This window comes from Sardina pilchardus, chromosome 23 (assembly GCF_963854185.1).
Source record: "Sardina pilchardus chromosome 23, fSarPil1.1, whole genome shotgun sequence".
Classification (NCBI taxonomy): domain Eukaryota; kingdom Metazoa; phylum Chordata; class Actinopteri; order Clupeiformes; family Clupeidae; genus Sardina; species Sardina pilchardus.
Genome location: NC_085016.1, coordinates 12,962,208 through 13,103,448, shown reverse-complemented (window position 1 = coordinate 13,103,448; position 141,241 = coordinate 12,962,208). Strand labels below are relative to the sequence as shown.

General features: G+C 41.7%; 4 protein-coding genes across 18 annotated transcripts; 2 read left to right on the top strand and 2 right to left on the bottom strand.

Moving 5' to 3' along the window:
- The first annotated feature begins 20,630 nt into the window (after positions 1 to 20,630).
- Positions 20,631 to 38,925, top strand: LOC134071680 (ubiquitin-protein ligase E3A-like). 12 transcript variants are annotated; one of them, XM_062528496.1, is made up of 13 exons: positions 20,632 to 20,904; positions 22,590 to 22,634; positions 24,113 to 24,222; positions 24,431 to 24,750; positions 28,203 to 29,029; positions 31,172 to 31,603; positions 32,017 to 32,161; positions 32,250 to 32,455; positions 32,957 to 33,121; positions 33,398 to 33,553; positions 33,655 to 33,731; positions 35,507 to 35,650; positions 36,907 to 38,925. In XM_062528496.1, coding segments are annotated over exons 3-13 (2,595 nt in total). In that variant the 5' UTR covers positions 20,632 to 20,904; positions 22,590 to 22,634; positions 24,113 to 24,220; the 3' UTR covers positions 37,028 to 38,925. The 12 variants fall into 12 exon arrangements, with proteins under 12 accessions (XP_062384469.1, XP_062384480.1, XP_062384479.1 ...); XM_062528495.1 differs by having other exon boundaries at positions 20,632 to 21,002; XM_062528492.1 differs by having other exon boundaries at positions 20,632 to 21,071.
- Positions 38,926 to 40,479: 1,554 nt separating this feature from the next.
- On the bottom strand, positions 40,480 to 53,227 carry LOC134071624 (cyclic nucleotide-gated channel cone photoreceptor subunit alpha-like). Of its 4 annotated transcripts, none has more exons than XM_062528416.1 (12): positions 53,011 to 53,227; positions 51,447 to 51,581; positions 50,554 to 50,620; positions 50,304 to 50,467; positions 46,406 to 46,541; positions 45,712 to 45,774; positions 44,366 to 44,515; positions 43,876 to 43,935; positions 43,217 to 43,417; positions 42,992 to 43,093; positions 42,674 to 42,780; positions 40,480 to 42,326 (listed from the first exon to the last, which is right to left on the bottom strand). In XM_062528416.1, exons 5-12 carry the CDS (start codon positions 46,492 to 46,494, stop codon positions 40,930 to 40,932), a joined length of 2,169 nt encoding a protein of 722 aa, XP_062384400.1. In that variant the 5' UTR covers positions 46,495 to 46,541; positions 50,304 to 50,467; positions 50,554 to 50,620; positions 51,447 to 51,581; positions 53,011 to 53,227; the 3' UTR covers positions 40,480 to 40,929. The 4 variants fall into 4 exon arrangements, with proteins under 4 accessions (XP_062384400.1, XP_062384401.1, XP_062384402.1 ...); XM_062528417.1 differs by having other exon boundaries at positions 50,319 to 50,467; XM_062528418.1 differs by lacking the exon at positions 51,447 to 51,581.
- Positions 53,108 to 93,976, top strand: LOC134071623 (transmembrane protein 131-like). Its single transcript, XM_062528415.1, has 41 exons — positions 53,108 to 53,268; positions 56,927 to 56,988; positions 57,793 to 57,833; positions 61,719 to 61,787; positions 64,398 to 64,518; positions 65,457 to 65,573; positions 65,788 to 65,910; positions 66,290 to 66,370; positions 66,695 to 66,845; positions 67,492 to 67,548; positions 67,681 to 67,742; positions 67,837 to 67,945; positions 68,749 to 68,857; positions 69,090 to 69,243; positions 69,977 to 70,147; positions 71,476 to 71,586; positions 73,073 to 73,207; positions 74,324 to 74,428; positions 74,771 to 74,857; positions 75,059 to 75,211; positions 75,744 to 75,819; positions 76,443 to 76,557; positions 76,830 to 76,968; positions 77,359 to 77,468; positions 77,627 to 77,690; positions 78,773 to 78,924; positions 80,604 to 80,746; positions 81,472 to 81,658; positions 81,956 to 82,141; positions 84,809 to 84,967; positions 85,329 to 85,795; positions 86,318 to 86,571; positions 87,027 to 87,172; positions 87,288 to 87,415; positions 87,693 to 87,854; positions 88,735 to 88,936; positions 89,387 to 89,508; positions 90,443 to 90,536; positions 91,480 to 91,583; positions 91,838 to 92,001; positions 92,693 to 93,976. The coding sequence occupies exons 1-41, from the start codon at positions 53,145 to 53,147 to the stop codon at positions 92,999 to 93,001; spliced, it is 5,625 nt and encodes a 1,874-aa protein (XP_062384399.1). The 5' UTR covers positions 53,108 to 53,144; the 3' UTR covers positions 93,002 to 93,976.
- A 38,471-nt stretch (positions 93,977 to 132,447) lies between these two features.
- On the bottom strand, positions 132,448 to 139,636 carry atp1b1b (ATPase Na+/K+ transporting subunit beta 1b). Its single transcript, XM_062527895.1, has 6 exons — positions 139,406 to 139,636; positions 136,920 to 137,048; positions 135,307 to 135,462; positions 134,616 to 134,800; positions 134,293 to 134,376; positions 132,448 to 133,987 (listed from the first exon to the last, which is right to left on the bottom strand). The coding sequence occupies exons 1-6, from the start codon at positions 139,494 to 139,496 to the stop codon at positions 133,727 to 133,729; spliced, it is 906 nt and encodes a 301-aa protein (XP_062383879.1). The 5' UTR covers positions 139,497 to 139,636; the 3' UTR covers positions 132,448 to 133,726.
- Between the last annotated feature and the right edge of the window lie 1,605 nt (positions 139,637 to 141,241).

Sequence of the window (141,241 nt, the reverse complement as noted above, 5' to 3'; positions counted from 1 at the left end):
CTACAGCCTTAACCCAATAAGAGATTTTAAAATAGCAGGCACTGTGTAAGTTGTGTTGGCTGATGTTTTTTAATTTTAACTACAGAGAGTTAATTGAAATGAATAATTCTTTTTATGTTATTATGGGGTTCCACGTATTGAACCACACACTCCATGCATGAGTTTTGTTTGATCTTTTATTGGATTTAGTCCAGCGTATTTGAAATGCTTGCTTCCATCAATCCATCTACACTTTCAGTTGGTTTAGTACCAAACCCATATGGTGGAGATAAAAGGTCTATGAAAGTGATGGCGGTACATCCATATCATCATATGTTTAAGTGGAACACTGCATAGCGCAACTGTGTGGGTAAATTGACATTGTGACCTTTTTTTATTTTTTTATCTGAAAAAGTAAATGGGCAAAAGGCCTCTAAATTAAGAAATGATGGGTTCTAATTTAAATGATGGGAAACATCAATCAATCTGCAGTCCAAAACAGTCAGTGAGTTTCTTGTGCATAAACTAAAGCTATTGCGTGGTGTGAGTGTACTGTACATACAGTGTACACGCATGCTGTTCCACACCATTTCCATATTATCCATATTAACAATTATCCTCTCCACCCAGGAAGTGTCATTGTTTACCTGAGTAATGGTCTATCTGCTCTCTATCTCTCCCCAAGTGATGCACCTAAAGGCATAGATATCATTTGCCCCAATCTTGACCCCCTTTCCACTTCATCTGAGCCCTCTGAGTCCTCATATTTGTTTCTTTTTTTTTACACAATGTCACCTTCAAGGCGAGCGTATAGGGCACGGTGCCGCAGAGCTTTGGCCTGTCGGGGTAAAGGCCTTTTGGATAACAAGTCACCATCACCATAAAATATGGCGGAACGGATGTTTTCTTTCCTCGCGAAGGTCAGTTTGCAAAGTGTTGAGTGGTGCTTGTATATTGTGTCATGACCTTCAAGGGGACATTTATGCATTGGGCCCCTGACACCCAAGTTACCGCCACTCCGGTCCAAAAAAGCTTGACTGGCCAAAACAAATGCGTCACTGTAATGCACAAACTGTCAATTTCAGGCAATCCATTCCGAGGTGCTGTTCAACTCCCGCTCTCGCAGTTTCTTACTGCCACAAATCCCGCCTTGTGTAATTCCTCATTGTTAGTTATATATCTCAGGAATCGGCCACGAAAGCCTTTGGATATCATTACGGCAGATTGATCTGGGACTCCTCCGGAATCAGCATGTTTCGCAGGCTAGATATCACTGCGAGTGAACTTTGAGTGAGTCGCCCATCCGTTATCTCCGTGGCAGAGGCAATATCTACGGGACAGGCTCATTATGAGCGAGCTGGGAATAGAGAGAGGGAGAGAGAGAGAGAGAGAGAGAGATAGAGAGAGAGAGATAGAGGGAGAGAGAGAGAGAGAGAGAGAGAGAGATAGAGGGAGAGAGAGAGAGAGGCAGCTGGCGAGGGGGCACCGTATTTCAGTCCCACATTTGCGAGGCGCGCGTCTGCTGAAGGTTGCCCTTTCTTCCCTAGGAGTAGCAACGCGCCATTCATCAACCTGGGGACTGCGCTTAAGACAAAGAACTGCATCAGGAATTAAGAGAAAAAATACACTGGGGAGAAAGAAATATATGTTCCTCGTACAGTCCCATTTGAACCGCCCACAAGCACTCTGATTGCTAGAATTGGGAAATAAGGCTGCAAAAATGATTTGCTTTGTTTTGTCGAGGTGGAGGGAGATGCTTGCAGCAGAAGCAGGCCAAGTCATGAAAGTGGCAGTGTGGGTGTATGTTGTGATTGCAAGAAACTAGGCTAGATGCACAATGATAAGACAAGGGCTGGATTTAGCACAGAATTTTTCGGGGCGACCTGAAAAATTACCTGTTTTCTGTCTTTCCCTACCTAGACCAGACATCCCCTGCAGCTTGCTCTGTAACTGCCACACCATATTTTACTGCACAGAGGGGGTTGCCTATTTAGGTAGCAGGAGACATTGGGAATGTATGAGGAGCCATTTTAAATCTGATACCATGCTAAAGTCTACGAGGCTACCTGTAGCAAATAATCTTTCTTGACAATTCTATTACGCATGTGTGTGTAAATACACTTTGAAATACGCTGAATTCATTTTCATAGAACTTTAATCAACTTTCGAATTTCTTATCTAAATTTTAGGTCCATGACATACCCTGCAAGCATGAAAGGTCATTCATTTTGAGACACATTATTGTATGACCCATTTCAGGCAGTTGTCTGTTGTTTTTTAAAACACCATTTTGTGCTATTCTGTGCTCCTAAGATGTAATACGAATGTAGCCATGAGGATTATGTTGTTCAAAGTTAAGCCCTGTCCACATGTGACATTAAAGTATGTTAAAGGGTGGGGAGGGGGGACTGAATTTGTGGTGTGTATTTACACTTTTATACTTTATTTCCCGGGCTCTTTTTTCAAGCGCTCTTGTGCTGCATTAGCTTTGGCTCTCCACCAGGAGGGAGAGATGGAGTGATGGCGAGAGAGAGAGAGAAGTGTGCAAGCTTTCACACCACCATAGTCCACAGAGCAAGATCTCTAGGCAACAAGAGATGAGGGAGAACGCTATTTATACTCCTTTCCTGTTTATGGGCTCTCCGTAGAAAAAAAAAGTCCTGACCATCTCAGTCCTCATCTGCTCTCAGAGAACTATTTTCCCACCCACCTCCTCCATTAGAGTCAAGTGTTCCACAAATGCGTCACGCGGATGTCGATATGCTTTGGTAAAGAGGCGTGAGTCCATAAATGATGTATGTAAACATGTCAACGTAATTATTCCGCAAAAACTCAGGCCACTTGCCTTATAAAATGTCATACTGTACCTTTCTACATTTCATTAACCAACATGCTCAGTGGTCAGTGAACGGAGGCAGCAAACAGAACAGTGCACAGAGCTTGTTTATGTGATGACTGTGAGAGCCGAGTTTCACAGCGTTTAGTTCTGGCGGCTCCTGGGTCTGGACCACAGCTGGACGTGAGGTGGGTTCTGACTCCCTCTGCTGGTGATTGATGACTTATTTTCACTCGTTGTCTCTGAACATTCCATTCCTCTTTCTCCCTCTCTTTTCCCACCCTATTCTATTTCTTCCCTCATTCTCTCACTCTCTCTTTTCTTTGCGTTGCCTCTGGCACAGTGCTATACAGAGTGCTGAACTTTCCCACATGACGTGTACAATCAAGCAAGAGAACCACGGTCATGATTAAATATTTCAGTACCTCTTGTAGGGGAAAGTAACTACTGTATGTACAGTACATATTTTTGTGTGAATATTGCGGTGAAGTACAGCTTTGAGGCATTAGCACTTTCCAGTCTGTGCTGCTTTAAACTTCCACATCACTATAATCTTTCATATGGTTTCATTTCAATAAATGTTTCAAAAAGTATATATTAGAGGAAAAAGTAAAAATAAATAAATAAATGAATTTGCGAATCAGAAATGTTTCTATTCTTTCTCTAAATCATGAATCATCTCATGCCCCTCAGATTTATCTGCTGTCTTTATAAGCTACTGCAAACTTTACTTCAGAGTTATACCTCAAATATTCACAATGCTCAGGTGAACTTGAGTTTCTCTAACACACAAACATGTGTGCGCGCACACCCACACACACTCACTCACACTCACACACACACACACACACACACACACACACACACACTCTGACATAAACACCGCCATGCACACACATGCCCAGATGTACAGGCTTACAAAGGTGATACATGCAAGCATAGACACTCAACCATACTACACACACACACACACACACACACACACACACACACACACACACACACACACACACACATATATATATATATATATACTGTGTGTGTGTCTGTGTGCGTGTGTGTGTGTGTGTAAACTATACATATTCATGCTAAGGCTGACTAAAGTCCTATGAGACTGAAGGCTCTGCTGTAGGCCACTGCACACTGTTAATCAATCTTCCATTGTCAATACAATAGAGCCACACACTCTTAAAACTCAGTTCTGAATTAAGCTACAAAGACATGTTGTGGCATATGGCCTGAGGAAACTACAGTATGTGGAATAGCTGTAACACACTCGCATTCTATCAAATATGAAAACTAAAGAGTTTCTTCACAGTCAGACCCAAAAATATTTCACAAAACTCTCTCAGCTGTCTTATTAGTAGTGTGTGGTGTGTGTTTTTGGCATCTTCTCAAAGATGACATCGCCAATTGGTAAAATACAACAAAGACATATAATTATTCCACCATTAATTTACTGCCACAGAAATACCTAAAAGCAGTTGTTATTGCACACCCTTGCTGGAGATGACCACAAATTTCATTTTTTTTTCTCTGACATTCATTCAGTACAACACACCTGGAGAGGAGACAATTGATTCCCAGCACACCTCCATGCATACCGTAATTTCCCGACTATTAGCCACGTCTTATACATTGATTTTGCCAAAATTCTTCCACTATGAGGTAAATACAGGGGGGGCAGTTAATATGGTGTTAATATGGTTTTTGTTTCTTTTAACTTGCATAAAACACTGTCATGCGGCTTTACCGTATACACAATGTGGCTTATATGCGGGAAATTACCGTAACTGTAAAATACAGCAGTTCATCAAGAACATCACACATCCACAGGAATATCACATCTCATTTAGGGCACAGCTCATTTCCACTTGTCAGCACAACATTGCCTCTAAAGATCGGCAGCACGCCTGATACGACTAACAAGCTGGGGGTGTTCAGCACCGGCATCTCATATGCATTTACCCTTAACACCGACAAAGCGTAATTGGTGACACTTAAAGTAAGCAATCCCTTGGGAGGGCAAAGATTTTGAAAACATTCCTTAATTAGAAGCGCCGCGTTTCCCCAAGTGATTTTATTAGACTCGGGAAACAATTCCTTCTCATTTCAAATGTATCATGGGAGACACGGAATCCTTTGTGATAGCCACATGGAGAGCTCCATTTAAGTATTGTGTCCAGTTAATTTCCATAAAAAAAGGCAATTGATACTTACTGTATGGTATATATTGCGGCTCTTATACTTTGCGTTCAAGGACAGCTGCATAGATTTAGGCACAATGGTTCATTTGTGTGTGGTTGAATGAACATGTGAAAATCATTGATTGGTTTTCCGTGCGGTGACAATGCTTATGCTTACAGAGGACATATTGCCACTCATTCTTATACTACCCGGCTCTTAGCCAGTGAAAGGGTTCATTTCAGCATACAAGGTTAAGCCCATCTGTAAACCATCATCAGTCAATTTCTATCTGCAGCTGTTATCCGAGCTTAATTCTCGCCTTTCAATAGATGAAAAATAAGAGTTATTACCGACTGTGTCAAATGGGCTCCATGAAGGCCTGTAAGAATGAGGTGAGGCCACCCTGACAAGGAACTTCATCTTTAACGCCACCCAGAGGGAAATGTAGCATGAAGACCTGGAATAATTCGGTGTTGCCGTATAGAAAGAGAGCTTGTAGCATGTATGGAATAAGAAGGAGACAGTCAAAGACCCAGGGCAGAGCCGCCTCAGTCACTGCAGTGCTTTCATTATTGCTTGCTATTAGTATTGCTGTCCTCAGTTCGGGAGGGCCAGAGCTGATTACTCGGGAATTATTCTAGGTGGTGTCTACCTTAATTCTGAGCGGCCTATTTGGTTATTGTTTTTCCACCACAACATCATTCACCTCTTCTGAAACTGGGTTCGTATTAATATTATGAACTGACATAGCACAAAATGGCCTGTAAACATCTTTCTTTTTTTGCATACTCTGCACACAATCAGTCCCTTCTGCAGAGTAAACAAAAATGTCCCCTATCTGTTACTTACTGGCTACAAGAGATACTTGTATAGTATATAGAGCGAAGACCACTGTAATTAGGTAGATCTATTTATCCAGACCCCATTACAAAGTGAAATGTGGCCCCTCTGCAAATAAACAGGAAGCAGTTTACAAGAAATATATTTCCGTAATGCATTTCAATGAGGCACACCACTGAACCATGGTTTTTATACTGGCTGGCTGTTGTGAACCACTTCTGCTCTATTGGTCAGTTTAAGGGTCGTTGGAAGCTAAGCAAGCGCAGCACAACAAGAATGGAATATTTAAGAAAGCTTTTTGTATTTTCTCAAATATAAATATGTGACTTAATCTCAGAAGCTTGCCATTTTCACCGTCTTTGACCTGCCTTTGAACACCCCTTTTGTGTATGCCAGTTATGCGGTTCAGATTCTAGAAGACAGGCATTACCTGCTATATCCCATGCTGCTAAATGCAATGGAATCATGGCATGAAACGACCCTGATGTTATTAACATTTTATTAGAACTAAATGCCAGATTGTTACTACTCATCTACTCATCAGAGTTAGCTGCTGCCAATGTATTCAATCGCAGATGAGATGATTGCTTTTGCAATTACAGTATCAAACCTCCTGATGGGATCCTTTTTGCTTGAGTGAGTGTGTGTGTGTGTGTGTGGGGGGGGGGGGCTGAGGGTTAAAAAGGGTGTGAACTGGACCTGAACACTCCAGATAAATTCTATGAGACCTTGGACCACCACATTGCACTACATTAATCCTACATGCTTTGAGTCACTGCACCTTGTGCACGTGGTAGGGTTCCCCGCCCCCTGGCCACCTGACACCCCGTGCAATTTGTGAATTTGCTGACATGGAATTATGGAACCTAGGGGGGGAGAGGGCGATTAAGTCACTGGCAGAATAAAAGAGTCACTCTCAGCAAAGATTTCTGGGCTATTTAACAAATGCCGCTATAATCCTATAAGGGTTTTACAAAGTTATGTTAAAAGCTTGAAAATCTTTTAAAACCTGGATAGTCGGGCCTTAACCACATTTGATACAGCTTGCTGTGTAATTTTACATTCTGTTAAAGAGTCTTAGCAGCTTGTCTCACACAGGGCGATCATAAAATAGTCTATGGCTACACACAGTGAGACCTTTCATTCAAGACATTGTACGGACTATGGAGGATTCACGAGCAGTCATGCTGTTCACAAGTGATGTTATCTTCTCTTTTGTTTTGCCTGAGTATCACCCTCTCTCTCCAAAAGAACACTGTGATTTCACTACTTGTCACCCGTCAGGAGGTCCACTCTAAAGGTCCTCCATCACTGCGTCATGGTTACGGGCTCCTCCCGGCCGTCTGTTTATGAGCTCATGAAGAGCTCGAAGGCTCTGAAGCACAATAAGAGGTATCTGGACAGCCACCCTGCGCTGATTCACTGGGTATGTGTGTGTTTTTTTTTCTAGTTTACTCTAAGCCTGTGTTCATGGTCTGTCCATCCAGGACTGGGCAGCTGGAGTTAAAGATATCCTGCCCGAAAGCTGGCCAGGCTCCTGTAGTGACCACAGGCCAAGAGGAGACCAGAGAGGCTGCATGGGGAATCAAGCCCCCTGCAACACAATAGATTGTACATCTCACATACACACACGCGCACGCACGCACGCACTCACACACGCAAACACAAACACAGATATGCACGCACGCAAGCAAACACACACACATACTGTATGCACGCAAACACACACACGCACGCACGCATACACACGCACACACGCACACGCGCACACACACATGCATGCAAGCATGCACACACACATACTATCTCATATGCACACACAAACACAAACATAAACAAACACACACACGTCGTCCAAGTGTTGTGATATACTGTACTCTGGACATTATCACTTCTCACCTTACTATAAACTCTCTATACTATTTCAAATATATACAATAGAATGAGGAAAGCATCACAGTCAACGACTGACACAGACTGATGTAGATGTCAATAAAACATAGACGTCAGTAACACAGACGCATCTATTGCGACAGCCAACTCTCCAAGGCTTGAAACGCATGCTTTTCCTCCCCTGTCACAGACTCATTGACATCTCTACTCGCAGTGGCCCGTAAAGCCTGCAGGGATTTTAAACCGTAGCATTGGCTCCGGTGAAATCCCCCACAAACCCCGCCACTGGTCCACTGGTGGAGAAGGTGCGCCTCGGATGTTAGTATTCCGAGCGTGCAAAGTGCCTTACAGGCGCTTTCCCTGCTAATGCTGTTTACATAAAGCCTCCCGATGCCAGAGGAGAAGGAGAGCTCGGGGGGAAAAGGGGTCCTGCTGGCTCTCGAGATTGAAGTATGGCAAAAAAAACGGAGTTGTGATGGGGAGGCCATTTTGGGGGGAAGGCTTTTAATGTGCGTGCGAACAGCAAGACACAGTCAAGTCAGTCTCTAGAGGGTAGCGGGACTGGGAGCATGGAGCTGGAGCGGCGTGGCTCTTGTTTAACTAGATGGCTGATGGTGAGGCGCATGCTTTCAAGCAGAGTTATTACCACCATGCTGAGGAGGGTGGGCAAGATGGGGACTCCATAGTGAATGGACTTGTGGCAGCCACAATGTGAGCACACAATCTTAACATTTAGCATTATGATGGATGGGAAAGGTATACTATGCAGGTTCAGGTATTTTTGCCGACTGTAGAGCTCCCCCTACAGACAAACGCGGTATATTTATATTTTACTCTGCCGATGTACTGTAAATAGCCTACTTCTCGTGGTTTGTTCTCCCTGTACACAATGAAAAAGTGTTTGTTGTGTTGGTGAAGGATTAACAACAGGCAAAAGATATCTCCAAAGAACTCTATCTACTGACAAGGTAATGTTTCACGATTATTCGGGCCACTATTCTTGAAGTTGCATGGCCGGTTCTCTCGTTAGCGACCTGTGCTGTATGGCTATGCTACGTGAATGATTCCCTAATTACAAGTTAATTTACCATCGAATTGGCTTCATAAAGGTATATTAAGGTGAAAATCTTGCATAGTGTACCTTTAAGTCACTTAAGCATTACTTTATCATGTCTTTTCCTTCAAGTAGCTGTGTTCAGTTCATGTTTACACCAAGGGGCATTTGAAAGGGTATTTAGCATATCAGACATTTAGATATTTAGCATTTAGAGTATCACACCACTATTCTCGAAGCTGGTGTCCAATATGGTGCAAGTGGATCATATAAAGTGACAACAACACTGGTGAAGGCTACATAATTAAATGTTAATTGGTAATGTTTAAAGCACAGGAGCCAGCGGTGTACAAAGTGTCTCTGACATTGGGAAGGGGTGGAGGGTGGGTGCCGATCGTAAAAGAGGAGAGGGTGGTGAAGGCTATCTCAGTCGATGAAATGAAATGGGCATATTTCATGAATCATATTTGGCATAATGCCACTCCATCCATTTCTGTCTGCACTTTGCCACAGCCTAGCCTACATTTTCCCCTCACAATCACGAAGGGTGAAATGGGGCCACAAATATTCTGAGGTGATTACAACCGTCCATTATCGGACTACTGTCAGACACCCACATCCACCTCCTGTACAGTAACAGAACTTTCTACTGAGTATGCCACAGGACAAGTTACAGCTTCACCAAGCCTTTTTCAACACCAGCAAAAATCAAGGTACTGACAGAGAGAGAGAGGAGGAGGAGAATGTGAAACAACTATAAAAGCGTCCCTCAAAACAACTGTGAATGCAGACACAAGCAACCGTGGTTCACTTGTAAAATACATCTAGTGGCTGAGGTGATTTGGGGGACGGAGTCAGAAAACAGCATTTGTGTTTGCGGGGGTGGGGGGGGGGGGTGAGGAAGTGTTTGAGGGGGGAAAATAACACAGATTCATTTGTAAAGGTGCTGAAGTAGCTTAACTCAGCAGGCCATCTCGACGTGACCACAATAAATAACAATGGCGTCAGTGGAATTTTAGTGCTAGCAAACCCCGTGGACTCTCACAGCAAGTAAATTAACCTGGGAAAGAGTGCGGAGAAGGCAGTGAGAGCATCAGCTTTCACGCATATATCCCCACATCAAGTTCAACACCATTAATATTGAAACCGAATGCTTGCAGCTCAATGTACAGTATGCTTTACTCAATGGTCCTCGCTGGGATGTGGGAAAGTTTGTCATGCATAAAGGAAGAGGGACTTGCAATAAATGGTTATTTTGCTACCTTTTTACCTTTAGCCTTACTGCATTTATGCAGATTCTGCAAATAAACCACTTAGTGCTGTGTTTGCATTAATCCTGGCTGACTTTGAGGAAAAACAGAATAGACTAAGAGAGCGGTTATTTTCAAAGCACTCTGTCAATTTGCAGGTGAGTAAAGCCTTGTGTTTTGTACAGACAGGATGGGTACTTTGAAGCCTGGTGTGTTACAAATCCAGAGGGTGTCCTAGTTGGCCAGTGTATGGCCTCTTTTATGCCAAAACAGGCCTAGGAGAGTGGTCTAGATTTGGAGCCAGTTGTAGACTGAAATGCCGTGTTATTTAGGTAAAATAATTGTCCTACTTGCATGCACTGAAAACACTTGCCTGGCTTTCATGCCAGTGGTAGCTCTGACAGCAAAACAATACTGTAATGTCCTGTGCATAAGCCACAGAACAGTGTTTTATGCAAGTTAAAAGAAACAAAACCATATTAATATCATATTAACTGCCCCTGTGTAATAACCTTATAGCTGAAGAAATTTGGCTAAATCATATGTCATACATATGCATACTAACTCACAGCTGGCTTAACATGAAAATTGACTTGAAGTCAATTGATTGGTTTGGAAGTTGGTTCCAAAATGTAATATCCTCCATGTTAATGAATTTTCATAAATATTTTGTTCTTTAAGTTCCTTTAAGGTATACAGTAGTCTGTTCCTCATGACCCTCGTGATAAAACTTGTGTTTGTCATCTACATAGTCCTGACTCTGTAACTTGGAAATAAACAGTATAGTGACTCAGATTGAGCCGTAAACAACGCCAATCAACACAGTATTTCAGGTGCATGGAAGGAAGGTGTGTTATTTGATTAGTTACACTCAAATATCAACAACATTTTGTGAAAAAGGATTACAGACGGCATCTTTAATGCATCTCAGCCAGGGCCATAATAATAATGTAGATCTAAAGCCAAATCATTGAGATGAAAATGCAATCAATAGCTTAATAACCAAACCAGTGTTCAGCGTCTTAAAAGAAAACCTTCACTGAACAACTGCTACAACTATACGCATCAAACCGTATACCCATCCTGTTTCCTAAAAATGGCGACAGGGCTGGTCTGTGTTGTGTGAAGCTGACATTGGTTCTGCCCTTGACAGAGACACTCTTTGAACCTCAGCAGGAGAGTAAAGGGGGGATGGGAAGGGCCAGGACATTCAGCATATTGTGGGCCATCGGGCACCCCTGCACGTCGCTGGAAAATAAAGAGCAAAAAACTGGAAGAGCTTCCTGTGACAGATGGGAAGGCGAGTGAGGAGCATGCGGCTCCAAAACGCGGGAAGAAGCACATGAGAATAATGGGCCACAGGATGGATGGATGGATGGACAGATGAATGAATAGATGCTTGGGTGGATGGAGGGATAGATGGATGGATGGATTGGGTGGATGGATGGATGGATGGATGAATGGATGAAGGGGTGAAATTGAATGGGTCTTGGAATGAAGGACAAAACTGTCAGGGGCTCAATGAGGCATGGCGCTCCATATGCTGGTTAATTCCCCCTCCCCCCCCCCCCCCCCAGCCTATCTAGCCAACAAGGCGATGCTGATAGCACTGGTACTTACATGCCCTCAGAGTGGAGCCGAGTGATGTGCAGACAACAGAGATTGAATGTCTGGTCAATCAACTCGCACACTAATGAACAGTAATTGAGACTGAAGTGCTCTGCGCCCATGCTACCATAAACGACAATAATACCATGACATTGACCGATGCAATAACATGTTTCACAGTCAATAAAACAGTATAGAAAGCAATTAAATCAGTCTTTAGGAAGATGGGCAAGGAGAGGAGCTCTTCATGAAAATCACCGGCATAGCATGGAAGAAGAATCAAAATCCCCAGGGAATATAATGTTTTGCAGAGTACCAGCTGTTTAAAAGACTAACAATGTCAGAATGTTATCTACATAACACACAATCTTTCAGTCTGTATAGTGCAGGTACTGTATATACAACAACACTATGAGAATATTTATCCATGCTGTTTCTTTTATGCACTGAAGTCAAACATGGGAAGTTTAAAATGTTTTTTTTTTTTAAAAACGATAAATTATTGTAAATGATCATATTGTAATGTTTACTCAATTATCATATTGTAATGTTTACTAATCTACATCAACAAGAATGTTTGGATTATGGAGCGCAAAGAGTCTGTGATTCTTAGATTATTGATGTTTTAGCTCAAATTAATTAACCCTCCCTTCCTTACTCTTAAATCATCATGCTGATTTAATGAAATTGTTTATGACTTAGTCCTGAAAATGTAAGTTGGGACACAAACTGTACACAGACATGTGAGACGCAAATCACTGACAGATAAGAGAGTGTGTTTGATGAGGATCACGAACAATATCTTTAACTGAGCCTAGACTAGAAGATCTATAGACTCGTAAAGCAAAGGTCAATGCCTGCTGGTGTCATTCAGCGGTGGTCATAGAAAGCTGGATCCATAGTTTCCCTTTGCAGAGTCAAGACAAATGCATTTCAGTTAACCTTGCTAGAGTACTGTTTGTTACTGTACTGTACTATATGTACTGGAGTACTGTTTGTAAGATCCACCCAATGAGTCTGCATTCGATTAGAAATGCATCATGATGACAATCAATATTGAGTGAAAGACCAAATATGTAGTGTTTATGTCTCCAATTGTGATCGATGTGATTGCAATACGCTGTATGCTTTTGGCTAGAAAAATCATAGTATTAGGCCAAGTTAATTATTGTTTCAGCATGTTTTCAGCAGATGGTAGGCTAACACTCCCTATAGTATTACACAAGTAGTATTCAGTTTGAAATAAATCTATATGATTAAGAATGCATAGATTATCTCATTCATGTTCTTTATTGAGACTGAGCATACAGCTGGGAAATTCTATTTGTTTTTTTTTCAAATGTGTCAAAAATATACGGCTCCAACAGACTGATGACCCCTTTGAATTGTAACTGGTAAGTTAGCTCTTTGCAATAATATACATCTGATATAGACCATGTCAAATTTATCAAATGGCTATGTTTTCAGATACTGTAATTATACAATAATGATGATAATAATGAGAAACTATGAGATTAGCTAGGCTCATACTTTTAAACAAGGAACAGTGGTGAAGCAAAAGTAGTGAGCAAAGATCATAGCGCGCTAAGCTTGTGAGCTTCTGAACATGCTAAGCAAAGACTATCCAACAGGTGACTATCCAGATGACCTTGCAGCCTCACTCTTAGCATTGTTCATTGAAGAGCTGGACATGAGTAAGTTCAAAATACTTAGATGACTGGATATCCTACAGGAATTGAAGTGGCACTTGCTTGTTTTCCCATTTTCTTCTGTTCATGAATGAAATCATATATTTTTCTCTTTCCACAGACAAACAGCCAACACCTCAGCTACAGTAGCAAAAGAGGACGGTGCTGCCGGAGACCAAGCATTGGCTGTGGTTCGACCTAAATTGGATGAAGAAAAGTTCCGGCCCAGAGTCGCACATGAGTGTCCGGCCCCACAGCGGGTCGAATGGCCAACGGCTCCAACGCCAGAGCAAAGGGATGAGGAGGAGTATGTGAGGAGGGAAATCCTTCTCCGCTTTTTTTGCCAGGAGGGGCATCACAGTGAGAAGGCAACAGAGCTCCTCAAACAATATCATTAATGGCTGATGCACTGCATCACATAAATATTTTCATTAGTTATTAATAAAAATCATTTTAGTTGATCTTTTTGTTGTTTGACTCCTATTTGATATTTCTATTTCCTTCATAGTCAATGATGTTCAAGAAGTTTTAAAGAAAAACTACTGTCTTTCACTACCTACATGATAAGGGGGTATTATCTATGTATATAAAATATTGGCCTGACTTCACATTGTTTGACTGTACAACTGTGAACTTAAATATTATGCATTAAGACATGCTTCACGCAGAGATCACAACTCTGAACACAGCATGTAAGTGTCACACTGGATTTCACCATTCATCAGTTCTAAAAATTGCATATAGGTGCCGATATTAAATCATATGGAGAATATTATATTATATGGAAAATTGATTTTATGTTTGAAAACCAACAGCAGTTATAGCACACACAGACCAAAGCATGAGGGCTGAATGGGAGATACCACCCCCCCCCCCCCCACACACACACACACACACCCCTCAGAGCTGCCTGCATGTCAGCCTGTCTCCCCCTCCTAGCCTCTCCCCATCTCGCTTCCCTTGTGTTGTTATTATCTGGATGTGAATCGCACCCTAATATATTCCTTCTGAAATCAGTGGCCAATAAATTCATAATCACTCCACTCCAGTGTTCCCTTCCTCGAGGGCTCTCCCTACTGGCACGAATATTGGTCTGTCCAGCATGTTCGCATTCGGAAGGGAGACGAGCGAAACTGCCAGGTTCCTGCTCAAAGATGCAGTCAGTTCCGCGGCCCATGAGATTGTCGGCTGAAGTAAAAGGAGGTTTTTGCCTCAGAGCAAACTCTCTCGGAGAATATCTTTTTTTCGGCGCATGTTCTTTTACTTTCATGCCGCACTCTGTGCCTCCTATGTGTGCCAAGCTGTGCAAAACATGTTCACGCTCCCTATGTGCTGTGTGCATGTACTGTGGTGTGTAGTCTAGATGTGACAGATATTTCATGAAGTAGCATGAAGTAGCATAAAGTAGCCTCAAGTGCCCTTGGTAAATTACCATTAGAAAAATACCAATATCATACTGAAAAGTAGGCCAAAGTTCTATCTATCCAATCCAATCCTATATAGGGATGATATATTCAGTGGAGACGGCAGCAAATGTGGCAAAAAAAAAAATGTGGTGATATCCCTTCCAGATGTGCTGTCTGCATCCACTGTCCACATTGCAGACTTGACCATGCCTCTGAGATCCAAATGGTGTAAAGTGCTGCCCATGTAATCCACGTGATCTACATCAACAATGTCCAGACACAGCTCGCTAATGATGCATTATCATGCTACAACTGAGGATGGATCACTCACCCGCCACGACTGATTGGCTGATGGGTCTCGTAGAGACACGGTAGTAATGCCGGAACAGGAAAGCGGTGGTACATTCCGAGCTCACTTCCTGAAGCGCACTGGGGTCCTGGCGTCCCGCTCCGCTCTTCTCTTATCTCGCTGGAGACACACGGAGAACTGGGGCCCGATCCAGGCATGACAATTAGAGAAGAGAACTGATACTCGGCCCTGAGAAGAAAAAAAATGTGTCAAGTTAAACCTACTTGGCATGAAAAGCCACATGGGGTGTGTGTGTGTGTGTGTGGGGGGGGGGGGGGGGGTATTATCAATACAAAAACCCAAACAACACTCCGAGCACAGACAATAAAGACATGTCAGCAACAATTGAAAAAAAATCTATGTTGTAAGAGTATCTTCTTGCATGGTTTTATTGAAAAGCTGTCACAGTTTTACGTAAAAGCCTTTACACCTACAACATTACTGAGCGCTGCGACTTACACCTTATACCACATAATGTACCAGTAGCTCTATACATACTGTATGGATGATTCAGAGTCTGCTATTATTTTGCACTGGACAGCATTACCAGTATCATATGGATTTATTTTTTTCCTTTTTACCTTAAATGGTAAGTATACTCTTCCAATTTCATATTCTTTGGTTTGTGTTTTCCATTTAAACTGTTGTATAGTGACATGGCTTTGTGCTCTCTCTATATGTAAAAAAAAAAAAAAAAATCCTGTTTGTGCAATGTAGGTTGGCTGCCCTGTCCACCACTGCAAAAGATCCTCCTGCCAACTGTGTATGATTGATTCAGGCACACAGCTTGCAATTTCTAAAAGCAAACCACACTGCTGAAACAGATACTTCTATCTCTTCACAGAATACACTTTGCTCTACCTGATTCAGCAATTTAAGATGCTTATATTTCACCATGTGAAATACGCATATAACTGCATCTAAGGCTTAACACTGGATCCATGACATGAGGTGTTTTTATATAATGCAGAGGTGTCTCCAAGGCACCCGTATGCATATGAAATACGCAAACATTTGCAACATAGGAGAGCCTATACCACCTTTATAAAAATCAGTTGTGTCTGGCCTAACAGAGATATGTGAGCCCGGGGGCCGCACCTTATGCCAGCTGAACTAGTCTCACAGACTGGAGCACAAGGACAGGGTGTTCAGCATCTGCTTCGCCCATTCACACCAAAGGCAGATTTGGACACTATTCTGGGCTCTCCCTCCAGTCTCTAGTCCGCCCCACTCCTGTTCAGGTCCACTCTCTAGTGCATAGTGAACATCGTGTTTCCTGGTGAACACTGGAGACAAAGACAATGTGGAGACAGCATTTTCCTAGATGAGCTCCCTCAGGGACCTATCGTGGAAAAGTCCTACAGAAAAAAAAACAATATAGGACATAATCTTGGTTTCCTCAATCGAAGTCACCGTCATGAACACCAATAGTTCCCAATATATCATCAAACGTCAAGGTCTGTGGGTTTCCCCCCCCTGAAGGAAAGAGCTCTTTGTAACAGATAACATAAGACCTATTTTTAGGCTTCCACTTGATATGACCTGTTCTACATGATCTTTTTTTCATGGATTTCATTTTAATGATCTTCTTTATGACCATAATGACTCAGTTTGTAATGACTGTGCCTCATTTCACTGGCAGCTCTGACATCTGGTGGTTGCATAAAGCAAGTGCATAATGACATTTATTCTGCACATTGTACAGAGTGGCAATAACAATTCGTGACATTGCTCAAAATGTGGCTTGAACATTGATTGAAATTGATTTTTTAAAAAGATTACTTTTACTGATTACTACCAAATTACAGTTGGGGTCCTATGGGTGTAAATAAGGACACATAATGTTGTCCTAACAACTCTAAACATTGAAAATAGTGAGTGAGTATATAGGTCTATACTGTATTCCATTATTGACTCTCTAAGATAAAATCTTTGCCTTAACAGCTATGACTTTGAATAGTTCCCAGAACTTTACTGTAAAAGTTATGACAGCCGGTTGATTTGGGGGGCAGGCTGAGTTAAGGGGGTGCAAACGCTGAAGCACCCGACACTACCGCTGCGCACAATATCCTGCTTGATCAAATGAAGATAACATGCTGCTTCCTTCTAGTGGGGCAATTAAAGGGACCCTGTACAGTTTTGCCAATTTGCTCTCCTCTTTTCTTGCTTTTTGCTTGCAATTTTCCCTGTTCCTCCGACAACGGTTTACTCACTTTCCGCTGGTTTTTCGCTGACTCTGCCATGACAAGTGTCTGAGAAATTCCATCACTACCTTGTTCTACTGTAGCTGGGGTGTATGTGTGTAGTGTCGTAATAAAGCAATTTGTTACATTGTGAGACCGTGAGACTTTCTAACTCTGAGGTCTGTGGTTCACCGAACCAAAGTTGCATTAGGGGGAAGTAAGATGACCACCATTCAATCTGGAAAAAGTCACATAACCATTCCAATGACCCCAAAATTGTTAGGTCAAGGTAAATTATACAAAAAAACCCTGCATAGTTCAGTTCTCCTTTAAAGGGGACATATTATGCAAAACTCACTTTTTGCGGGACTTTGTGTTCATATTTAGGCCTCTACTGTTCTTATAAACACTCCAAGCGTGAAAAAAAAAACATCCATCCCCTGGGGGCCATGGTGGCCATTTATAAAAATGGCTGACAAATATGGGTTTTCTTAGGTGAAGAGATTGAAGCTGAAACTAACTACACAGTTACGCTATAAATTAATGTAATTCTTCACACATATGAGCATGGCCCTTAGATATTCAAATCATGTTTTTTGAATATATACATTTTGGATCCTGCAATCCTAGTACTATATATGCGAGTTCAGGTGGTGTGACACTTTTATTCAAAGTGAAAAGTGCTAATTTTAAGACCAACTACTTGTAGTGCTAGAAGAGGAGGTACAGTATTGTCGGAAGACTTGGGTCTTCAGGAAGATATTACTGAAGATAGAGAGGGATATGCCCCTACTCTGGTAGGAACTGGGAATGTGTTCCACCGACAGATAAAAGTTGGGATTGTCTTGAGCGTACGGGTGACAGAGCCAGACGGAGTTCATTGGAGGAGCGTAATGGTTGGGTGGTAACATATGCCAGTATGAGGTTATTCAAATGAGTGGGTACAGAAATGGAGACTATAGTCAGGCAGCCATGGGGTCAGACCTGGTTTTGTCGGTTAAAGTTTTTTTTTTTTTGCAGAATCTAGTAGACTAGGGGTACCTCTTTAAGATTTAAGAGGGTGCTACTTTGTAGGCAAGCAGTAGCGTCAAGAATTTAATGTGGACAGCTACAGGTAGCCAGTGGAACCCGTGCCACCACACTCTGGATCAACTTGAAGGGTTTCACAGCACAACCTGGGAGGCCCTTCAGGAGGGCATTACAGCACTCAAATTGCAAGATGAGATTAGGAGTTGGGTTGTTGCATATCGAGTCAGGTACTGCCTGATTTTTATGTTGTATGTGAGGTGGTGTAAATAGTAGAGATGCACCGATTGCAATTTTCTATTGCGATTACGGTTTCCGATAGAGTCTGACCCGCCGATACCGATTTTAGCCGATTCTGATTTCACTTTCTAACTACTGAGATTTATTAATAAGATTTCTTGTCTATCTTTTCTTTTATAAAATATTTTAATATAGACATTGAAGCAACGTTTTATTAACAGAATGGCTGTAAAAAAATGGAACAGGTGAACAGACAGATTCTTCTTCAAGTCTAACTTCAGCTGCAGTATCAAACTATAATGTGGGACATCCACACACACTAGGCCTAATCACTGCGTTATGGAACATCAATTTTCTTGTTCTCACATCCAATATCCAGCTAAAAATATTGACAATTTTTATGATACATTTGAATATGCTGCCATGGAACATATTTCCATATGCATGCATGCATTTATGGGAGTGCGAGGGAAAAGTGGGAGTATCACACAGGGGAGGATAAGTGCTAGCAATTGATTAGGTAGCCTACTACGCCATAAGTATGCGGTGAAAAACGTATGCCCATTAAAAGCAAGTGTAATCCAAATTGTGGTTATATGTCAATTAAAGAAACTTTCAGAGACAGCTGAATCAGTATTCAGAGCATCAGTTTCCTTAATTGTAGGCTACTAGGCACAATGCAAACACAATTTTAACTTTTGTTTGTCTTTCTAATATCATATTTTCACTTTCACGATATCTGATTCCCAATCTGCTAGGGCATTAAGTTATAGTCATTTTTTTTAAGTGGCGTAGAACCACCAGGCCTACTCTGTATAACTGCTTCTTGCTTGTCCATCTTACTACGTATGATCGTAAAACTTGGATTCTTTTCAATATTGTAATCAGTCAACTCCATTTCAACTGTTGTTCAGCTGTGGGCATGCAATTTGTGCTGTAGAGAGGGCAGTGACGGGCAGTGAACACTGTTTATTTAATGAAGGGACATAGTAAATTCCAAGCAAAATTGCTAACTTTTCTGTGCATAGAAAAACTTTCTTTGTACATTCAGCTGTGAGAGTTGGCCTTTGCTAGCTTCTTCAAACTTTGCAAACTCAGCTGGGTGATGTTGTTTCAAGTAGGGTGTGCGAGTGCATTTGACCAGCATAAAATCAACATAATCTCAGACTGACCAGCCAGTCGCCGGGCATGTCTGATCACGTGAAAATCGACCAATTCCGGTCACCAGCCAATCAATTGGTGCATCTCGAGGAAATAGCACAGGGGCCCTAGCACCGAATCATGTTGTACTGGAGAGGCACTGAGATGGGGACAGTTGTCCCTCATTTGTACACATTCTAAAAGCTGTCACAAGAACAACTGAAATTGGTTTATTTTCAGTTATAGTGCTCAGTTTTCATTTTTGTTCTTTGATGTTTCATCATAAATTAAACAAAATCTATAGCCTACTATAACCATGAAAAATACAGTAAGAAGAATTAATTAGATGAGTTTTAAAACGTTGCAGTTACCTGAGTTCATTCTTTCTTTCTTTCTTTTTTTTTTAAATTTGTGTGAGATTGTGTGTTTTTCTGGTAAATGCAGCTGACAACTTCCTGATATTAGCTTACTACAACATTTCTGAATGCTTCGATTTCTGCATTAGGCTATTTAGGTTTAGGCCTACAGTCACAATCACTCAATTTCAGCCACAATTCAGAATTCCAATAATTTTCAAAAACACCAACCAAACCTGATAGAATGATCTTTTTAAATCAAGAAAAAAAAGCACCCATTTGTAATCTCAAATGTTCTTGTTCAGAGCCTCTGCAGCAAAATGTATCTGAGCAGTCACTGAGGCAGAGTGGCTGCTGAATATAAGTCACGAACGATTAAATGTTTCAGCTTCTCCATTTTTGTATGCTTACCAGGAACGAGATAGCTCAAATCTAATGTTATCTGAGGTGACGACTGCAGTTCATTGCTCCTATTTGAACGTTTTTTTCAATCATATGGCTCCTAAGCCGCTTTGCATGCATGCACTGCAAAGAGAAATTCTTCGTTGCTGGTGCCAGACTTGACTTTGAACAAAACAGTCTTGCAGTAACATTGCATGCTGGGATGTCTCCCCCGGTATTCGATGAGTCTTGTGGAAGTCAAGATGGCAGAAGATAGTAATATCAGAACAGAGAGTAAAACAGGCCTTAAATGAAGTTGCATAGATCTGCGTGTGCATTTGACAACATCGTTTAAGACCAGTTGCAGGAGCTTCATTTGTTTTGGCTGGATTGCATCCGATCTGTGGCGGAATTGCAAATTCTAACACAAACACGCACAAACAACTGAGGGATCAAGTCTCGTATGAATTCCGACGAGAAGGAGGACTGTGAGTGTGCGCCACCACAGGCCGAATCCAACCCCACAGGAGGATACGACAGGTCGGCTTGAGTTTTAAGCGACAGCGGCGGCAGGCGGGGGAAACGTGTATGCTATTTTAGCCAAGGTTGTCTTACCAGAGAAGGAGAGCCACCATAACTCCGTGGAAATTGTCAGGTTGGACTGGTGGATCATAGCGGTCTGAGTGGGTTTCTACGCTGCATTTGGTTTTATGTAGAGTTGCCACATGATGTTATTTTATTATACCACCATTGGTCAGACTTGCTCTATAGTGTTAGCTTGCTATGTAGCCTACTAGGGCCTTCACAGAAACCTAGCTGGTTAGCACAGCCTCTTAGCACTACCCGAAGTTTGTGTACAGTTGACAGGCTATCTTACGAACTTATCAACAGTAACAGCAACGAATGGCAGTGTTTCTAAGTTACCATACATTTATCAACGCCGTCACTATCATCCAGGACACAGCAATCTAGATATGTACTAAGTGCATCTTGTAGCATGAAGTATAGCATTAGGTCGTTAGTGAACAGTTAGTAGGTTGTTTTCCCTTAAACTCGTCTGTCTCGAACAGCTTTCCGAGCTCGGTAACTTCTGCAGCTAGCTTGTTAACTTTAGAAACATGCAAGTACTTGCCTACGGCAACCTTAAACAACAGCAATAACTATTTTCAACAACAATATGTGTTCGTTACTGCCTGGAAGATTTGTTTTGTGTGCAGACAGAACACTTGACAGGAGACCAATCAGTTAGCTTGAAAGCTAAATGGTAACGTTATCCATGTAGCTGCTAGCTAAATGTTTTGTGTTGAATTTCTAGCGATTGAAAAACTATAGATTACAAGCAGCCTGTGTTGCCGCCTCCAGCGGTTCAGAAGTAATTAATGGTACAAAGCAATTGCAATAGTTATAGTTGGATAGATAGCTAAATGAACGTGCGTGTTAAGTTAAATCTCTGTGCCTGCCTGGCTGGCCTGTCGATGTGTTTTCGAGAATGTTTGATAGCATTAGCTATGTTAGCAGGCTAATGCTGGTGTGCATGTTCTTTTAGCTAGCTAGCATAGCTAATAGGCAGATAAAGTGTTGCAATTTACGTGTTGTTGACAATACATTGCAATCATTTACTTAGCAGACATGTGGCACTGTGCTGTTACAAGACCATATGACATGCCGGGCTGTCATAGTAGACCGCCTCCTAAGCAGCAGGGTTATTGCTGTAATGGCAGCGTAGTTTTGCTAAATAACTAGCAATCGCTAGCCACCGCTAATCAACTGCCCTTGCAACGTTATGCTAGCAAGCTAACTTGGCTATCGCTAGCTGTCAAGCAGTTCCCTGAAATTGCTGCATCATAGCGAGGTAGCTACTATTAGCTGGGCAGGCTAGCCAGCTTCCAATCAGTGATGGTCCTCTTTATTTTAAACGGTGTGGTGTCTTGTGATGTGTGTTTGATCAAACACTGTATATTTATCTCACCTATTCCACGTGATCGTTATGGTCATGGGAGGTTATTTTGTTGTTCTTACTGTGCAATCTTGAGTAACTTGGCTTAACGTTAGGTGTGACACTGAAGACAACAGAAGTTGCTAGCTATTGCCATGCTCCAATCCATAATGCAAATAGTATCTGTCGTAAACGGAACCTGTCTAATTTGTATTGCGTTTTAAATCCCCCCAATAGATTACAAGCGGAGTCCATCTTTGAAAACGCAGAAGCAAGCCGAATGTAAGTTGTGTTAGCGGTTAAACTTCCTGTAAGTCTAATAAGAGCTTGGACTATACTCCAAGCAGTGTTGGCATCGTCTTGTTTCCCCATCCCCATTCTGCACGCGCAACAGATGTATATCAAATGCGAAAATCAGTCAGCAAAAATCAAACATCACAGGAATGTCGCCAGAAATCCTTGCCCACCCTGTGTCAATCTTATTCACTATTTATTGTTGGAATGTGAGTTCTGTTAGAAATCAGTGCATATGAGAGAGAATCTCAGATGTGAAATCCCTTATGCTGCTTGCTGTATAAAAAGATGTGAAAACACAGAGGCAAGCCGAATGTAAGTTGCGTGGTATAAACTTTTATTTTAGTCTAATATAAGGTTAGTGTTGGTATCATCCTTGTATCTATTTTCCCAATCTTTGTGATTCTGTTGGCTTACTCTTTACTTTCTGTTTGGTGGTCTTTCTTTTTAGGTTTGAGTTTGATTGCACGTGTAACGTAAACATATACATATACACATATATGAGCAAAGCAGTCTGTAAAAATTAAGCATTACTGGAATATCTCCAAAAAAATCCCTCCCCCATTCTTGATGCTGCCCGAAACATATTAATTCTAAAAGTAGGAGGGTTGTATGATTGATTAAAAAATCAGTGTACGTGAGAGAATCTCAGATGTGAAGTTCCTATACAGCTTACTGTAAAACAAGTCTTGCAAACCATAAATTCAGAGCCCAGGCAAGCAGACCAATGCGTTTCAACTACTAGATCTTAATCTGAGTTTGACAAATGCACAATCAGTCTGAAAATATATAGCAGCTGTGTGGCATTTCAGCCTAATGTCTGAGTACTTATGATCAAGGTAAACTAAGTATGTTTGTCAAAACGGCAAATGTTGGGTTTAGCATTGCAGTCATCCCACTGCTTTTCCTTCCTGTTTGTCTGCATTTAGTTCCTCTTCTCTGTCTGTGGGTCCAGTGATTTGAGCTCCTCAGTAGAGAAGAGACGCACCACTGTTGACTTAACAGCACACTATTTATTTACTTACTTACTTACTTACTTCAATAGTGCCATTAATAAGTGTTTTGTTATTTTTTGTGGTGCAAGGATGTGTGGTTCCTGACTGTTTTACAACATGGTTGGATATACTGTAGAGATGCTGTAAGGGTCCCATAAATGACCAGTGACCCAGCCTGTAGATTTTTGATGGACTTTCATGCAGACTTGCTACATACTTGCCAAGAGTCAAATTGGTTCACTTTATTAAGTAAAATGCAAGTAATTCATTATTAGGTGCCATAGCATCCATGATCATTGTTTGTCCCCTGTGAATGGTGTCCAATTTGGTTATTTGCAACATTCAATTTGGCAGCATTGAACGTGTTCTGTGCATTCTTTTTAGCATCATTTGGAAAAATCTTATTTTGTTAGTCTAGGATTCCCTTTCCGTTGAATAACCAAACGCTTGGTCCCAATCTTCTTGTCACAGGAAGCGAGCAGCCGCCAAGCATCTCATTGAACGTTACTACCACCAGTTAACGGAAGGCTCTTGCTACATACTTGCCAAGAGTCAAATTGGTTCACTTTATTAAGTAAAATGCAAGTAATTCATTATTAGTTGCCATAGCATCCATGATCATTGTTTGTCCCCTGTGAATGCTGTCCGATTTGGTTATTTGCAACATTCAATTTGGCAGCATTGAACGTGTTCTGTGCATTCTTTTTGGCATCATTTGGAAAAATCTTATTTTTGTCAGTCTAGGATTCCCTTTCCCGTTGAATAACCAAACCAATCTTCTTGTCACAGGAAGCGAGCAGCCGCCAAGCATCTCATTGAACGTTACTACCACCAGTTAACGGAAGGCTGTGGAAACGAGTCATGCAGCAATGACTGCTGTGCCTCCAGCCCGAGCTTCCACCGCATGGACAACAATGCAGCGGCGGTCAAAGCTCTGGAGCTCTACAAGGTCAACGCCAAACTGTGCGACCCCCACCCTTCTAAGAAGGGCACCAGCTCTGCTTACCTGGAGAACAGCTCCTTCAACAGCGCTGGCCGCCACAACATGGCGTGCGGTAACCGCAAGATGAACCACAAGGAACTGCACCCAGTTCGAGAGGATTTCAAAGGTGAGGGCCGCAACACAGCCAGCATGGTGCCACCATTCAAACTGTAATGAAGGCTTTTAGAGCTACTTGGCTTGTTTTTTTTTTTTTGCAAGGCTTTCTGTGCAGCTGCCCACTCTCTCTTCCAATTCAGAGTTGGAAAGGCAGTATGTGGTATGGTTTCTCAGAGTCTGTTAGAATAAGATCCTTGTAAAAGCGTGTCTTTGGTCTCTTTGTTTGTAAATAAGCAAAAATGTACAACACCGAGGTTTAGTTATGTAATGAGTCCCTCAGGTTTTGCATCACTCATAACATTTTGGTGTTTTTCTTTTGTTGGTAGCAGGAGTGAGTGTCTGTTATTCTAGAACCTTCTAGTAAGCAGCTCACCAGTAAAGCCTGTTGCACCCAAGGTGCACTCTCTGCTTTTGTCTCGTGCTGGGTCATGCCCACTCTGGATTCTTTGTGAATGTCACAGGCTATAAACTATTTTTGAATCTGCATCTGTCCATCTGTCTGGTGTTGAAAAAGGCATGTCTGTCTGTCTTTATGTCCCATTCTTCTGAGCCCTGTAGCAGTGAAATATCTTGCTGCAGCTGAACAAAGCCTACCATAATTTCCCGACTATTAGCCACGGCTTATACATTGATTTTGCCAACTTTCTTCAGCTTCGAGGTTAATACACGGGGACAGTTAATATGGTATCAATATGGTTTTGTTTCTTTTAACTTGCAGAAAACACTGCCCTGCGGCTTATACACAATGTGGCTTATATGTGGGAAATTACTGTATGTATTTTTCATGTTTTATCTGGCTAGCACCCATATGTCACCATATCCAAATGCACCAGGTGTAGCCCTCTACCCATAAGTGTGCTGGGTCATTCCGTGTCAAATCACCCAGTGCCGGAAAGTGACCCTCTCCGAAAAAATCTGAAATAAATCACAGGTGTTTGTAGACTAGACCTATGCACAAATCTGAAATAGTATACCTGGATCACTAATGGTTTAAAATCTACAGCCCTTTGAAGCTTCAAGTCATTTTAAGCATTGTGGTGAACAGTCCTTTTTGGTCAACTTGCAACGTTATTGGTTCTTTTGGTATTTCACACACATCAGTGAAACTATGTGAATGGAAGCACATTTTCCTGTTGAATTAAGAAATCTAATCAGATGAGACGTGTCTTGTGCAATTTCCCCTCTGCAAAGCTCTGAAAATGGCTATAAATTCATTATGTGAAAAGACATCATCACTTTTGAAGGCTTCTCATTCGAAAGGTATGTGCCACAAATTTCATCAGGTTTTTTTCCCACTCATATATGGACTATAAGGTCATGTCCATGCATCAACTTTGGTTGTAATCGTTGTCATATTGTCAGAGCATTTTGCTTTAATTGGGCTTGATTTTCAAAAAGCCCATTTTCGTCCTATCATTTCACCATGTGGACAGTTAACAGGATTTTTTTTAATTTTACCATATCACATTCTGTATGTGAGGATCATCTGTCCAAAATTTGGGCTTGTTGCTGAGTTTCTTTATTGGAGATATGATTTTTGGAAAATATTCTCTATAAATCCACTGAACTTGCATTGGATCTGCAGTACTACTTTGCACCACATGGGATGCTCTTTTAATACAATGGAAGTCAATGGAAGAGTAAGAGATTCGCTTGTTTGCTGCACATATCCAATCTAAACACACATTTTATGGTTCATAGTTGAATTGCTCCAAGTAATGATTGCAACATGAACAACATACTACTCATAAATAAATCTTATTTAGCTAAATAAACTGATCAAGCTAAATATACACACATAAGACTGACTGATCATACATGCAGCAAGAGGATTTAGCTTGCCATCTTTGTAACAGTTTTCTACACCACCATAGAAGTTGGAAAATGAAAGTCATGAACATATTCAAGAAAAAAGGGGTTTCAAGAATTCAGTGCATTATCAGATGCAGAAAAAGCGTCAGATGCAGTTTAGAGCAGATATTTCACTTGATGAAGATGACCATGCATGTTTCCATCACATAAAAGTTTTAATCAAAGGGTATGAGGGCTCAAAACGCTATTGCCTGGATCCAAGACGCATTCATGAAAAGGAAATAACTCATCAAGTATCTTGTATGTATAATGACCAGTCAGTCTTATGTGTGTATAATTAGCTTGATCCGCTTATTTTCTCTAAATAAGATTTATTTATGAGTAGTATGTTGTTCATGTTGCAATAATTACTTGGAGAAATTCAACTATGAACCATAAAATGTGTGTTTAGATTGGATATGTGCAGCAAACAAGTGAATCTCTTACTCTTCCATTGACTTCCATTGTATTAAAAGAGCACCCCGTGTGGTGCAAAGTGGTACTGCAGATCCAATGCAAGTTCAGTGGATTTATAGAGAATATTTTCCAAAAATCATATCTCCAATAAAGAAACTCAGCAACAAGCCCACATTTTGGACAGATGATCCTCACATACAGAATGTGATATGGTAAAATTAAAAAAAATCCTGTTAACTGTCCACATGGTGAAATGATAGGACGAAAATGGGCTTTTTGAAAATCAAGCCCAATTAAAACAAAATGCTCTGACAATATGACAACAATTACAACCAAAGTTGATGCATGGACATGACCTTATAGTCCATATATGAGTGGGAAAAAAACCTGATGAAATTTGTGGCACATACCTTTCGAATGAGAAGCCTTCAAAAGTGATGATGTGTCTTCACACAATGAATTTATAGCCATTTTCAGAGCTTTGCAGAGGGGAAATTACACAAGACACGTCTCATCTGATTAGATTTCTTAATTCAACAGGAAAATGTGCTTCCATTCACATAGTTTCACTGATGTGTGTGAAATACCGAAAGAACCAATAACGTTGCAAGTTGATCAAAAAGGATTGTTCACCACAATGCTTAAAATGACTTGAAGCTTCAAAGGGCTGCAGTTTTTAAACCATTAGTGATCCAGACATACTATTTAAGATTTGTGCATAGGTCTAGGCTACAAACACCTGTGATTTATTTCAGATTTTTTTGGAGAGGGTCACTTTCCAAATTGGCTGAAATTGGGTGATTTGACACGGAATGACCCTGCTATATCATTCTGAGAATATCCATCTGACATCTGGGAGTGCTTGAGAGGTCGTTCTATAGGGTATATTATTTCATGAAAGGGGGAATCATTGTGCTGTGGTGTCCTGGGAACTTGTTTACAGTCAAAGGCGACTTCTCTGTGTAGCTCCCTTTCCCAAATGTCCGCAACATGGTCCCTAGTATTCTTGCTAAAGATTGAAAAATTGCAATGTCTAGATACAAGTTCTCTGTTTGGATTTGCTGACGTGTATAATAAAGGCTGGTGCTGCACACCATCGGGGGGGGGGGGGGGTGAAGTCACAAGTGGGAGATTGGCCTTTGGCCAGTGTAGCCACACTGAAAATAACTTGACTACAACTCTCTCTGCTTCCAGACGTGAACTTCCTGACGGAGGAGAAGGTCTACGAGATCCTGGAGAGCTGCGGCGAGAAAGAGGACTACTCTCCGCTGATCCGCGTCATCGGCCGCGTTTTCTCGAGCGCCGAGGGCCTGGTCCAGAGTTTCCGCCACTCCAAGCAGCACACCAAGGAGGAACTGAAGTCACTGCAGCCCAAAGACGAGGACAAGGACGAGGATGAGAAGGAGGCAGCCACGGGGGGTGCCTGCTCAGTGTCCGCCATGGAGGAAGGCGGCAGCACGGACCTGGAGGCGTCCTCGTCATCGCGGTCAGGCGAAGGGGGGGACGGGCAGAAGGTGGGCCCAGACGAGGTGTCGGTGGACATTGAAGCGGTCCGCCGCGTCTACGGCCGCCTCCTGTCCAACGAGAAGGTGGAGGCGGCCTTCCTGAACGCGCTGGTCTACCTGTCGCCCAACGTGGAGTGCGACCTCACCTACCACAACGTGTACTCGCGCGACCCCAACTACCTGAACCTCTTCGTCATCGTGATGGAGAACGGCAACCTGCACAGCCCCGAGTACCTGGAGATCGCGCTGCCGCAGTTCTGCAAGGCCATGAGCAAGCTGCCGCTCCCGGCACAGGCCAAGCTGGCGCGGCTGTGGGCGTGTTACCACGCCGACCAGATCCGGCGCATGATGGAGACCTTCCAGCAGCTCATCACCTACAAGGTCATCAGCAACGAGTTCAACAGCCGCAACCTGGTCAACGACGACGACGCCGTGGTGGCCGCCACCAAGTGCTTGAAGATTGTCTACTATGCAAACGTGCTCGGCGGAGACGTGGACAGAGAGCACAATGAGGAGGTACAGTAACAAACCGCACAGGGGATAAAAGGGGCCCGTCACCTTAGTCCTGTCAGTGTAGCTGGAGTTAAAGTGATAAGCGTTAAAGTGATAAAAATTAGTGCTGTTGCGATGCTAAATTTATCATTTTGAGACCATACCAATACCTAACTATCTTGATACCAATGCTGAAATGATCATGAAATACCTTTAACATCAGTAGTTGTAAGTGAGTTGATGAGGTCTAGATGAGTTGAACTTGGATGCTAATATTGTTTTTAAACTGATGGTAAATATACAGCTTTTTATTAAAGCCTGATTAACAAGCCATTCTTAAAGAAGATTTTTTATATCAGGGTAGCACATTGCATCATTCCATGTCTAATCAGACAGAATGTAGGAAAATGGTTGGCACACAGTGTTAGATTTTTCTCGCTGTAGGATTTAGATAAGTATTTTACAAGCCTTGGTTTTTGGAACCCATTAGTGATAGACAAGGTTTGAGATGGTGTAGCAGCAACCTTCTCTAATTTGACATGGAATGACCATTCTAGACTTGTTGCCTCATGCAGCAGTAATGTCATGTGAATAAATTAGCATTACTGCGTCAGTCTAGTAGTGGACCTGGGTATGTGAGTGGTAGGCCAGGGGAAGGTAGATGTTGAGCAGTGGTTAAACATCATGATTATTGATTGATCAATGTTATTACTTTTTCAAAATGTCCTTGGCTGAAGTTGGAACGCATAGTTTCCCAAGACTGTATTGCTGCTCAGCAAATAGTGGGACATACAGCCACTGCATTTGACCGTGTCTGCACTTTCAGACTTTGGCTAATCATCAGCCTTATCAGCTGTTAAGCTGTATCGTAATGTTTAGTTCCATTTTCAGGAGTTTCACTTTCAGTTGAGAATGAATACTGGCAGGTTGCCGGTTGACTGATGATTTAGCCATATTGTTATTAACCATGAATCAGGGTTGCTCTGTATTTCATGTTTAGCTCTGTTAAATATTACTGTAGATAGATTTTCCTGTGCCTCTGTACAGCCAAAGATTCTTTTGTAATTGGCAGTGTCATGTTGAGGTGTCATGGCAAGAGACTATTTCTGTCTGACATTTGTGTGATGTGTTATGGAGGTGGCTTCCAGAAACAGACCATTAGGGTGAATTCCCCTTTCCTTCTCACTAAGTGGACTCATCATTTTTATCATTAATCAAATTAATTGATTAATCATGATTATGACTTCCAACAATTATGATGTTTTTGTTTTTGTTTTTTTGTTTTTTAATGTACATTTCTGTGATCTCAATATTGAACAAATGTATCGTGATAATGATTTTTACCATAATCGAGCAGACCTACAGTAATTGAGGTAATTGTTTTGTACCCACATGGCCAATATTTTGACATGTTCTGCCAATATTTTAGCTCTCCACAACATAGGAACATGATATTAATAATATAATATTTGTGATAGCATTTTTAGAATATTTTCATAGAAATAAAATGGTATGTGGGGTAACTAGTTGGAACATGGAAATCTATGTGGAAATTACTGTGATCATTTAGGTCTAGTGTATTATATGTTATATAGATTAATACATGAATAGACATAGTTAGTAACATTGTTATACCTATGTATACTGTTCATTTATGATACAACTGGCACTTTGTACACAAAAACCCCATACAATGAGCTACTTCCACATAGATTTCCATAGCCATGCTAGCTACCCCACATACAATTTTAGTCCTTTGGAAATGACTGAAAAACCCAGCCTCTCAAGGAAGATTTTTGATATCAATTGAGCTTTGTGTCCAATTGTCGTTCCGCTAATCTTGTCCTGAAATGACCCTTGAGTCATTTATATCTCTTTTTGAAAGGATCGGAAAGGAGTATACTGCCCATTCGTTTATTTTCCATTTATGTGTGTGTTGTTGATGGTAGTTAGAGGAACCACTACTGCAACTGCGTTAACTGACTCCCATGTTATTTTATTACCATGAAAGGATTCCTGTCCTCAATTTTCCTGTTTTGAGCTGAAGTCTGTTGAGCACTTTTGGAATTGACTGCTCTGTATGTCTGTCTTGTAAATCTTTTCCACGCCCGATTAACAATTCCCCTCACCGTCTCTCCGTGTGTCTCGTCGTTGCCGTGGCTCCAGGAGGACGAGGAGCCGTTGCCCGAGTCCAGCGAGCTGACGCTGCAGGAGCTGCTGGGCGAGGAGCGGCGCAACAAGAAGGGCCCGCGCGTGGACCCGCTGGAGACGGAGCTGGGCGCGCGCGTGTCCGACTGCCGCCGGCCGCTCATCCCCTTCGAGGAGTTCATCAACGAGCCGCTCAACGACGTGCTGGAGATGGACAAGGACTACACCTTCTTCAAGGTGGAGACCGAGAACAAGTTCTCCTTCATGACGTGTCCGTTCATCCTCAACGCCGTCACCAAGAACCTGGGGCTGTACTACGACAACCGCATCCGCATGTACAGCGAGCGGCGCATCACCGTGCTCTACAGCCTGGTGCAGGGCCAGCAGCTCAACCCCTACCTGCGGCTCAAAGTGCGGCGAGACCACATTATCGACGATGCGCTCGTCAGAGTGAGTGTTCCCCCGTCCGCAGTTGGAAACATGCTCATACAAACTTAAAAGTGAATGTCAGATTTTCCAGTGGTTTAGAGTTGACTCTATAGAGCTCAACAGTCCCGTCCGCTTAAAATAAATAAAAAATTACGAGAGTTATGCAAATATTTTGTCCTAAATGATGAAGTTACAGTATGACAGCCAAACTGTGTATTTCTAGAGCCTTGTCTTGCATTGTCCTTGAGCCACCACTGGTGGTAGCTTGCACTTTGAGTAGTTGGCAGTGTGCGTCGCCGTGTCTACTGTGAGTGCAGTTTGTTTAGGCGGTCATTCAGCTCCTCATTAGTTAAATTAGTCTGAGCTGCCAGGCTCTCCTGACCAGGCTCTGATGCCATCTTCTCATCCTCCTCCTCCTCCTTCTCCTTCTGTAGCTTGAGATGATCGCCATGGAGAATCCTGCCGACTTGAAGAAGCAGCTGTACGTAGAGTTTGAAGGAGAGCAGGGTGTCGACGAGGGAGGCGTGTCCAAAGAGTTCTTCCAGCTGGTGGTGGAGGAGATCTTCAACCCAGATATCGGTACGTTGATGTTGTTAAACTTACTTTTTATAGCATTGTGATATTAGCTGTGTATTTGTGAACAACTGTTAACAGTGGATTTTTACAGGAATGTTCTCGTATGATGAAAGCACAAGGCTGTTTTGGTTTAACCCGTCATCGTTTGAAAACGAGGGCCAGTTCACTCTCATCGGGATCGTCCTGGGCCTGGCAATCTACAACAACTGCATCCTGGACGTTCACTTTCCCATGGTGGTCTACAGGAAGCTCATGGGCAAGAAGGGGACCTTCCGGGACCTGTCCGATTCACATCCAGTACGTGCAACTCTGAAACAGAAGTGCTTTTTGATAGCATGCATATACATTTGCATTATATGTTTGTAGCTCTTTGAGATTGACCACAATATAAAGTGCAATACAAATTAAATGTATTATTATTTATTATTATATAGTGATATTTGTTGTCCATCCAGGATGTTGTTTACTGCCGTATGAAAAAATGTATAAAGGACAGAATTACAATGCTTAATCTTTGAGTGCTATCTTTGCTCTGAGAAATTAGGTGTTCTCAGCTGCCCAGTGTTTGTGTTGTATTTACAGTACTGTACAAGAGTACAGTCATTTCATTGTGTATTGGCTGAACCACAGTATTGTAAAAATGCACAGCACAATGTATAAACCTCAGTTGATAGGCGGGAAGTGATGGTAAGAATTTTGTAGCCTGTCTCCTCGCCTCGCCTGTCGTTGGTTTCCTACTGTCTCCTGTAGTGTTACACAGAGCAATGTTGACTCACCTAAATGTGTGCTGTGTTGCAGGTTTTGTCTCAGAGTTTGAAAGAGCTGATGGAGTATGATGGCTCAGTGGAGGAGGACATGATGATCACTTTCCAGATTTCCCAAACAGACCTTTTTGGAAACACCCTTATGTATGACTTACGAGAAAATGGTGACAAGATCCCTGTTACCAACACCAACAGAAAAGTGAGTGAGCCCAGTTTATTATTTTGATTTATTGAGGCAGAGGCTACCAGAAAGCAAATCCATCAAGTTATACTGTGAAGATATTTGTTTTTTTTTTACTTTGATTCTTGCTGCAAACAAAATTATATTTGAATAAATGTATGACATCAATAACAAATAACACAAATTATCATAAAGTCCTAACCCATTTTCTTACCCCCTCTGTGTAAAACCTGACCTGCAGAGATGTATAACTTTGGCACCTCTCTCTCTCTCTCTCTCTCTCTCTCTCTCTAGGATTTCGTGGCTCAGTATGCAGAGTACATGTTGAACAAGAGCGTGGAGAAGCAGTTCAAGGCCTTCAGGAGAGGATTCCACATGGTGACAAACGAGTCTCCCTTAAAGTATTTGTTTCGACCTGAAGAGATTGAGTTACTCATCTGTGGAAGCAGGGTAAGTTAAGGGACATACACCACTTTACACCACTTCCTCTACATTCCGAAATCATAGATATGTTTTTGTAACCCTATCTATTGTGTCTGCTCTGAATCCAGCAGAACCTAGACTTTCAAGCACTTGAAGAAACCACAGAGTACGACGGAGGCTATAGTAGAGATTGCCGAATTATTAGGTAAGTCTGTTTGGATTTATAGAGAAGGTATTAAGTCATACAGTGCTGCTTGAAAGTTTGTCAACCCTCAGACATGGTCAATTGTTTTTACAAAAAAATAAAACAACCTTTTTGAGTGCAGATCCAAACCCCAATTTGTAAAGCTGGCCGTCCAAATAATAGACAGAAACAAAAGAAAGTTAACAAAAGTCGTTTAACTCAGATAAACTCAAAATATGCATAAGTTTGTGTACCAATGTGATCAATTTCTTGTAGCATCCACGACTTCAACTAAACGTCTTTTGTTCGCATTGATCAGTCTCACTTCTGGTTCTGCAAATTTTTGCATATACCTTGCAGAATTCAGAAAGTTGAGAGAGGTTGCAGGGACACTGGCATATACTTCCCACTTCAAATTACGAAGACATTTATTTTGAATCGAGGACTGGACTTTGACTAGGCCAACGTAGAATATGACTTCTTTATCTGTAGGCATTCCTTGGACATTTTGCTTGAATGCTTATAGGGTCACTGCCCTGTTGTAAAATCTTCATCTCCCTGACAGGCATGAGATTCAGATCCACACCTCCACATTTCTACCACCGTGCTTTACTGTGGAGAGGGGTCTTTTCTTGGTAACAGTGTTGGCTTTCCTTCAACGATTTGGATTCTATTTTGGATCCTGTCCATAGAATGAACTTCCAGAAGGCCTCTGAAAGTTGAATCAGGCAGTGTTGTTAATTCTTGAGAGCAGAGGCATCCTTCTAGCAACCCTCCCATGAACGTTGTGTCTGTTTCAGTTTCGTCTGATTTTAGACACATGTAGATTTATTCCAGAAGCTGCCAGCGAGGTCTGTAACTCTCTAGAGGTGATGTGTGGGTTAGCTTTTACCCAATTCATTATCTTTCTGGTGCATTCTTAGTCATACTTTTGATGGGAACGTTCTTCTAGGAAATCTTGCTATGATGTGGAATGCCCTCTATTTGCAAATAATTTGTGAATTACAGTGGATAAATGGGGATGGAATATTTTAGAGAGGTCTTTTAGCTTTCCCCAGACTGATGGGCTGTCACTACAGTCTTCTTTTTGTCCTCGGATATCTCTCTTTCTCTTGTCATTGTTGATCCCTGTGGGTATGCCTTGGCACTACAGTGGTTGAGTAGATTTCCTCTCTCTTTTAATCATGGCTGCTCAAACCCTTTCTAAAGGAAGTCTATTTTATTAGTATGCTTAATTGATTATTTCCGCACCCAAATATGTTTTACATTAATCAGTTACCTACTTGACTTTGATTCTGAATGTAGGCTACTGTAACACGGCTAGCTAGCATCTGATCCTTAGAAAGGCACAAACATCTGAAGTAGACTAGTGGTGTCCTCCTCCTCTGTCATGCTTTTGATTTCGAGTTTCGACAACCGAGCAGCAGGAGGCCTAAACGGCAATATCCGTTTTGACTATTATTATATCCACTACTATAATCATTTCTGTTATTTTACGCATACATTCCATTTGTCACATACTCTTTTTCGAGAATGCATACCTCTCTACCTGACAGTTCGTATTTAAAAACTGGTGATGATAAAACAACAGAGAACTCCAAACTGTTCAAGAGATTCACATACTTTCAAGCAGCACTGTATCTGCAAATATAGAATGACCATTTTGATCGATAACTATTCCATAGTTATTTAACCTTCAAGGCTCACAACTTTTCACACATAGCTGCTAACAGCTACGTTAGCTCGTCTCAAAAATGTATGACACAAAATAATCGTTACTGGGACTTCCTTTGCAGGGACTTCTGGGAGACATTGCACTCGTTCGGTGAGGAGCAGAAGAGACTATTCCTGCAGTTCACGACAGGCACAGACAGAGCGCCTGTAGGAGGGCTGGGCAAACTCAAGATGATCATCGCCAAGAATGGACCTGACACCGACAGGTAAAGAAACACCTGGGGCCTTATGGACAAAGCCTTTTATAGAATTCATATTAAAACGCAGCTCACACATAGATAGTTTAAAAACTCTGTATGCCCAATACAATTCAGATGGATGATGACATGTGTATGCAGTATGTCTGTATATCCTAGCTGACAAATGGGGCACAGCTGCGTAATCACCACACTCCTCCTCCCCTTACACACCGGGTCACCTAGCAAAGATGAATCATGTGTTGATCCAGGGCAGGCCACCCTGCCACAGTCAGATGCTCCTATGGTTTTTATTTACAAAAAAACACTTGACCTGGGTGTTTTTTTAAAAGATAGAAAGCCGACAGGGTTTTTTTTATTCCCCCAAAACAGCACCGAACCGAGAGTAGAAAACTCAACTTGAAAACCACCCAGGGTAGGTGGGAAAAAACGCTGGTGGCAGCGGTTTAAAAAGCGCCCAGGACCTTTTTTTTAAAAAAAAAACCCTTCTGTATCATAGGAATATAATGTAAAACATCCACCCGCAACCGGAGGAAATACCTCCTAGTGTGAACACCCCCTTAAAGGTGCACTATTAGATCCTGCATTATCTTAGCAAGATTTCATTTTTTTTCTCAAATTGTATGTTTCTCCCCTTAATCAGCTTGCGGTCTGTCCCCTGAATACGATGTGATAAAAACAGATCCCAAAAAGACAACACAGGGGCTGTGATCCTCAAAACAAACACTAGGGGCACAGGCTGTGCACCAAAACATAACAAACCATGACAACCGTCACCCCGCAGGGGCGAGCTTACTTCGGTTTGTCTGGTGTTTATGTGGAACGTCAACAGAAGTGATGTCAAACAGAATCTCATAGTGTACCTTTAAAGTTTTTACATATGGCCTACAGACTTCTAAACCAATGTGTAGTATACTTAGTTGCACTGCATCTAATTGTGATGAAAACATTTGTAATGTGCACACACAGCAGATATGAAGTAGTTGCTGGGAATTTCACATTAATCTCACTCTTGATATTCCTGATGCTGAGCGAGAAAGATGGCTTATATATGTTTTTGTGCAAACAACATTTGCTCACGAGACCCCTGGTTTCTGATGTCTGATGTCTGATTCCCATCTAACCCCAACATGGAATTCTGCATTCTGAAGAGTCTGCATTTCTTGCGAAGGGCTGTTTAATATTTTACTTCAGTGGCCAGTCAGACTACTGACCGGTCATTTGTATGTGTGTTTTCAATGCATCGCTTTGCCTTGTGTCTGCAGGTTACCCACGTCCCACACCTGCTTCAACGTGCTTCTCCTTCCCGAATACACAACCAAGGAGAAGCTGCGGGACAGACTGCTGAAGGCCATCACTTACGCCAAAGGCTTCGGCATGCTCTGAGCTCGCCCTGCTCAAGCAAACAACCACGGACTCCTTTTCGCACACACACACACGCACAGACACACACTCGCACTCACATAAACATAAACATACACACCCGCACACATCTCTAGTCCCTATCTTACGTCAAAAATAAACTGAAGCGACAAGTTTCAAGCAACAAAAAAAAAAGAGGAAATGAATCACATTCTGAAGACGAGGAAATTAAAACAACAGAAACCGAAGGAAAAAAAACAAAACAAAACAAAAAAAAACCGACAAAGCAAAATACAACACAATGAAAGCTAAACAGGAGTGAGGAGTCCAAAATGGCGCATAACGTTAGCGTGCTCTAGTTGTCCTTTATGTTTCTCCCCTAGCCCTCCCACCCCCCCACCCCATTTTCTCTTTTCCAAATGCCAGTGTCTTGACTCAATGGAGCATCAGACCATATGATCAAATTCTACACGCCTGTGACCCACCCACCCACTCCCTCAATTATCCTTATGTGAATGTGTCACACATCTCATATGTACAGAACACTTTCCTCACTATTTATTTGAAGGTTTAAACTACCTGATTTGTTTTCATTTCCCTCCCCCCATAGGAAAGAAATGAGGCTAATGCATACTTAAAGAGAGATGTGGTAAAACCAAAATAAATGTGTGGAAAAAAACAAGCATTAATGCTGTGTGTAAGACGTAGGTATAAGAAAGGAAGTTTGGTTTCTTTGCTGCATGCGGTTCTGGTTCCTCCTGTTCTCTGATTGTGTACCCATCCATACCCTATCCACTTCCATATCGATCCCTCCTTTTTTTTTCCCTCTTCACTTATCTGTACCTAGGTGCATTAAGTCACTGTGAAGGGCCGTACATTTAATGGATTTCATTCCCATTCAAACGTCAAACAGTGGGAAGAGGAAAACACAACACAAAGCAAAGATATGTCTGGGGGACATTTTGTTGGAAGATCCATTTTTCTACAGTAGAAAAACAAAAGTGTTTGAAAGCACCATGGAGGAGCTGGACTTATTTTCTTGACAGAGATTGTGTAAGTGCACTTAGACATTTTTCGAATGTTTTGTCGAAGCGTCCAGTTTCCACCTGTTTCTTGCTTTCCTTTCCCAAGCACCACTCTGAAGTTTAAATGGTATGCCCATGGTTGATGTCACATGTTTTCCTAAACACTTTATATTGAAATAGACTCCACTTTTATGTCTAGCTATTTGATACATTCATTCTTTTTGCCAAATGAAGGGAGTATTCATGCAGTAAGGCGTTACAATTATCAATGTTCAGATGCTTTGGATTCGGAACTAGACTAAACATAGTCTCCCATAACTGAACATTTAAAAGTGGCACTTGTATTTTTTTTTTCTTCTTCTTTTTTGTATTAGTTTTTTTATAAAGCTAACTGTGAAATGTTCCCTTGTCAACAGTAAATTGTGTATGGAATGGGACTATACTTCAACAATAACTGGTGACTGTGTCTATTAGAATGGCGTTTAGTCTGTGTGAATGCCAGTCTGTGCAGCAGCATAATGTGGTAGCATCTGACAGTAGTGGTATTTTACAATCTGTGAGTTTTAAGCCAGTAATTATTATGGTATGTTGTATACAGAAGCCCCGGTATCGACCAGGTTTAAACAACCCACATTCTTGTGTTTTCTTTCAATAATATCTAAAATATATATATAACGGTTTTGCAAAGGCAACCCTCTTCAGTTGCTGAAGATGCCTGACTTAAACATGGTAAATATAGCAATATAACTTTGACAACCTTAAAACTGGCATATTGCATGGATTCTAACAAAGCTTTGGAAATTGAACAGTGCAACCATAACAGGAACCATCCTGAAAGAATGACGGGTGTTTAAACCGGTTCTTTTGAGCCTATGTCAGGTGAACCACTAAGAAAAAGAGCGTAAAAAAAAAAAAAAAAAGCCCAACTGCATGTCAGGACCCAGCCTGTCAGTTGTCCTCGTAAGCATTCTGAGCCACTGCTCTCATGTTTGCGTCTTTTTGTTTTCGGGTTTGTTTTCGTCTTGAGGACCTCTTTTGTTTGGAACTGCAGGTGACGATGCTGATGCTGATGATGCTGCTGCTGCTCCACCCATTCCCCCACCCTCTCATCCCTCCCACAGTTTAAAAAGGACTCTAGAGCCATGCAGGAGACAAATGTCAGGTTGCGTTCTCAAACGGAAGCCATTCCTTGTAGATTTTTTTTTTTTTTGGAGGACTGTTGCTCTTGAAATTATAAAAAACACAAACAAAAGGTTAATCTAAAGGAGAGAAACAAAAAAGGCTTCAAGTATCACGTGGTGTGAAAAACATAATGCTAAATAAAAGTGACTGCTTTTTTCCATCTTGTATTTAATGACGAGTAAATTCTGGTTTTCACGATCACAGGCATCTCCATAGATTAATTTCAGTATTTTATATCTATGATGCCCTCAGTTAACTACTACATAAAAAGTGTGTTAGAGGTTCTGAAAATGGTATTAAAACGCTTGAAATAGTCCGCAGAGTATCTTTTCAGTGATGCAAACTCTTTTGCTGACGTTACTCAGAATAGGCATATAGCAAGTAGCTGTGAGGTTCATCCTTAAGGAGGTGGTACTCCTTGAAACCACAGGAAACTAGCTTCAAGGTGAAGTCTGTGATTGTAATCCCATACACTTCTTTTGTGTTCATTCTTAAACGAATGTGTACAAAATAACTCTCTCTCTCTATGTCCAGATAGGAACAACAGTTTGTGTTGGATTTAACACATTCATTTTAGGTGTTCATGCGCAGCCCTGGCTCCAAAGACCAGCCAATCAGTGCAGTGCACTAGTCGCACAGTGAGGGGTAATTTTGTTTGTAATCTCTTCATTTGTAGATACATGAAAGCGTTTTGTGAGCACAATTTCCTATTACGTACCTTGAGTCTTCAGAAGTGATGCTTGACCAACATCCTCATAAACCGCCAGGTCATAATGGCTCAGCTCACAAATGTTGGACCCCATCAGCCTGCAGGTCCTATGCATACTGCAGACACTTTCTCATGGATACCTCCAATGTTCCTGGTCAATAGTGAACTTAAGCACCCCCAATTCAAAATGTATACTTTTTTGGGAGGCATCATATATGTAATATACACAGTTGTTTATGTGTATATTTGTTTGCTGGTCAGAATTTGCAATGTTTATCATTTTCACTGCTGCATATTTTTCAACTGACAAGTTCTTCAACTCAAACTTCGACAATGTCCTGGTAACTGGTAAAATAGGGTTCATATCCCCAATTTTGAAGGCAAATTCCAGAATGCAGTAAGCATTCTGGAAGTACTCAAGTCTCCATGGTACTCTGTTATCTGTAATACTACTAGCCTACATTAAGGTATGAATTGGAAATGACCAGAGCATCCAGATTAAAAAATTGTGTAAGACCACCTGCTTATCTTAATTCACAAACAATTGTGGGAGTATGCAATGTATTTCAACTGTCAAAGCAGCTTTTATTCATTGAAAATGTACATTTACAAGAGTATAAACAACAGATTATGGACCACATTTTGACAGGTGTATTTCAAACGTTGCTAATGTGAAGCATTGATGTTCATCACTGAAGATCAGGTATTTTGTTTTTACTCTCAAACAAAGTGGGGTGAATCTGAGTGATTCACAAACAGCATGCCAGTGCTGTATTAAACTCAGATGCAGTCCTTGATTTAAAAAGAAGAGGAAACATCCACACACATTCTGTTCTTCACAGCCTCTCCACTATGAGTATCAATACATAGTATATTTTTATACATACAGTTCATTTGGAAGGTAGCCTTGCTATATTAGGTGTATAACTCAAAAAGAAAAAATGCCCTTATGATCCTTTTTTTTTGGTATAGTACGGAATATAGGCATGTTATTGTAATACTGTGCAAGTCTATTTCTTTTCTTCCTTCTTGTCTGCCACAACTTCTGAGATATCATCCTCCCTCAGAGTTCTGCACCTGGCCTCCATGTTGGTGATCCTCTGCTTGAGTCTCTTCTGACTGTCGGCCCAGTCGACCATCAGTTTCTTCAGCTTGGCGGTCATAACATCCAGATTGCCCTCCAGGTGGTCGATCTTCTCCTCCATGTCTTTGGGGTCTCCGGCTGCATTGGCCAGCTCCATGTCGATCAGGTTGTCCTTCATCAGGATGGCTGTCCCCTTCTCTGCGATAGCCTTCTTGGTTTCAGGGTACTCCAGGAGCGCTTCCATGAGATCGTCCTTGGAGAGGGCAAAGAGGTCGGAGTAGCCCACACTTCGGATGTTGGCCGTTCGCCTGTTGCCGGCTTTACTGCCCTTAATACCGAGGATACTGATCTCCCCAAAGTAGGCCCCATCACTCAACACAACAAACTGTGTCACCCCATCGTCTGCCACCACAGCCAGCTTGCCCTCTTTGATGATGTACATCTCGCGTCCAATATCTCCTTTCTTACAGATGTAGTCACCAGGGCTGAATACCTGCGGTTGAAGCTTTAGTACCAACTCAATGAGCAGACCCACTTCACAGTCCTGGAAGATGCGCACCTTACGGAGTGTGTCCATGTGTACGTTGATGGCGATCTCGGCCTTCAGCTTGTCAGGGAGATTCTTGAGCACCTCCTTCTCATCGCAGGTCTTCTTCTCTGTCCAGAGGTAATCGAACCACTTGACCACCCGGGCCTCCAGGTCCTTGGTGACCTTACGGAACTGCATGTACTGCTTGATGGAGTCAATCTTTGCCTGGAACTCAGCGCGGGAAGCATTCATGTTGGAAATCATGGCACCAACGTTACCGACAATGGTAGCGAAGATCAGCACACCGATTAGGAAGTCAGCAACGACAAAAAGGTACTCAATATCCCTCACTGGCGGTGGCGTCTCTCCAATTGTGGTAAGGGTGAGGGTAGACCAGTAGAGACAGTAGATGTATTTTCTGGCAAGTCGGCCATATTCGGGGTGACTGATGTTGGGGTAGACCCAAGTGTCGGAGCCGAAGCCAAGGATTTTGGAGATGGCGTAGAAGATGCAGGCGTTCCAGTGGATGATGATCAAGATGTACAACACAAGGTTGCTGATACGGAAAATGTTAGGGTAGTTGGTTCTGGTCTCAGTCCGGTCAAAAAACTCGAAGAGCCTTGCCATTTTGAACAGACGGTTGAAACGAACCTCGGGATTGTCATAGCCCAAGTAAATCATAAGTATGTCTGTTGGGAACATTGATACCATGTCGTATTTGAACTGTTGCGTTCCTTTGTAGTGTTCCTTTAGCTTTGCTATATCTTTCACTAACAGGCCTTGTTCCAAGAAACCTGTGAAAGATAACAAGCAGTTGTAATTATACACATACTCATGTATATTCTTGTTAAAGGTTTATTCATGGCCCTTTCTGGCATTTATTGATAGGACAGTGGAGAGAGACAGACTGGAAATGAGTGGGAGAGAGATGGGTGAGTGAGACTGAGAAATGTCCTCAGGTCTGACTTCTAACCTGGGTCAAAGAGTATAGATATATAATAATATATATAATATAGTACTTCTATACTCTTTGCCTGGGTCCTCATAGGCACTGGGTTTGCACTAACAGCTCTCCCTCTCCAGCACTTTCCGGTCAAAATGAATGCTCAATTGAAAATTCTTTCTTTTTTTTTTTTTTTACCTGTCCTTGATCTCACAAATGTGTCCATGTAGTAGATCACATCTGCACCGTAGTCAAGAACAATCCAAAGGTAGGTATTGCGCGATTGTAGTTCATTAAAGCAAGCCCTGTGGAAACATAGGATTGTTAAAACTTTGGAACCTGGAAAAAGAACACTACTCTCTAAATTTCTGGAATATATCTCACTTCATTGTTACACGTGATCAGATTTATCGTCTTGGCCTTGAAATAGATTTGTTTCTTTTTACAAACATTATTATTTGCAACTGTGCATGAACAAATATATTAAATACATTAAAACATGATCTGAAGGCAAACCTTGTGATGAGCAACATCAAATTGTAAAATGCTGGAACAGCAACTACTGTTAGCCAGCGGTAGTACAAGTCTGTGGAAGGATCCATAATCCAGTATTCCTTCCTAAAACACAAAATCAAAACAATGTTGAAATAATCAATGGAACAGACTGAAATGTTCTTTTTTTATACTACATGCTAAAGAGATTGTTCTTTGTTCTACGTAATTCTCTACTGCTGTACTTACGGAGGTTCTTCTTTCTTTTTATCATCCTTTTTGTCATCTTTCTTGTCATCCTTTTTCTCATCTTTCTTCTCGTCTTTCTTCTCATCTTTCTTCTCATCTTTTTTCTCGTCTTTCTTCTCGTCTTTCTTCTCGTCTTTTTTTTCGTCTTTTTCATCCTTTTTCTCATCTTTCTTTATTTCATCTTTTTTGTCATCTTTTTTGCTAAAGAGAAGGAAGACCAAACAATTCATTCAGACACAATGTATATTCATCTTATATTCAGATATAGTCTAATATGGTCTGAAAGTCTCAGCAGGACTGACAAAAGAATTAGTTTGTACAGATACACCAGAATTTACACCAGAAACCACATTTTTCAGTGTACCTTATTGCTAAAGTAGATTTGAAAGGAAGCCTCGAAGCATCTTTCCAAAGCATTTAGAAAATCCGAACAGCGCTTATCATTAAATCTTTCACTAGGGATCTTCCGAAGCAAAAAAGGACAATCCAAACACAGCCATACAGTAGATATCAACTCCCCTCAAGGTGGCAATCAACACCCAAGATTTCAGCCAGTAGGGGGCAGTGGTACTCTCACTTTGACTTCAGATGCACTACAGTAGCACATAGGGACGATTGACTACCAGTAATCAATTGCAGGTTATGATGATTTTACTTACTCATCTGTGTTGTTGCAGTTGTTCATATTATAGGTGGCAAGAGGCCATTGGCTGACATGACTGGAAAAGAGAGATATGAAGGGTTCAATTTAACATTTAAGTATAATGACAACAAATTATAGCATATCTTTATTTTCTTCCTGTTAGGATATAGTGTAAATTATCTACATACACAAAAATACTTTTAGAGTCCATTTCAGTCCATGATATGATACAAAAATACAAATAACAGCAATCTTGCCTTGCTGAATATCCGTTTGCACTATAAAGAAGTGCATTATCCTCTATCATCAATCACGGACTAGAATGCAGTAATATAGCACTTTCCTACACCACAGAACATTGTGGTGCTTTACAAGTGCTTTACAAGTTACCGCCTCACACACACACACACACACACACACACACACACACACACACACACACACACACACACACAGTAACATGGCCAGCTAAACACCAAGCAACTGTCTAAAATGGGCAGACTCACTTCCTCCGGCGTAAGTGGAGGGCCTGTTCTCTGGTCTCGATGCAGGCCTCTTGGGCCTCCTCCACCTGGGAGTGCTCCATGATGGAGGTGCGTCTCTCGTCCTGGCCGGAGGACATCCAGCCTTGGACCATGTGCACGAATCGCGACACTCTGATGAGTCAAAGCAGAAATAAAGGCTTTAGGCTTCAAAATGTAAGCATTTCAATAAATAGCATACCATTATGTAATGACCATACTGATCTGTGATTTTCAAATAACACACCACCTTTATTCATGAAGGTCCAGTTCTAAAGAAGCATTATATGGTCGACTTAAGTATTTCATCAACTAGTTTAAAATTCTCTCATCATATTCTAACCTGTGCATTTCCAATATGATATCCACCACCACCACATAAAAAAGTTTTTCTCTTTGTTACTCCCTCCCCTCCTACTCCATCATCCAGCCATAATCATCTCACCTCACCAGGCCTGGCTAATGTTTATGTGAATATAAAAAACACCTTAGCCCCTATAAAACAAGAGTATGCCTATTTTATTTGATGAAATACTATATTAATGAGTTATTAGGTTTTTGCATAATGCCTAAAATCTAAATAACTGCACCAGCAGCGCACAATGACGCTAGCACCGAACAGTTTCATGGGAAATTAATAGTCTCTGTTTGCAAATCGAGGGCTGAGGTCCAAAGGGGCGTAAGTGACATTTCATCAACTTTACAGGAGAGCCAAAACAAATCTAACTGCTTCTATATGTTCACAGTTAAAGACCTTTGATTTTTGTTCAACAACTATATATTTATAAATATTTTACTTCTATAATTTTGTCAGCTAAGAGAGCTCATCAAGAGCTTTATGGTGATATATATATTTCAATTTTGACCAAAATGTCACACGCCCCTTTGGTTCTCAGCCCTCGAAATATTCTGAGCCAAATAAGGCACCTCTCGTTCCATTATAATTAAGTACATATCTTGTTAATGTCAATGTCAATGTCAATGTCAATTTATTTATATAGCACATTTAAAAAAAACAACCACAGTTGACCAAAGTGCTGTAAAATAAATTAAAATAAAAATAACATAAAAGTAAAGTAAAATAATTATAAAATAACTTTAAAGAAACATAGTAAAGTTAAAGTTAAGTTAAATATTCGTATATTATTGTTAATTTCTGGAAGCTTCATGCACTTCAGCTTCTTCATTCTTCTTGCACTCCTCATCATAATCTCCCTTTTTAATCTACGACTAACAGCATACTGTAAATGATGATGGCTTAAAAAGATAGATTGAACAAAGTGAAACACTGACAGCCATTCAAGTGTGTCATTGTGTAACTGTCATCTTACCTTGACATGGCTCCTGTGCCAGTAAACGAGTCTTGTTGAGACCATGGTAGATCCTCATATTCCCTGATAAAGAATATGACATTAACATTACATTTACATGTATTCATTTAGCAGCCTCTTTTATCCAAAGCCACTTGCAACAATAAAGATTAACATTCATGCTACATTGCAAAGGAGACCTTACAGTAGGTAACAATAATACAACAACAGTAAATGCTACTACCAGAGAATGAGTTTAAGTACTAGTACTAGTCAAGTATGGTGGAAGGAGATAGTTATAGAAGGTGAAGGAGGTAGAGGACGATAGAAAAGGAAGTGCACGTGAAGTTTATGTTAAAGGTACACTTAGAATACACTTGTTGTAACACTTTTTGGAAGTGTTGGGAGCGGAGGTATACTCTCTGACATTTTGAGCACTCTTGTCATTTATCAATTGTAAGTCTATGATATTCAGTCTACATGTAATATCATAGTTGGTCATAAAAGGTATAAGTACATGCCTGAATGGAATCAACACTCTCTCACCATAACACCTAATATATTGGATCTTGTACCACTGGCTTGGTATATTGCCTTCAAGAGTATTTGCTCGACAGCATTTCACATAAAAATCTATACAATATCTTGTGTCTGTGTGAAAGAGTGTGTGTCTATGTGTATGTGCCCAGAGACACACGTGTTTATGTTCTCTGACCTCTCTTCACCGCTCTCAATCTGTTCTAGGTCACGTGTGTCAGGTGACAAAGGGGAGGGAGAGGACTGCTGGGTGCAGATCTTTGGCATGGCTTCTTGCTCTAGGCCAGCCGCCTGCTTCGGCTGTTCAAGGAAGCCTGTGGGTGAGAAAAGAGTTGTGTTAGCGCAGCCCAAATACACACAGCTGTGAACAGGTTGGAAAGATGACCTTGGTCAGCTACAGAGTAAGGAGAGGACAGGAAGTACAGTACAGTACACAGTCTGTCACAGCAAACAATTTACAACACTTTTGTAAATACTCAAGGGCTTTTACACTGATGACCCTCATACAAATTGATCAAATCCAGTTCACTTGATTCTATGATTGTTATGATACAATATGCTTCTTGAACCTCTACAACATCATTTTACATGACACCAAACTAAACTGTGCAAACATCCAAAGGTCCTAGAAATATCTAGAGAGGAGGTATTCAGAAAGTTGCCATTGTACAGTTGTGCCTCATATCTTAAGATTGTGTAGCTAAACATCAATAACATCTCAAGGCTGATGCTTGCTGTTGTCTTTGTTGTCCATTCTTGAAATGGAGTGCACCTTTTTTATGCAAAATGCTATTATAAAACTAGATAGTCAGTTATTGTTTAAGGTGTATAGGTGTGTGTATGTGTGTGTGTGTGGGGGGGGGGGGCATGTGTGTACTAAGTTGAAGTGTACTAAGTTTACATTCTGCTGACCTGGGGGCAATTCCAAGAAGGTGGTTTAGTGAGAAACCAGGGTAAGTTAACTCAGAGTAAGAGGCAGACCTACAACAAGAGTCCTATGGCATTGCTTTCTTTGGAGAAAGAAGCCATACAGCTCTTCTATTAGGAGGTGTACCCCTTATCTTACCCTGGCCTGTCACTAAACCACATACTTGCAATGCCCCCCAGAGGCTTGGAGGGTGGGTAAGTATAACTCCGAGTGTCTAAAACAGGGTGGGTAAGTATAACCCTTTCTATTTTGTCCACCACATGGCATTAGGATTGCAAGAGATTACCGAGCTTTGTCTGTCCATGGCCCAAGCAAAACAACGCTCAACCTTTTGATTCTGCGGCCTGGGAGCTACATCTACAAACGTAAACACTCCCTGAAACAAACAGGCCAAGGGGGTCAGGTGGGTTGATGTCGTCCTTATTTCTCACCCCCTTAAATCACGGTCAGAAATATCGCTCCACACACATAGAGTGAGCTGTATGCCTCTTGAGGTGTCCCCTTGGTGTAGGTTACGTAACTAGGCTAGATGTCTTCAACTGAATGTCTTCCACAATATCCACGTGCTTGTTCAATTTGCTCCATCACCCTCACTTTCCAGATTTGTCTTCTTCGTTTGCTCTTCAGTGTGTGATTTGGCCCACCACATTTATATCGCTGATTCACTCTTAATTTTCTAATTATAGCAAAGGTCTAACTCTGGGTATAGGCTGGTTGTCAAGGAGCACACAACTCAAAGAGCTTATACTAATGAGATTACCTGCACACAGCAGAACCAATGCTGGCTAATGTGCTTGGGAAGGCTCTGCCTGGGGATGCATCAGCATTATGCATTCAAATATCAAATACACACACGTGTCTAATATGTACAGTATTATCAGTAAACCCCATTTCTTCACCTCCACTGACCCGTGACTGCATACATTGTATAGCATGCACTAACCTGTGCTGATCTTTGCCGAGATTGCCAAGTACACAGTGAACATAGGCTATCTTATCAAGTAGGCTATCTTGTTCTTGGATATTGGTTAACTGTTGATCCAAACCTGGAAGCATTATGAAGCATGTCAATATAAATTCTTGAGGTTTTGCTAATTAAGCTAAGTGCCATATTGAAAAGTCAGTTCGACCCTTAGTACAGCAAACCCGTATGCATAATGTAACTCATCAAACGTAGGTAGACTAGGCCTACTTTGGAAAGTTAATGAAAGCCTAGGTGGCATCTGTAATATCTTTTAACTAGTTTTACATAAAAGTCAACATTCAACTTGAATCATAACGTTTTAGAGATATCATCAACCCGGTAGTTTTCGTCAACGTAATAAATTAAACGCTTGATGTTCTCTCTGATAGCTATGCAGAAAGCAAACTAGCTCGTAAAGCAAGAAGCAACATCTGTTTTACACGTTTTTAAAATATCTTGACAGGAAAAAGTGTTGACTTTGTTACCTTTATGTCGACCATAAAACCGCTTCTTTCCGTCTTGCCAATAGGTGAAGAGTTTAGTTCAAAATCCTCTCATGCACCTTGAGGTAATCCCATTTGAATAGTTACAATCCCGTGTTTCTTCACATACATTTACTTCCACTCAGTTCAAAAATCAAAACATTTTCTCTGCAGTGAAATCTCCATCTCAATAACAGTCAGTTAATTTGCTTTTTACAAGTATCGGACAATATCAGCACCACTGAACGCGAACAGCTCCCTGGTAAGTAACGGCTGGTATTCCCTCCTCCCTCCTCCCATTCAAAATGCGATTTGTCACGCACCTCCCTCTGTGCACACTGTAGGCCTAGTTTGTGTGTGTTCTTATCAAACAGTTGGTCATATCAACATGGATGTGTACATGAGCTAAATGGATGCATTACATGTCATTCACTTAATATGAATGTCAAATATTTTGAATAGCCTAAAGCTTAACTGTAACTAAACATAATTCACCATTATTCAGTCATGAATTTTTTCAAATGTTATTTATGTTCTACTGATAGAGTGATATCAGAATATTATGCTCTTCTGGAAATCATATTGCTACTTATTCATAATTCTTATATGCACATTCATAACTTTTTGATGCACATTCATAACTTTTTCCTCATCATATTTATTGTGTAAAGTATGCAATTGTTTGACATTATCTTAAATGTTTATTTGTTATTAATTACACTGCATGTTACAGACTAGTCTTAGTCAACTAACAACCAAGTCAGTTTTTTTCTCACTTCAGACAAACCCGGGCATTAACAGAAACACGTAACCCCCACCCTCCATACATCAGCTGTTGCCTTGGATATCCACAACAAGGCAGACGGTACTGTTGGATGCTTTTGAAGATACACAGCAAGTGTGAAAAGGTTGCGCACCTTTCCAGAAGGTGCTCTCACCCACTCGTGCACGTTCAGAGACACCACCCATTCGTGTCCTCCCCCAGGGTAGGGGCAATCCCTCCCAGCAATCTGGAGAACAGTGGCTGTAGCTCCTAATCTTAGTTTAGCCTAAGTGTGTCCCTGAGCCACCTAATGCTTTTCCCTGGACGTGGTGTTAAGCACTTCTCATGCAGGACTTAAAACAGCAAAGAGGTATTCAGACCTTCAGAGGAGAATAAATCAAAGCTTGGCACTGAACAGATAGAACAAGGTGGTGGATACCACACACCACCTGTGAGAACTGTCATTGTATTGAATTTTATAAATACATTTATAGGCTTGTATGTTAACATATACCTTGGGAAGGGTATGTGAATGGTGGCAAATGCATGCATACGATCTTCTGCATGCATACGACTGTTGTCATGAGGCCAGCTTCATGATTTTTCAATAGAGAGTAAATGTCATAAACGATAGATCACAGAGGAATATACTGCTATAGAAAACACTTCCCCTTTCTTTGAAAGCACTTTATGCTTTTGAAAATGTTCCCCTCTATCTCCCCTTGTGGTGTTAAGTCACAAGAGGAAGAAAAAGTATCACACATGTGTGTGTGTGTGTGTGTGTGTGTGTGTGTGTGTGTGTGTGTGTGTGTGTGTGTCTAATGTTGTCATCTGTGTCTATAGAATTCCTAAAGTACCATGATTTGTTTGGGCTTACTGTTGAATGTTTAATACTTACATCATCAACAATATTCCATACTTACCAGCCCCGTTACTCACCTCTCTTAAACTTACTCAGGGTAAATAAGGCTGCGTTTAAAATTCACTGCAGTGTTTCTGAAGCCATCCCAGAAGGCTTTGCTCTGCTACCAGACGGCCCATCTTTTAGCAGGGATAAGCAACGGCAAATGAGATTGGATCTAATCTTTTGATGTCATTTCAACCTGAAACCAGAGACACATGTCAGATGTCAGCAGTGTCCGCATGTGTCCTATAGGAGATGATAAAGCTAAAGAGTGTGATGTTATACCTTGTGGGTTTTGTTACTTGCAAAAGCACAGTGGGGTTTCTCTTCAACTCTCTCCCACAGTCTGATCCTATCAATTGGAATTAGAAAAAGAAAGACGATATTATGTTTCATTTCAGTCTGATTATGATGAAAGCTGAGGAACAGCAGTGAACATGAGGAAGTTATATCAACATATGAATTGCACTATCATTCTCCAAGAGATAATGCGAAAAATAATAAGTTAATATGGGTTGCAAAATATGTTGAATGAAATGTTGAATATGAATTGTTTTTCCTTTTGATGAGAGAAATGTTTATTTCAGACTCCAACTCTGCCTTCTGTGGTCCCTGCTTGATGAACATCGTGGTCGTCTCTAGACAGCAGCTTGTTTGACGTTGTTGTTGCTAAGTCTCAACTAATTGTTGGGCTCATGTGTATTCATAATTGGCTGGCCGACATTTGCTTGACTTCATTCAATCTCGCAGTCCGTATTTGTTGATTAATGCATGAATTCCCTGATGACGTCTCCTTAGTGCAGTCATGCTTTAGGGGGTTATCCCCTGGGTGATAGTTAGGCACTCTTTCCCTGATGCATCACTCAGTTTGTGCTACCCATATGGTGTGGATAGGCCTATTCATCCATTTATATCACAGAGATGTGTGTGATCTCACTGGGCCTTTAAGATCTCGACCCCGAGAGTGGATAGTTTGCGTTTTCTTTTGAAAAATAGCATAAAAAATTAACTGATTTTCACATCGGTATCATTCTTTTATGCACAACCACAAATGTCTCAGTGTTAATTAGTCAACTCTCCAGTCAATTCAGTGCCATTTTATTTCTGTTTCATTGCATATTAATATTATTGCCATTTTTTTACACTACACAAGAATTCTGACATCTCTGAATTCTCACCATGCCTTTATATATGCCCATGTGGGCGTGCAGCCCTCCATGATGGCTCCATAGGTTGCAGTGGCATCAGGAGTAGAAAAGGCCCAGAGGATGGGCCAGTCTCGGCAGAGCCCATGGTGCCCTTCAGCAATATTTCTGTAAGGTGTGTGTGGATTTTTTGCGGAACCCAATGAGTTTTTGAGGCTCATAAAACAGACTAGAGGGGTAGCTATAAATGCATCAATTACACAGCTTCTTAAGTGAACAACAAAAAAAAAATCAGGTAGTCAGAGATTTACAACTAAAATAATAATAATAATAATAATAAAAATCTGGGCAATCATTCTCAGTTTGTGATGTGAAGCTGAGTTCCGTCTTGTAACTCCTTTTAGCCATGCAAATGTCAGATTGATCAACTTTTTTCACCTGCCTGCTCTAACAACAAAAACAAATCACATCTAGCGACCAATCTGGGGACTGGCACAGTTTTGGCAACAACACCCTTTTCCCTTATCGAGCAATAGAATAAAAATCACTTTTCCCAATCTCTCAATAATGTCATATCTTAATTTGCCTTTCTATTCTGCTAATCTCATGATAGAACACAAATATGAGCATATGAGAATGAATACCCCTGGTGACAGATATGTAGAATAGAATAGAATAGAATATATACTTTTTTGATCCCGTGAGGGAAATTCAGTTCTCTGCATTTAACCCAATTTAACCGAATTAGTGAACACACAGCACACAGTGGCAAGTGAATGTGACATTCATTGTAATCAGTAACCCTGTAGTAGCTGTGCCTTGGTATTTCGGTTCGGAGAGGAAAAAACAAACAAAAAAAATCTGTCTTATGAATATAAATGAAGAACTTGTCAACTGCTTGGAGTGTTTATTCCCTAAGGTTTTCTGTGTTTTATTTAAGAAAAACTACTAACAGGCAGTTGCAAAAACACACATGGTTATCATCATGTGTTCTATTACACATGGTCAAAATGTGTTTCTGGCCACTATCGCCATAGTCATTTAACATCCTAATATGGTGACAACATCATCTCATGGTAAGCCTACTATGATTTAATTGGCTGAGTAGAGTTTTACAAAGACAACACTGCCCTCTGGGGTTAAGAGGAGTAACAACCTGAAATACCCAGTGTCCAGTAACATTTGTTTGTATTTTGTGTCTATCTTCAATATCTGAATTATATCCTAGTGAAACTATGAATAATTGTTTCAGACAAGCCCCAGCCAGTAAATATAATTAAATAACTGTTACATCAGTCCTTGGGTCCTTGTAGCCTAACCTTAGTGCTGTTATCAGATACAAACTATTTTAAGTTATGTGTGAAACCTTTTATGTGCAATAGGTTAGCCTACAATTTGCTTGCATGATTCAAAGTAGCCTATAGGCTACTTGTCGCTGTGGGTTCATTCAAGGCTAGGCTACTGTATTATAAAGTTCCAATGTAACATGCACCTTAAATGCCATAAGTGACATCTGCATAGTAACAACAAAATTACTCTTTATCTGGCAAACACAGTCATGTCCATCAGGAAAAGAAAATTGTGCTATAATACGAACCATAGGTAGGTGGTGCCGATGCAGTGCCGTGCAGTGTCCGGTGCAGGTCTTCATCAGCACGCTAATGTTTATATGTGCGAGCGGCGAAGGTTAAGCGTACACACAGGGACACACATACACATAGACGCGGCAGCATGGCGAACGCGCAAAGAACTCAGAGTCCTCACAAGCTGTCACAGAGAACAAAGTCAACATGCCTCCCGCTTTTTCAGCTTTTGTTTTTTGCTATCTTTCAGGTAGCACGGGCAAACAAGCAAGGTTGGTATTTTTTTGTTTGTATCTGGCAAATGGCACAAAGCAGCGGCAGTATTTAAAACTCGGTGTTGGATCAACTAGCTATGCTACTTGGCTAGCCGCATTAGCTAGCTGACAGGGTTTAACATTATATTCACTGGTTAGAAACGTGTTGCCTTTGTGTCAATCAATATAATTATCCAAGTGTCCATATGCAAGGTTTTATATCGTGCTGGTGTCAGTGTACTGTCGCTTGAGTCGCGTTTGAATGGTCAAAATGGTATGGATACATAGAGAACGGCAGGGCTTATAATTGTAGCTAGCTAGCAAGCAAGCAAGCATAGCTTCACTGCAAGTAAGCTAGCGAGCAGATAACGTTAAGCTAGCTATTATGATGGTCATTGGATAAATTGGCTGCAGGTTGCTATTTTGATTATCATTACTGTACTTCCAATTCTAAACGTGGTGCTTGTGCAGAATAAATTGAAGTTGGTGTACATCACAGTTGTGTTGTTGGAGGGTTACGCTGTAATTCCTCGTCAACATGGGTGCTTTAAGTAAATGATATAGGTTGAACCTAATAACGTTACTTCACTCGATATTGCTCTTATACTGCGGATGCAGTTGAGCACAGTGTCATTCACATCTTCGTTAAATGTGCATGTGGAATAGGTTTTTTCCCCCCCAACATTACCCTCACCTAATGATCATCTTGTGCCAGCAAATGTTGAGGTTCTTTATATAAATTCTGTCTCTCCATTGAACGGCTCATCAATGGTTTGCTGTAAAAATACAACTTTCATTGCAGTCAAATTCTGTCATAGGATTATGCAATTCTGTATTTACCGTCTGCCTGGGCTTATCACATTTATGGCTTTATCAACTCTTGTAACCGAAAGGCGAGGTTGTTGCAATAACAAATAAGCTCTTAGTTCAAAGACTAAGTGAAAGAGGAAGTGAGCTGTGAGGTAGGCTTTCAGATATTTGGTTGAAGTTTCCTCTTTTGCAAAAATGAGTTCATTACTAAAAGATGACAGAGGCTGTTTGTAATACAATGAATGATGGGCCCAATACATGTTTGCATGTGCGTAGTGTAATATGGAGAAGTGCTGCAGTCCCCTCTGTGTGAATAGTGTTATTAAAGTGCATTTTCTGTCAGCCACACACTTTTTCATGTTTTTTTTTCTTTCTTTCTTTTCATCATAAACTGCTTGAGAATAGTTGAGTCTTCTCCGTAAAATTGTCTGTTGCATAGAGGAAGCATCACCTATAGCTGAACGACACGTTTATTTTTAGTCGTACTTCCTTCGCCAGCCATGATTGGTTTGAAACCACCACTTCACCTTTTTTTTGAAAAAAAAAAAAAAATCGCAATGGTAGCTCACCATCACATGTTTGTCATAGAATTAGCACAACTGCTAAACCTCAGTGATTCAATATCTTTTCTCTTGTAGAGGAACCTTAGTCAAGCCCAGCTGTGCTACTGTTTCAGGGAGAAAAGCTCTGCTTGGCTGCAAGTGATTAGCTTCTGCAGTGAAGGCCAGAGGATCATTCGACATTCGGCTGATCATTGTCAGACAGTGAAGAGTGTTTGCTGGCTAGTGATGCTGCCACAAAAGGCCTTGCTTGGATGACCTGTCTAGATAAAAGTATGGGAGAGAGAGTGCATAACGGCCTGCTTGACAGTCTGTGTTTGATATGCCAGGCCCTGTGTGGCTTTTTAGGATCCGAGTGTGCGCGGTGGTCCGTATCGAAACAGAGGGAGTTGGGGCTTACGATTGGGGTTGCCACAACTAACTTTGGTCTCCACACGGCCGTTTCTGAAAGCCAAAAGCAAAACGTTCTCTACCACACGCCTCCCCTCCCCCATCATTCATCCTCTCAGCTGGATGTCTCCCGACCTTTTGTAAGAAATCCCTATTGTCATCAGGGTCTTTGAGGTGGGCTGAGCTGAAGGAACCAACTTTCACTCAATGCCTGTATATGTACTAAGAGATGGTACTAAGAGACGGTACTAAGAGAGGTGGTGTTTTCTCATAGACGGAAACGAAAGGTCTACTCAGCTGAGGGCACTGACAGCAGCAGAATGCATAAGGCATTCACTTCCGTTCTGTGGTCATTACAGTTGTGTTCTTTTCCTTTCCCAAGCACCAGCAAGTTGACTCAGACCTGTATGTTTGAAGACATCTGTGGGATATGACGGTTAAAATGCATACATTCATATATACACTGTGTAAGACAAGTCGTGTATGTCAAGGTTGATCACCTATGAGTAGAGTTTCTGTGGCTAGTGGCTACCGTATCGAGGGTTGTCATGCAGCCTGGTGAAGACTTCTCAGAGACTCAGGCGCAGAGGGGAGGAACATTTTGTTTTGGAAATGAGTCACCGATCCACCACTGACCATTCAGGCCGTGGTTTTCATTTGCATGTGGTTGCAAGCACCTTCTGAGTTCAGCCAGGCCACCCTGCTCTCCCAAATCGCAACCTGTTCAACTTATCTGGTGTCTGTGGTTGTTCGTTTCAGATGGTGTTTTTAATGAAGCTGATCTATATGTCTGCATTCTATTGGCAAGATTGCTTTGTGAATCTTATTTGTTTTTTGTGGTCATCTTAAATGTGTATCAGATGAACGTTTGGTTTTGTGGAAGTTTTATGGAGCTTTTCTTAATGGAGTTAATCTTTGTGTTCTGCCTGTTGAGTCTCACCATTGAATGCACTTAGGCCCCGGTTACTCGCTATTTCCCCCCACCCAGTCATTTCAATGAAATAACCACTAGACGACAATAGTCTGTTTTCATCAAACCAATGGACATTGTACCACAGAAAGATAATCGCAAAATGAATTCAGGTTAGGCTAGTGTTTCACTTTGAGGTAACGTCAGGTAATGGGGCTGAGGTGAGGGTCTATGAAAGAAAACCTTTTGAATGAGGCCATAACGAGGATGCTGTCAATGAAGAGAAAGATAGGGGCGTCATAGTAATATTGCTGTGTCCATTATAATGTGTAAATTGCATCACACTTTCTTAAAACATGATGATAATTTGATCCGTAGTTTTTTAAGCTTTTAGTTTCATTTAGTTGTTTGTGTTGAGCAATCCTTTACATTCATGCAAATCGTTACACAGACTTCAGAGAATATTTCAGGTTAAAGTACAGCATGTAAGTTTGGTCTTAAAATATGTGCTAAAATTGAAATACCACAACGTTCTGTGTCATATGGTCACATGATGGCTTGGGCTGCAATGAGCCTGCCATGGGCTTCGTTTAAAAAAAAAAAAATGCACAAAGAAGGCCCATTGACTTTCCAAAATGTCTTAGTTTTTCTATGTTGCCCTAAGAAGTACTTTATAGAGGGGAATCAAATAGGCATAGTGGCATTTAGCACCAAGTGAGCATCGTCATTTTCCCTTTGTTGTTGTTTATTTATTTGTGTTTGAAGTGCAGAAGTCTCAGCTGACGGTGGTTGCTGCTGTGATATTTGACACATCACCTCATACACTTCAATGGCAATACAGTCTGAGACCAATCGAATCTCAACTGATCGTATTTCCTTAAAGACCACCATTGCTTTTGATCAGAGTTGTCAAGCATGTTATGAACGTGTGTGTGTGTGTCTGTGTGTCTTTGTGTCTGTGTGTGTCTGTGTATGGTAATTAACAGCTGTCTGTCTGTCTCCACAGCTTTCATTCAGTCAGACACCATCCTAGAGGTGCTACATTTTGGGGAAGCAGGCCTCTTGCAGGTAAGCCAAAAGCAGTTCATGATGATCTTAATTATCAGTCGTGACCCAGTTAATGGCGTGCGCTCAGACGTATGCAAGCTTCGGCTGTGCCTCCTGTGGAACACTTAAGAGCTATTCTGTGTAAGTGTACAGGAATAAATCTCTGATACCCCTCTCTGTCACTAAGTAGCCTTCTTCTCTTGGTAAGGTTTAAAGTTAAATATACCTGCAGGTGCTGACGATCCCATTAATTCTCATCACTGGTCAGACAGAATGCTTTGTTGAATGACACCGGTGTCATGTCAAGCAAGTGTGTTGCTGAAGGCATAAATAGGTAGAATTAGTCTTAAGTGTCCAAGTCCAAGATGTAATAATTTTCTGAAGCTTCATTGTTGTTTCTCTGGTTGCTTTAAGTAGAAGTATGTGCTGGGTGTGGACTGGAGATGTATTGAATTCTGTCTCTGTATGTGTGGCTGTCTAGCTTGCTAGTCTGGAGTTTGTTTAACCATATCTCACACGGGCATGGGTTGTTTAATCAGTCCCTGTCTCTGTGTTGAGCTCTTTGTCAATGTGAGCCACTACTGCCCAGTGATTCAATAGATAAAGCCGCAGGTTGAGATATGTATGTAGATAAGATTTTGGGGGTGTGTTTACAGAGAGATAAAGAGCCATGTAGTAACTGTGAACTTGTTTTTTTCCACTATTTAATTTACTTTAATTCATACCCATTTTGCACAGGTATACTAGAATGAGTGTGTCCCTTGCTTTTCCTTGTGTTGTTTTATTGTTATGTTCTAAAAATGTCTTATTTTTTGTGTTTTGCAGACAGAGTCTGACATTGACATAAGTTCATATAATCAAAAAAGGTAAGGCTAATTCTACCTCTCTTCACTGTTCACTCACCAGTGCCTTTATTGTTGACTGATGTCTTAAACATACTGTACGTTTCCATAACCCAAGTTACAGACATGCCAATCACATGGCTGTCCTGGTGACAATCGCAGTGTTTCGTCATCTGTTTGGCATGCTGAAGATGTTAAGAAACTTGGTCATTGTGTGGCCTTAGACACAATGCCCTCAGTCTTCCAGGGTGTAGCTCAAGCTACAGGTCTCACTAAGTTTTCACTTGCTTGGTAGTCAGTGATTCTGAAATGGTTCCGCCGGATCCTTGCCCAATTGATGCCAAATCAATGCCTGTCAACCATTATTTGAGTGCCACACCCCACTTTTTAGCAGACTTGAGATTTACATTTGCATTCATTTATTTATCCAAAGCAACTTGAAACCTGAACTGAAAGATATATTGTAAGCCTGCTCAAAGATGCAAGATCAAGTCAACAGCTTGGTCGGACAGGCTTGAATCTGAAGATTTTTTCTTACACACACACAGACACACACACACAGACACACACACACACACACACACACACACACACACACACACACACACACACACACATTCAAATACAAACACAGGTATGCATGCATGCATGCACACACAAACTAGAACATCAGATTTCCCCACAACATAGTAAATCATGGGGTCTTGTGATGGCATACTATTGCAAATAATATACATGCAAATGTACATGCTGCAAAATTTAAATTTAAATTAAATTTAAATGGATACTGAAAAGCAGAAACAGAACCCGCAGTTGTGGACAGCTGTAGATGGGACCGCTGTTGTCACAATCATGCTGACGAAATGGTGGCATCCACCATGGTCACAATTTGGAGATTAGGCAAGTCTGTGAGAATGAGAAAATTCTTCATGTTCAGCAAACTTGTCCTAAAGAGACAAACACACAACCTTCAATTGAGCAACTCCCTTCAGTTTTACTCTCAGTAACGTTATCCAGACACCACCTTAGGGCAGATCATGCCAGATCATGCTAGACAAGTGACACTCCTTGTGAAAATTCTTTAAGCTTGCTTATTGCCAAATGGTGTTTTTTGTTTGTTTTGTTTTTAATTTATTCACAGAATGTGTGGTATTTAAAGGGATGGGTCCTTTGCACCATAACCTTCGAGCTGGTAGCACTAGTATTCGGCTGGTAGCACTAACATGGTTATGGTGCAAAGGACCCTGAAATTACTCCCAACATCCCTTTAACAATAGTCCTGTTCAGTTATTTAGTTTTATTTATTTATTTTGCTACTGTGAGGATTGTTCTTTCATTGCACTTGGAATTGCTTGAGGCCATCTTTGACCTTAAAACCACGGGAATAGCCAGTATTCTTATGCCCAGCTTGTAAAACAAAATGGGTTAAATATCTGTGCTTTGACAAGTGGCTAGAGGTAACAGGTGAACTCTTTTGTGATCACTTCACACACACACACACACACACACACACACACACACACACACACACACACACACACACTCACACACACGCTAAGCACTCTGGGCTGACATCTGTAATCTTAAATCATCGGTAGAAGTTTAACCAACTTGTATGTGTTGTATGTGTTTGTGTCTCTGTGTACTTGTGGGTGATGTCAGTCGGCAGATTCTGATCGGCTTTTTTGCATACTTTAATTAGCTTTCCTAGAATGAGGAAACTATACAGGCGTGGAAGAAGTGTTGGCCTAAGTGTTATTTTCACACACACACACACACACACTCAGACACAGTTAAATTTTAAATAAGCTCATCACAACACAAGCTATTTTGTTTTGGCACCCCAGTCCGGATGTGGCACTTTGCTCAGAATTGTGTCACTTCATTACAATTTGTGGATGAAAAGCTTAGCGGAGGCTGTGCGAGCCGTTCGAGGTTAATGTGGACTCACTCGTGAGGTGGACTTGACAGCACTGAATGTTCCCAAGCAATCACTCACGGCTGACACTTTAACAGCTAACATTTTTCACTCCGTCACATGAACGCGGCGCAGACTACAGCATGTGTGACAGAGTTGTTTCATGAGAGCCTCTCTCAGCTGTGCTGAGGGATTCAAGCAGCCATGACACTTTTATCTCAAAGGCTCTTGGACAGTGCAGACCTCTGCCAAGGCCTAGTGCCCCATCTCTCAATGTTAACAAGTGAAAGATCATTTGTGGATCCGCCCCCACAATTCGGAGCCACTTCAAAGTGTAATTGGATCTTCGTTTTCCCCATTTTACAACCCTTCACCAAGTTTCAATAAGATAGTTAGTGTGTATTCCTACAGACAGATAATGCGGGAAACATAACCTCCATGGTGAAGGAAAAATGAACTTGACTGTTTCTGTGTGGATTGTACTAAAATCGGCCTAGATAACAACACAAATTGGGAGACGACTTCTGGGGGCAGTCGGGGCACACATTCTTCTCCTGTGGAACAGAAGTCAATGGCTGCTTTTTTCCCCCCCTTCTGCACACTGAGGAGCTTGTTTTGTGTAAAATACTAAATTTAGGCTATATGTAGGCTACTCTCGTTTTTGGTGCCCTTGGTTCACTACCTCAGTCTTCACCCTTTGGGAGTGTGATTCAGTGTGTTACAGATTCTTGTTTCCTTATGACACCTGCTGCAGTGTGATGATCTGATTTTGTTAGCAAACCATGTTATCACTTCTATGTCAAACTATAAGGCTCAGAAGATATCTAGGTGTGCTCTGTGCTATACAGAGTTTTGAAGGCAAATTTAGATTTTAGCCATAAAGGCAGGGCTATTCAATGATATGATCCACTAGCCTGTACAGTGAGGAGACATAGATAATGCCTATGAAGGCACACACACATGCATGCGCACATTAACACACACGTACACACACACACACACACACCTCACTCATTTGAAGCCCTCTGTCTTCTCTCCGTAAAGCCGTGGATGTTTTTGTGATGACCACTGCACACACCCTGACTAGAACATGACTGGTGATCTGAAAGCGTGGCTGCTATTGTTTTGAGACTTCTCACAAATACTTGAACCAAGGTTATGTAGAAGACACTGTTGAATGTTAAAAACAGGTCTTCTCAATTGTCTTGTAATGGAGAGTTGTTTTAGTTGGGGTTGCTTAAAAAAACTTCACTTTGTCGGTACCATAAAACAGCTTGCTTACATCTCAAACAGCACCTAGACAAAACTCAACTTCTGTCATTTGGAGTGATGAGATCAAAATGTACCTTTAAGGTCACAACCATAAATCAGAGAGTTATCAGCAAAGCCTACAGTATGATGAAAAAAGTGCACCATCCCTACTAGGCGGAAGACTGTCTTTGGGGAAACACCTAACACCTGTTTATTATGTTTGATGTATTGTATGATTGATGTATGACTGTCATACCCTACTACACCAATCCTTTAGAGATGTGTTAGGTACAGTATTCACATGCTGCTGGTTGGAATGTTTCATAAAATCAGATGGAGTCACTATACAGTCAAATACGTGAAACCTGCAAACACGTACAAATGTGCCCAAAAATGCATACACAGCCATTTTTGTGTTTTTGCACTCAAGGAAGCTTTCCTCATCACTGTCAAATGCACAGACACACCCTCAGCCACCAGGCTGGTTTGGCCGGATCCACCCCCCCCCCCCACCACCACCTCCCTCTCTCTCTCGTGCGCATGCACACAGACGCACACACCCTCACACACCCCCTTACGTGTACAAATGAAAACAAAATGAGGCACTGGTTTGTCCACTACAGCAGATCCTTCCTGCGCCTTAAGCACATGTTAATAATTTGACGATGTGCAGCAGACATGGCATGCGTCGTGGATTGCACAGCCTTGCTCTTATGCCTCCTCTCCCTTGTCTCTTCCAGCCCGCCCTTGCACCGGGGGAACTGCAGGCCCATACGCTTCGAGCCGCCCATGCTGGACTTCCATGAACAGTGAGTTACTGCCGTGGCCAGGCCCACATGCTAGAGCTGTGGTTGTCTCAGGGCTAGTCCTGCAGACATGTTGATGTCTGTTCCCTCCCTCCTGATTCTAGTAATGTTTGAAGAGTCACAGTAGTATTAAACTAACTTCAGTTAAACTCAGTTGGTAAAAAATATGGTCTGTTGTTATCAGCCAGTATAGGCAATTTTTCTATTTTTAATGTAATCTTTTTTTTATTGTGCATGTTATATATTTACCCAATCTATTTGCTATTTTCTCTGTGCCGTCTATTTTGCACTGTTTGTTCTTGAGATTGCACGAGGCGTTGTGCAGCCCGACTGTTTTGGTACAGTGTGTTAGTGGTCACGTCACGGTTGACGATGTGATTTGGCTTTGTTTGATTCCCTCTTTTACCACATTTGATCACTTGTACTATGGATATACTTGGATTGATACACCTGGGTGCATGAGGCGTTATGAGCCGTCTTCTACTTCGAAGTTTGTTAGCTATTGCTATTTGTCATTTGTTAGCTCTGCTTATTATACTGCTACAAGTTCATGACTTCAGGAGTACAGAGGTAATCGTGCCGGTTTCGAAGCAGTGCGTACATTGTATGCTGTTGAAAATTAAAACATGCCTCAGTTGGTGTATCTACAGTAGGCATGAGTGTTGTGTTTGCAAATATCAGCATAATATCTGTGGTTGCAGCTTCTAGATAATGTGTTGCGTTTTCATTAACTCAAAATTAGTCATTGCAAAACAAAACTTGGTTTGTACCGGAGGTCTTCAGATGTGAAATTAGGTCAAAGGGAATACACCTACAGTACCAAAGCAGGATGTGTTTTTTATGTGTAGTTTGCTATTTTTGAATTCTGATAGTTTTACGGTGAACAACCCCCTTGCATTTAGTGTTTCCTGTCGAAAGTTGTGGTTACCATATCCGTCTTAAGGGTGTGTGTGTGTGTGTGTGTGTGCACGCACGTATGTGCATGCTGGCATTCGTTTATGCCCTGCATTATACATAATGTCAGTATTTTTCCTTCAATAGTCTTAGGACTAGTCTAAGGATAGCAGGAAAGTTACTGATTGTTTTCTTGTAGTTTTAGGGGCTTGATTTCATGACTAGCATGTGATCAGCTGATGCATCTGTTGATTGTGTAAAGAAGTGTTTCTGAAATGACACATCAGAGATGCAGATACCCATTGAGATCCTGTTTGTTATACGTATTTGTGGAAACCAGAAAAGGATCAGGCATACTTTAGAAGGACGTTCAGCATAATGCGTTATCCATCTTTACATAAACTTGGACACTTATAGTTTGGCTCTCCCCTTCCCACTCAAACATATTCTCAATAGCTCTTATTTTTCATCTCCTAAAATTGACAAGTAGACCTACATGTAGCCTTGAAAGGCCCATCTACCATCGTTGTGGGTCATCTTTTTTCTTGAAACAAACTAAGCCGGTAGCTTCCGCATCGAACCACTCTAGTTGGTTGGTTTCCTGAACCGGGTAGATCTGTTAAAGAATGTCACAGGGGGCCTCCACAGAAGTGCAACTTTTTTTCACAGGTTTGTGTTGAGTCTAAGCAGACAAACGCACCGTCAGTCCCATTGAGAATCAGTAAATTGCCGTCAGAAAAATGAAACGTACACAGTTTGACTCAGCTTTTTTCAGTTTGTGTAATGCGCTGTAAAACTAAAGTAATATGTACTATGCTTAATTGAAAATTGATTCAACAGCCATTTCCGAGGCTTTTTTGTGTAGACCACGATTAGATTAAACATGGTTCTATTGGGACCAGCTTTGAAAGAGTAGTCCACAAGCCAGGGAATTGGCGTAGTCAATAACTATCTGAGCAGTAAGCAGTGCTCTCACTGTTTCTCTGTGCCAGCGTGAACAGCACCATGCCTTACAATGCATGCCTTTGGCTGTGTGAGTCTCTGTATATTCACAAATGCAGATAACACTCCTCCTGACCACATAAAAAAAAGTCCGTCAGCATTCCGCGTTCTCATGTGTTTTTTTTTTTTAATATCTTTTTTTCCCCCACCTCTGTCTCAGATGTGATAACGCCAAACAATAAGACCTTAAGCCAAAAGCAGTCCCGCAGTCAGAAAACAGTCTGAAGCCTTTTAAATCAGGTCTGTGCTTGCCCGAACCTGTCCCCCTCTCTGTCCCCTCCCTGACTGTAAAGGCCGAAAGAGGACTTGCAGGGTGAACGTTTTGGAGACGCACTTGTCAGTTGCAGTGTGAGTTCAGTGTCATTAAAGCACGGCCTGCTTTCAGTTCTCCTATCTTTTGACGCATTGTTAACACTGTTCAGTTTTAGATGAAGCCGTCTACATCTCCTATAAAAACGACTCAGTCGAATGTTGTATTCATACATAATGAATGTGAACTTGAAACAGGAACTGTGGAACGGCTGTTGTTGTTGAAGGGTGTTTTTGACATCTGTGAATTTTGCATGGTGATATTTCAATGGGAACACTGGAGGTGTTTCTTTATTGATCTGTAATGCATGTTTGGGAACACTCATAAATCGGATCTCTCTTTCTCTCTTTCTCTCTCTCTCTCTCTGTCTCTCTCTCTCTCTCTGTTTGTTTTTTCTTTCTCCTTAGGCCTGTTGGAATGCCAAAAATGGAAAAAGTTTACTTGCACAATCCTAGTTCAGAAGAAATTAGTTTAATATCAATATCAGCGACAACAGCGCATTTTCACGCTTCCTTTTTTCAAAACCGGGTAAGTGAAGTGTGGTGTTGAACCTCTGCAGACAGAAAGGGGGAAATGGGTCTCCTTGTTCTCCCCTGGTGAACTCTCCAGGCTGAAAGGCCAGTGTTTTTAGAGTGACACCAGTGCATTTTCTGACCACTCCACTAAATGCCTGCTTGGAAATGTGATTCTTTGCTTGTCTGGGACAGGCCACCTAGAGTCAGTGTCTCTCGGCTAATAAGCGTATGGTTTATTTAGTGTCCCATGCTGTTGACCATCAGTAACGGACACTGGACTTATGCCAGTTTAAGTTTTCAATTTAAGTGAATAGCCTACATTTATGCTTGTTGGTGGTGGTATTGATCCATAGCGAGGAGATTGCTGGACGCTCTCAAAGAATTTCTTCCAAACCAGCTCTTACTGTCACAAAACAAGCAAGCTTGAAATGTAAAGAAACATAGGCTACTCAGCAATTCCTCTGCAATTAGAATGAGGATGTTGCTTGCTTGGATCCAAACAAAGTAACTTCTCCATTTCCTTGGAAAAAGCCACAAAAAAAGGTCAAAAACAAAACAAAAAAATCCTCTGTTTTATTGCATGGGCCCCACCCCACCAACAACCTGATTCATGTTTGGAATTTCAACCTTAATGACTAGCTGCCATATTTTACCTTGTAAAGTTCAAACCTGGAATGGCTTTAGTTGGCTTTAAGTGTCACTGTGAGGAATCTCCTTTCCAGCTAAAGCTCTGTTTTTGTAGAGTTCATCAATGTCACTGCATACCTCTCCCATGAACCTTTGTAAATCTCAATTCTTCAACGTTTTTTTTTTTTCAACTTTTTTTTTTGTTGGCCCCTTGGAATATTAACAGGTCATGCAGAATATTTTTTTGTGGTGAGCTGTCAAACTTTTCACTGCATACGTTTGAAGTTTCAATCGTTGTCTCTCCCTGTCTCCTCTCCTCCGCAGATCATCCCTCCGGGGGGAAACACATCATTTGATGTGGTCTTTCTAGCACGAGTAGTAGGCAATGTAGAAAATACTTTATTTATTAACACATCACACCATGGAGTGTTTACATACCAGGTAGGCATTACACCGTCCTGCAAGCACACATTTCTTTCACACAACCCTGCACTTAATCAGATAAACAAGTAATGGAAAAGTTGTGCATACAGTACGGTACACCACTGATATGCCCACGTCTTCCTCTAGTTCCTGACCACTATGCTTTTTTATCTTCACACGTCTACACCTACTGCATGGTAACAACATTTCCTGTTTGCGCTGTGTTTGAAAGGTGTTTGGTGTGGGCATACCCAACCCATACCGACTCCGGCCCTTCATCGGGGCCAGGGTCCCTGTCAACAGCAGCTTCTCCCCTCTCATAAACATCCACAACCCACACAGTGAGCCCCTGCAGGTGAGTGCACCGCTCGTCCACAAATCAGACACAACCCACACAAATAAATTACTCTGAGGTTTCGTTCAGACACAGACACCTTTTACATTTATCAGTGACTAAAGGTGACGATACACAGGGCTACTTTTAGAGAAGTGTTGCCTTACTGATGTTGTTGCATCACTTTCCTACTGATGTCACATTGGTACATTTGTATCTAGAGATCTTTAAATCTGAAGCAAGAACCTTGTCACAATCTTTCAATCAGAATATCAGGAACCTGTGATATTCTCAACGTTGCTCAAAACAGTGCTACATGCATCATTGTCTTAAAGTTTCTCTTATTGGTTAGAGGTTGTGTAGATCACAAGTGTTTCCTCCTGTTGTCCCGCCTCCTCAGGTTGTGGAGATGTACTCCAGCGGGGGCGACCTGCACCTTGAGCTGCCCACAGGGCAGCAGGGAGGGAACAGAAAACTATGGGTACGAACCTGAGCACCTCTGGTCATCTACACGTGATCAGTGCCATTCACTATAGGTGCCTCTCATGCAGCGTTTATACGTCCTCCCTCGCTCCTCGGACCTCGATCCTCACTGATCTACATAAAGAATGATGGGGGGGTAACAATGGGATAGTCTATCCAGTGTTAGTTATAGATCAGTGGGAACGCCCCTCGAGGATCAAGCATCGAGGATCGAGGAGGCATGTTGAGAAGCACCCTATGCTGTGGTGTTTACCCCCCCCCCTCTCCCCAATGGCACCGACTGACTGAGTGTGTGTTAATGAGGTGCTTCCCATGTCTGTAGGAGATACCTCCCTTTGAGACAAAGGGGGTGATGAGGGCCAGCTTCTCGTCACGAGACGCCGACAACCACACGGCCTTCATCCGCATCAAGACCAACGCCTCCAACGAGGACGAGTTCATCATCCTCCCCATGGAGGTCGAGGTCACCGCAGGTCAGTTCAGCTCTCGGAATGCAGAACAGTCAAATGCGTCTGCAGAATTACCAGTAATCTTGTAGTAGTGTGATGTTTTTTTTATTTTTTTTTTAAAGAAATTCTTAGAAATGACAACGGGAAGTACTAATAACCACACTGAAGTTGTATCATATTCACTGATATTCTTATCCAAAGCGACTTACAGTGAACTATAGGGACATTCCCTCCTCCAGTGAACTACAGGGACAGTCCCCCTGGATCAACTAAGTTGGTTTAGTGGCATGTTCATGGGCACAGTGGTGAAAGTCCCTGGGACCACTCATATTAAGAGGCACCTGAGCAACACCACTCAATTAATGCCGTAATTTCCCAACTATTAGCTGTGGATGATGCATTGATTTTGCAAAATTTCTTCAGCTATGAGGTTAATACAAGGGGGCAGGTAAAATGCTAGTAATATGGTTTTGTTTCTTTTAACTTGCATAAAACACTGTCCTGCGGCTTATACTCAATGCGGCTGATACACAGGAAATGACTGTATGGAATATGTTTCACTAGACTTATGACATATTAAGCATAAATGTCCAAGAGGTCTTTGCCATTATATTTGTCTTTGTCATTGTATAAACTATACAGTTGAAGAATGCTTTTGCTTTGTTTGCAGCACCTGGTATATACTCCTCCATAGAAATGTTAGACTTTGGTACACTAAGATCTCAAGGTAAGGCCACACCCAAATCCATCTCAACAACTAAGACGCTGAATTTAATTTCTCTCCGGGCCTTTGAAGAAACCTCAAACTAAGTTCTTCAATGTTTTTTTTTTCTTCTTCTTTTTTTTTTTTTTAAAACAGATCGACCAAAGCAGTTGAATTTGCATCTGCTAAATTCAGGAATGAAAGATGTACCTATCACAGTGAGTATTGCACTGTCAACTGTTCCTGTCCACCTGCATGAAGTGCCCAGGCTTCTCTGCCTGCTGTCACTAACATCTGTTCTCCACTCCACAGAGTATTAGACCAACACCATCAAACGATGCTGTGTCAATAGAATTCAAGCAAGTCACGCTTAAAGCTGGTGAAAATAGATACACCAAAGTTGCAAGTATTAGTTTTGATGGTAAGTCCCGTCCAATCAGTTTATAAGTGGTTGTTTTGTTGTGTTGTGAGATTTTCATCCAAACTTCACGACTAGTGAAAGAACATGTTGTAGAGTAGTTAAATCGTATTATTCTGCAACCCAAGTAGATGACACACCTGCTTTTGTGCTTGGTTATTGTGTTGTTGCGCGCATCGGACATATCTGTTTGTGTTGTAGTGCTTCTGTTATTGAGTTTCACCCTACCACCTTTCTGGCGAAGATCCTTTAATCCCTCTATATCCCTGCCTTTAATCCTTACCTATAATAATAAATATAATCCCACTGTAACATGGCCTTCTTTCGATCACAATATCTCGCATGCTACAAATATAGCTGAAGGCAGCAAGTGTTATGTAACGACTGACTGAGGCCCCATTCAATCATTACTCTGAAGAATGAGATCCATGAATCCATTGGCATGTCCAGCTGCTGTGAAATGAGACGGTTACTGTGAGGACGAGAGTGTTATATAAGTCAACCGTGAGCAGAAGACGCTTGTCAAATTGTTGCCAGCTCATCGTCCATCACCGAGGCTTTCTGCTATGCATCAGAAGACATAATGTGTGCCACTTTTTTTTTGTTATTTTTGGCTTTAGAGCAAATGATTGACACAAAGCATACAAAGCAAAAAAAAAACTCTATACACTCTGGAATGTGATCTTCTAGGAGAAAAGCCATAATAATGGCTTTATGTAACTCTTAGATTTGCACCATGTTGAGCTCCTGATGGTAAGGAATATGCAACTAATTTAGCTTTTCCTTTCTCTTCTTTTTTTCCCCAGCGTCAAAGGTGAAAAGACCATCACAGATATCTGGTAAAATAACAGTGAAAGCAAAAGAAAAAAGCTACTCGAAACTTGAAATTCCATATCAAGCTGAAGTTTTAGAAGGGTATGAACACTCTCTTCAATATTTAATATCGCTTCATAAAGATAAGATATCTATGTAATTGTTGTCATTAAGGCAGAGATTAGATAATGTCTTGCTCTTTTAAAAGTATTAAGTTAAAAAAAAAAACTATATAAAGCTTTGAGTTGATGGTAGACTGTGGACTTCGGGGGTAGACTTTTCTGTTTATATAAAGATGTCTCCATTCCCTCACCTCCATGTGTTTGCCTGGCAGGTATCTGGGCTTTGATCACACAGTCACCCTGTTCCACATCAGAGACAGCCCCCCAGACCCACAGGACAGGCCCATAGTCCTCACCAACACCTTCAACTTCCCCATCCTCATCCATGATGTCTCTCTGCCGGAAGAGGCCAAAACCATGTTCAAAGTGAGTGTGTGTGTGTGTGTGTTTGTGTGCCTATGTATGTGTGTATGGAAACATACCCAGCTCACAGGGTTCACACAGAGCTCAATTTATTGAAAAGTGTGTGTGTGTGTGTGTGTGTGTGTGTGGGCATGTAATTTTCCTCTAAACAAATCTTGGGCTGATTAGCCCGTCATGACATACTGTATGCAAGTGCAATCAAGCGACGATCAATCTCTACCTCTGCTGCTCCCCCACCTCCTCCTCCACCTCCTCTTACCTCTCACCTTATCTCACCTAATTTCTCCTCTCTGTCCTCTACATGTCCTCCCCTCTGTCTGACAAATAATCCCTTCTGCCCCCTCCTCTTATTTTTCCTCCTGCTATATCTCTCTGTCCTCCTTTCCCCCCTTTCCTCCGCTATATCTCTCTGTCCTCCTTTCCCCCTCTCCTCCTGCTATATCTCTCTGTCCTCCTTTCCCCCCTTTCTTCTGCTATATCTCTCTTTCCTCCTTTCCCCCTTTCCTCCTCTCCTCCTGCTATATCTCTCTGTCCTCCTTTCCCCCCTTTCTTCCGCTATATCTCTCTTTCCTCCTTTCCCCCTTTCCTCCTGCTATATGTCTCTGTCCTCCTTTCCTCTCCTCCTGCTATATCTCTCTTTCCTCCTTTCCCCCCTCTCCTCCTGCCCACTCTGTTCCTCTCTCTCTCCATCTGCATCTGACCTCCCTCCTCCCTCCTGTTCCTCTCCTCCCCGTAGGTGCAGAACTTCAGCGAGCCGGTGTTGGTGCCGCCGCGCGAGGCCCGCTACATCTTCTCGCTGCACTTCCGCCCCTCGCGGCCCTCCATCCACATCGACAGCAACATCCTGCTGGTCACCAACGCCTCGCGCTTCCACCTGCCCGTGCGCGCCTACACCGGCTTCCTGGAGGTACAGTGCGCCACGGCCAGCCACGAACTGTGTCGTTTGCTTGCTCATTCGCAGAGGCGGACATTCCTGTTTCCAAAGACTAAAAAGTCCTGCCAAATTATTTGATCCAAACATTTTGGAAACCAGCTCATCCTAATTAGTTGCCAGGTAGATCAGATAATTAGTGATATCACCTGTGTTCAGTGCACAGGTAGAAAGAATATATATGGCAGGACTCATACCAGAGACAGTTTGTAAAGCAAGACGATTCATATGATGGTAAATTCTGCTTTCATTGTGATGTAGGGTTCGCAACTGCCCCTCCCATTTAGGAGGCAAACGGGAGGTCCGGTGTCAATGTATTTCTATGGGAGAAATAAACCTTAAACCTAAACCATAAACCTCGGATTATGACCATTCCCTTAGCCCTACATTCAGCGATGCAAGTAACGAACCCATATTCTACAAGGCACACGTCTTTCTAACATTCCCACATTGAAATCGTATTTTCCAGCGAAATAAATACATAGAAAAATAACTTTGTTCACAATCTGTCCCTGTCTCCGCTAATAGCGCAGGCCACCTGTTATCAACGGCACCTGCTTCTGCTGCTTCTACACCGTTCTAAACTGATAATCTCGTCACTGATCACGCCCCTTTAGGAGGCGGAAGTGGTGCCATTTCATTCCATTGAAAAAACCCTTTATGATTCATCTTAGTAACTATAGTATCTTAGTATCTTAGTAACTATACGATCTTTGCTTTTACTCTCTGGAACCAGGAATGTCTGCCTCTGCTCATTCACCCACTGGTTTACTCACTCACCGGGCCACTCACTCACTCACCCTCCTCATAAAGACTCCTATTGTCACTGCGGTTTAAAACTGGTTTAACAGAGTGAGAATCAATAGTGATTCAGCACAACTGCATGTAGCCTGTAATGGGAGATGGTGTGGACTGTTGAGCTGTTATCTGCAGGGAATTATTCATTAGGCTTATTGTTTCTAATGCACCAAGTGCACTGTCCAATTTATAAAACATAAAATGTATCAAAAATGCAAGTGCAATTTATTAAAAAACGAATGCCGATGTGAGCGGTAAGAGACTTGTCTGGATGCTTTCAGCTGCAGTCAAACAAGTCAGAACACCATGGGCACAGATATCATCTCAGGTTGTTTTGGTTTGACATGGCGCCTCCTTGCTGAGTTTGAAAATAGCTGCTTGAATACATGTATTTTACTCACCGGAAAGTGTATGTCAAACTCAACCACTTCAGTGATTCAGACATGAATAGCACTTTGTCAGTTAGCTGATCTACTGTCTAACGTCTTCCTCTGCTTGTTCCCCAGCCCCTGGTGCTGCCACCCAGTCTAGAGGAGCACCTCCTGGACTTTGGGGTCCTCAGTGCCACCGACACCAGCAGCATTGTGTTCGTGGTGGTCAACAGTAATCCCATAGAGGTATAATGTCACCGCCTGCATACGATTGATTGATTGATTGATTGATTGACTGACTGACTGACTGACTGACTGACTGACTGACTGACTGACTGACTGACTGACTGACTGACTGACTGACTGACTGACTGACTGACTGACTGACTGACTGATTGACTGATTGTCCGTCCAGATCACAGTCATTTGAATTTGATTCTTTCCTCTTGTGTCTGGAACACCAACTTCCAAACACACATGTCCATCCTAGTGTACCGAGCCACTGTGTGTAGCGTCTTAAACTCACTTGCTTGACCTGTTTCTGAAAGGCTCATGTCCATTTTACTACAAAGCCAAAGGGCCCAGTATGTCTATAACTGCCAAAGATACAGATGGCATCAAATCTGCCTGTCATATCTGGATCCCCATTGTCCACTATGCCAATTTACTGTGTGTCTCTCTCTCTCTCTCTCTCTCTCTTTTCTCATTTTTTTCCCTTTTTACTTAAGTAAAGAAGCAGACAGGCTCTTCTTGACTTAGTGTTCCAGTTTTGTTGGTTGGTAATTTATATCTCCTCATGTGCGCTTATTTATTTTCATCGGTCTGGTGGTTTACTATTGTAAAATGACCTAGAAATCCGTCTGATTTCTAAACCATGCCATTCCTTTGTAAAAGCAGATGGCTTACATTCCATTTGCCGAAGTCATTCTTTTTTTTTTCCATGTTTACCTTCTGTTGGGTAAACATCATCCTCCCTGAACTTACAGGCTCAAAACATACAGATTGCTTCAGCAAATATTTAACAGGACACACATGATGGCGGCTCTAAAGATTGTCCCATGTAGTGCACCATACATTAGCCTTCACCTTGATGGCTGTGAGGGCTGCTCTCTGGGTTTGGTGTCTACCCATTGTGGTGGATCCACATGGTTACCTGAGGATTAGATAAAGTGAACAATGGATGACAGTTCTGGGTTAATAATGATGGGAGGTGGAGCTGTGTGAGACTGTCTGTAGTTACCTATTATCCTGATTATAACATCGCTTTTGTTCTCGAGCTCCAGTTGATAAAAGCAGCATATGACAGTAAATACGACATGGCTGTTATCAAAGATACTGAATGCAATGATGATTAACTCTATTTATTTACTATTTATTATTATTATTATTATTATTATTATTATTTACTATTTTTTATTATTATTGTTATTAATAATATATTTTATTTATTCTATCGCTCCCTTTACTTATGGTTGCATTTGTCTCCATATCAAACTGCTTCTAAGAGTCAGGTCTTTAAGCACTATTGTGTGCACTAACGCAAGGTGCTATCCTATACCTGCAACAAGTGTGACTGGCAGTATTGTTCTGTGTTTGTTGAAATGAATATCAAAACTGAAATTTTTTTAAAAAAGAGTATAATAAGATATTGAGAATATTGAAAAGATGTATGTGAAGGGTAGGTGAGTGTCTTAATCCCTTTCTAACCTGGCTGTTTTTTTCTGGCCCACAGCTGGTGATCAGGCCGTGGCTGGTGACTGGGGACAGTCTGTCCATGGAGCTACTGAGGACGGAGAGGGGCAACAGAACCACAGCGCTGGCCCGGTCCAAAGACCTCCACAACGCCACAGCCTCCACACACAAAACGGTAAACTCACTGCCACAGAGGGATAGGGTATGCCAGGCACGAGCACGACCACAATGTTCCGTCCAGACTTGCACTTGTTTTTAAACCGTATCTCTCTATTTTTGTCATGCTGGGCCTTTCGCCTTCCTTGGAAAAAGGTTCTGTGCCAACCAAATGAGCATCAATATGTAAACTGCCTGTGTTCAGTAAGGAAGGAAGGCTGGGGTCCTCCCCTGTGGTGTGGTTAACACTTCAAAGGCACTGAGTCTAGTCTGCGTGAGTGCTTTCATGCTAAAGCTTGATAGTGTATACTGGCTCATTGCACATACCTACAGTAGATACATAAGAGTATCTATAGCAGAACGAAAACCGAAATGGCAGAATGAATCATTTGGAGACGACATGTTTGTGTAAATTACTAAATTAATGATGCGGTTGTTCTTGTTTGATGTTCAGATGTGGTAAAAGAGGAACATTCTTTTTTTGGTACATCAGCTGATGTTACTTCCTGTTTTGTTTTGAGTGATTCTAACTGATATGCAGGATGTTTCTTGTGAACAGCCATTGCATTGGGAAATACACAGCATATCTTTTAACTTGCTTTTACACTATTATAAGGATTATTGTGTTGTTGTAGTTCATTTCCTTCCCACATACTGGTGTCTTTTTTATTATTATTATTATAGCTTTAGTGGACCTGCATTAGGGAAGTCCATCTGGAGAGTAGTGCATTACTGCCGTATATCATGATAATCCCTGTCAATGATCACGTTCTCTCTTCTCAGTGCAAACACTCCAAACAAAGAGAGGCTGATGCAAAGAGACTCAGGCCATTCAAACACCTAGACATTTATTATTGAAGCTCGTTTTTTTCCCCACTGTCTACAGTATATGAGGTCATATCCATGACCGTTGCTGGCTCACTGTTGCACCTTTAAAAGGCTAAATAAATATTCCCCTCGGCAGTTATCTGCCCTGGGCCTCCTCAGCGGCGTCAGAGATAGGAGCGGGAATATGGCACCCCTGTGAAGGCGCCATTGTTTGTTATAGCACAAACACACAGCTCATTTGAGTCATAGGGAAAACAGTATGGAAATGTGATTTTTTGTGTGTGTGTGTGTCTCTCTCTCTCTCTAGGTCATTCTGGCCTCTGGTTATTATGCAGCCTTCCGGGTAACGTTGGTTGCTAAGGACCTGGAGGGTGTGTACGACGGGGCGGTGCACATCACAACAGATTACGAGGTGAGTCGCTACGCTCAGCCATGTTCGCTAGTCATAACTCTTTTACTCTGTTTACACTGCAACTGTTATTGGGAGACCATGTTTCAGGCTTTCTCTTAACTGCATGGTTACACTGGTCCAACCTCATAGACTTTGAACAGTCTCTTGTGCACTGAATCAGACCTATTTCTGTTGCCCTTATAGAAATCACTTGGTTGATTGATTTATTTGCGACTTGATCATATCGTCTGTGGGCTTGCGCCATACTATCAAAGTCTTTTGACTATTGAAGAGCTTCCTCGACGCAGATTTTTTTTATGGATGTGTTTTCATGCCTAGATGTGTTTGTGTATCCTTTTTCAGATATTGACCATTCCGGTGAAGGCTGTGGTTGCAGTGGGCAGTCTGGCCAGTTCCCCAAAACACATCATCTTTCCCCCATCCTTCCCAGTAAGATATACAGTAGCATAGTGTACCTACTGAAAGCATGTTTGAGCTTGGCATACATGTACTGAAGTAATCAGATGATGCCAACAAAACTGTTGCCTTATTGCATTACCATTTCTAAAATATAGCAAAACTTATTCAGTATGGAGTGTGTGTCTGTCTGGTGGTGTACAGTATGTAACAGTCATGTTGTGCCACACGCAGGGTAAAGTGGTGCACCAGTGTTTGAGCATCAGCAGCTCCTTCTCCCAGAAGGTGAAGGTGCAGCACATCATCTCGCTGACAGAAGACCCACGCTTCTACCACAAGCGCCTCAAGAACAGCAAAGACGAGCTTGAACCCAAACGCAGGTCCAAGGTACTGTACAGAGGCAGCTTCTCATTCCAGTCACTGTCAGCCGAAGTAGTTTCTTGTATCAGAAAGTGATGCACTCATCATGAATCGATCGACATGAAACAGCCTAAAACATAAAAACACAAAACATCAAAGCCTAAAGACACAAAAGAAGTTCAGAGGCACTGTGCTGGAGTTGAGGTGTTTAAGATAAGGTTGAGGTGTTTAAGATAAAAAAAAAAAAAAAACAGGCGACGGTGACCTTGACCATTTTCTGGCATAGAAACTTTCCTTGCTTTAAGCCCTCCACCACCTTTGAAAGTCACCACCTCCATACAGACACACACACACACACACACAGAGGAGTGTTGGCAGTAGTAGGCATCTACAAGGACGTGTGCTGGAAGACTCATTAGTAACGTGATCTCCCTCTCGTAAACAGCACTGTGAAAAACACCCCTCAGCAATGTCTGTACACTTCACAACAAACATGGACACACAGTCTGAATTGGGTCTTTATTATTTGCTGAAGTGTTGTGTTTGTTGTTTCTTGCAGGTCGCAAATATTTATTTTGATGCCAGTTTGCAGTGTGGCAATCACTGTTATGTAGGACTGCCTTTTCTGAGAAAATGTAAGTACAGATCATATTTGAATCGAAAAAGTTCCCCATTTTATCTTGGTATCTCTGGTACTGCCCTCATAAACCTACTTGGAAGGGTGTCTAAGGCTCTATGATCCTAATCCAAGTAGTATACCCAACTAAACTTATCTCCTACTCGACTGAGCTTATTTCCCTCTGCCTTACAATTAAAGAAATGATAAGTTTACAATATAGCCAACATCTGCTAATTAATCCGTCACCTCGGCGTGACGTTTCATTATGCATTAATGCACTCACATCTGCTTGCAGAAACAATAGAGCTTCACTGCCTGAAATTCTGGTGCTTGGGGCTCTATTCATTGAAATTGAAAAAGTGAAATTATTGATGTTCAAGTAGTGATTTGTCCAAGCAGTACAGTAATTTCCCGCATTTAAGCCGCATTGTGTATAAGCCGCAGGACAGTGTTTTATGCAAGTTAAAAGAAACAAAACCATATTAACTGCCCTCCTGTATTAACCTCATAGCGGTAGAAATTTAGCAAAATCAATGTATAAGCCGCGGCTAATAGTCGGGAAATTGCGGTATGTATGTATGATTTGATTTTTATTCCACATGAATGAGCGAGCCTGTGTCCCCTATGCCCTCCTCTCAGATGAGCCAAAGCCCCACGGGCCTGTAATGCAGGAGGACCTGTTTGATGGGGATGCAGACCTGCACCAGATGCTGCTCAGGACCTGGGAGGAGATCAGAGACAGCTCCAGACACGAGTTAGTAGCCCATGGCTGTGCCACTGGCGTTTATTTGGGGAAAGAGTATGGTCGTCAACACCATCATTATCATTGATCAAAGAGTTGGCTCGAAAATGCACATTATTATGTTGATTATGTTTGCAGTAAATTATTATTTTGGGGTGGGATGGGGGGGTTGTTCGCTTTGGATAACAGCAACCATTAACTAAACACAAACATAATGTTTGGCAATGTTATGTTATGTTCTTGTCGATGTTCTTGTCATCAAGCTCAATCTGCTCAATTTGAAGGGTGGAAGGCGTCTTCGAGGTGAACACTGACCTGCAGAAGAACGTGCAGGCTCGAGTCAGTGCGCGCATGATGTGGCCCTCGCTGGTCCAGTCGTCATGGCAGATCATCTTCCCCCTCACCAACACCAACAGCTCCTCCGTAAGCATCTCCACATCTCATATCACTCTACACTGCACAACGCTAGTGTGTCAGTCTGCAGCTTAGCTTTTCAGTCTAAATGTCATAGTCTAACCTTTTTAGTTTACATACTAGCATAGCCTGTTACTCTACATACCCCCTGTGATCTACTTTTGACACATAGTTGGCACGGTAAGAAGGAAGTGTAGGCGTAAAGTAAACTAAAAGTAGACTAAAATTAGCACAATCAATCACCCTGCACAATATTTTGTTGTTGTTTTTTCTGTGACCATACATTCCTAGACATGTCTAGATGAGTTGTCCGAGAGTGAGCTTTAAAGAAGTTCTGTGAACTACACTAGCTTCACCCTTTTGAAGAAATCCTTACGCTGTTCTTGTGCTTTTTTGCAGGAAGTGGAAGTTTTACTTGAAAATCCAGCCGATGTTCCTGTGTACGTTCAGATCGTCCCCCTGGCCCTCTACCCCAACCCTGCAGCGTTCGCTGAAAAACTCTTAGAGAGGTAAAGTCCCTGAGTACAGATATCTTTTACAAACACAATGTGTTTATCACCACGTACAGTGAGATATTCTTTCCCGTAACTGTACAGTTTAATGCTGTTTTTGAGTAGTATTGTTTCATTGTGTGTGTGTGTGTGTGTTTCTCGCTCTTCTTCTGCAGGCTCCCAGTCAAAAATCTCCCCATTGACACAACCACTTTAGAGTTCCAAATCCACAGGAATCAGGTGAGTAACGTGTTCTGTCATTACCTCCATGTTTCTGTGGAGATACAGTGCTTCTAGTGAGCTTGGCCTCTCCACAGCTCATGGTTTAGGAAATGCGTCGTGTATTTGGGTTTCTCCCTTTTATTGCATGAGATCGTGAGTTCTCTCCCCATGGTTTGCCTAATTATGTTTTTTATACTTTTAATAGTTGTAGATAATCTATGGAGATTTCCCAGCATGCAACTGGGCAGTTAAGTTGAATTCAATAGAAAAGACCACACGCATTCGTTTATTATTGACCACCCCCTGCACCACATGTTCTGTGTGTGACATTTAAAATATTTTTGAAAACGAGAATAAAAATGATGTTTTTTTATTATTATTATTGGTGGCCTCACATTCACAATGATCCGTAGCGTTCTGCCTCTCGGCTGATATGGCTATTGTGTGGGAGTCGTTTAGCCAATCAGATAAATAAAAATAAAGCCAAAGTCGAGTGTGAGTGTGTGTGTGTGTGTGTGTGCGTGCATTAGTGTGTATGGTACCAGGGACCCCACTTTGTCTCCGTTTTCATTTCCTTGAGAAGCCATTTGAATGCATGAGGCTCTAACCCACACATGCACAGGTCTGAAATAGTATCTAATTTCCCCAGAAGTCACACTCCCTTTCTTCCTTTTTTCTCTCAAACTCAGAAGTGGAGGCGTGTTTTTATTTTTTTTCTCTCGAACTCGGAAGTGGTAGCATGGTATGCGTCTTGGAATGCTGGCATGTGTTTGCCTGAAGACATGCCAGCATTTTTTTTTCTCTCTCTCCACTGTACAGCACTGTACCTTCTCTTCACTTTGCATTTGCAGTTTGCTGTTTTCAAATGTAGATCCCATGCAACTCCATGTATTGGGATAGAGAGCCTGTGTTTTTTTATTTTATTTATTTATTTAGTTAGTTATTTTTATGTGTGTTTTGTTTATCTACATTATCTGATCCCTCAGAGCCTGAGACATTCTAACACCTTATTGAATTCGAAAAAGAAAACGACTCCCTCTTAGGTCTTAATTGAGTAGGAGACGGAGTACAAGTGATTTTCTGTGATTTGTGCTTTCCAGAGCTCTCTGACGAGAACCAGCGGCGGCTTCACAGAGGGGCAAACTCGGCCGTTTGTCCACAACCTGCACCTCCTCTCAGGAGAAGCCAAAAGCTTCTCGGTGAAATTCAGCCCCATCAGCAACCACACACTGACCTCCTTACTCCTCATCAGGTACACAGCTACTGTACACGGCCCTCCTCCATTGATTTCCATTCTGTTTAATATAGCACCACCTGTGGTACAAAATGATGTTTATACAGTATATTACAAGAGAGCCGGGGTCGACACTAGCTGGTTTGCATGCAAACGTTATATGGGCAACACGGCAAAGGCTGTGTTGCAAACGGCTGTTTCCTCACTCTTGGTTGAGGTCATATTTTAAATGTTTTTAAATTAAAACTGCTCCACATCCCATGTTTAAACAGGGCACACTATTTTTGCTTTTACAGTAGATTCAAAATAGCAAACAAACTCTGGCACGATCTTAGATTTAAAGCCAGTGGTACATTTTATGCTTAGATTTGCAAGTTAATCATGGGTTTGGCCAGGAGGGTTGGGGAAATGTTTGTTTCCCTCATTCCCTGTGCCTTGGCAATGCCTTAGAGATATTTTGGTCTGAGATAATTGGCTGAACGTGATTTTTCTTTCTTTTTTTTTCCGGGGGTCTACAGAAGCGAGTTTGTTTCATCCATTTGTAACTTTCTCGAGGCCAAAACGTTTAGCCCACTCATAAACAAGCATCAAAACTCCCAGAAAAGCCGTAGCCAATGGCCAGTTGGCCCCCTTCTCTCTCTCTACTCTTCCCAGAGTGTTTTTACCGTGCATAGGGTACAGTACATGTGGAGTGTGGTTATGGCGCAGTTGCAGCAATGGATTAGTGCCTTATCTAATAAAGCTGTCTTGTCTGCCCATGACATGTGAGCAAAGCGATCACAAGAGTAAATGGATGCAGAGGTCAGGAGTGTGTGCTGGACCGTCGTCAAGAAGACCCCCCCCCCCCCCCCCTTTATAACTTAGCCCGCACTGGCAGGGCCAATAAGAGATGACCTTTTAGATTTTGAGATGAGCTCGTATTTCTTCTGAAGATCACACATGAAAATTTACTGATATATCAGCGGTTAGTTATTATCGAGATCCAGGAATTTCTCAGACTCGGCCATAAAATGTGTCCTTAGTAATTGAACCAAGCAAAGTAATTCCAGACTTTCTTGGAAATGCAATAAAAAAAATAAAAAAATAATGAATGAATAAAATGAATATCGATATGAGTCATGACCCTCCGCAAGCCCCTAGTATACACAGCTGTGAAGCCCGTAGACTCGTTTATGGTTTGGCTCGGCACAAGACCCCACACCCTAATCATTTAATCTTCCAGTGAATCTGACTCCAATGGCTGACGCATGGAAGGCGCTTTCAGGGTGAAATCTGATTATGGGCACTGATGTAAATGCTAGCGGGGTTGTAAACTCCTCTCTGGCCTTTCTGACTGTGTTATGCCATTGGCTAAGATGGCTGGGGCTTGGCTCCTTTTCATTACTGGAAAAGTATGCAATTTATTGTTGCTGAAAGACTATTACTTTGAAATCTGTTTATGGGCAGCCTCGTAAACGCTAGCTTTGTTGTAGACTTGGCTATTAGTTTTGACTAGTAATAACTTCATCTGTAATAAATGTTCATAATAATAATAAGTCACCATTTAGATGGTTTTTATATGCATGTGAATTTAGTGTTGTTCTGTTCTCTAATTGTAAATGAAGAATAGTGTATTTATGTATTTGTGTGTTGTGGTGTTGGACGTGTACTTTGCGACAAACCTCCATTTTCATTGTGTGTGTGCGTTCCTCTTCCAGGAACAACTTGACGGTGGTGGACTTCTTGCTGGTGCATGGCCAGGGCACCTACGAGAGCCTGAAGATGGCGGGCAAGCCCCCTGGGCCAGGCAGCTCCCTGCGCTTCAAACTGACCGAGGCGCTCCTGCGGGACTGCTCAGAGAGTGAGTATGAGCTCAGCGTGCTGTGTGTGGGGCAGCAGTGAGTTTGGCCTTAAAGGGACACTTCACCTATTAGCATTAAAGGGACACTTCACCAATTAGCATTAAGCTTTGTGTCTTTAGAAAACCAGTCATGTTTTTGAATGGTTGTGCATCCTTCCCTCAGTTTGCCTTGAGATGGGAGAAATACGGATTTCAGTGAAACCCGTGAATAGGACTTCCTGCTTTCAATGGTGTAAAATGATGATTTTTACATCATTGAAAGCAGGAAGTCCAACATTGAAATCCGTAGTTGAGTAGTTGAATCCGTAGCAACTGAGGGAATGATGCACAACCATTCAAAAACATGACTGGTTTTCTAATGATACAAAGCTTAATGCTAATCGTTGAAGTGTCCCTTTAAACGCAAGGCAGTGTGGCCACCAGGGCCCCAGAGACAGGGCGGACACTTGCATGGCGAAAACACTTGTGATGGGTACATGATGATAATATATAATATATGTTGTTGTTGTGATATTACTGATGTTGTTTTATTATTGGTGTGTGTGTGTGTAATGCGTCATATGTTAACATGGCGCCAAAAAAAGATCTGTCAATTCACTGTTCTAAAGAGTGTTTAGTCATATTTTGACAGTGATAGTTTGCTTCCTGTTTCTTCAGTAATTCATATTGTCTGGTTTTCTTATCAGTATTCTCCCCCCCCCCCCCCCCTTTGTGGCCTTTCTCAGAAGTGAAGCTGAAAGAGCCCAACTTTAGCCTTAGAAGATCCTTTAAAGTGGAGAACACAGGCCGGCTGCCCCTGCACATCCAAGCCATGGAGATCAACGGCTACGCCTGCGAGGGCTACGGCTTCAAAGTCGTCAACTGTCAAGAGTTTGTGCTCAATCCAAACGTGTCCAAAGACATTGTTATAATGTGAGTGGTTTTATGCAGAAAGTTCTACTTGTTGTTAGTCAATTTTACATAGTGTATCAAATGATACATTTTTAATGTATGTAGTGCCCTGTGTACAGTGTGCAACCAAGCAAAAGCAAAGAGAAATGTAATCATCAAAAAACAGAACTGGCAGTGTAGACATACCAGTAGATCAATGTAGAACCACTGTAGCGTTCACATACAATTATATTTCATGTTTAAGGGAAGGTACATTTGTCCAGATTGTGTGTCATGACCGTGTTTGTGTGTGTGTGTGTGTGTGTGTGTGTCTGTCAGGTTCACACCAGACTTCACAGCGTCTCGTATTATCCGTGAGCTGCGGCTGGTGTCGGCGGGCGGCTCGTCGTTTGCCTTCGTGCTGAACGCCTCTCTGCCCTACCACCTGCTGGCGTCGTGCGCTGAGGCCCTGCCCCGGCCCTCCTGGGAGCTGGAGCTCTACGTCATCATCTCCATCATCATGAGGTGCCAATGACTTTCATGGCCTGTTTGTGTGTTTGTGTGTTTGTGTGTTTGTGTGTTTGTGTGTTGTGTGTTGTGTGTTGTGTGTTGCAGGGATTAAAGTTTTCCGGCACCGTGCCGGAATTCCGGCGTGCAGCCATTGACTGCGTTCATTTTTTAAAAAATATTATTTATTTGCTAACGCTATTGAAAAACACGCAGCATTCGTTAAGCTGAATTTCCTTTCCCTGCTCTCCCTCTCTGTCACTCAGCGTCACGCTCCCTTTAATACACAAACACACACACACACACACTCAGACACAGACACAGTCTCCCCTTCGTGCACACCGAGTCTCCTTAACGAGATCATCCCTGGAAGCGTGGTCGCACTGATGCACCTGACGCTGCGGGTGGAAGCTTAAGTTCTTCCGCAAATTTTGTAGACTATGCGTGCAACTTTACCAAACAGTATAGAAGTAAACGAATTCTCCTTGGCCCACTCTCGTGCGCACTGACACCCGCTCCTCGACATGCACATTTAATCCAAACAAAACATTCACAATCGTGAACGCAATGACGCACAGAAGACGACTAGCTGAATTATTGTTAAATACGGTTAGCATCAGTAGGCTATGCTGCACACATCTGATTAAAACTCTGCATTCAAGTTGACTGACCATCTCAATACCAATGTTTTTCAACTCCAAGATTTAAAGGGCCTGTCCCAAGGAGGAAAAGTATGAGCTTACCTTGAAACTTAAACACACGTGGGGACACTGAACAGTCCAACCAGCTAGAGTATGATAAACTAGCCAACTATGCTACTTTGTTTACAATATTTTGAGGCTTCAATCAAACAGCTGAATTTAAGAGGTGAAGTTGTAATGTGAATAGCAGGCTATAAGCTGCATAAAGTTTGCTGTTATGAATCTCAGAAATGTCAGTATATAGAATGTATAAATAATTGTGTGTGTGTGTGTGTGTGTGTGTGTGTGTGTGTGTGTGCTTTACATCTTGTTAAAAAATCATTAAATAAATAAATTCACATTATATGAAAGCAAAGCGATAAAAAGTCAGACATGAGGCGACCACCACACATTGCCTTCTAATCTGTGGGAAACACTGTTATTACTCTTTAGAAAGAGAATAATTGTCTTTTTTTTAATACCTTAACTTAAATGGTTTGCAACTAAATCTTATTCTTCAAATGCCTGCCTTCCAATTTCACATATCCTTGACACCTTATGATTGTAGGTCAATTTGTAACCTGTCAAAGACAAAGATTAGCAGCAAAACTTGATATAAAAAGAAATCCTAAATGCTACATAACAAGTAGCATATTGTAGTGTGTTGGACTACTATTGCCTATTGGCCTTTCTTGGTGTCCAACATCACAAACAACGCCTGTGTCGTGTGCAAACACTCCAAAAAATAAACCGGTTTCCAATCGATCGACCAACATAGTGTCGTATAGAGTCGCATGCACGAGTCTAAAAAAGTTCAGGCTCAGGATTTTTTTTTGCTTTAATCCCTGGTGTTGTGTGTTGTGTGTTGTGTGTTGTGTGTTGTGTGTTGTGTGTTGTGTGTGGCATAATGTGTTTGAAGTCTGCAGTATTTGCCTGAAACGGGAAGAAAAAGAGATATTTACCGATAATAACTTTTAGCATCTTGAACTGAAACTTTGCATTGCATTGCATTAGTACTTTTATAGTTGCATAACATCACGCTGACATAGTCTCCTTCACAATTAGATCAAACTGCAGTGAAAGCTTTTGGTCAAACTTTGTGTCATCAATCATTGTGTTTAAACACTGAGCCTTTATGTTTAATGAGGCCACAGCACAGTCAGCAGCAGTACGTACAGGGGTTAAATGAAATTTGCGCAAAATATCAAATTAGTATGTTTTTAGCTCTCGGCCAGTGCAGTCAATCAAGGGAACCACATAACAGAATTGTCATGACTCCGTGCCAGCCACCAATGTCCTCAGCTCTGCATCACTGGTCTAGGGATCCATGTGAATCGGGTCTTGTTTTGGTCTATCAGTGATTAGAAACAGTCGGGCTCATTGAGTACATGCGTAGTAAGATTCAGTCAGTGTTGGAGATGAAGCAGAATGTCACGCTCCTTTCAGTGGTCCGTTAGTTGTGCGTCGTCTCCGATGGCAACCATTGGAGAGCATCTCTCATGTCATTATGCCTCTGCCTGCAGTGGTTGACCGTGGGTGCGTGTGTGCATAGTTCTGTCTGTTGCAACACAGTGTTTATGCAATATCTCTCCCAGAGAGTTTCAAGGAGTCTGGCATACTCTGCCACAATTAGAGCTCAATGAACTGATTGACTACACAAGGTCATGGTGAATCAGTGTGTCTCAGGCCAAGTCATACATAATTCCAGCCAATTTTAACATTGCTGCAGAAACATGAACGAGCTCAAATATCCACTAACTTTCACCAGACTGAAATTGTGCTCAAATATCAATAACCTTCGCCAGAATTGCGTGCCTCACATTTGACAGCCATCACGTGTGTGTGTGTGTGTGTGTGTGTGTGTGCGTCGTCCATTTTTGCAACCAGTACAGAAAATCTGTTATCGCATCTGTTCACTTCTAAAACTTCTGATTACTGATTACTAGCCAGTAATGTTGAGTGAGACAGGAAGTGAGCGCCATGCTGCTCTGTGTGTCCTCTGCAGCTCCATGTTCCTGCTGGTGCTGGTCACAGCTTACCTTGAAGCCTTGGGCATCTGGGAGCCGTTCAAGAGACGCCTGTCCTTCGAGGGATCCAACTCCTCCATGGAAACGGGGCGACCTTTTGACCTCAGGGAAATAGTGCGAATTCATAACGATTCAAAGTAAGTTTGGCTCTGGGAATTTTTTCTGTTTTGTATTTTTTTTTGTGGGGGGGGGGGGGGTTCTGAATCATTATTTTTCCTAGTGCTTTCAACATCTGTAGTGAATTTGAAACATGCTGAACGCTCAGCCATATCAGCCCCCAGAGACGGGGTGTTTCACAAAAGCTTAAATGTTTTCTTTTGAAAATGTGACCCACTCTCACCACAGTATCCCTCCTAACATGGCGTTCCAGAGCTTCAAGCTAGTTTCTGTTAAACATATTAAACTGAAGCACTGTTGCACGTCTTTGATGAGAAAAAGAATGTAGTTACGATAGTAGTTTCATAGTGGTAATTGCTTATCTAAATCTATTCTCAACAGCACAAACGATAACCACAGCGACAGTAACCACTCCTCACGGGGAGGTGCGTACAACAACAGGCCAGGTGGGAGACAAAACGCGGCGCCGTCCCACCACAACAACAGCAACGGCCACCTGGATCGGCTCTCCAAAGGGGGCACGAGCAGAGCCGCTATGCAAGCCATCCCCAGCACACACAAGGGCCACGACAGCCCCACGGCCCAGCCAGTCAACCGCAAGGGGGGCCGCGGCTCCAGAGCCCAGAATCAGCCCCAACAGAACCAGAACCAGAACCAACAGAACCAACAGAACCAGAACCAGAACCAAGCGCACCAGGAGAGCAGCCAGCGCCGCTGCTCGGACGACTCGGACTACAGCAGCCTGGTGGAGACGATGGACCGAGACCTGGACCAGCCCGAGTCACCAGCCGCCACAGAGGTGTTCCAGGAGCAGGCCACGCCATCAGCACAGGCCACACACAGCAAAGGTACAGTTACAGCAGGCTCAGCAAACAAAGGAAAGTTCTCCGCGCTTCTGCAGTTATGCGACAATCCGGTGCAACCAGGCCAGGACAGAGGCGCATAAAAGAAGAGGAATGCCGGTGCAACACGGATGTCTTCTTTAAAAGGTGCAAAACATGACTAACGTTTCGACGTTTGTGTAACGTCGAAACGTTAGTCATGTTTTGCACCTTTTAAATAAATCCTAAAGAAGACATCTGTGTTGCACCGGCATTCCTCTTCTTTCGTACAGTAGGCTCACTCACTGACTGACTGTGGCTATGCATCGGTGACTGCATATTCTATCCATTATTTCAGTTATTTTTTTAATGGGTCATACTTTTTGGGTAGGCCTGTAGTCGTATATACTGTATATTGTGTAATGGCTTTTATTTGGTATCTTGAACCTCAAGCCCAAAAGGAGCCATTGGGTTCATAGCTCAAAGCTTGAACATCTGATGGTACTCCAGAGCACTCACTCCAGCCCTGCCAACCTCTTTTCCCCACAGCCTCACAGTCTAAGGGGAAGGCCCAGCAGCAGCAGCAGCAGCAGCAGCAGCAGCAACAACAACAACAACAACAGCAGCAGCAGCAGCAGCAGCAGCAGAAGAAGTCGAAGGCCCAGAAGAAGCGCGAGGAGAAGGAGAAGAGGACCAAGAGCAAGCCTCAGGCCGAGGAGGAGCTGAAGCTGGTGGACAACGACGACAGCTCCTCCACCACCACCGAGGCCTCCAACCCCGACGTCGAGGCCGGAGTCAAAGAGGTACGAGCACCCGGTTATGTCTATAAAGAAAAATAAAAAATAAAAAATACCTGTTACACACCTGTTATTAGCCAGTTAAGTACCTGTTGACCTGAGTTTGAGGTGAGTTAAGGTAACTGTCAGCCACTGAAGGTCACCAGACACTTACAGGCTGTTGACATTTGGGGAATGTCAGGAAGGTCAGGTATCTGTGCATTAGTGGAACTCATTCTTAACATTCAGATATTTGTTTGTCAAGCTATGTGCTAATCCCAGTGTTTAATTGGCCCATCCCGTTCATTGCACTGACATGGTTTATGCTCAGTAAGAAGACATGACTGGCCATCCAGTCCATCCACTTCAGTCCAGACACCCAGTTGTTCCTCTGTCTTTTGTTTTGTTTTGTTTTTTCTTCACAATTTAACCTTACAGTTCAGCCTATATACAACTGCATATGTTTTGTTATGTCCCCACAGGAGCCAGTGAATAATAAAAAAGGCCGGTCAGTAGCAGTCACGTTGGAGAAAGAGAAAGAGGAAGCGCCAGAGCCCCAGTCTAAACCCCAAAACAAGAAAGCGGCCAACACAAAACAGCCAGAGCCCCCAGCAGACACAAAGACCAGGTGAGATTTCGCCATTCCAATGAAAGCAGAACGGTCCCGTGACGGTAGCTGATAGCGAGACTGCTTATCTTTCTCTGTGGTTAATATTCTCCTCGTTTTCTTTCTGCTCTTCCAGTTCATTAGAGCTGCCGTACGTGACCCCTCTGGAAACCAAACAGCGCAAAAAGTTCCCCACCAAGAATCTGATGCAACAGGCTCTAGCCAACACGCCCAAACCAAGACCAGCTCCAAAAGCGGCAACAGGTCAGTGATTGAGGCTCTGTTCTTGCCCTCAAACCAGGGCACGTACGCTAAAATAAGATAAGATAAGCAGTTGTATGGAGCGCTGTAATGCCCCAATTGCCCCAATTGCAGCACCTGTAATGCACCAATTCACGCATACCACATAAAGACAACAAGAATGGAACTAGAATACAGTGTAAAGATGAGGCTGAGTTCTCTGACTAGATTTGAGAGATAAGTCGATGTGAGCAGCACACCGTGATTGTGACCTCTGCTCCGGCTCTGCTTCACCCTCCAGCAACAGAGGAGAAGCTGTCCGAGTTCCGCTCGTCTCCCCTGGGCAAGATGCTCGCCTGCAGCTCCGTCCAGGACCTGGTCGCCAGCAGCGGCTCGGAGGGCGAAAAGGACACCTCGCCCCCTCCAGAGTGGGACTCCGTGCCTCTCCACAAATGCCCCCTGAGTGAGTAACCCCCCCTCACACACACACACACACACACACACACACACACACACACCCACCACAGCATCGTACACCCACCATCTAAAACACTACAGCAGCTGTCACTGGACCACACTGTGCTAGCCATCAGGGTATGATTCTGCTGTAGTCAGCACTAGATAACACTGAACTTACCATCACTGCGTAACACTACTCTAATGACACAGTAAAGCGGAAGAAGAAGGCCAGTATCACATCATTATCATGCTCCTGCACAATTGTCTCTTAGCTGTAATCTGTTTCTGCAATGCATCTTAAAACTGCACAAGAAAAGAAGTGAGAGAAGTTCTAAAGATGACCCCACGTGTGTCTTGGAACCCAGGGCACTTTTGAACAGACTTATCTTGTATAAATTTAGATACGTTTTATCTATCAAATTGAGTTCAGTTAAAATCAGTTTTTCCACATGAAGGAGCCAGAAGAAGTACGGAGATAGATAGCAGAAGTTGTTGCCTTTAAAGGTTTGAGTTAGATGTTGAGGCCTTATCTTGAGATGGATAAACTCCAAATTAAATTACTCTTAAAGCACTGATTCACCTCTTGGGGCACAGATAATCTTCAATTGCAAGCCGTCCCTGTGTGCCCTGTTACTTTTGGATACATGAAATGCCTGTTTTCACCACTATGACAGAGCACTACTTCTACCTTGTGATGAGTGTGAAAAGACTACATTCCAAAACAGTGGCAGATTTAAGAATTCTCAGGTGTACTGCACGTGATGATCCGAGATATTCCGTAATAGAACATTCATTCAGCTGCACACTAAACACAAACACTGGTGTGATGTAACCCTGTCTCTTCCTGTGTCCCCTCACACACACACACACACACACACACACAGCTGTGGACAGCCTGCAGCAGATCTCCATGCAGACCCTGAACGCAGACTCCTTCCTTAAGCGCTCCAGCGGAAGCAGCCCGACGTCGATGGGGCCGGTACCGGTGCCGATGCCTTCCGCCCGCACCTCCTGCTCTCCACCTCCCCCCTCCTCCCCCGGCCAGACCCCCAGAGGCTCCTACAGCAGCGTGCTCAACACCAGCAGGTAACGACAGGGACTGATCGGCGATGCATCAACACTCGCTGATCGGTATTTTAATGACGAGTCATTTGTAGTGATCAGACTCATTCATCATTGCCGTCGCCATGAGTCGCCACTACACACTTCAAACGTTCATCACGGTCTTCAAGAACAAGGGCGAGTGTGAGAGGATTCGTTTGAAAACTAGTGTGGAGATGAAGCCCAACAACTTGTATTTACATGTAGTGCTGAACAAAATGGATATTTGCATATAAAACGCAAACTACCAAAATCTGTCAGTTGATGATCTGTTGCCATTCAAATCCTACATTAAGCCAGGAAGTCGCAAGATCTGTTCTTACTCGAGTCCACCACACCATATCAGCAAAGTTGACTTTCAATTTTTTAACAACCCGAAAGGGGAAAGTAATTCTCTCAGTATTTCACAAAGTTTTCCCCTCTCTGTGCCTGCAGTGAGACCGGCTCCAAGGGCTCCACTGGAGCGAAGAATAAGCTCACCAAGTCCATCTCTCTGCCGGGACAGAACGGCAATCCCACGTTCGCCGCGGTGGCGGCCGGCTACGACAAAAGCCCAGGTGAGGGACCCCTCCGGTTCTGTGTCTGCAGCACATTTGAATCAAGAAATGATCCAGTAAAATCACATGTCGTCACATGTCATAATGTGACCCTTAACAGCAAAATCAGTCGCTTGTCGCACGATACTATTTGGAGAAAATCCACAATAAACAAACTTCCGGGTTAAAATGTTGAATTTCACGTTTTCGCGTAATTCGACAGTATACAGTCTACAGTTTCATATCGTGAACTAATTTCACGGATAAACGTACGTTTTGACTGTTCAACCCGGTGAAAATTCAACACATTAGCAGTCATTCCCGTTGTCCACGCCGCTTAAAAAGTTGATTTCTCCTCCTCTGGCATATCGTGACGGGAGAACCATGTCAACTTTGGATGCGGTTATCTTAGCGATAGTTTCTGTGATACCTTCGATATGCATATCATTGGAAAGCTTAGTTTATGGCCGTTCATGTGAGCACAATAGCTTAATTTTGTAGAATTTACCAAAGCAACTGGTTTCGCTTTGCAGGGTCCCATATTTGAAGAGCTTATCATGCTTATGCTGATAAGCATTGTTTGTATTTGTGTGTGTTTTTATGATCAAGTAGTTTATTGTTCTTGCATTCTGATATGTACCTGATAAAAATCGACTCATTAGGGTGCTTGTGTTTGTTTTAGGTGTGGCTTTGGTTATATAAGGTATCAGATTAGCTTTTGTTTTATGTGTGCAAATACAGCATAACATGCAGTACAGTATGTTTGTTTAGTCATATATACACAAAAGGGTTTGGTGCTGATCAGACAAGGGTTTCCAGCAGTTCATCGCGTATCACTTTATTAATATGAAATGTGTGTGTGTGTGTGTGTGTGTGTGTGTGTGTGTGTGTGTGTGTGTGTGTGTGTGTGTGTGTGTGTGTGTTTGTTTGTGTGTGTGCGTGTGTGCTTTGTCAGGTGGCAGCAGTCTAGCCAAAGCTGCCGTCAGCAGAGCGGACACTCTGGGCAAGGTGTCTCACACCACCTCTGTGGACAGTGACGGATCGGACAGGTAAGGCCCAGCAGAACGCCTCCATCAGCAGATCATCGAGCCCCTACTAGGCATTCTGCCACAGCCTCACACACAGTTGACCTCCAGAGAGTTTATTTTGAGGATTGGCCAACATGATTTTGTTCATGTCCGCACAACCTGTGATGCCAGAATGGGCACCTAGTATGAACTTTTTTTCAGTCTTTTTTTGAAGCCTTACTCACTTAATTACTTAATTGAGAGAAAACCAAACACAATAACTTAATTTTGTAAATTTTACCGAAACGACTGGTTTCGCTTTGCAGGGTCACATATTTGTTCCAACCAGTCCCTAAACCAGCTTATTGTAATATGCACACCGCTCCAGCGAGATAGATGAGCTAATTATGGTCAGTGTTGGTTTATGGGGACCTTCTTAAATTAACACTGAGGCACCCTATGTCACCATTATGTTAAGCCCGCCCATCAACTCTATACACGATGTGATTGGCCTGACCAGAGTTCGGTTGTTCCCAGCTCGCAATCCAACGGAGAGTTGCTAGATGACTTTGGCTGCAAATTACATTTGCTGGCACTAGGGCGTGTCTACTGTAGATCTCTAGGCTAGCATCTCTCAACTGTCCAGCCACATATTTGTTCCAACCAGTCCCATAAACCAGCTTATTGTAATATATATGCACACTTCTCCAGTGAGATAGATGAGCTAATACTGATAAATGTTGGTTTATGGGGACCTTCTTAAATGAGCACTGAGGGGACCCAGGTTCGAATCCGGCCTGCGGTCATATCCCAATCCCACCCCATCTCTCTCTCCCAATTGTTTCCTGTCCACCTCTTCACTGTCCTAAACTAATAAAGGCAAAAAGGCCAAAAAATATATATACTTAAAAAAAAATGAGCACTGTGTATTTGGTTGTGTATTCTGTGCCGTCATGTTGCCTCTGTGTTGTCTCCCTGTGTGCAGCACTGGGCTGTGGAGCCCCATTGGAAACACCAGCAGTCCAAGCTTCAGCCCGGCCAATTCCTTCTCTGCGTTTGGGCCCAGCAACACCTTCAATCTGTCTGGAGGTAAGCACGCAGAATCTTCTTAGCCTTGAGAGTTGTTGGGTGTAGAATGCTAGAATATGTGGGGTTTTTTTTTTTCCCGTCCAATATTTTTCAATACATTTATTATTAATGTTGAAAGATGTTGTCATGCAGTTCCATGCAAGTGAGGGAGCGGCAGTATGCCCATAAAATACTAATGGTAGCGATCAGCTTTATTGATTCTTAGGATGACGATGAAAAAAAAATAATCCAAATATTTCATTCCGTCGGTGCAGTCTTCAGCGGGATGACGACCCCCAAGAGCAGCGAGCCGCCCCAGAGCTGGTCCGAGTTCGGCTGCTCCTCGCCCTCGTACTGGGCGGCCGCCCCCGGCACTCCCACCGACCCGCTCCACTCCTGGCCCAGCAGCTCCGGATCTGGACCCACCACTCCCACCACGGTACCCGCCACTTGCCCACCGCCAGAGGCGGACACCCTGGGTTAGATTAGATTAGATTAGATTAGATTAGATTAGAAGTCTCTATTGTCCACTACTGTGGAAATTCAATTCATCTTTGGCCCCACAACATATAGCACACACAAGCAAGACTACACAGCAGGTACAACAGAAAGTAAAAGCCAAGCATTAGATCCAACCATTTAGTAAACCAGCTCATCACTCATTATCTGATCTACCTGGCTGTTAATTAGGATATCACTAGTGATATCACCAAGTGCACAGGTAGAAAGAATTATATGGCAGGACTTTTCATTTTCGCCTCTGCTTACCGCCAATCAGCTTTGTGATCAGCACTATTATGAGGAGAGAGATGAGCTGCACTGGGGAGAGGGCACTTCCCACTTTACTGCCCCATTATTATGCATGAGGGGGGCTTATTGTGCCTTTTGGCGTTCATGTATTAATTGGATTTAATGTGATCGTAATGCAGGGACTTGTGTCCTCTACCTCCCACAGTCGCCCGGTCTCACCGTCTTTAATGGAGCAAGGAGGTCCGCTTAGCTGTAGGCTTTCAATAGATAATGTGATGTTTAATGACCATCCAAAGAATGCATCTTTTATGAGGTGCTATCGTTGATCACCCCTGCTTGCCTTAACGCAATTCCCTCCCCCCCTCCCCTCCTCTCTCTAGTCCATCCTGGGCAACAGCAGCCTGTGGTCCAGCAGCGCCCCCTTCAGCCCCTCCATCTGGTCCACCAGCGGAGACACCTTCCCGCCGCCCTCCTCCGCGCCCACCTCGCCCATCTCGGACCTCATCGGCCCGCCCGCCGACAGCGGCTGCACCTCGCCCGCGCTGGGCGCCGTGGGCAGTGGCGTGGGGCACGGCGGGGCGTCCCCCGTGGAGCTGAGCCGCGCCTACAACCCCTGGAGCATGTGGCGGCCGACCCTGACGCGCCGCAGCTCCGAGCCCTGGCCCAACCCCCCCGACGCAGGCAACTAAAGAGGCACAACACGACCTGGAGCCTCCAGGACACTAGAGGGCGACATCTACGCTTGAGGTGGTTTTGGTTAAAAGCCTGCCACGTCAAATTCAGAATCATGGTTGTGGCGGAGAGCTCCGCTAACTGATTAGTGGACTAAATTGGACAGGCTTTACCAACCACCTCAGCCAGTGGGTCCCTTCTAGAGTCTGTTGGAGCATGTAGTGTCTTGAGAGAATTTATGAGAACCCAATGCGGGGGAGAGGGAAATGTGAATTTTTTTTTCTTTTTTTTTTTCTCACACACAGTTCAGGCCTTAAAGCCAAACTTGTTTTTAAAAACGAATGTTTCATTTGAGGCCCCAGTCAATATTAGTGAACATGACGAGCTGCTGCATTTATTTTATAATTCTCAGTTGTATCACCTTGACATCAAGAAAAGGTTAAGAAATTTAAAAAAAGCCCCGTTGAGGCTGTTTGCCATTTTGTTAAACGGCGTTGCGGCAGAATTGGGGACCCGATGTTCCTCACTGCTATTTTGAAATGAGCACTTTTATGAAGCCCCTCTACTGAGGGGAAAAAGAGGGATTTTTTCTGTTCTGAGAGGCAGTTGAAAATGGTTAATGTGCAATAGGAATGTAAAATGGGAAAACCTGCAATCTGAGTTAGAAAATAGACAAAAAAAGAAGCCCTGGAATCATTGCTGTGCAGATTTAAATTTAACATTCAATGTGGTTTCCTCCACCATGACTTTTGGTTCTTGGTTTTTAAGTTTCGAAATTGGGGGAAAATGTTTTATGTGAAATTTTATCCTTTTTTAAGCAGGAAGGATTGGCAGAATGTCTATCTTATTTGTTTTGTTTTGTTTTGTTTTTTTTATTTTGAGAAGATGTGGTTATTGGATTTTGATGCTGGATTAAAAGTGTCAAGTTTTTTTTTCTGTCAGGATCAAAATGTGATCACTTCCCAAGTCAAGAATAAAACCACATGGCAGAACACCTGGTGTTGTGCTTGATTTTACCAAAGATCCCACACACACACACGCATGGAGCCTTGTACAATCTAAGACTGTTTACAACTTTTAGTTTAAGAGCAGTCATATTTTAAGGCTGTTAATTGCTTAATTGTAAGTGTGAGTGAATTATTTTCAGTGTAGAGAGGCTGTCTGAAGATGTTTGAGGAAGTTTGGTCTTGAAGTAGATGTAGTGTCTGCTTTCATCCACAGAGTGGCAGCATAGTGCCAGCAAAGCGGAGAAATCATCTCCCTCAGTCCAGATGCTTTTAATCAAATCACATCAAAGCAGACCAATTCTAAGTGTGGGTGGAGGGGGAAAGTGTGGAAATTGATGAATTTCAATTAGACACTGTACTTAGCTCTAAATTTGAATTCTTAATCGCCTCGTCCATTCGCAAGGTAAGCCAGTCCCATTGCTGTAATTATACGCCTGTCTGGTGATTGATTACTGTTCAAAGCACCTGCCTGTAATCGGGCTCATGAAAGTTTGAAACCAGATTAGCGGGATCATCCGTCTGGACGCAGAGAACAGATTATCGCAGATGGTCTTTGTAATGGGATTCACGCACCCCATCACAAAAGCAGTCCTGCTGTGCTTAACTGATCCCACACAAGCTAGTGCATTTTTTTTCTGTGTGTGAATTCCGCCGTCAGAATATTGGATGAGTCATATTGGGTATGGTGTAAATATTTGAGGGCACTGTCTGTCTTTATTCTCCTGTGTAAGTACCATAGGGTTCAAGTAATCCTACTATGCACACACACCTTGTGTTTGGTTCTGGTCTTTGGGTGTGTGAAGTGCTCTACAGTTGTGGTATGTTGGGGGTTGTGATCAGCATAAGAAAAGGCCTGTCACTGAATGATCATTTTTTTACCTTCACGGAGATCAGCCTGTCAGTATATTTATTAGGGCTGTCCACGACCAAGGATTTCGTTGGTCGACCAGAGGCTGTCATTTACTCCGACTAATCGATTAATCGCCCCCCCCCCCAAAAAAAAAAAATATTTTTTTATTATTATTATTTTTAATGCCCGGCTGCCAGTAGCCTATCTATGCGCATTTACCACTAACCTCGTGACTGACTGATAAAATGTTTTCTGATTCTGATCTAGCTTACATATCTGATATAGCTGATATAGCAAAATCGTTATGCATTGACGGTCATTAGGCTATGCGTGACGCCTGCGATACTTATGACAGGATAGTCAGCAGACGCTTACAGTTAGTTTAAGCTAATATCAACGTATGTATGTAGGCTACTACCCTTGTTGACACTTTTAGTGCAAATCCGCTAACTAGACGAGCGTCAGATTTTCTTTGGCTGGGATAAACTTCTCCCCTAACGCTGATTGTGCATGTAACGTTAATGTTGTGCCCACATACATTGTCAGAAAGGTTCTGCTTCAATCATGATACACACATTTATTCTGACACTTTAGATTTTTTATATTTCAATAGAAATACATTATCTGACAATGTAAACAAATATGCTGCTAGGCCGTTAAGAGTTAGCTATCCGCTAGTAAGACTATCGACACAAATCAGCTGATGTCGGACAGAATGTCGGACTTGACAGCAGAATTCTCCCACAATACAGGGGGGCGTAATTAGAACGCTCCTGGCGAAAGGTCAATTGACAGCTTAGTTCTTCTCTCAGACGGAGAGTGAAAAAACCCGACGTCAGTGACATTATGACAAGCGCACAGCAGACAAGCGCACAGCAGGACCATAATCCTAAACCTGTCCCCTTTACACGGGCAAATGATTTCAGATTTTGAAATTCTGAATGTGTCACAAAAATAATCAGAAAAGACAGACGAACTTTGAACATTCTGAATATTTATTTAAAGTAGGCCTACGTGCCACACGCCTCCTGTTCATGATGATGCAATGCAACAGGCTAGCAGGCAACGCTACTTACAGTATTGAGGTGGTAATGCATGTTCGTCGTGGACGAGTGATAGGCAAATGATTTACTGCAAAGTTTGCAAATAATCCTCTTTGGGTCATCTTTGTCCTTTTGGAAATGTTCCCATATTTTAGATAGTCTTCCAGACATGGTCAAATAAGTGGATGCCTTCTGTTCTTGTCGTGTCACGTCTTCCTTGTCACAACGACTCACGCCCTTCAAATTAAAAGTTGACGCATTTTTTTTCCTACGACCAATCGACCAACGGAATTCGGTCGAATAAATTTTTTTTTGGTCGACCATCGATTGATCGATTATTTGCGGACAGCCCTAATATTTATACCACTTTGTTGACTATAACAGATTGAAGTTAATGTTTAAGTGCACATGACTGTAGGACATTGGTATGTAGGCTCAAAAAAATGTAGACAATCTGTTTTTATTTCATAATAGCCTTACAGGCCTGCGGCTTCAACTGTCCTCATTTGTGAATTCTATAAACAAATATGGTCCTCATAGGAATAACTATAATCAGTTCTTGGAGCTTTGCTAATTGAAAAGTAGGAGCAAATTACTTTTTTTGTTTGACTACCTGTCATAGCACAACTTATACTATGGGTGGTGTTCCTCTCATTCTGATTAATAGATGTAGATGTAGATGTCAGTTATTTATATGGAAACCATATGCTGACTATGAGAGACTGTGAAAATAAGGGGGCGCTACGGAGTCCTTGGGCCACATCCAGTGTTGCCATAGTCAGCTTATTATAAGCAACTTGGGCTTGTTTTTTTGTGAAGTTGCGGGTTGTGTTTTTGGAGGCGTGTTTTTTTTTTATGTGGTTCTTTTTATGCACTTCTTTTGGGCATGCTTCGTGTTTGTAGTTTCTGCATAGAATCCATGCAGCACCTAAAGTATACGTGTACACAGATGGCACTTTATGCCTCTACGTCGACTCTACGCTGTAACTGTAGGCTCCTCTAACATGCCCCAGAAATGTAACGTCAGGGGTTCGGGGAGGAGATGCTAACTTTTTGGTATCGGGTCGCTTCTTTAGGGCTTATTTTCAGAGACCTGCTGCTTATTTTTCCTCGCGTGACCTGGCAACACTGGTCCAGGGCCAAACCACTGTCTCTGAGTAGCGACTTTGAGGACTGATGATGCGTGTGTCGCTGTGTCCAATTTCATGGGATTCTGGTGCTCAGCAAAAAACATAGCATGTAATTTATTGTTGAATAACCTATGTTAACTATATGCCTGTTCTCTAATAGACTGTGACAAAAAAAAGACTCAAATGTTTTGTTGAGAGACCTAGCCTAAAGCTTTGGAAACCAATTGCCTCTATTATTTAGAAATACATACTTGGTATTTCTCCCTGTTCTGTCTACAGTATTATCTCCAAACTATTGAGTAGCCAGTAGCAGCCGGACTAGAAGGTCACAGGAAATTAAAGGGAAAAAAAATCAAATCTAATTTCTCTAGATGCAGGAAATAATTTCCAGCTTCAACAGTGTTTTCCCTCCCATCCTGAAGGTCACTCATTTTTCTGATTAGTCTTAATGAGTGCTGTAACGCTGCCTTTCTCTCCTGCCCCTGGCCAGGCAATCGAACGCCAATATTGTGGAACGACAGACGCGGTCGGTTCTGAGAATGAGAGCTTTCCTCCGTAGGCGATGATAAAGAGCCCTGAATGGTACCGACGCTGCTGCTGTCAGTGACTCAGTGCTGACTGCTGTGCCGCTGGCCTGCTGTTGAGGTGAATACAAAGCAGTACTGCGCGTTCCTTCTCATGCGGAATATAGGGTCGAGCACCCTCCCTCCCATTTTAAGCACACCTGTATGGGCAGAGTAGTAGTGATGGTGGTTGTGTGTGTGTGTGTGTGTGTGTGTGTGTGTGTGTGTGTGAGAGAGAGAGAGACAGGAAGGTTAAGAGGTGAATTTAATTCTTGCCAGCCTGCCTCTCAGCAGACACCTGTCTTGGTCTGTGTGGTGCCAATTTAATCTCCACCTCTGATTAGGAGAAACTGGGACGAGTAGGGATAATAGCGTTTTGATATCATCTTTTTCTCCCTCCATTCCACCCTGTCACTTTCATCCCCTTTAATCTGCTGCTTCTCTCTCTCTCTCTCTCTCTTCCTCCCCAAAAATCCCTTCTTCCTCTTCTTGGCTTCTCTCGAAGTTTCACTCTGTCAGTTAGTCAGTCAATGCACTCACCAATTACACAAATTCCACAACTATTGACAAGTTCACCACAGATAACAGAAGGGGGCAGCAGAAACCCAATTTACCTTTTGCTCATCTAGGGAACACGCAATCACTTCTTCCCCCTCAAAGAAAAAACAAATTAAAGTTGGAAAGCACTGGGAAAAGTACACTGAATCATTATTCAACAGCATTTTAAGAGATGGAATATTTTAGACTTAAGTGAGCTTATACAGTAGACGTTGGCTTTCAGGTCTTCACAAAGACATCAGTATTCCGCAGCCTGGGTATAAGCAAAGTCTTTTTAAAGCAAGTCACGTCACTCGGCAGCCATATTGGCCATGGGGTCGGGCAGCGACTTTGACCGGAACAAGACCAGGCTCTATCTAAATGAATGGGGATAGAGCTGGATGTCCGTGTTCCGAGGTGTAAGAGACATAAAAATCACATGTTTGAAATCGCGATGAAAATCTGACTAAAATCGCTGAAAAGGTTTGGTGGTTTTGTATCAAATTAACGCTTTAAAAGCCTTTTTCTTACTGGCAATTTTGGACTGCGCATGCTCTGTTCTTCACGACGCAGCTTTCAAAAAGCGTGACCGCCAAGGATCGGCCAAATGATTGGAGCAACGGCACTGGAAGAGGCGGGACATGCAAACCATAGCCAACCGGTGTAAACAACCGCCATCTTTCGCGTTACGAAGTTACCCCATGCTTTTCAATGGGCGATTTTTCCAGTGCAGTGTCTCCTCATATATAAGTGTCTCTGGTATAAGCGAGTCAGTTTATGCCCATTATGGATTCCAGCATTGACAGCAGCACTGCATATCAATGATCCCATTACGTCCTAATGGAGGAGTATAGAGCCAAAATACATGTTCTGAGTATCGGTTTCAATGATCCATACAAGTCGACAGTAGGAGATTAGGACAGGTGACTTCTCTCCATGTAACAGCACCTCTCGCTGTCAGGAAGTGACCTTCATACAGGTCAGGCAGCTGCAGCGGCTAATGTGATTAGATGTCAGCACCTCATCTACTCAGCTAAATGTGGCCCCGGGAAGTGACAGTTTTTTGAATCAGAGAGAATGGGGTATTGGTGAGGAAGAGAACGCAAAGACTTATCAAGGAAACTGAGAAATATCCACCTATAGGCTACAGATGCCATCATGTCAGACACTACCTTATGTCATTGGAAAAATAGTAAGACTATTCAAGTTCATGCTCTCTGTTGAATGTAAAACTCAGTGGGCCTCATCAGAAAGAACGCTGTCAATGGAAGGTCATTAAGGGCATACGGTTTTGTTTTGTGTAAGCACGGTGTAGGTTTGTGATGCGGGCTTCAGAGAGATGGTGCAAACACGTGAGTACAGAATGTGTCTCCGGGTTTCCTTTCACGTCAAGGACATAGGATAGTGCCATGCTTACACGCATGAGTAGCCTACCTTTATATTCCGTATTACTACGAAATATCTCCTATGCACACACACCTCGGATGCATGCAGGTGCTGCACCTTAAGGTGGGTGTGGATAGGCTCTTTCCATGAAATCTGCTGAGGTCATGTTAATGCTGTGGATCTAGCAGTGTCATCACGACTACTACGAGGCCACTACAAGGAATGTCTGTCTGAAATTCACTGCGACATCATGTGCGGTAACCTATTCAGTGCACTTGCGTACTCACCCATGCTTGAAATGGGCTCTCCACAGTTTAGGCTATGATACTGATGCAATGTTGTCATCTCTCTCTTTCTCTCCCTCTCTCTCTCTTCTTGCCAAACAGACGCATGCATTCATGCGGATCACATCACTCTAGTATTGTCTTTCAGTTGGATGATCAGGCTACGTGGTTAGCATATGTGCCGAACGGGTAGGTGAATGGGTGTGCGCGGCTGGTGCGCACGCCGCCTATCGCTGCACTGTCTCCCGACTCTTCGAGCTGCTCTCCCGACGCCCTGGCTAGCATCAGCGTTCCTCTGACATTGCAGTGACTTTGCAGTACACATGGACATACTATATATCCCGTTCGCAGGAGGGAAGACAAAGCCACCTTCCGGCTAGCCTATTTCGCTTTTCCTCCACTCTTTTCCCAGAAGACCAGACACACACACACGCACGCACGCACGCACACACACACACACACAGTCTTATAACTCCCTGTCAGAAGACGGAGGTGCGGCTTTAACGGTCCACAAAATCTGCTGTCTCAAGAGGCTACGATTACAGCATGTTCCCTAGACGTCTGTGGAATCACTGCAAAGCCGTTTATAACCCACCAGACAAGGGCATCAAGGTTATTTTCTAATTCCACATAATAAAAACAGGGATTTTTGAACTTCTTAACCGTGAACCTAGCTAGGAGTGTGACCAGGCTGCAATGAAGTGAATTTACTTGAGTCACCCAAGTTCACCCTAAGGTTGTGTTGAAAATAATGATTTCATCAGTGAATATTCCCTGATCCTTGAATTAAGCAAATGTCTTTTATCCAGAGCTGGAGAGAAACTGTGTTCCCCTTGCATTTCTGCATGTTGTGTCTTGAACATCACCGTTTGAATAATTTTATGTTCTTATTGAAATTGTGCACATGTGCATGTGATCAAGACTGTGAAATGTTGCGAGGAATTATGGATATGCTTGTGAGAAAAGGTTTTGTGTGTGTGTGTGTGTGTGTGTGTGTGCGTGTGTGTGTGTTACTTCTTAGTGAGTGAGCGTGTGTGTGTGTGTGTGTGTGTGTGTGTGTGTGTGTGCGTGCGCGCACATACACAACCCCTCTGCCCCTCTGTGTGATTCCCTTTTCACAAGTGTGGGGGGCCTCCTCCTGTGAAATGTCATGGCGGCCTGACAGCTCAGGAAGCGTCGGGTCACCACCACCATCAGCAGCACCATCACCTCTGCAGGCACCACTGCGTGGGAATCCCGTCTGCTACCACACGACGACCGCCTGTTTTCTAACAGACTCTCTCGCTTTCTGGGCAGTAAGAAAAGTCTTTCCATTCTCTCTCGCCGGTGCCTCCGATAAGATAACTGCCGCTCTCAGCATGCAGTGTTTTGGCCTCGTGCGAAATGTCATCAAAATGACTGCTGATCCAAGCAAAGGCATATCAAGTGAACATGCAGAGCGAGAAAGGAACCGAAAATAGGCCCTTTAACATCCACTAACTGTCAACTGTGCCAAATTTGCAGTGTCGGGAACTGGCATGTTTATTTCTACTGGAGAACTACTGGCAAGCCAAACTATACAGAAATGTAGGCTATAGTCTGGAGTCGGACCATTCACAGAGCTGAAGCCTGTGGGTGGGATGAACCGGTGTCTTTCAAACTACTCTGCACGTAATAGGCCAGCACTTGTGACCAATCGTAGCCGGTCGGCCAAACGGCAAATACATCCTTCTTTAAAAACGAATGACTTGAGTGCTTCTTTCTGCTCAACCTTCAAAGAAAAGCCCAAGTCTAACTCTTCCAAAGCCAATTCAAACGAGCTCGCTTCGCTTTGGAAACTGTTATGCACAAGCCAGCCCCAACTCCCCTCCAGAAAAACAACCTGACCAGTGTGTGTGGTTTGCTGATCGACCAGCTTGTTAACCAGTTTGTTTGACCACCCTATGATGGTTGACCTAGACCAGAAAAACTGTTGCGAAAACATACCGTCAACTGGTTTGCCCAGCTTATGATGGTAATTCAGCTGATTTTGCTTGTCGTTCTACCTCAAGCTAGTGATTTTACCTTGTTTTGCTGGTATACATTGCTGGTTTAACTGGCAATGCTAGGTTATGCTGGTCATTAGCAAACCAGCATGACCATCTTACACCAACAATGTCAATTTTGCCTGGCGCTGCTCACCATTTTTTTCAGCAGGGTCTAATTGGAAGAAAACCCTCTGAAAATACTTTCATAGCTCTCTTTTTTTGAGCATCTAACAAACAGGAGCTGGTCTATGTTTGTGTCTTTGGTGAGTCTCCCCCCTGTAACTTCACCTGTCATATGGCGTCTGCATAATGTACTGTAGGCGCAAATTCGCCAGACACACCACATCAGCCGCTCGGGTGTGATTCCACCTTGAGACAGAAGCGACTGTGTTAAATTAGCACCTTTTTGACAGTTTTAGCAATTACACAGTGACGCGAATATACCTTCAGCTCAAGCAAGTTGTAGGTGCAAATTTGTCAAGAGAAAGTGGAGTCCTCTGTGCGCTAGAGGCCTGTTTGATAATGTGGTGTCTGGTGTCGGTGTGCAGAATTAGATTTACCGAAATGCCCTGAAACAGAGTGGAGCCGGCAAAGTTTTCAAAACAAACATGACAGCGCATAGAGCCTATCTCCTGCTCGGGGGCATTATAGCACCTCTCCTCGAATGCGTTGACTCACACAGAGCCTCACAGCAGAGGAGATTATGTAATGTTGGAGTGTTGGTGGTGGAGGGGGGAGCGAAGGGGGGCAGTTCACGGGAGAAGCTTTCTCAGTGGTGGATGGGGTCCCTTCTGTACCGATTCTTCGGCTGACCTGAGGGGGAGGCTTCTGGGAACAGAGCACTCAATAGCCCTGCACGGATGGTGTGTGTGTGTGTGTGTGTGTTGAAGGACTTTTCACTCCTGGCTTAGTGGTATGATTCATCAGCTTTTGAGTGAGGGCGCAACAGCGAGTCATGTTTTTGGGCCTTGAAAACTCCAGACATTCAGTTGTAGAGTTCAGCTTAGAGTGTCAAACAAGAACATCTATGCACACTGAGAATACATTCAGCCAGCGGGGTAACGCTTTAGAACACCAACCACAAATTATCCCTCAGAGGCATTAATATCCAGTGTTCTGCTCCACAGGATATTAATGGTTTCATAGGCTGGTGGCTTTGATCTGATGTAAAGTCAATTATAGATTATTAATACCAAATTACATGCAAATGCCAGATATGGGAATTGGGGCTGTGACAATATGAGCATATATTTGTGGCATGTCAAAATGCAGCATGGAAAAAAGAAAATGTCAGGTCTTGGTGCAAGCTCTGGAGTTTGGACAGTATCCAAAAAGTGTGTGTTGACATCTTGCTCGAGGCCACGCTAATCCTTGGTGTGTTGTAGGACATGTTTTGGTTGATACTGTCCTCACCTTCTCCAGAACAAGCTCAGTCTCCACTGATAACTCCTGCCACACCAATAGGAAGCGTCAGTTGCCGGGCAGCCCGAACAGCTGTCTCCTAGCAACAGAGTGACATGCGATTGAGATGGGATGACGCAATGGTGAGTTCTGTGTGACAAATGCTGCAGCTGGATGAACTGACTGTGTGTGTGTGTGTGTGTGCGCCTGCATGCGTGCGTGTTTGTGCGTGTGTGTGCGCGTGCGTGTGTGTGTGCAAGAGAGATAGAGAGACAGAGAGAAATAAACACAGAGGTCAAGAGAAGGCAAAGGACGCATGGCTGTCTAACCCGCTCAAGTACCTGACACTGTTCCAAGGGTGAATGCAGTACAGTATCACATACACTGTAGAGCTTCCTGGAAGAGAATCAATATTAAAAATAGCCCCAGTGCCTGCTCAGCTTGTCTCACCTCTTGTCTATTAGACATCAGCTGCAAGTGTGAGAGGTTCAAGAACATCTGTTTAAAGTGGGCGCATATCTGTTTGAAAAGCCTCTCTTACCTGTTTTATCTCTCTACCGGTAATGTTTAAATCATGTCAAGGTTTGGGATTTTCTGCAGATCAGTGGCCTCCACTTTTATTTATTTATACGTGTAGAGATAGATAGGTTTGACTTGCCCTTTCTTTGACCATACATGACTAACTTTACTATTATATATCCCAGTGACTGTGAGTTAGTTTGTCAAAGTCAAGGAAACTGGTCTGTCTTTCCACACAGACAACCGTCTCAACTTATAGCATACAGTACGCAAGAACAGTGAAAACTGAGCAGGGTCATTCCACGTCAAATCAACCAGAGCCCACGCACTTGCGTCTCAAAAAAATCTGAAAAAAATACCATGTGTGCCTATGTTACCCAAGAGACACTCTGTAAAATGTTTTTGTGCTAAGATCAACACTTTTCAAGTAACAGCCAGTTTTACAGGGGGAGGGGGGTGTCAAATTTGTTCTACCTCTTTTTTTTGTCAAAGTTCACAAGCTCATTGCTCAAGAACTAGAATCTGTAGGAGGCTCAAATTTTGCAGGCTGGTGCATAAATAGGAATAGTATGCAGTAAAATCACCACGAGTAGTCTGGATGATCCTGCATGGTCATAGCAGTCCCTCAAAGTTGATCAAAATTTTATTGGAGTTCTTGGCTGGGCTCTGTTTAGGCTTACAGAAGACATATTTTTACTCAACATAGGCTCTTGATTTTTTATCTCTTATTGAGATCAGTCGAAACACTTTCCGAAAAAGCAATGAAGAGAAAAGAAAATCCATCAGGGACTGAACAGCAGACCTCACAAGTTTGAAAAATAATTTTGGATCTCATATTCAGAGCACCCTAACACCTTGTGGGAATATACAAATATTTTTTTTATATTTTTTTCTATAATCTGCATTACCTCTTCTTTTTAAAAACACCAATTTGACTTGTCTCATGCGAATCTTTCTTTTTCATTTTCCACCCTAAACATGGACAAAATGCACCATTGAGATCAATATGTTTTGTCCCCACCTTGCAATTTCAGTGATTCAGTGATTTTAGTGGCACCTAGTGGTTACTCTATACAAAACAAATCTCTCAATAGATCTCTATGGTGCATTTTGCCCTTGTTCAGGGTGGGAAATGAAAAAGAAAGATTTGCATAAGACAAGTCAAATTGGTGTTTTTAAAAAGAAGAGGTAATGCAGATTATAGAAAAAAATATAAAAAAAATATTTGTATATTCCCACAAGGTGTTAGGGTGCTCTGAATATGAGATCCAAATTTATTTTTCAAACTTGTGAGGTCTGCTGTTCAGTCCCTGATGGATTTTCTTTTCTCTTCATTGCTTTTTCGGAGAGTGTTTCTACTTATCTCAATAAGAAAAAAAAAACCAAGAGTCTATGTTGAGTAAAAATGTGTCTTCTGAAGGCCTAAACAGAACCCAGCCAAAAACTCCAATAAAATTTTGATCAACTTTGAGGGACTGCTATGACCATGCAGGATCATCCAGACTACTCGTGGTGATTTTACTGTATACTATTCCTATTTATGCACCAGCCTGCAAAATTTGAGCCTCCTACAGATTCTAGTTCTTGAGCAATGGGCTTGTGAACTTTGACAAAAAAAAGAGGCAGAACAAATTTGACACCCCCCTCCCCCTGTAAAACTGGTTGTTACTTGAAAAGTATTGATCTTAGCACAAAAACATTTTACAGAGTGTCTCCTGGGTAACATAGGCACACATGGTATTTTTTTCAGATTTTTTTGAGACGCAAGTGCGTGGGCTCTGGTTGATTTGGCGTGGAATGACCCAGCACACTTACACACACTATTCGAGTAGATCTGTGTTTGTCTATACACACAGACACACACACACACACTCACGTGAGTGTATTTACATTACACATGCCCCCATTGTGTGTTTGTTTCAGGCTCACACCCACCTCCTGCAACAGAGATCTAAGACATAGTGTAGTGGAGATACTGGTAGAGAGGGAGTGCTGAATGACGAGCTGGAGCACCTAAGGGCATATGGAGGCATCGTGGCACATGAGGCGGCTGTGTTGTAGTGCCCTATAGGTTGGTGTGCTGTAGTCTAGCTGACTATACTGTAGGTTGGTGTGCTGTAGGCTAGTACCCTATAGGTTGGTGTGCTGTAGGCTAGCTGACTATAGGTTGGTGTGCTGTAGGGTAGTCAACTATAGGTTGGTGTGCTGTAGGCTAGCTGACTATAGGTTGGTGTGCTGTAGGGTAGTCAACTATAGGTTGGTGTGCTGTAGGGTAGCCAACTATAGGTTGGTGTGCTGTAGGGTAGTAGACTATAGGTTGGTGTGCTGTTGGCTAGTAAACTATACAGTAGGTTGGTGTGCTATAGGCTAGTCGACTGTAGGTTGGTGTGCTGTAGGCTAGTCGACTATAGGTTGGTGAACTACAGTATGGCTTGTGGACTATAGGTTGGTGTGCTATGGCTTGTGGACTATACAGAGCAACAGGACTATCACTCTGCTGCTCTGTTGCACACTATAGGTTGGTGTGCTGTTGGCTTGTGGACTATAAGTTAGTGTGCTGTTGGTTTGTGGACTATAAGTTGGTGTGCTGTTGGCTTGTGGACTATGAGTTAGTGTGCTGTTGGTTTGTGGACTATGAGTTAGTGTGCTGTTGGTTTGTGGACTATAAGTTAGTGTGCTGTTGGTTTGTGGACTATAAGTTGGTGTGCTGTTGGCTTGTGGACTATGAGTTAGTGTGCTGTTGGTTTGTGGACTATAAGTTGGTGTGCTGTTGGTTTGTGGACTATACGTTAGTGTGCTGTTGGTTTGTGGACTATAAGTTGGTGTGCTGTTGGCTTGTGGACTATAAGTTGGTGTGCTGTTGGTTTGTGGACTATAAATTGGTGTGCTGTTGGCTTGTGGACTACAGATTGGTGGGCTGTTGGCTAGTGGGATATAGGTTGGTGTGGTGTGGCACACAGTGGAATTGGTCAGTATAATTAGATTCTTCTGTCTCGGTTACCCCCCCTTACCACAGACACAGCTTCTTGTGAATCATGCCACTGTGTATTTTGTCACCCGATTCGGACACAAAGCTGCTTCTCTGGTGGCTGCCAGGTGTTGGGAGTAGCCCCCAGGGTTACGTGGGAATCTCATGAGCAAAGTGGGACAGCCGGCCAGGGTAATCACGTTGTATTGTGTGTCAGTGGCGGAGTAGAGTTACTGGCCAGGTGCTTGAGTGTCCAGAGGTGTGTGGATCACAGGAAGGGGTCGCTACCATTACATGCGCATACACGGCTACCTGAATAAGGACAATAAATTATAAACACAAATGGTTACATTACATTAAACGGTTTGTCACTTAACCTTTCTACTAAGTGAATCATCTGTTAATGAAATAAAATTAGCCTTGAAGTTGCTCTATATGTCAAAACTAAAACATTTTCTAAGAGGCAATACAAAGTGCTTTTTACCTGACTATTATGTGTTATACTCCTCCTATGTGTTGCAGGTTCCTCTGAGACTGGGTTTTCAAATTGGGCAAATGCGAGCCTCCCCTTTTAAATACAAGAAGGGCTACTGCGACCCCACCCCCCACCCTGTCTGGCCCACCACCACGCCACTCATTAATATTAAGCTACTATTGGCTATTAAGGATTACCTTTGCTATTGTTTGTTCCATGCAAAATGGATGATGGGTTTCAACATCATTCAACTTATTATTTCATCTAAACATGTTATTTTTAGAGTCTAAGACAACCGAAGAAGATTCAAAGCCTACTGAAGTTCCCATTTTTGTTTGGATGACAAAAGTACATGGTACAGTTGCCGTTTTGCAGAATTTGTGATACAGAATCACAAGTCTGTTTCTAAAATGTGACCTGCATGTCTAACAAGTTCCAAGCTCCTCCTGTGAAGTGATTCTGCCACCTGAACCACCCACACAGGACTCGGTCTGATAGCTTTCACAATTATGCATGCAATTTCTGCTGTATATTTAGCAGCCGAGTGCACAGTATGGGTTGGATGACTGAGACTGACCCAGAGACCCCAGTCAGACAGATGAAAGTGAGAGTGCTTGTATAAGGGTGTGTGGGAGGCGTATGTGAGTGATGTCTGGCCCGCTATTCACTTCTGTCCTTTCCGTAGCACACACCTACGCAGGAGGCTGAAAAAAAGTACATGCACCTTCAGTCATATTCCACAGTCGTGTGGCCTATTTTGAAGGCACGGGGAGCATGTAGCCTTAGGTTTATGTACTGTAGGAATGTACATGCCCTTAGGAATGCACTTTTAAAATGTATAATCCTGATACCTGTCTGTCGATAGTTAGTGCCTTGCACAAAGCTATTATATCAGCTTTAAATCTGTATCTTTAAATATTTAAAAAAAAAAAAAAAATCTAATTACAGTTTAATGGTGACATTTCAAACACTTGAAAGCAATCAGCTGTCTTTCCAGACAATGTATAGGTTCTATCATTTGCTCTTTCATAATCAGTGATGTGTTCCCTTATCAACTTAGCGCAGCAGTGGATGGTTGAAGCAGATGTTAGTTTCATTCTCTCTCACAACAGTTGCCCCACTTTCTCACACATGCAGCGCAACCTTGGGAGATGCAAAAGCAGTTCAGCACTGAGGGAAGCTGAGATTGGCTCCATTCTGTCCTCTTGTCTTGGCTGACTATAGAAAGACCTTTTTAAACTTGAAGACGGATAAAGCTCTCGCCTCATAACTCAACTAGTTTATTACTTTTGGAATAACAGTTAGGTCCGGTCGAGCAATTTATTACTTTCTGGTTGGATGAGAGGGGTTCCAGACTGGGGATATCCCAGAACATCCCTGCTAGTAATCACTCTGACCTGACCGTTCCGTTAAATCAAAAGAGAGAGTGATTTCGTACTGTCACAATTCACTGTTATTGTTATTGAGTAAAAGGAGTAGCGTAATTGTTCAATTTAGCATGTAACATATAGACAAGCAATTAATTAAAGCAAGAAATGATGATGTGCTCAAGCGCATAAAGCCTTTCTCACTGAACTTGGATTTTTATTTTTGGACAGAGGATGGGACACAGTAGCACAATTGAACTAGAAATGCAATTCCAAGGAATTACCAGTGCATGAAAATGCAAAAAAGATAGATAATGTAGATATGGTTACTAAGGTGTAGCTAGGGTAAACATGGTGGTTGCATAGTTTACAGAGAGTTGATAGTGTGAAGGTAGACAGTTTAAAGTTGAAACATTCCAGTTCTAACTTAACTAATGATTTTTATTCATGTTAAAATGTTGATTAGCTAACTTAGCTAATGATTTCTAGCAGTTGTGCTAAAAATGTTAATTATGCTAGCAATGCTAACTTTATTAACAATGCTAACCAGGTTGATTAGCTAACTTAACTGATGATTTCTAACAGTAATGCTAAAAATGCTAACTATACTAACAATGCTAGATTTGCTAACAATGCTAACCAGGTTGATTAGCTAACTTAGTTGATGATTTTTTGCAGTTATGCTAAAAATGCTAGCTATGCTAACAATGCTAACCATGCTAACTAGATAACTTGCTAGTGAGGACTTTTATTTTGAAACATTTGTTGCTAGGGTATCCATGGTGGCCACTATCAGGAAACAAGAAGTTACTGCAGTATAATCATGTTGGTTGCTATGGAAACGGTCATAAACACTTAATTTTAATGGTTGCTATGTTGGTTGCTAGGTACATGGAGGTTTCATGTAGTTGACTGGAGGCATAGTTGATGATAACTGACAGTTGGAATGGTTGAACTGTTAAATAGTTGAGTAGTTTCAATGGTTAAATGATTTAATAGTGTATTATTGCAGTGAGGACTTTTATTTTGAAACAGTTGTGGACAGAGGAAACAGTTAACAGGATATGTAGTCTTCAGAGAGATTGTATGCTTATAGCCAGAGAAAGTGACAGTTGATACAGGTGTAATCAATTTAACTGGCTAGTCTTAAGAGAGCCAGAGTGAAGCCTGAGACAGAGTAAATAATTTAAAAGTTGAATATAGTCTAATTAATGTTGATAGACAGAGAGTTTAATGGATGTTGATAGACAGTTTAATGGGTGGATGAGTGGTCTGAAGAAGATGAATGGATAGAAAGTTGGATGGAATGTGCCTTATATTCTTGTAGAATGGAGAGACACAGCTCTCTACTGAGAGTAGTAGATACAGATACAGGTGTAATCAATTTAACTGGCTAGTCTTAAGAGAGCCAGAGTGTAGAGATACCTGAGCCTGAGACAGAGTAGATTGTTTAAAAGTTGAATGTAGATCGTCTAATTGATGTTGATAGGCAGACTGTTTAGAATGGGGTGGATGAGTGAATGGTTTGAAGAAGATGAATGGATAGAAAGTTGGATGGAATTAGGAAGACTTATGTTGATACAGTTGATACAGGGGAGCAGAAAATGTAGTCTCAAGAGCCTGAGAGAGAGAGAGAGCTGCTGCACCTGGACTGGCCACCTGGCGTAACATTCTAATTGCTGCCGTGATGTCATAATGAGCAATGTTAAGTCTATGGGAGAAATGGTAATAGTTTTTAACTGATAGTTTAAAAAGTATAAAAGTTACAAAGTTGAAAAATACAAAGCACACATGGCATAAGCAAGACCTACGCAACAACGTTTGAATGAAGTTTCTACGTTAAACGGTTCAAGCTGAATTGCGTGCGTTAGAAGAAGAACTAGAAATGCAATTCCAAGGAATTACCAGTGCATGAAAATGCAAAAATAGATAGATAATGTAGATATGGTTACTAAGGTGTAGCTAGGGTAAACATGGTGGTTGCATAGTTTACAGAGAGTTGATAGTGTGAAGGTAGACAGTTTAAAGATGAAACATTCCAGTTCTAACTTAACTAATGATTTCTATTCATGTTAAAATGTTGATTAGCTAACTTAGCTAATGATTTCTAGCAGTTATGCTAAAAATGTTAATTATGCTAGCAATGCTAACTTTACTAACAATGCTAACCAGGTTGATTAGCTAACTTAACCGATGATTTCTAGCAGTAATGCTAAAAATGCTAACTATGCTAACAATGCTAAATTTGCTAAAAATGCTAACCAGGTTGATTAGCTAACTTAGTTGATGATTTTTTGCAGTTATGTTAAAAATGCTAACTATGCTAACAATGCTAACTATGCTTACCATGCTAACTAGCTAACTTGCTAGTGAGGACTTTTATTTTGAAACATTTGTTGCTAGGGTATCCATGGTGGCCACTATCAGGAAACAAGAAGTTACTGCAGTATAATCATGTTGGTTGCTATGGAAACAGTCAAAAACACTTAATTTTAATGGTTGCTATGTTGGTTGCTAGGTACATGGAGGTTTCATGTAGTTGACTGGAGGCATAGTGGATGATAACTGACAGTTGGAATGGTTGAACAGTTCAATAGTTGAGTAGTTTCAATGGTTAAATGATTTAATAGTGTATTATTGCAGTGAGGACCTTTATTTTGAAACAGTTGTGGACAGAGGAAGTAGTGAAACAGGATCTGTAGTCTTAATGAGATTGTATGCTTAAAGCCTGAGACAGAAGGTGCCTCTCAAAGCGTTTATGCGTCCTCTCTCGCTCCTCACTGATCTACATGAAAAATGATGGAGCGGCAACAATGGGATAGTCTAGCGGCCCTTCTTCTATCTTTCTTTATGTAGATCATTGAGGATCGAGGAGCGAGGGAGGACATATAAACGCTGCTTGAGAGGGACCCACAGTAAATACTTTAAAAGTTGTATGTAGATAGTCTAATTAATGTTGATAGATAGAATGTTTAATGGATGTTGATAGGCAGATTGTTTAATAGATATTGATTGACAGTTTAATGGGTGGATGAGTGAATGGTCTGAAGAAGATGAATGGATAGAAGGTTGGATGGAATGTGCCTTATATTCTTGTTAAGAGAGACACTGATACAGCTCTCTGAGAGTAGTTGACACAGGTGTAATCAATTTAACTGGCTAGTCTTAAGAGAGCCAGAATATCTTAAAGCCTGAGACAGAGTAAATAATTTAAAAGTTGAATGTAGATAGTCTAATTAATGTTGATAGACAGAGAGTTTAATGAATGTTGATAGACAGATTGTTTAATAGATGTTGATAGACAGTTTAATGGGTGGATGAGAGAATGGTCTGAAGAAGATGAATGGATAGAATGTTGGATGGAATGTGCCTTATATTCTTGTAGAATGGAGAGACACAGCTCTCTACTGAGAGTAGTGGATACAGATACAGGTGTAATCAATTTAACTGGCTAGTCTTAAGAGAGCCAGCCTGAGACAGAGTAGATTGTTTAAAAGTTCAATGTAGAGCGTCTAATTGATGTTGTTGATAGGCAGACTGTTTAGAATGGGTGGATGAGTGAATGGTTTGAAGAAGATGAATGGATATAAAGTTGGATGGAATTAGGAGGACTGTTGTGCGCAGAGGATACAGGGGAACAGAATATGTAGTCTTCAGAGAGGAGCCTGAGAGAAACTGACAGTTGGTGCCCAGGTGGCTGACCAGCTGGGGTAACATTCTAATTGCTGCCGTGATGTCATAATGAGCAATGTTAAGTCTATGGGGGAAATGGTGATAGTTTTTAACTAATAGTTTAAAAAGTATAAAAGTTACAAAGTTGAAAAATACAAAGCACATATGGCATAAGCAAGACCTACGCAACAAAGTTTGAATGAAGTTTCTACTGTAAACGGTTGAAGCTGAATTGCGAGCGTTAGAAGAAGAAGTTTAATAACTAGAAATGCAATTCCAAGGAATTACCAGTGCATGAAAATGAAAAAATAGATAGATAATGTAGATATGGTTACTAAGGTGAAGCTAGGGTAAACATGGTGGTTGCATAGTTTACAGAGAGTTGATAGTGTGAATGTAGACGTTTTAAAGATGAAAAGTTCCAGTTCTAACTTAACTAATGATTTCTATTCATGTTAAAATGTTGATTAGCTAACTTAGCTAATGATTTCTAGCAGTTACGCTAAAAATGCTTATTATGCTAGCAATGCTTACTTTACTAACAATGCTAACCAGGTTGATTAGCTAACTTAACCGATGATTTCTAGCAGTAATGCTAAAAATGCTAACTATGCTAACAATGTTAAATTTGTTAACAATGCTAACCAGGTTGATTAGCTAACGTAGTTGATGATTTTTTGCAGTTATACTAAAAATGCTAACTATGCTAACAATGCTAACCATGCTAACTAGCTAACTTGCTAGTGAGGACTTTTATTTTGAAACATTTGTTGCTAGGGTATCCATGGTGGCCACTATCAGGAAACAAGAAGTTACTGCAGTATAAACATGTTGGTTGCTATGGAAACGGTCATAAACACTTAATTTTAATGGTTGCTATGTTGGTTGCTAGGTACATGGAGGTTTCATGTAGTTGACTGGAGGCATAGTGGATGATAACTGACAGTTGGAATGGTTGAACAGTTCAATAGTTGAGTAGTTTCAATGGTTAAATGATTTAATAGTATTATTGCAGTGAGGACCTTTATTTTTGAAACAGTTGTGGACAGAGGACCTAGTGAAACAGGATCTGTAGTCTTAATGAGATTGTATGCTTAAAGCCTGAGACAGAAGGTGCCTCTCATATAGCGTTTACGCGTCCTCTCTCACTCCTCACTGATCTACATAAAGAATGATGGAGCGGCAACAATGGGATAGTCTAGCCCTTCTTCTATCTTTCTTTATGTAGATCATTGAGGATCGAGGAGCGAGGGAGGACATATAAACGCTGCTTGAGAGGGACCCACAGTAAATACTTTAAAAGTTGTATGTAGATAGTCTAATTAATGTTGATAGACAGAATGTTTAATGGATGTTGATAGGCAGATTGTTAAATAGATATTGATTGACAGTTTAATGGGTGGATGAGTGAATGGTCTGAAGAAGATGAATGGATAGAATGTTGGATGGAATGTGCCTTATATTCTTGTAGAATGGAGAGAGACAGCTCTCTACTGAGAGTAGGCCTAGTGGATACAGATACAGGTGTAATCAATTTAACTGGCTAGTCTTAAGAGAGCCAGCCTGAGACAGAGTAGATTGTTTAAAAGTTGAATGTAGAGCGTCTAATTGATGTTGATAGGCAGACTGTTTAGAATGGGTGGATGAGTGAATGGTTTGAAGAAGATGAATGGATATAAAGTTGAATGGAATTAGGAGGACTTATTTTGATACTGTTGTGCGCAGAGGATACAGGGGAACAGAATATGTAGTCTTCAGAGAGATTGTAAAGCCTGAGAGAAACTGACAGTTGGTGCCCAGGTGGCTGACCAGCTGGGGTAACATTCTAATTGCTGCCGTGATGTCATAATGAGCCATGTTAAGTCTATGGGGGAAATTGTAATAGTTTTTAACTAATAGTTTAAAAAGTATAAAAGTTACAAAGTTGAAAAATACAAAGCCCACATCGCGTAAGTAAGACCTACGCGTCAAAATTTGAATGGAGTTTCTACGTTAAGCAGTTGAAGCTGAATTGCGTGCGTTAGAAGAAGAATAAGAAGAAGAAGAAGACCGAGGAAGAACAGTACAGTGCATTTTCATGCACTGTAATAACTAGAAATGCAATTCCAAGGAATTACCAGTGCATGAAAATGCAAAAATAGATAGATAATGTAGATATGGTTACTAAGGTGTAGCTAGGGTAGACATGGTGGTTGCATAGTTTACAGAGAGTTGATAGTGTGAAGGTAGACAGTTTAAAGATGAAACGTTCCAGTTCTAACTTAACTAATGATTTCTATTCATGTTAAAATGTTGATTAGCTAACTTAGCTAATGATTTCTAGCAGTTACGTTAAAAATGCTTATTATGCTAGCAATGCTAACTTTACTAAAAATGCTAACCAGGTTGATTAGCTAACTTAACCGATGATTCCTAGCAGTAATGCTAAAAATGCTAACTATGCTAACAATGCTAAATTTGCTAACAATGCTAACCAGGTTGATTAGCTTACTTAGTTTATCATTTTTTGCAGTTATGCTAAAAATGCTAACAATGCTAACTATGCTAACCATGCTAACTTGCTAGTGAGGACTTTTATTTTGAAACATTTGTTGCTAGGGTATCCATGGTGGCCACTATCAGGAAACAAGAAGTTACTGCAGTATAATCATGTTGGTTGCTATGGAAACGGTCATAAACACTTAATTTTAATGGTTGCTATGTTGGTTGCTAGGTACATGGAGGTTTCATGTAGTTGACTGGAGGCATAGTGGATGATAACTGACAGTTGGAATGGTTGAACAGTTCAATAGTTGAGTAGTTTCAGTGGTTAAATGATTTAATAGTGTATTATTGCAGTGAGGACCTTTATTTTGAAACAGTTGTGGACAGAGGAAGTAGTGAAACAGGATCTGTAGTCTTAATGAGATTGTATGCTTAAAGCCTGAGACAGAAGGTGCCTCTCATATATAGCGTTTACGCGTCCTCTCTCGCTCCTCACTGATCTACATAAAGAATGATGGAGCGGCAACAATGGGATAGTCTAGCCCTTCTTCTATCTTTCTTTATGTAGATCATTGAGGATCGAGGAGCGAGGGAGGACATATAAACACTGCTTGAGAGGGACCCACAGTAAATACTTTAAAAGTTGTATATAGTCTAATTAATGTTGATAGACAGAATGTTTAATGGATGTTGATAGGCAGATTGTTTAATAGATATTGATTGACAGTTTAATGGGTGGATGAGTGAATGGTCTGAAGAAGATGAATGGATAGAAGGTTGGATGGAATGTGCCTTATATTCTTGTTAAGAGAGACACTGATACAGCTCTCTGAGAGTAGTTGACACAGGTGTAATCAATTTAACTGGCTAGTCTTAAGAGAGCCAGCGTGTACTCTTAAAGCCTGAGACAGTAAATAATTTAAAAGTTGAATGTAGATAGTCTAATTAATGTTGATAGACAGAGAGTTTAATGGATGTTGATAGACAGATTGTTTAATAGATGTTGATAGACAGTTTAATGGGTGGATGAGTGAATGGTCTGAAGAAGATGAATGGATAGAATGTTGGATGGAATGTGCCTTATATTCTTGTAGAATGGAGAGACACAGCTCTCTACTGAGAGTAGTGGATACAGATACAGGTGTAATCAATTTAACTGGCTAGTCTTAAGAGAGCCAGCCTGAGACAGAGTAGATTGTTTAAAAGTTCAATGTAGAGCGTCTAATTGATGTTGTTGATAGGCAGACTGTTTAGAATGGGTGGATGAGTGAATGGTTTGAAGAAGATGAATGGATATAAAGTTGGATGGAATTAGGAGGACTTATTTTGATACTGTTGTGCGCAGAGGATACAGGGGAACAGAATATGTAGTCTTCAGAGAGGAGCCTGAGAGAAACTGACAGTTGGTGCCCAGGTGGCTGACCAGCTGGGGTAACATTCTAATTGCTGCCGTGATGTCATAATGAGCAATGTTAAGTCTATGGGGGAAATGGTGATAGTTTTTAACTAATAGTTTAAAAAGTATAAAAGTTACAAAGTTGAAAAATACAAAGCACATATGGCATAAGCAAGACCTACGCAACAAAGTTTGAATGAAGTTTCTACGTTAAACGGTTGAAGCTGAATTGCGAGCGTTAGAAGAAGAAGTTTAATAATAACTAGAAATGCAATTCCAAGGAATTACCAGTGCATGAAAATGCAAAAATAGATAGATAATGTAGATATGGTTACTAAGATGTAGCTAGGGTAAATATAGTGGTTGCATAGTTTACAGAGAGTTGATAGTGTGAAGGTAGACAGTTTAAAGATGAAACGTTCCAGTTCTAACTTAACTAATGATTTCTATTCATGTTAAAATGTTGATTAGCTAACTTAACCGATGATTTCTGGCAGTAATGCTAAAAATGCTAACTATGCTAACAATGCTAAATTTGCTAACAATGCTAACCAGGTTGATTAGCTAACTTAGTTGATGATTTTTTTGCAGTTATGCTAAAAATGCTAACTATGCTAACAATGCTAACTATGCTAACCATGCTAACTAGCTAACTTGCTAGTGAGGACTTTTATTTTGAAACATTTGTTGCTTGGGTATCCATGGTGGCCACTATCAGGAAACAAGAAGTTACTGCAGTATAATCATGTTGGTTGCTATGGAAACGGTCATAAACACTTAATTTTAATGGTTGCTATGTTGGTTGCTAGGTACATGGAGGTTTCATGTAGTTGACTGGAGGCATAGTGGATGATAACTGACAGTTGGAATGGTTGAACAGTTCAATAGTTGAGTAGTTTCAATGGTTAAATGATTTAATAGTGTATTATTGCAGTGAGGACCTTTATTTTGAAACAGTTGTGGACAGAGGAAGTAGTGAAACAGGATGTGTAGTCTTAATGAGACTGTGTGCTTAAAGCCTGAGACAGAAGGTGCCTCTCATAGCGTTTACGCATCCTCTCTCGCTCCTCACTGATCTACATAAAGAATGATGGAGCGGCAACAATGGGATAGTCTAGCCCTTCTTCTATCTTTCTTTATGTAGATCATTGAGGATCGAGGATCAAGGAGCGAGGGAGGACATATAAACGCTGCTTGAGAGGGACCCACAGTAAATACTTTAAAAGTTGTATGTAGATAGTCTAATTAATGTTGATAGATAGAATGTTTAATGGATGTTGATAGGCAGATTGTTTAATAGATATTGATTGACAGTTTAATGGGTGGATGAGTGAATGGTCTGAAGAAGATGAATGGATAGAAGGTTGCATGGAATGTGCCTTATATTCTTGTTAAGAGAGACACTGATACAGCTCTCTGAGAGTAGTTGACACAGGTGTAATCAATTTAACTGGCTAGTCTTAAGAGAGCCAGAATACTCTTAAAGCCTGAGACAGAGTAAATAATTTAAAAGTTGAATGTAGATAGTCTAATTAATGTTGATAGACAGAGAGTTTAATGGATGTTGATAGACAGATTGTTTAATAGATGTTGATAGACAGTTTAATGGGTGGATGAGTGAATGGTCTGAAGAAGATGAATGGATAGAATGTTGGATGGAATGTGCCTTATATTCTTGTAGAATGGAGAGACACAGCTCTCTACTGAGAGTAGTGGATACAGATACAGGTGTAATCAATTTAACTGGCTAGTCTTAAGAGAGCCAGCCTGAGACAGAGTAGATTGTTTAAAAGTTCAATGTAGAGCGTCTAATTGATGTTGTTGATAGGCAGACTGTTTAGAATGGGTGGATGAGTGAATGGTTTGAAGAAGATGAATGGATATAAAGTTGGATGGAATTAGGAGGACTTATTTTGATACTGTTGTGCGCAGAGGATACAGGGGAACAGAATATGTAGTCTTCAGAGAGGAGCCTGAGAGAAACTGACAGTTGGTGCCCAGGTGGCTGACCAGCTGGGGTAACATTCTAATTGCTGCCGTGATGTCATAATGAGCAATGTTAAGTCTATGGGGGAAATGGTGATAGTTTTTAACTAATAGTTTAAAAAGTATAAAAGTTACAAAGTTGAAAAATACAAAGCACATATGGCATAAGCAAGACCTACGCAACAAAGTTTGAATGAAGTTTCTACGTTAAACGGTTGAAGCTGAATTGCAAGCGTTAGAAGAAGAAGTTTAATAACTAGAAATGCAATTCCAAGGAATTACCAGTGCATGAAAATGCAAAAATAGATAGATAATGTAGATATGGTTACTAAGATGTAGCTAGGGTAAATATGGTGGTTGCATAGTTTACAGAGAGTTGATAGTGTGAAGGTAGACAGTTTAAAGATGAAACGTTCCAGTTCTAACTTAACTAATGATTTCTATTCATGTTAAAATGTTGATTAGCTAACTTAGCTAATGATTTCTAGCAGTTACACTAAAAATGCTTATTATGCTAGCAATGCTAACCAGGTTGATTAGCTAACTTAACCGATGATTTCTGGCAGTAATGCTAAAAATGCTAACTATGCTAACAATGCTAACCAGGTTGATTAGCTAACTTAGTTGATGATTTTTTTGCAGTTATGCTAAAAATGCTAACTATGCTAACAATGCTAACTATGCTAACCATGCTAACTAGCTAACTTGCTAGTGAGGACTTTTATTTTGAAACATTTGTTGCTTGGGTATCCATGGTGGCCACTATCAGGAAACAAGAAGTTACTGCAGTATAATCATGTTGGTTGCTATGGAAACGGTCATAAACACTTAATTTTAATGGTTGCTATGTTGGTTGCTAGGTACATGGAGGTTTCATGTAGTTGACTGGAGGCATAGTGGATGATAACTGACAGTTGGAATGGTTGAACAGTTCAATAGTTGAGTAGTTTCAGTGGTTAAATGATTTAATAGTGTATTATTGCAGTGAGGACCTTTATTTTGAAACAGTTGTGGACAAAGGAAGTAGTGAAACAGGATCTGTAGTCTTAATGAGATTGTATGCTTAAAGCCTGAGACAGAAGGTGCCTCTCATATATAGCGTTTACGCGTCCTCTCTCGCTCCTCACTGATCTACATAAAGAATGATGGAGCGGCAACAATGGGATAGTCTAGCCCTTCTATCTTTCTTTATGTAGATCATTGAGGATCGAGGAGCGAGGGAGGACATATAAACGCTGCTTGAGAGGGACCCACAGTAAATACTTTAAAAGTTGTATATAGTCTAATTAATGTTGATAGACAGAATGTTTAATGGATGTTGATAGGCAGATTGTTTAATAGATATTGATTGACAGTTTAATGGGTGGATGAGTGAATGGTCTGAAGAAGATGAATGGATAGAAGGTTGGATGGAATGTGCCTTATATTCTTGTTAAGAGAGACACTGATACAGCTCTCTGAGAGTAGTTGACACAGGTGTAATCAATTTAACTGGCTAGTCTTAAGAGAGCCAGAGTGTACTCTTAAGGCCTGAGACAGAGTAAATAATTTAAAAGTTGAATGTAGATAGTCTAATTAATGTTGATAGACAGAGAGTTTAATGGATGTTGATAGACAGATTGTTTAATAGATGTTGATAGACAGTTTAATGGGTGGATGAGTGAATGGTCTGAAGAAGATGAATGGATAGAATGTTGGATGGAATGTGCCTTATATTCTTGTAGAATGGAGAGACACAGCTCTCTACTGAGAGTAGTGGATACAGATACAGGTGTAATCAATTTAACTGGCTAGTCTTTAGAGAGCCAGCCTGAGACAGAGTAGATTGTTTAAAAGTTGAATGTAGAGCGTTTAATTGATGTTGATAGGCAGACTGTTTAGAATGGGTGGATGAGTGAATGGTTTGAAGAAGATGAATGGATATAAAGTTGGATGGAATTAGGAGGACTTATTTTGATACTGTTGTGCGCAGAGGATACAGGAGAACAGAACATGTAGTCTTCAGAGAGATTGTATGCACTTGTATGAGATTGTATGCTCTAGCCTGAGAGAAACTGACAGTTGGTGCCCAGGTGGCTGACCAGCTGGAGTAAGATTCTAATTGCTGCCGTGATGTCATAATGAGCAATGTTAAGTCTATGGGGGAAATTGTAATAGTTTTTAACTAATAGTTTAAAATGTATAAAAGTTACAAAGTTGAAAAATACAAAGCCCACATCGCGTAAGTAAGACCTACGTGACAAAATTTGAATGGTGTTTCTACGTTAAGCGGTTGAAGCTGAATTGGCTGCGTTAGAAGAAGAATAATAAGAAAAAGCCTAGGAAGAACAGTACAGTGCATTTTCATGCACTGTAATAACTAGAAATGCAATTCCAAGGAATTACCAGTGCATGAAAATGCAAAAATAGATAGATAATGTAGATATGGTTACTAAGGTGTAGCTAGGGTAAACATGGTGGTTGCATAGTTTACAGAGAGTTGATAGTGTGAAGGTAGACAGTTTAAAGATGAAACATTACAGTTCTAACTTAACTAATGATTTCTATTCATGTTAAAATGTTGATTAGCTAACTTAGCTAATGATTTCTAGCAGTTATGCTTAAAATGCTTATTATGTTAGCAATGCTAACTTTACTAACAATGCTAACCAGGTTGATTAGCTAACTTAACCGATGATTTCTAGCAGTAATGCTAAAAATGCTAACTATGCTAACAATGCTAAATTTGCTAACAATGCTAACCAGGTTGATTAGCTAACTTAGTTGATGATTTTTTAAAGTTATGCTAAAAATGCTAACTATGCTAACAATGCTAACTATGCTAACCATGCTAACTAGCTAACTTGCTAGTGAGGACTTTTATTTTGAAACATTTGTTGCTAGGGTATCCATGGTGGCCACTATCAGGAAACAAGAAGTTACTGCAGTATAATCATGTTGGTTGCTATGGAAACGGTCATAAACACTTAATTTTAATGGTTGCTATGTTGGTTGCTAGGTACATGGAGGTTTCATGTAGTTGACTGGAGGCATAGTGGATGATAACTGACAGTTGGAATGGTTGAACAGTTCAATAGTTGAGTAGTTTCAATGGTTAAATGATTTAATAGTGTATTATTGCAGTGAGGACCTTTATTTTGAAACAGTTGTGGACAGAGGAAGCAGTGAAACAGGATCTGTAGTCTTAATGAGATTGTATGCTTAAAGCCTGAGACAGAAGGTGCCTCTCATATAGCGTTTACGCGTCCTCTCTCGCTCCTCACTGATCTAAATAAAGAATGATGGAGCGGCAATAATGGGATAGTCTAGCCCTTCTTCTATCTTTCTTTATGTAGATCATTGAGGATCGAGGAGCGAGGGAGGACATATAAACGCTGCTTGAGAGGGACCCACAGTAAATACTTTAAAAGTTGTATGTAGATAGTCTAATTAATGTTGATAGACAGAATGTTTAATGGATGTTGATAGGCAGATTGTTTAATAGATATTGATTGACAGTTTAATGGGTGAATGAGTGAATGGTCTGAAGAAGATGAATGGATAGAAGGTTGGATGGAATGTGCCTTATATTCTTGTTAAGAGAGACACTGATACAGCTCTCTGAGAGTAGTTGACACAGGTGTAATCAATTTAACTGGCTAGTCTTAAGAGAGCCAGAATACTCTTAAAGCCTGAGACAGAGTAAATAATTTAAAAGTTGAATGTAGATAGTCTAATTAATGTTGATAGACAGAGAGTTTAATGGATGTTGATAGACAGATTGTTTAATAGATGTTGATAGACAGTTTAATGGGTGGATGAGTGAATGGTCTGAAGAAGATGAATGGATAGAATGTTGGATGGAATGTGCCTTATATTCTTGTAGAATGGAGAGACACAGCTCTCTACTGAGAGTAGTGGATACAGATACAGGTGTAATCAATTTAACTGGCTAGTCTTAAGAGAGCCAGCCTGAGACAGAGTAGATTGTTTAAAAGTTGAATGTAGAGCGTCTAATTGATGATAGGCAGACTGTTTAGAATGGGTGGATGAGTGAATGGTTTGAAGAAGATGAATGGATATAAAGTTGGATGGAATTAGGAGGACTTATTTTGATACTGTTGTGCGCAGAGGATACAGGGGAAGAGAATATGTAGTCTTCAGAGAGGAGCCTGAGAGAAACTGACAGTTGGTGCCCAGGTGGCTGACCAGCTGGGGTAACATTCTAATTGCTGCCGTGATGTCATAATGAGCAATGTTAAGTCTATGGGGAAATTGTTAATAGTTTTTATTTAATAGTTCAAAAAGTATAAAAGTTACAAAGTTGAAAAATACAAAGCACACATGGCATAAGCAAGTCCTACGCAACAACGTTTGAATGAAGTTTCTACGTTAAACGGTTGAAGCTGAATTGCGAGCGTTAGAAGAAGAAGTTTAACTAGAAATGCAATTCCAAGGAATTACCAGTGCATGAAAATGCAAAAATAGATAGATAATGTAGATTGGTTACTAAGGTGTAGATAGGGTAAACATGGTGGTTGCATAGTTTACAGAGAGTTGATAGTGTGAAGGTAGACAGTTTAAAGATGAAACATTCCAGCTCTAACTTAACTAATGATTTCTATTCATGTTAAAATGTTGATTAGCTAACTTAGGTAATGATTTCTAGCAGTTACGCTAAAAATGCTAACTATGCTAACAATGCTAAATTTGCTAATAATGCTAACCAGGTTGATTAGCTAACTTAGTTGATGATTTTTTGCAGTTATGCTAAAAATGCTACCAATGCTACCAATGCTAACTATGCTAACTATGCTAACCATGCTAACTAGGTAACTTGCTAGTGAGGACTTTTATTTTGAAACATTTGTTGCTAGGGTATCCATGGTGGCCACTATCAAGAAACAAGAAGTTACTGCAGTATAATCATGTTGGTTGCTATGGAAACGGTCATAAACACTTCATTTTAATGGTTGCTATGTTGGTTGCTAGGTACATGGAGGTTTCATGTAGTTGACTGGAGGCATAGTGGATGATAACTGACAGTTGGAATGGTTGAACAGTTCAATAGTTGAGTAGTTTCAATGGTTAAATGATTTAATAGTGTATTATTGCATTGAGGACTTTTATTTTGAAACAGTTGTGGACAGAGGAAACAGTTTAACAGGATATGTGTAGTCTTCTGAGAGACTGTATGCTTAAAGCCAGAGAAACTGACAGTTGGTGCCCAGGTGGCCGGCCACCTGGCCTAAGATTCTAATTGCTGCCGTGATGTCATAATGAGCAATGTTAAGTCTATGGGGGAAATTGTAATAGTTTTTAACTAATAGTTTAAAAAGTATAAAAGTTACAAAGTTGAAAAATACAAAGCAGGCATGGCATAAGCAAGACCTACGCAACAACGTTTGAATGAAGTTTCTACGTTAAACGGTTGAAGCTGAATTGGCTGCGTTAGAAGAAGAATAATAACTAGAAATGCAATTCCAAGGAATTACCAGTGCATGAAAATGCAGAAATAGATAGATAATGTAGATATGGTTACTAAGGTGTAGCTAGGGTAAACATGGTGGTTGCATAGTTTACAGAGAGTTGATAGTGTGAAGGTAGACTGTTTAAAGATGAAACATTCCAGTTCTAACTTAACTAATGATTTCTAGTCATGTTAAAATGTTGATTAGCTAACTTAGCTAATGATTTCTAGCAGTCACGCTAAAAATGCTAATTATGCTAGCAATGCTAACTTTACTAACAATTCTAACCAGGTTGATTAGCTAACTTAACCAATGCTTTCTAGCAGCAATGTTAAAAATGCTAACTATGCTAACAATGCTAAATTTGCTAACAATGCTAACCAGGTTGATTAGCTAAATTAGTTGATGATTTTTTGCAGTTATGCTAAAAATGCTAACTATGCTAACAATGTTAACTATGCTAACCATGCTAACTTGCTAGTGAGGACTTTTATTTTGAAACATTTGTTGCTAGGGTATCCATGGTGGCCACTATCAGGAAACAAGAAGTTACTGCAGTATAATCATGTTGGTTGCTATGGAAACGGTCATAAACGCTTAATTTTAATGGTTGCTATGTTGGTTGCTAGGTACATGGAGGTTTCATGTAGTTGACTGGAGGCATAGTGGATGATAACTGACAGTTGGAATGGTTGAACAGTTCAATAGTTGAGTAGTTTCAATGGTTAAATGATTTAATAGTGTATTATTGCAGTGAGGACTTTTATTTTGAAACTGTTGTGGACAGAGGAAACAGTTAACAGGATATGTAGTCTTCTGAGAGACTGTATGCTTAAAGCCAGAGAAACTGACAGTTGGTGCCCAGGTGGCCGGCCACCTGGCCTAAGATTCTAATTGCTGCCGTGATGTCATAATGAGCAATGTTAAGTCTATGGGGGGAATTGTAATAGTTTTTAACTAATAGTTTAAAAAGTATAAAAGTTACAAAGTTGAAAAATACAAAGCAGGCATGGCATAAGCAAGACCTACGCAACAACGTTTGAATGAAGTTTCTACGTTAAACGGTTGAAGCTGAATTGCGTGCGTTAGAAGAAGAATAATAATAAGAAGAAGAAGAAGAAGACCGAGGAAGAACAGTACAGTGCATTTTCATGCACTGTAATAAGAAGAAGAAGAAGAAGACCGAGGAAGAACAGTACAGTGCATTTTCATGCACTGTAATAAAAAGCCTAGGAAGAACAGTACAGTGCATTTTCATGCACTGTAATAATAAGAAGAATAGGAAGAACAGTACAGTGCATTTTCATGCACTGTAATAATAAGAAGAATAGGAAGAACAGTACAGTGCATTTTCATGCACTGTAATAATAAGAAGTTGCGGAAGAAGACTTGGAAGAACAGTATAGTGCATTTTCATGCACTATAATAAATAGTTGGTTGTAGAACTGTTGTACAAAAGACAATATGGCACTCATGACCATGGTGGGGCCTATGGCTGAAAAACAGCTGTGGGTGTATCTTAACCAACCCCACTCATGTATGCCATATTGCTTCATTAACAGACATCTGTGAGGTTTCTGTTGGCTGGGACGATCAACAGTATGTTACCGTGCCAAATAATCTGTATGTTGTCATTTCAGTCACTGGCATTGAACCAGACAACAGTGGCTCTAGCTTAACATAAATATCTGTTTTAACTATCACAGTCCACTTCAACAGACACAGACCAACAGCTTGGCACTAGACAAACTCTTTTTTCCCCACATACTTTTCTCACTGTAAATGTCCAGAAAGCATGTAGGTAAGCTATAGGCAGTGTAACAGGGGGATGATACTTACTGTTAAGTCAGGAACCCTCTCTACAGAAGTTTCTTGAAAAGGAAACATAATAGCGTGTAGCCCCAGGTCATGGAGATTGTTGCCAGGTGACCGTAACTGCTGACCATTCTTGAAAGGCATTTCATTGGCTGGTGAGGGGAGATATCCGATTTGGGGGCTGCCTGTCTGCCTGCCTCACCCTCTTGATCTGGAGTAGCTGCTAGCAAGATAGCGGCGTAGGCTGGAGCAGGTGTGGCCCTGAACCGGGCCAGCTGTGGGCTGCTATAAGAATTCTGCGGTCAGACGCTTAAAGAGACCCTATGCAACTTTTTCATAGTCGCTATGAAAAATCGCTTAGAAATCGTTGTTTTGCTTGACTGACCAGTTTTATCGAAAACAGTCACATTTCCTCCCGCTCCTAGTGTTCCTATCCGCTAATTACAACCTTGCAACTTTCTGATAAACGATCGTTTGCTGTTTACATCTGGAAGTCAGAGACGCGAAAGGAACAAGAAGAACCACGCTTGCAATTTATATATTTATATATAGCCTATATATGTATAAATATACACGCTAAAGCTGTCGGGGAAGCTCTGCAGAGAAATATGCAAGCATAAAACGAGCGAAAACGAAAAACGAAACCGAAACCAGAGATGAAATCGCCAATCCTGCATTATTCCTCTTTAAGGGTTTGACCCGCTTACTGTACTTTGCAATATGCAGTAACAATTTATGAATTTGGCAAAGTGTATCATCTGTCAACAAAATTATAGAACTAGCCAATAGCTGTTATCTGCGATGATATGGCTCAAATGAAATATATTGCCATGCTTTTGCAGTTTCTGTCTTGTTTTATCTTATTTTTTAATTTTTAATGAGAGTGAATCTAGTTCTATCACTAATGTTGTCATTTGTTAATGAGAATCTAACTCACATTTATCTCATTTAGCATGATTCACTGAGCTGAGCAGCCAGACCTTGCCATATAGATTCTTCTCCCACCCCCTGTCTCAACCCTTGAGAAAGGAAGCTTGACCTCAAGATGACTGTCCACAAATCAGCTAGTCATTAACTCCCAGCAATTAAAGTCCCTAAAGATGAGGTAGGACAGCAGATGTGTTGTGTTATTGAGGTGGTGGAAATCTTAACATGTGTAGCCCATGCAGTGTGCTTGCATATTTGAATGCTGACAGCAATCTTGTGTACTGCATAGATTGTGTTCCATGTACTGTACTCCAAACACAGCTGCTAAGCAGTTACTGCTTGGATTATCCTCAACTTGTATTAGAGGCATATACTGTAGATTTAGAACAATGTTCTTTATGGATTGACGTTTACAATAGTGGTTTGTGCATGGCTCCAATGTTCTGTCAAAATGTCGGTTTAACTGAAAACACATGCATGTACTGTATTTTGTGGTTTCATGGGAAAACCAAACAGCCTGACCCTGTTTGCCTGGTTTACTCCATTGGAATGAATGACAGGAAGTGTTTCCCCCTTCCAGAGCTCCATGAGTACTTCAAGAGATGTTTGGGGACCCAGGCTGTGCTCCCACGCAAGAGAGCCATGAGGTCTTCTCAATTTTCTGAATCAGTGTCACGTGACTAACTGACATTAGTGACTCACTCTATTGGCTGACTGTTTTGTTCATGTCGACCTCTGACCCCTGAATGAACAAGCCACTCACTGTGCAAGTGGGTAGTCCCATCAAACAGCAGAGGGGTCATAGCCTTGGAAAAGAACAGAAGGGGGAATTCTAGAACTTTAGAAGGCTCTTCATGAGCTCTGTGGAAAAAAAGTGAAGGGGCTCGCTTCCGCAAGAAACAATCAGGGTTGTAAAGGATGTGCAATGGTATGAATGTTTACTGTGTTAACATGGAAATATCATAGCTATTTGTTTAGTTTGAAAAATGGCTGTGTTTTCCCAAAACTATATCCCCACCCTAACTGATGTCAAATGAGCTCTTTTGGGGATTGGGTGGGACGGGGTGGGAGTTGGTGGAGGGTGGTGTAACATACAAGAGCACACCCAAAATTGCCTAACTTATCACTGCCTTCTCTGCTGGATTCCTGTGACCTCTTTTTAAAGCTGACTCCAGCTACATTTAATGAAAGGAGTGTTTGTATGTAGGACAAAGTGATAGAGAGAACTGAGAGAGAGAGAGAGAGAGGTGGATATGTCAAATTAGCTGTGACGAAACTTTAATTATATAAAATGTCACCGTGCCAGCACAGAGATTTATTTTCAGCAAACAGCCTATTTTCTTGTACACTGAGGTGCATTCTGTGGTGATATTTAGGAGCACAGGCCTGTTGAGGTGCATATTATATAAACTCAGGGGGCGCCATCGATGCGTATCCCTGCAGGCATGCTAAATCTGGAGCAATGCAGAGAACAGGGAGGTGAAGACCAAGACTGACATCTCTGCAATGTGTGTGTGAATCGGATTTGCACTTAACACCCCACATTTGAGCTGGTCGATTGAGATCAAACATCATTTACACCTTGCAGTGGAATTTACTTTAAATATGTACCCCCTACACACACACACACACTCACATGCACGCACGCGCACACACTCACTCACTCACTCACTCACTCACTCACTCACTCATACACACACACACACACACACACACACACACACACACACACACACACACAGTGAGGGTGACTCATGACACACATGCACACCTCAATCCAAAACATCTGTCTGGCTGATCCGGCATTGAGGGCACCATAAACAGGTTGACAGTCAGTCAGACAGACAGCCTTCTGCCCATACAGCGTCAGACAGATAAGCCGCCCAGCTCCGATGGTCGCTAGCCAGGGGCTCTTGCCAAGATGGGACATTGCCCCAGTATACTATAGCATCTGTTTCTCTGGCACGAATCAATCAGCCATTTGGGAAATTATGTATGCAGACACTCTGAGTCATTTTTAAAGCAACACTACGCAGAAATGTGACACTTTGATTCATGCTTTGATCAGGGAACTAGTTTTGGTATTGTCTTCAAATTCAGTGTGATGGTATATGATCATGTGATATGATCAAGGATATAGGCAATACTGTATGTGCCCTCTCGTTCCCACCAGCCAACATCAAGTTTTGTGTCTTGGGCTGGAACACACCTCAAAAATGAAAATAAAAACTTTCATAGCATGATATTGGCAAAAGCCACCAGTTATCATGTTAAAAAACTTGTAGTAGTCGCCAATATTTTAATTGATTTTGTGGAGATTGTGGCAAAGTCGGTGTTTTAAAGGGTTTCATTCAAGTCACTTGGCTTTTTAATGGCCTATCAGTTATCAGCTTAACCATAATTGCATATCTGCCTGTGTTTGGGCAAAGATGACCTCATTTGTTGTATCGCTACTCCGGCAAACAAACATCAATAAATAATTATTACTGCCCAATCAGTGTGGTGAGTGAACCAGTGCTCTGGCACCATTGGCTTCGCCCAAAGCAAGGAGTCGTGCAGAGAACCAATCAAACAGTCCTGTCTACGGATGAAGGTGATAACGTCATCAGCTGGATGCTCCAGCATGCCAGCGGCAGCTCTTTTCACACAGGTACACACGTGGCCACGTGAGTGTGTGTGTGTGTATGTGTGACGTCACAGGGGACCCTGAACAAGCGTCTGGTAGAATACTAATAGAGACATTCTCTCTCTCTCTCTCTCTCTCTCTCTCTCTCTCTCTCTCTCTCTCTCTCACGTGCTCACCCACTCTCATAAACATTCACACCTTTGACTGGGCTGTTGCCATGGCGCTCGGGTGTGAAGGATCACATACACAAACAACGTACACACACACACACACACACACACACACAGTGTCTGCATTATGCCCCCCATATAACCTCCATTTAAATATGCAGAAGGATATTCAGTGCAATCATATCAGAAATCAACTGTTCATTTCATCTAATTGTTTGGTTAGCCCTGTCCTATAACAACAGAAGTGTATTAAAGTGCTCTGTCTCTTACTGTAACATTTTCTTAGCATCTTCGTGGTTTTGACTTGATCTTGAAAGGCCTATTTTTAGACAAATTATAGAGTTTTGAAATGCCAAAATTGTCATAAAATTGATTACCCCTGGGCCAGACAGGTATGGAGCTTTTCAATTGGGTTGTAATTCTGTCAAGAGACACTTTTTTGTCATTATGATAATTATCCATAATTGCTCTTGATTGGAAGCATTCACATGCGATTCAGCAACCACATAATGATCCAATGCAATGTAGTTGTTCTCCCATCTCCTCTCAGATATTCCTCAGTCATTTCACGAAAAGATGAATAATCAGTTTTTGCTTGTCAATTCTTGTTCAAAATAGAACAAATTGTAGAGGAAACAAAGCCTAACAAAATTGAGATACCTGTGTTTATATGATAGATAAAATGGCTCAAAACCATGCTTTTCAGATCCATTTTAAAAGCGTATTTAAAAAATATTTTACTGCAAAAGTGGTCAGTATTTATATACACAGGGAAGAATCAGAAAAGTCATTCAAAGTCATTGTTCCTCTACTAAAATAAATCCACAGTTGAAAACACTGCTGCTGCACTAATCATATCTCACTGCTTGACACATCAGAAGAGTGTTTCCTGAGAACAGTTTACCTGCATGACCGAAGAGCCTTCCTGCTCCTGAAACACTTGCGTCCCTCTAAAAGACAGGCCAGTTTACCAGTTAGCTCCGACACACTAAATCCAATTAGGCAGAACCCAAATTCCACTGATCCTGGATCAGCTCACTGTCTCCGCTGGTCCCTGCTGTGGATTTGTAACCCTATTATCCCCCAGGTCTTACCCCTGTGGAGCTGGCCATGCAGGCTCCTCTGCCTGCTTCCTCTTCCCCCCTTTTACTGCGTCACTCAGCTGATCGCCCCTATTGTCACAGCCGAAAGTGTGCAGCACCGCAATCCCCCACCCCCGTCGCCGATTTCCTGGTGGCTTCTGTCTTTTTTTTACCCACAAGGCGAGAGGATTTCACGCCACCAAAGCTAAATGGCTTCACAGAGATGATTACGGTTTTAAACGGTGATGCATTCGTCACAGAGGACAAATTTGCTGACAGGCAGCCAAACAAGCCAACCCCCAGTAATCAAGGACATGTGCATAATACTACAGTAACCTATTCACACAAATGACTCCATTGTAATGTACAGAGATTTGTGAATGTCATAGCAGTTTAGTGGTTAATCTGATAATAAGTTCTTTATTGACTTTTCCCCTCCCTTGTAATATGGCCATATTAGGCAGAGCTATGCAACCCCAATGACTATTCTTATTGATACAAGAGTACATAGTCATTATACCCCAATGACTAAGTTAAAAAAAAAAGTTTCTGTGTTCATGTTTTTTATGACAGTAACCTTGAGTCCCTGGCCTTTCCTAAATTGAATGGAAGCTATTTTGAAAAGCAGCCATATTTGATGAATTTGCCACAGGCTGCTTGGGAGAATGCCTCTTTCTTCTCAGGCAGGTACTGAAGCACACTGTGTCCTGAAGGGGAAGATGTTATCTGAACGGGTCTGCGGCTTCCAACTCCACTGACCGGAGGGACAGAGACTGACCAGAGGTGGAAAGCAGAGATACAATCAGCCTGTTCCCATTCCCATTAGAGTACTATAACAGTAGAACACATGTTCAGTATTTCTCATAAAGCAGGATTATGAATTCAATTTAACACTGCCTGTTTTGTATGTGTATGTTGCATATGTTAGTCTTCCATACTTCATTTTCACTTAGTGAGTGCTACGAATTTGTCTAATGCTGAAATGTATGGTCCGTAACATTGTAAAAATTCTCTGTCGTCCTCTCGTCCTAGACCATCGAAACAAACATGGAGGACCGAGATAGGAAGCCCCAGAAGGACACGAGAAGCATTCAAGCGTCCCGGAGCAGAGAGAGGGATTTGAGAGACCAGCCATAATTCATCAGGCAACACTGAAGGCACTGTAATTGGCTTCTGAAGAAAGATTTGATTACTCAACAAGAAACTCCGCAATCAGTGTCTGTGTGTATGTGAGTGTTATAAGTGTGTGTGTGTGTGTGTGTAGACCCTGGTGTGACTGGGGTGTTGATTGTTGACACTCTCAGAGAATTTGCAGAGCATGCTTTCGAAAAATCAACTGACTGTACTTGTTATCTCTGCATTCGGATCCAAAATATTTTCCTGAAAACTACCTCTGAAGAGATCATACATATTGTCAATTCATGCTGAACATGGCTCTCAGATCATGGGGGAATACAACTCCTCATGTTCATGCACCTCAGTATGTGAGGGTCTCCAATGTGTGTATGTTAAACAGCAACTCTGAGGTCCTCCAACTTCTTAACTATTTAAAAAATCCATCTCTTAGTGTCTGCAGTTAGGGCCTTCACTGACACTTATAGAGAATGCAGTCACACTCCATGCCTCATGCAAATCTGATCAGTGTAACATCAGCACCATAACTATCAACGACTAACCAATCCATATGTTGATGCTACATTGTGATATTTGACAAACAATAGATGTTCTCATCCTGAGATTTCTGGGGGTCCAGAGTAGTTGAGAAATACCCATGACATGGACTGATACTGTAATCTTTCATTAGTCACAAATTGAGCTGTGGAGGACACAGGAGAGAGGAAATGAGGTCTCCATGGGAACGACTGATCTCGAGCCAGCTGATCTTTTACCAGATAGCAGTTGGCACTGGTACCGGTCTGATCCAGCATCAGCCTTTATCAAGGTAGGCATCTAATGCTTTTCCTGCAGTCATTAAGAGACAAGGTCAAACAGTAAATACACAAACCGCAGGTCATATTTTACACAAATTAGCGTCTGCCCTCTACTAGTAAATTTTCGACAGTTTTTTTCCAACCAGTGAGGCCAATAGTAATGGCATAATTAGGGAGATGTGAGTATCTGTCAGTTACCTTGTGTCTGGGTACGTATGTATGTATGTATGTATGTACTGTACTGTATGTACATATCTGGGTATATGTGTTTTCACACTCTCTCTGATGCAGTGTGGCTAATTTTAAACTAAAACCCTGTCCTTCTTAAAAGGGCAATGCATCTGGTTACACCTCCAAGCACTTTATAACAAACTACAAATGACAAAAATATAGTTTCTCCACTTTATTCATGTTAATGTTTATCTGGATTAAATAAATTATTCAATGGACTTGATAGATCCACATTTGACCTCCGATGTTGGACTGACGTTGGACATTCAATGAGCGCTCAACATCGACGTGTCGTTGACTATGGGGCACTGAAATCTTTCTGATAAAACTCTACCTTCCTCCCACAGTGACTTTGGTTTTGGAATTAGACATGACACTATTCTGCAGAATAAAACAAAACAAAATGTAAAACTGCATTAATGTAAAATTGTCCCACCATGTAAATGGCAAAAACATTCATTGGACAGTAACACCACGTATCATGTGGTGCATACAGCAAAAGGAGAATTTCTTTTTAAAAAGCACTGGAGCTAGCACCATTACCCCCAGAAAAGGCAAAAGTGTTACGGACTTGAAAAAAGTCATCTGTGATCGAATAAAAAGCGAAACAGAAAGATGAAAATATGATAATGGCCCCTTTCCCCTAATACACGTGATTCTAAGAAAAAAAACAAAAAACAATTTTAAGTGTAGAAAAAATAATCTCCAACAATCATACTTAAGGAAATAACACAAAGTAATGATCGCATGAAAGTAAAAACAAGAACAAAGAAATCTCTAGGGAGTGCAGCCACCCAACTTGCGCACGCGCACACACACACACAGACCTTAAGAGATCAGAGTGTACCATACCCGAATTTTCAGTAAGCAAGCATACATACATAGATATATATACATCTTGGACTGCTAAAGCTTGCTCACATTAGAAGAAAGCAAAAATAGATTACAACATGGCTTTCAAAGAACCAACATAGCAACATGTAACTACAGTACACTCCAATAAGAAAAAGAAAAATCGATGAAACCACAAAAGGCAGCAATACTTAAAGGGACAAAACACTGCTTCGCTACATCAGAAGTGGAATTCTCATTTACAGGAATAAATGAATATGTAGTGTGGCTCAAAGACTACTCACCTTTATAGAGTACATATTTTTAGACTATTGCTAATCCTCCTGAAGTTTTGCGTTCTAACCCTAGACAGAAGCAGAGAAGCTAGTGAAAAGCATACAGGTTAAGTGTAGGTCCCATATGTGGCAATGTTTTTTTTTTTTTTTTGTTCGAGACTAGTTTTGCTTTGACGTCATATTTTAGATCATCCCATGGTGGTTTTTTTTTGCCCTCTCCTAAATGACATTTAGTTTGGTTTTGAAATGGAGGCGTGAAAGGAGGGGAGGTCAGAGAAGAAATACCTATCGTGTGCATCGTTACTGAGGTCATAAGTTGGTGACCTGGATTTTAATGTCAAATCGTCCCTGGTAGCGGTCCTTTTCGCTGTACTTGATGTTGTCACCATACACTGAGCATTGGACGCGCAGCTCGGTGTTCATGGTGAGGTTGACGAACTGGATGGCCACCAGCGGTTGGAGGTACTGGGGGTGCAGGATCTTGCCGTAGTAGGGATAGTACTGCAAGGGGAAGCCATTACCAATGCCGTAGTACTTGATCTCACCGATTTTGCCGGCATCTTCTTCCCTCTGAAAGGATAGAAAGGATTACATGGACGCCAAGAATGGAAGCGTATCAGAATGACCACATGAGCTCAAAAACACTGATGACATGTCTTCTAGCACTTTGACAATTTGTGGGATTTCTACCCAGGAATGTCAGGATACACACAATATACACTATAAGGATATAAACTGCAAATGGTCCTTATCCAAGTCCAGGATGATACAGCTTGTGTGGTATTATCAATTTGATATCTACAGTATAACACATCTTTCCACTTTGTCTGGCGCATTACTGTAGTTGACCAAAACAGAAAGCGGACATCTGATACCTTATTGGTGCAGTGGATAGGGATCACATTGGGTTGAACTTTCTGCTGGGCCTCCTCTGGGATGCTTTCATTATTGGATGGAGGCTGTGAACCAATGAAAGATGAGATCAACTTTTAACAAATATACAAAACAGGGTCATCTCACTCCATCCAGCCAGGAACCACTCAAGAGCCAAGTGAGTATTCCTCCACTTAACATAACACATCAACAAAAGGTACATGTAGTGTTTCAATTTATGAAATCATAAATATGTTTTAATAAATAATCAAATATTATTTCAAGGAAATACCAAATCAATGTGCAAGGAGCTAGAGGTATTTACCCTTGGATAGAAATTGACAATTCTGTTCAGCTTGACGATCAGGCAAGGCTTTCCGTCCTTGAACCCAAACTCGCGATCCTCGATTCCAGAGCATGGCCCGAGTATTGTCCGCTCAAAGCGGCAGGCTCGTCGGCTGCCAATGTCACTATCAAAGTCACCCCGGTCCTTGTATGCGCTAGGTGAAGCTAGAAATGTCAAGATACGTGTAAATTAATTGGATGCAGTTCCACTCATGCACTCATGTAAGCTTGGGTTACAATTACTCTCAAACAGCAATGTCTTATGTCACAAGACAACTATCATGTTTATTTTTGTCTATGATAAAATAACGAGGAGCATGGATCGGAGTTGGTCCCAATGAAAAAGAATGATATATGATGACCACAACAACACTTAAGGGGATTGACACTATCTGTGGTGTTGGTGAAACGTTCAGTGCAGAACTCCTACAAATCTTGAATATTCATCACACCATATGGTTAATTTGGGATTTAGACATCCCCTTTTCTCAGATTTCACCATGGTTCACTTCGCTAGTGAACACGGTTTTTCAAAGGACTGTAGAGACAGTAACCGCGAAGAGGGAAGGTTCTCGAGGGTTCTCGGTTGAACCTTTAAGGCTTCTACTCTGATTCTACAGGATGAGGGTGATAAAAAAAAAGTCAATTGTGCTACAGTCTGAGGAACTTACCACCACAATCCTCATACTTCAATGGGTCCTTTTGGTTATCGTCACTGTAGGGTTCCAAGAAATCCCGCATTGACTTGGCATACTTCAAATATGTCTCTACATCATTCAAGTTAAAGGCCAGTTCTGACTTTTCTGAGCGAGGTGAGTGTGTCAATCCTGTCAGGGCAAAAGACAGAAGTAGTATTAGGATAAAGTACTACAGTGCAATCCAGTCATAGTAAGAATATGCATTAATGACAAAATGTCACTTTTTTTCTCATAGAAAAAACACGGCCCTCACAAAATTTTCCTGGAATGCCCTTATCCTTGTTCTACAAAAACTGCATTCCATAGAAACTCCCATCTCTTCCTTTGCAATCATGTCAAAGTTCAACCTTGGAGTACTGTAGTTCTGCTGCTTCTAAGCCTCTGTGAGTGACCTAACTTCAGGCTGATGACCTACATCTACAATCACCTAGAGAGACCACCTCTCCTATGGAGTGGCATCCCCCTTTGACAAAAAAAGGACTCCTCGTTGGCCATCACAAACCCCGCCTACAGTACAATGGAAACTTGTTCCCCTGATAAAGAGAAGAGCTGCTGGATCACTCAGGTGAAAATCATATTAGATTACATCACTTACTACTGTATGACCATTTACCAGAATGATCATAAGGCTCATTTCTCTAAGCACGCACACACACACACACACACACACACACACACACACACACACACACACACACACACACACACACACACACACACACACACACACACACACACACACACACACACACACACACACACACACACACACACACACACAAAATCAGAGAAGCAAGAACATCATAGCAGTAAGCCATTTTTGTACTCCTGTCCTCCCCTGTTCACAAAATAAGTGGAGTTGTAAAATGAATGGCAATGTAGCATGTACTGTAATACAGTATCTATAGTAAGCATTCTGGCCGTCCCCTTTCATCTAGATAGTGCTAATGGTGACTGAAAAAAGGAACGTTTTGCCTCATATTTGTGTTAGCCCTGAGGAGCTAACAGAGGAAGGCATTTTGGAAAGGAAAGCCACCCTAACCGCACAGCCACTAACAGCCATAGCTTTTCCCAAAACGTATGCCGGACGCCAACTTCTCCAGACCATTACATTCCATGGACATTCAAAAGATACACAGCTGCCATCGCTTTTTTAAAAAAGAGCTGGATGATTTGACACAGAAGTCCTCTGTAAAGTCACAGAGTTCACACACTAGACTAGAGTGTAGAACATTCAATGTTTGGAAAGGGACTTGTAAGCTAGTTCACCTCCATGATTTCAAATCAGATCAGAAACCGTTCAAAGATGCTATTATGCACATTGCAGGCACAACACACTTCCGCCCATTTTCTACAAAGGTGTCTATGTGCATCTCAAAATACATCTCCCTCTCAATCATCTGTATTTTCCAGGATGTCTACAAAGCACACATTCATGCTACGCTACCCAAGAAAAAAAAAGACTGGAAAGAAAAAAAGGAACGTACCACTCGAGTGTGGGGACGAGCTTGTTCATTGTGGCCACAAACAAACACTTAAGCTGTGATAATAGCACGCCCCCACAAGCAAGAGTGGTGTGTCCTTACCTGGGGGTGCGACTCGGTCTTGCCAAGTGGGTTTGTAGACGCTGAGGGTGAGCAGCAAGGCTTGGATTGTGCCAATGAATATGCCAGCCAGGAAGCCATAGAAGATGATGTAGAATGTAATGATTTTAACTGCGGATAGACAGCAAGAGTGACACTGTTACACACATATCTGTGGAAGGGAGATGCATGTAAAGAATAAAAGGCATTTTGTTAAGGAAAGAAACGAAAAGAAACGAAACGACAGCATCAGCTGGTAAAAAAAACTGATGAAAAGTATTTTATTCATTGCAGAGGAATGGCTTATGTCCGTGTTCTTACAAAAAGGTCCTTTGCCAAGGCAAATGACCTCCGACAAATGAAAAGGGGTTTTCATTTCATACAGACATAATGCTCAATAACTGCAGCAGTAATCAGACACCTGAACCCACAGACAATTCCTGTGAAGTAAGTCGTTTTAGTGAACGTTGCACATTTGGGAGAGGTGACATTGCACAAGTCTATACACCACTGCATTAGCAATACTGCAGCATGACTTGTCCTCAGAACCACTTCAAGAACAGCAGTCAACACTGACAACATTAACTACCATTAATCAAAGACATACAGTACATTCCTATTAACTGTAGGTTTGCAGTATGTTATACTGTACGTTTACAGAGTACCATCAGGCTATGTATAACAGTACTGTGCTCTGTCTTGATGTTCATACATTACAGCTCTTTTCACTGTGTGAATTAGGCCTATGTCACAAAGACACTTTAGTGGCAGCAAAACTGTAAAGGTCAGCTAGATCAAAGCCTGAGGTTGGCCAACATGATGCAAAAAAACAGGAAAAGAAAGAAACTCCCAAGGACAGTGACAACATGTCACCTCCTCTTGAATCAGCATATTCGATAAGGGCATTATGAACAAATAATTTATGTTTTCATACATTTAATTGACACTGTAGTAATGTACAAATGACATGCGAAGTGTTACTTTGTGACAGTGCCTCTCAGCTGAACCCATTACACACTGCCCGGCGTCACGACGGGAGTTGAATCAGCAAAGGTATGCTAGTGGTGCAAAAACCAATGCTAGGAGATCACCACCAAGGTCATCGTTTTGCTCAGCATCTCACTGACCAAACGTTAACGTAAGTACTAGAGGAAAGAGTGAAGACTACCAAGGCGTTCAAGTTCTTTTAAAAATACTTTTTCTTCGATCTACAAAATCCAGTCGTGACATCCTCAGTTCCGCTGTAGTCTAGGCTACCGCATACTAATCAGTCTGGAGTCGCCTTCTCATGTCATGTAGCCTACCTTAAACCGGACTCCATTCTCTTCTAAATTGGCTACTTCGTGTTTGGAGACCATACTATAATTAACACTTCAATTCAATTTGATATTAGGCTATCACTTTCATTGTCCAATATAGCCCGTGCGCAGTTTCAAGGTCGCATCCACATTAGAGTTTCGGATAACTTTTTCTCCACAGCTGAGACACGTAAATGAATGAAGTATATTGCAAGGGAACACCACCTCCTATTGTTACTGATTTTATGTCGTGAGATTCGGAGAGATGACATTGGGCTGATATTCAGAACGAGACACTGCTCACTGGAAATGACGGGGCAGGAAAACGGTGGCTGATCAATTTGATTTCTATTGCTGGCTGCACTGACACTACTGCCAGCGCCACAGCCAGAGAAACATTAGACAAGCAAACCTTCGGATCCACACGAGAAGGCCAGATCACCTTGACTCACCTTGGACGATGATGCATTTTTAACCCTTTCACAGTTGTGGGCATGTAGTAGTCATAACGCCCAATTTTCGTGATGAAGGTTAATTCAAAAAGATGCTCTTTGCCCATGCATTTCAGCAGATAGCACTTTTCAACGTCAGTCATCTCTCCAACTGCGCCATTGGGTCATGTCAGTGCACAGGAGAGTCGTCTACCTAGCTCTGTGGCAGGTGCGAGTCTGTCAAATCAAGCTTTATTTGCAGAACTGACTTTCAGTGACATTTCAGACATTTGTAGTGTTGGCCCAGCAATCACATTTTCACCTTGCTCAGCATTAAAAACCAAGCTAAGAGGTAAGAAACAACTGCTCATCTTCAAACAAAGAACTATTGCATATTTTGTGTCGACAACCAAGTGAGCTATCACTTAAAGCAAATTGCGACTGATAGTTTTCGAACCAAAGGGGAAGTCATCGGTCTGTCAGCCTTCAGAAATACTTCCGAAATCTGTATCTTATGCGTCCTTATTACATGTTCAGTTGACCAAGAATGTACGCGTTGCCCTGTACAACAACCGCTGCAAAGTCAAATCAAACAGGTGTTGCATCGAGTCGTGATGAGGAGGAGGCATAGCGTCGGCTCTGTCACTGTCTATCGCCTTAGCCACATTAACCGACCGGATGACATGCCATTGCACCCCTCATGCACCTCGAAAGCATTGGTAATAGCCTAACTGCATGTTTAAATGAAATCCATACTTACACCAACTACTACCAGTGCGTCCTAGAAATTCCTTCCTCTCTGAATTCCACAGAAAAGAAGACCATCCACCTTCATCTTTGTCTGCAGGCATTGTGTGGCTGATTTCTTGTTTTATTTCCCTTTGAAATGAATGGCTACACTTGCTTTATCTTCCACCCGGTGGCCAAAAGTCCTCTGGAGCACCTTCACCCCTGATATACGGAGTAGTACCCGGCTTTCTGTCGTGTGCTCCGCACAATATATTCCTCGTCCAAGGTGGGTCCGCCCACAAACTGTCTCAATAAGTTGGCTACTGAAAGGGTGGTTCAGACCTGGCAAATCACAAGCGTGCTTTACTCGGCGTAATTCCTGGTATGTGGTCGTGGATGGGAGTCCTATGAACCCCTACACATGAGATGCGTAAAACTCGGATGGGTTCAACCAGGTGCACACACACACCGCACACACTGTACCTTCGCTTTGCAAGTGGGATTTTTCAGCGGAGTTGTGGCACAAATGAAGTAGTTTTTGGTATGTCAAAACGTGTCGAATGATGTGATCCCTGAATGGCTGTTAGCAGTGGTGACATAAGCGGTGCAACTCTTGTTCTGAAATGACAGAGGCTGTACGCTTTATTGGTTGACATTTCATGTCAATGTATGTTGAATCTGTTTTCTCTAAAGCATTTTTGCTGACATTATCAGGTCTGTTGACAGCCTAATTCATGTCTGCTGAAATGTTTGAAAGTTTATTTAAATCTATATCCAATCTTGGTTCTGGCATGAAATATAATGTTCATTTCGGCAATTGCAATGATCTAAGTAGTTTTGGTGCTGTTGTTGTCCCTCTCATTGAAAGACAATTGACTAAACAGCATGACTGCAGCTGCCTTTTGGATTATTGTTGTTAAAAAGCACTTGGAGTTCTTATGCACAGACACTGCAAATATGAATCTAGACACAAAGCAAGAAAAAATCTTCAGAAATATTGTCCCCAAACCTATTTACATCATCACAGTGCATATATGTTTGGTCTCATCCATCCACCTTTAAACCACAGATTTAAGTAGTGATATATATCAAACAAGACATTCAAATCAAGGGCTAGTATTAGCCCTCTGCAGATCTAAATAAGCCATAAAATGCTATTTTTGAATATGAATAACTGAACACAATGTTTAAATTCTTAGGGCAAAATGAGATGATGTTACCTCACTAGGTCTCTGTTGAATTGTGCCAGTCAGAACTCGTGCTTAACGTCAAGATGACCTTTGCCAGATCAACTCTGATGGTATTGCTACAATTAGCCATGGTCATATAATATCGTAGAGATGTGCTTGGTAAAAGGTAGCTTATAGCATTAATGCTCTCTAAAAATCTGTCGGCCATATGGTCATCATTGATTTCTGGTGTCCAGTCATGGCTGGTGGCTTCACTGTTCCCCCTATAATAATAGTCTCTGGTTACACACATCAGTGGAGAAAGGAAAACACTACTGCTGTCCTCCTCCCTCCCCACCCCCCTATAGCCTCACTACACTCAGTGTGCCAATTCCAGTATACCCCTGTTGGAGTCACATGAAGGGCAAGCACGCCAACTTTACACACAGCGCCGGCTCATTCTATTCAATTCAATGTTATTGATTTAAATAGTGCCCTGGACAATAGATGTGCATTCCACATGCTTCACAGAGACCACGAGTCTGAGTCGCTGGATGATGATCATGATAATAATAATAAAAATAATAATAATAATAATAATAATAATAATAATAATAATAATAATAATAATAATCTTTGTTTGTAAAGCACTTTTTTCAAAGCTAAGTTACAAAGTCATTTATAAAGACAAACTAAAA

What these genes read in the sequence shown, in the direction of transcription:
- LOC134071680 (XM_062528484.1), top strand. Translation starts at nt 20,880, where the DNA reads ATGAATTCCGACGAGAAGGAGGACTGTGAGTGTGCGCCACCACAGGCC. An exon ending in CCCACAGGAGGATACGACAG is followed by an intron (nt 20,957 to 22,589) that starts GTCGGCTTGAGT and finishes TCCCCCCAATAG; the next exon opens with ATTACAAGCGGAGTCCATCT. An exon ending in TTACCAACACCAACAGAAAA is followed by an intron (nt 33,122 to 33,397) that starts GTGAGTGAGCCC and finishes CTCTCTCTCTAG; the next exon opens with GATTTCGTGGCTCAGTATGC.
- LOC134071624 (XM_062528416.1), bottom strand. Translation starts at nt 46,494, where the DNA reads ATGCCAAAGATCTGCACCCAGCAGTCCTCTCCCTCCCCTTTGTCACCT. An exon ending in GGCACAGGAGCCATGTCAAG is followed by an intron (nt 44,516 to 45,711) that starts GTAAGATGACAG and finishes TTGACTCATCAG; the next exon opens with AGTGTCGCGATTCGTGCACA. An exon ending in AAAAAGAAAGAAGAACCTCC is followed by an intron (nt 43,094 to 43,216) that starts GTAAGTACAGCA and finishes TTTGTGTTTTAG; the next exon opens with GAAGGAATACTGGATTATGG.
- LOC134071623 (XM_062528415.1), top strand. Translation starts at nt 53,145, where the DNA reads ATGGCGAACGCGCAAAGAACTCAGAGTCCTCACAAGCTGTCACAGAGA. An exon ending in GGGAAGCAGGCCTCTTGCAG is followed by an intron (nt 56,989 to 57,792) that starts GTAAGCCAAAAG and finishes TGTGTTTTGCAG; the next exon opens with ACAGAGTCTGACATTGACAT. An exon ending in CACCTTCAATCTGTCTGGAG is followed by an intron (nt 91,584 to 91,837) that starts GTAAGCACGCAG and finishes CCGTCGGTGCAG; the next exon opens with TCTTCAGCGGGATGACGACC.
- atp1b1b (XM_062527895.1), bottom strand. Translation starts at nt 139,496, where the DNA reads ATGCCTGCAGACAAAGATGAAGGTGGATGGTCTTCTTTTCTGTGGAAT. An exon ending in AGACCGAGTCGCACCCCCAG is followed by an intron (nt 135,463 to 136,919) that starts GTAAGGACACAC and finishes TTGCCCTGACAG; the next exon opens with GATTGACACACTCACCTCGC. An exon ending in TTGTCAATTTCTATCCAAGG is followed by an intron (nt 134,377 to 134,615) that starts GTAAATACCTCT and finishes ATTGGTTCACAG; the next exon opens with CCTCCATCCAATAATGAAAG.